The sequence below is a fragment of the Tetrao urogallus genome, assembly GCF_951394365.1.
Source record: "Tetrao urogallus genome assembly, chromosome: 10".
In the NCBI taxonomy this organism is placed as follows: domain Eukaryota; kingdom Metazoa; phylum Chordata; class Aves; order Galliformes; family Phasianidae; genus Tetrao; species Tetrao urogallus.
Genome location: NC_136823.1, coordinates 14,558,074 through 14,682,855, shown reverse-complemented (window position 1 = coordinate 14,682,855; position 124,782 = coordinate 14,558,074). Strand labels below are relative to the sequence as shown.

Here is a 124,782-nt window from a genome sequence, read left to right as displayed (position 1 = left end):
TCTCACTTTCTCCCTGCAGTACAATATTCCACTTGCTTGTTCGACACCATCGCCCTGATCTGCAGCCAGACTGTAGGTGAAAATATCCGCTTCCAATTAATTATGCTGCCTCGTGTAGCAATTCTGGGCTGTGCAGAAATAGTCTCCTTTAGAAGAGAGACTGTGGTTGAAAGTACACTTTAAAATGGAAATGTCCGAAATATTTTTACGTGGTCTTTTAAGTTCATCCATGAATGGGGGGAAAAAAAAAATGCCCGTTTTGGTGAAACAGATCTTTGTCACTTCTAACTTCAGTTTGAAGCTTTTTATTCATAGAAAGGCTGCTTTCTGTTGGTGTTGGTACCTGTGGATGGAGGACTCCCTTCCAGTTATTTATAATTTGAGTTCTGCTAATATAAGGTTGCTAACTCTGGTGATGACTACTTTGGGGAAAGGTTTATTAGGGGTTTTGTTACTTTTTTCCTTAGGAGCAACACAAATGCCAGTTCCACTGCAGCAGAATCGAGTGGAAATCTACTTTTGCTAAGACTGTGGCTCACAACATGCAGAAACACTGCAGTTTGGGTTCAGATCCATTACTTTTGTATCTGTCTGAGACCTACCACACCTGTGGGCTCTTAATAAAGTCGCGTGCTGCCCTGCAATGGCAACGTGCCCATTTATTTTAACGTTGGTCGTGTCCCACCTTACCTTGAGGCCGACATCTCCTGTAAGGAAGGATCTGCGTCTTCTGCACAGCAGCTGAAGGCGAGCTTTGCTTTAAACAAGCCAACTGAGCCCGACCTTAATGAAGCAAAGCATAATTTAGCCAGGTACCTGTCTGTATCAGTTTCTGACTATTGACACGTTTGCACTTTGAGGCAGGTGGCTAATTATGTTGAGTGCCAAGTCTGTTCCAAGCAAAGGAAATGGATGTTAGAAAATCATAAACCGAGCGTATGTGAGCGTATGTTTCCCTTTCCTCAAGGGAAAGGCATGCTTCAAAACCAGCTCAGTGAGGATGGGGGGACTGGGAACACAGGAATGACTTAACTGACGACTCATTTTGCTGGCAGAAATGTCATCACCATTGCAGAGACAAAGCATAGTTGCCACATTAACATTTGAAAATGATGTTTCTGAATAAAGATAACTGCCTAACGTTCTGACTTCCACTAAATATGTGAATTTGCTGCTTCTAAGAGGCAATGTGAAAGAGGAAGTATTACTTTTGTGTACAAAGTTATTTATTTATTAGAAAATTTGGTACAATGTTGTACATTGAAAAACATGTAAGATATTAAAGTGTCTAACAAATGCATTGAAGTGTCTTTAATAAAGGTTCATTTATAATATTACAGCTTTTTTGTTGAGTGAGCTTTTGGGAGTTTCAGTTAAAAACCTAAATAAAATTCTAATCCATTGCTATACTCTTTTCTGACTTTCTCTGATGAAGGTACAAAATAACTGCCAGAAATCCCTTTGTGAACTCAGACCCACAAATGTAACCTCAGGTACTGCAGAGCAGTGTGAGCCTCTGGCAGCCCGACCTGGGGATGGGGTGGAAGCTGGGGGCTGCACTAAAAGATACCACAGAGAACTCATTTGAGAAACAATTCTGATACATGGACTGCTGAAGTATCTGGCAAGTACTGCTATCTTGGCACGGAAAGCAGAACAGATGGGTGTATGTGTAAGCATGTAAGAAAAATGGGGCCAGATAGCACCAGATTCAGCTGCAGTTGTGAACACCTTTGGCTTTCTCAAATCCAAACCCCACCCCGTCTAGAAATCACAGAGGCAATTTGTGATTGAGAGAAGAGTGAATTCCCACTTAAACTAAATTCAATTTCTGCATATTAAAAAGTATTCTTCAGTTGCTAATTCAAAGTATGGCACAGCTTTTCTGAGAGCATCTGATAATTCCCTTAACACATGTAGGAGTTAAAGTATTTTAAAATGGAAAAGAGAGATCCTTTAAGCCAATGCCTCGAGATTCAACGTTATCCCAGGAATGGAATAAGATGAATTTTTCAAGTTTCAGTAAACTTGAAATAACTGCCAAAATGTATCTAAGAGCTCAAGGCAAACAGGCAGGAGAGGAAAAACACTGCAGTGTATTTTTCACGTCCTCCTCCCTTGTAGTCCCAGAACTAAGTGTCATTTCCAGCAGCATCAGTGCACTGCTGTGTGCAGAGCAGCCCCTCTCCCCACTTGCCTGCTGCTGCTGGACGTGGACAGGTCCTTCCTGCGGTGTGCTGGGTGCAGAGCAGGTCCTGCAGGGCACAAGAAGGGGACGCGCCTGGAGGCTGGTGGAAATACAGCAAACAGCTCAGTAGGGCAAACCCATGGCAATTAATTAACTGCTGTGGTGGGGGCTTTTTCAGCTAAATTTACTGTCACTGCAGTCCCAGATGGACATGAGTGCAGGCTGACACAGCCCTGGGTACCGAGCAGCCAGAAGGTGCCTTAACCTCCCCTTCTACCCACTGATCATTCAACCTCAGCAAAAAGAAATAAGCAAATAAATAAAAATAAAAAGCAAGCATAAGCAAAGGCAGTTCTGCTGTTCACCAAACAAGCAGCCTTAATGTCACAGAACTGCAGAACTGGTTTCCCCCTGTTCCATGCATGGTTTAGCTTGCTAAAAATTTTCTAGGTGGTGATACTTTTTCTAGGTGGTGATAACAAGAACTGATTATGTAAACATTTAAACAACAAAAAACTGTATTTGGATGCGGGGACTGAGGCACGATTACTTTCAGCTCAAGTAATTAAATACCCCAACAGCAGTTCTGTCCCTCTCATCTGTTTAAAGAGCTTTAATAGAAAATACGATGCAGCTTTTAAGACCATGTAATAAATCTCCACCCTCCAATGCCCCTGAAACTGAGTCTGCTATATATAAAAGTTCATAAAGGAGACAACCTTCGAAGTGCTGCACTGTGCCATGGAAAGTGGGAGAAGTCAGCGGCCAAGACGGGACTTGGTTGCAATTCCCCCTTTTAATTGACGATTATTTTTAGGAGTTACGGTCTCTGTTCTGCACATTTTATTTGCCTGCCAACGATTTTCTAAGTTTGGGACTCAGAAAAGTCTGATTGCTCTGTGATGGGATGACAGCATAATAAACCACCCCTCTTTAAGGAGAGCAACCAAACTGTTACACGTAGAACACAGGGAAACACGTCATCAAACTTGACTTTGGTTACCTCAAAAACGTTGAGCAGACGGACAGAAGAGCATCCCATCCTTTGCGCCCGCAGTGGCCGTGCGTGCCAGGCAGCTGCCACATCCCACCACTGACCAGCAGCCGCCCTGCCCGGCCCCCTGCATGCCACCGCAGCGTGACCCGAGGAGACAAAAGTCTCCCAGCAGCCTCCATCGTGCTGACGCAGCTGGGAACCTGCAGGCAGCCCAGGCCTCCCTGCACAAACACCCTCTGTGTCTAAAAACTTCCAAGCGTCACGTAGCCCAGTAAACTTAGCCAATTATTTCTCCCCCCCTCCTCGATTCTGGTGTTAATTTTAAGTTAGTAATTCCAATCGTGCCTTTTCCACCAAGCACGTCCCAGCACCATGTGGGCCACCACAGCTTCTCCTTCCTAGCACCACATCAACACAGAGGATTGCTCCTCCTGCCAGCAGCCCCCAGGAGCGCTTTGGAACCACCCCAACTCATGCACTCCCTTCTGGGCTCTGCCATTCCCAATCCCTGCTCCTTCACCGAGGGAGGAAGACCAAGGCAAGGCCAAACCGCAGGTCTTTGCTGAGGCACAGCTGTAAAATAATACAACACCGTGCTTTTACTGGAGAAATGTGACACTAATTAATAACGCCACGCTGGTTACCACGCAAGAACGCTTGCTGTGCACCTGTAGGCATAAACAGGAATATAAGCTTTCACAAACACGGCTCAAAGTCAGAAACAAATGGATGATTGTCTCTTACAAAAAGCCCTCCCAGCCTGGAATACTGTCAGTGCTGTTGGCGGGCGGCAGGCTGTAAGTCTACCACAAACAGTAGAACCCTCCCAGTGTTACGAGGCAGGTGCCACCGAATTATGAACACTTGCTTTATTTCAGCTTCCTCGCTCAGCCCACGAGCTGGAGGTTTGCAAAACATTTCCCCTGCAGGAGTTCTAGCAACGCCTTTCACAGCCACCGTAATGAGCTATTTGCCCCCCAAACATCACTTTTTTTTGGCATAACTCTTACAATGACTTCACTCATTTTCCATGCAGGAAAAATTTCATGTTTGGGAAATTGGATTATTTGAGGATTTACTTTTCGTTAACAGTGAACGTGGAGTTCAGGCTGCTGGACAGCTGCTGCGGGCGCAGCCAAGAGGCGGCAGGAGGAAGAAGGCTGCGCTTGTGGGCAGACTCCTCCTTGGGGTCAGCAGCTTGGCGGGCTCTTCCACAAGGCCCAGCTCAGAGCAGCAGCTGGCGTGTCTTCTCATAGGTCCCCAAGAAGATGAACCCTCCCAGGCTGATGGCTGCCATCCGCGGGACGACACCTGCAAACAAGCTGGAGGCAAGGAAAAGGTGGCTTCAGAGCGAGGGCGGATGCTGCGCGGTTGGCCGCAAAGGCTTTGGGAAATAAAGCCAAAAAGAAAACCACCTCAGATGGGAGGCCACCCTGTCCAGCCCAGCAGAGGTACACCAACATGGCCAGGATGCCTCTCTGCCAGGAGCTCCCGACAGGCACAACAGCACAGACTCCCAGTAACATGTAACAAGGCCAGGAGGGAGGGACCAGGAATAACCCTGCGTTCAGCCATGACGATTTTCGTGTGCCTGATCCCACCAGTTCTTGGAAGTTAACAGGAAACTCACGCAAAGCCAATTACTCCAACACATCTAAGCTCACAGTTGGTTTAATAACTTCAGGATAGGCCAGTATTCCCTTCCAGAGGATTACAGGCTTCCTTTACTGTGAGCAAGGATTAAACATTAGGCTCAAATCTATCCACCTTCCTCTACTGACCGTTGGGAGGCCTCAGGCAGCTCGGGCTGGGCTGCACAGGGATGCTGCTGCCCTCGGCTCCGCACCATTCTGGGTGTCTGTCCTTGCTAGCACTGCATGCAAATCCCTGGGAAACCAAGCAGCTCTGCTGGCTCCCTGTGCCACTGCTCGCACTGAGCTTGGGAAACCTCGGGCTGCAGTAACACTGGTTTTTGCTGTAATGAGCTTTGCTAAGGAGCCTGGAGCACACAAGCAGATGGAAACATTTTATGGCTTTACTAGACAGCAATTGGTCTATTACCATAATGACAGCTTTAAAACAGAGTAATTTGTACAAGGCATGTACGGACAGAGCACTGATAGGGTAAATCCTACAGCACAGCACTGCTCTCGGGACACACACCATCTTTCTCCTGCTGAATTAGACAGCACTTATTACAGGAGCAGTGGCAGGCACTCATTTACAGAACAGCACATTCAGCACTCAGCTAGTACCCAAACAGAAGCAGATAACCAAGTTACCCAGCAGCTGTATCCCTGGCAGCACGCATTACTAACCATCACTTCCAAGAACCCCAGACATGCTACCCCCAACTTCATTTTCTCACCTGCCACCACGAGGTCTGTCCCTCCCAGACCCACAGCTCCCCCAGGGCAAGGAGAGCTGAGCTGTGCTGCAGGCTGATCCAAGCTGGGCCCTGCTGGGGCACGTGTGCCCCATCAGCTGATGAAATGAATGGTTTGTTTTCCAGCAGCCCCACCAGAAACCCCTCAGATGGGCACAGTTCTGCCATCTATTTGTATCCGCACAGATTTTTACTTGTAGCGCTTTCATCTTTGACCCTGCCCCTCCTGTAACAGCGCTCTGTTCCCACTGGGCTTTTCCCCATTGCTGAAGCACGTCTCCCAGCTACTAATGAGATCCAGCACCGACAGCTGGATGGCCTCAACAGCTGTAATAAAAGCACAGAACATGACTGATTGGCAAAGAATAACGGTGGGCTTTCAGGTAAAGATACATCATGCTCTCCTCAACCATACGATTCGAAGACCCAGGAGTAACATTTAAATTCCAGGAAGAGGCCTGGCTGCAGGTGTGTTCAACCCACACCACAGGCCCTCCCCTCCATCTGGGTGCAGCTCTGCATTTCAGCATTCCTAACCCAGAAACAGACCTCAGTCCCACCGTTCCAACACCAAATGTTACATTTTGGGGCCACACCTCAACAACTGAAAGCAGCAAGCCGCTGGCACAAGGGCTGCTGACATGACCCACATCTCTGAGACCAAGCCCTGGAGACCAGCGTGGTGCTGCCCTCTGTGCCACACTGCATCCTCACAGACCTGGAAGCTCAGCCATGGACATGAAGCAGAGAAATGCTCTGTCCCCAGTGAGCAGAAAGTGGGACAAGCCATCTCACCCGATCTTTCCCATCAGTCAAAATAACACCTGTCTTCCTCACCAGTGAAGCTTCATGCATTGCTTTCAAACAGCACCACCTCCTTGCATGAAAAGCGCTCAAAAAAGATAAATTTGCGTTCATGTAAATGGTTCATTCCTCCATTGGTGGGACCTAAGGGGCACACAGATCCATTTGCTTCATTTCTACTCTATCTCCTCTGCAGGCCTGTCTCTCTGGACAGAAAGGGATGTGAAATTTCTTGGAGTGAAGCAGAGGGATTTACTAGGTGCAAAACAGGAAGTTGAGCCCTGCGCTCTGGTTTTAATAAGGTGGCAATAAGCAATGCATCTTTCTGCCCCCAGAATTCCTCCTCTTCAAATACAAGATTTATTAGAGAAGTCATAAATCACTTCATGTTGCAACTGGCCAAAAAAGGCCGACGTTTTTATTGTTTTTGATAAATAGATTTATAATTGGCAGCAGGCATGGCAGTCTCTGCGTTTATTTTTCCCAAGACTTTCTTCCTTGTCCTTGCAGCTGACACAGCTTGGCCTACTTTACATTTTACTTTTTCTCTAGATCACTTATTGTTTTGATTTCAATTGAATTGCATTCCCTTTGGTCCCAGTCCACGGGTACTATCTTTAGGCAGAGTTTAATTGGGGGTTGTTTAGAAAAGGGCACTGCTGAAACACCCTGAAAAGAACATAAACATCTATTTTTATTTTCTGCTCTTGGCAGAGGAAGGGGAAGCTTCCCCCAGCCAAACCCATCTTGTTCTGCCCTCCAACATCAGCTTCCATCAGCTGCACAAGAGGACCTGGAACGCATCCTCAGATGGACACCTCAAAGAGAGGCCCTGAGACAGCCATCCACGCAGCCTGGTGGTGCACACAGCTGGGCAGCTTCCTGGAGTGACTGTCCAGAACTTCCTGCAATTTGTTTCAAATTATTTCCCACATGTGTAGAAAGAGGACCGAACTTTTACCGGCCGTGTGAGCATGGATCAGATGTTAAGAGAAAACTGTCTCCTGCAAAGCCAAAATGTACATGCTGCTTTCAAGCAGCAGTTTACAAATGTTAGAGCAGCACCCCGAAAGTATCGGCCACATCAGGAGGATTACAAGCCTATAAAAATTATAGCAAAAAGCTCTGAGTAAAGCTTCCACAAAAACCTTCATTTCTCTTTCAGCTCAAGGGCAGGTGGGACACAGACCCCAGCAAAGGAAGCACAGGCTGGACCTCATGGGCAGAGGAGCCTCTACTCGCTGAGGTTGAGATGAATATTCTGTATATTGACTTTGAGAGACCAATAACCAGTGTGACTTGCACTCAAACAGGGCAGGGTAACATAAACGAAGCAGGTGTCTAAACTCTAATAATAATTTATAAGCCTGTGACACTTTCTTCAAAAGCTCTCAAGATGTTCCACAAATGCTACCAAAGGACTGTTTTTTCACAGCATCGCTCCAAGGTCAGAATGGCAATTCTCATTGAGTAAAGTGAGGCAAATTAAAAGATTGAATTGACATCATCCCAGACTTCCTATAGCAGCTCGAAGAAAGCCCAGAACAACATTTCTACACCCTGGTGACAGCAGAAAAGCAGCTGGATAACTGCTCTGGAGCTGCTCATGTCGATTAAAACGACGCCTATTTCAGAAAACCTGCACTTTTTGCCACGAGTGCTTCCATTATGCTTCTCAGTATCAGCAAATATAAAGGAACAGAGGACACCTTGCAAGTGTTGTGAATGTCAGTAGGAAGCTGCCAAGAGAAGACCACCTATAATGGACACACAGCTCCTGTGCCAGCACTCCCTGTTGTCTCAGGAGGTGATGTGATTCACACACCTTGAGATTAAACCGTGGCACTAATGCCACAAAACTGTGTGCATGACCAAAGTTTAAATGGATCCATAACACAAACACGTTCACGGAGGTAAGTCCATCACAGGCTGTTTAACACAGAGCCATTTTCAGCTCAGAAATCTGGAACTAACGTAAGACACGGACCCAGAGAAATACACCCAGTAACATCACTTTGGATGTCTTCCTTGGACACTGCTCCTAGCCAGTGCTAAAGACCAATTGCTAGACTGGAGAGACACAGAACAGCTGTCCTTACCTACCTGAGAGCTGCTCCCTGGCCATGCACACAACAATTTAAAAACTTTTCTGTATGACACCATTCAAACACAAGCAGGCCACTGTCCCCCCTCCTGGCCCTCCCCAGGCACACAGATACACTTCTTCAGCATGTCCTTACCCTGGCAGTCCTTGCGTCCTCCAGATGCCACCAAGGGCAGCCAGAACGTTTCCGCTAGCCGTGGTGGAACCAGCCTGCACCAAAAGAGAGAGAGATCAAAACCTGTCGCCAGAGAGGTTTAGTTATTTATTAAGCACCCAGTCCCTCATTAGCACTACCTTGCAGCAATTACAGAGGTCCTAATGACCTCCTTACTCCAACAGAAGTAAAAGCTCATTGTCTCTGGGAATGAGGCAGAGGACAGAAGGGGAAATGTAGGCACAGAAGAACAAAACAATCACCCCAAGGTCACAGAGCTGGCTAATTACTGAACAGGGGCTCCAGTCTCTTCTGCACTACACTCTGCTCTACATTCAGCAACTGACTCTGAACAATATTAATAAAAATACGCTCTTAGAATAGCAACAAGTGACTTTGTTACTCACTGGCTTCAGATTCAAACTATAGCAGCCTGGAGATGAATTTAAGAAATACTAATTACCAACAATGTTTAAAAACATGAGCAGTGTTTTGAATGGGAAAATTACCTTGAGTGAAAAACACAGGACAAACACCAGGACTGCAGGCAATTAAATTACACGTGTGATCTAGTTAGTGTGAGATGACTAATGGTCTCAGAACATTTCAAAGCACCACCATTCCCTTGCCAATGCTGACCTGGTTGCTGAGGACAGCAACAGACAAATGAAATCCATTTCCAAGAGCTTTATCATTAATGCTGTCCAAAGGCAAAGAAGCTGCATCAGGAACAACACCCAGCAATGAGAGAGACGACAACACATGGTGAGCACAGATGCACGTGACTCAGCTGGGGAGGTGCATGCCAGCAAGAATAAACATCCCTTTACTGAAAGATATGAGCCATAGGGTAAAAACAATCCACAGAAATTCCGGGATGCCTGACCTTTGCCAACATAGCAGCTCTTTTCAGGGCAGGGAAAGGCTTTAGGAACACCAGGCTTTAAGCTATGTGGCTTGCTTAGCTCTGCTCTGGATCAGTGAGAACGATGGGAATACTAGATTTATTAGCACTTTAACTGCTCACTAAACATACTAATCTTACAAGCCATTTTCCTTCTGCCTTGGATGGCAGAACTAAGTCATCATGATCTCTGTGGTTTAAAAACGGAGGATAAAAATCTAGTGTCAAGCCCTCCTCAAAAACCACACACACAGAAACCACTATCAAAACAACAGAGGAAAAAATCCCTGTTGGGATGTTTAACTTTGGGCACCGCTGCATGAGCCTCAGCAAGTCTGGGGTCCATCAGAACTGCAGCACCTTCTCAGACAGCTACTATGGGAAAAGACTAGAAGAATAACTCAAGGAACAGAACACAATTTCATTAATTTTGCACGCAGTGCCTGTTCAAATCTAATCCTGTCTTCAATGAGAAGAGCAGAAGTCATCATTAATATGCTCTGAATTTCATTCTGTAATGACCACTGAGACGCTCTGAAACTACCCCTGCCATTCACCTGCATGTCTGCTGGTATTTCCCACTCTTACCTTTGCCAGCATAATTCTTGTCTTCGCTACATCGAGAGGTGTGGTAACTGCAGCTGCAAATCCACCTGAGCAAATTAAAATACCAAACACAAGTGAGACATTGTTGGTTAAACATGAATGCCATACTACCTATAATTCTCATGGTTGTGGTCAACACTGCTTCGTTATTAATGCCTACAGCATGTTGCCTCATGTCAGAGTCCAGGCACGTTTTCAAAGGTCCACATACAGAGTGTTTTATTCCTGTATGTTGGCTTAAGGAATAACAGTTCTGTGCTATTAACCTTACACTCAAGCATCCCTGCTGAGACAGGTGTCCTCTCGATTTGGACGCATATGAAGAATATACAAAGGCCTTAGCAATAACAGACTCCACTTTCAACAACTACAGGCAAGCACGAAAGGAAAAACCTGCTTGCTCATGAGCAGAGAAGGTAAAATAAGCATGTCATGTTGTGCTCTACCTTGAGAATTAAAGTCTGAACACTGACACTTTAGAAAGAGAGGAAGGATGTTTTGCATCTGAAACACAGAGACAGAATGGATCTGAACTTCAACTGTTAGACTTGAGATTCTGCTTCAAGGGAAAGAAGAAAAGCCAGAGTTTGGGACGGAGCTCATCTCCAATGAAAATCAGCTCAATTTTGGAAAACAACAATGTGAAACTGTTAGAAATTATCAGAAGTCCGCTGCCACAAGTGTCATCTTCTCACAGGCAGTTTTATTCTCCCTAATCACTCCCAAACTTCACCCTTGGAGCTCATTACTTTCACTCAGAGCAGCCAGCTCAGCTGTGGCTTTCGTCCCAAAAGCCAGAAATCTTAAGCTTATCCATGTGCATGTCTCACCCACAAACGTGTGCCTATTTCTCCACATTTTAACACTGTGGCTACAGTCTGGCCTCTTGCACTACCTAGAGACCAGCTTTGCTGCTTTTTCTCCCGGGCTCTTATTCCCTTTGCCTTATTTCACCATCCTAAAATTAACTCTGATTTTTCTCTGCCTCCTCTATTCACAGTATTCTAAGCAAGTAATTCATGCTGAGGAAGAGCCAAACTGAAGGAAACTTCTAAACACTGGAGCAGCACAGCAGTAAGTGAAGAAAGAAAAGGAAAGGAGGGAAGAAAGACTTGTTCTGAAATCTGTCCTTTGTGTTCCCTTGGTGTTTTTTTATCTCACTGCTCTGGAGCTTGGATAAACTATCTGCTACAGCGAGGAAAACAGTGACTCCAAAGGCTGAAGCCTATGCAGCACCCAGGGAATAAGCTAAAAATAACCTATGTTTTGCTCCAAGTTTTCTGGAATGTAGAAAAATTGATCTTTCCTTTTCTTGGGATGGAAAGGGAGAAAACATTTCTTCTAAAATCTGACAAGTCATGAAAAAAAGTCAGCTCCCCAGGTGGATGGTGATTTTACCTGCACCTCTCACAGCCACCGCAGCTGGAACACATTAAAGCCCTGCTTTCTGTCAGACAGGGGCTGGCCAGCTGGCACCCTGTAATGACTTCTCACAGCTAATTAAGGAAGGTCCCATGATAATTCAGGGTGTGCAGTAAGGCAAGCGCGCAATGCCTTGGATCTCAAACCAGAATAGCAGGGAAGCAGAGTTAATGAACGCCCCGTTTGGAGCAGCAGCTTCTGCTCACGTAAGCTCAGCCCATCAGCTTCACTCTGCCGGAAGTTTTCTAGCAGTGACTTCTCACTAAAAAGCAGAAAAACGGGCTGCGCTCAAGAAGCCAAAGCAGAAACTATGAGCAACTTAAAGTAAATTCCAGCCCATTCCTGGACCTTCTTTAAGGTCAAAAATCTTTTCATTGTGAGCCAGATTTTGACTAAATGACCCCAAAAGGTTTTGAGAGAACGACTGGGTTAGAAACTTGGTACTCGTGTCAGCAATGTATTTTTAGAGTAATAAAAATAATCTCCACGGAAAATGGTGGATTTACAAGTCTGGATGTGGAAGTTCTTCCTTTGCCCACAAATCAAGGCACAATTGAACAGTGAGTCACAGGGCTGTTGGATCTGCATCAAGCAAAGATCTCAATACAGCGAGGAGCTGTAGAGGTGATGGATCTCAATACAGTGCTGAGCTGTAGAGGTGATGGATCTCAATACAGCGCTGAGCTGTAGAGGTGATGGATCTCAATACAGCGCTGAGCTGTAGAGGTGATGGATCTCAATACAGCGCTGAGCTGTAGAGGTGATGGCAGCTCTGTAGTAGGGAAAACTTACTTTCCTTATTGGAGCCTGTTAATATTTTTAAGCAATCATTCCGAACAGTTCGTTATTGGCAGGATCACTCAGTGACAGCATTTTGAACAAACGCAGTTCATTCTGATACAACGTTCCAAAACACTCTTATCTAAACAGTTTAATCAAGACTGCTTGGTTTTCATTTTTCCCCAGCTAACATCTGGATCTTGCAGACTCCTTGGTTATTAACTTTTCAGTGTTTCTTTTTCCATCACTGGGAAGTATTTGGTACAGATTTACCAGTCAATTTAGAAAGACAACAGCAACAATAAAATGCTTCACAAGCACAACAGCAGGACAAATTAAATGCAAGTTTGCATACGCTTAACAAAAGCACAAGATTAAAGTTAACATCTGTAGGGAATAACATTGTATTGTGGGCAGTAAGTCCGACAAAATGAACATGCTTCAGCCTTAACTCTAATTAACCGAGGTATCTTTAGAGTGACCTCATCCATAAAACTGTATGGCTATCTCACAACCCCAAGAGCTGTCACACACAGCTGATAATGTCTGTTCAACAGTCAGAAAAAATAAGGTATCATAGTGTGAGGGGGAAAGGAAAGGCCCAGACACATCCAACCTCATGCTCTGTCTCTGTAGAGCTACCGAAGAGAAAAGGCACCTCCAGAACAGCCTGGGACCAGACGAGGGCACTGACTTACCAACTCGCTCATAGAGAAGACTCCTTTTATCCCTTGCCCTTACAAGGATCTGTCTACTGGCTTGAGCTCAGCAAGTAGGCATAAAGATAGATTGGCACACAGGAAAAGGCTCCTGGCTTGTTAATGCTTCTTGCAGGGCAACAAACACCTCTGTTGGGAAAATAAAAGTTCATGCTACTGGAAAATTCATCACCTGAAAATTCATCACAAGAAGTTACAATGGACACTGTATATTCACACATGTCAACTGAACAGCCTAAAATTTACCGAGTGCAGGGTGTTAAACAGAAAATCCCCTTGCTGCTCACACTTTCCCACTGACCAGGTCTTGATGGAAGTGCTAGAGACAGACATCCACTGTACTGAGGCCAAGCAGAGAGCAATTTACCTTTACTTGGCAGTAAGAATAAAAAGGCTTGAAGACTTCAAGATAATCCTCTAGGTTTCTGCTGGCATTTCCAATCGTTCTTGGCTGTCATATGCAAATAGAAACTGAGAAGCATCAGAACAGAATGAAGCACTTCATTTGAGGACAAGACATAACTCTCGATCCTAGTGGTAAGGAAGCAGATCTTGATTTGAAGATGCATTTTATTGACACTAGGTTAATTTTTAAGAAGTTGATTCTGGTCATTTATCACTGCAGGGATAACACCTGCCAGTGCTAGAGCAAAGTGACCTCAGCAGAAGTACCAGGAGGAGAAGCACTGCTCTTCCAGTGATTGAACTGCTCTGGATTTAGAAGCATGGTCCAGGCAAACACTGAAGGGAGAATCCTGAAAACTACTCAGAAATTTATTCAGAGCTATAGAGTTAAAGAGGCTTTCAGACACAGTGTGTAATCTTGTCAGAGCCAATTAGATCAAAACAAAAGTGATGGGAAGTCCCTCCTGCTAACGTGCAAAAAGGTCTCATTAGTGCTTTTATTATTCACTAGGCTTGCACCTCCATTCTCTGTGACTCTGTCAAAACAGAGCACAAATTATTAATGTTAAGTAATTATTTTTTTTTAAAACTCTGGAGAAAAAGGAAGCATCTTTAATAGAGGCAGTTTTCCCATTAAACGAGCACTCTGGTGCTCTGACAAACAGGAGCAGTATCACTGTTGCATGGGCAGTGCTTTGCTTCCCTAACAAAGGTCAATACCCACGGGCAGAATTTCCTCGCCAGCAGCCCGAATCTGCGGAGGGCATCAGAAACCCACACAGGACTCTTCTGGGACAGTCTATAATACAGATCTGCTCTTGAGTTCCTCCCCACTGCCTGCTCACATATCTCCTTCTCTCAGTCCCTGACTGCTCCAAGCGTCTCCTCTAGTGAATACACCAGAGATGATGAGAAAGCTGGACAAGGCCTCTGGGGATTAAATTATTAACAGATGAGACAGAGAAGATTCCAAATATCTGATATTTATGTTCGTGCCTGTTACGTTTCTATAAAAAGCCCATGGAGAGCATACATACATCTACACATGTGCGTTCAACAAGAGTTGGGCTCTCGTAGCACTTTGGCTGAAATCTCTGTTATTTCACAGGCACTGGGGATGGAATTCAATATATTGTTACTCTTTGTTCTGCCTTTGCCAAACAATCAATTACGACGTAGCTAGGAGCTAACCAACACAGACACATGCGTGTATGTGTGTGCTCCCCATAAAGGGAAGCCAAGGAGGACCTCTCATTCAGTTTGTTTCAGCTTATTACCCTGCCCCTCAGGACCTCTAACATATTTTTAGCAAGTATTGAATTCAAGCAAGGAACACAGGAGAAAAGCACGTCTGTGTGACTTCTCTAACCCACAACTACCACGGTGGCATTTGATAGCATCTTTGCATTCAAAAGCTGGATTTTGGATAATCTTCTCCATTGGAGGTTTATAATGTGATGATTTAAACCCATTCAGATGCATAAATACATCTTATTTTCTTCACAGGGTACTGGTGGCATTTCAATTTTTGCTTTGGGTGGGGAAAAAAAAAAAAAAGGGGATAAAATGTTTGGTCTGGTTTTTCTTCTCTCATTTGAAGCTGTAAGTAGGTAGTTAATAGTTTTTAATGTGGAATAGAAACTTCAGAAAGCAGGAAATTATTTTTCCACCTCCTCCATTCAGTAATGGGGCTAAATATGTTCAGTAAAACAGAATGGATGCAGGGCTGGTTTAGTCCAATGCAGATTCTGCCTGTTGCGTGTCTGCAGAGGGAGGGAATGAAAGGTAAGGTTCTGATCCAAAGCCAGTTTAACCTTGAGAGTTTTGAAGCAGGCTCTCAAAGGACACATCAGACAGGGAGTTTAAAATGTTGATAGTGAAAAGGGAAGAATAGGGAAGGAAAGAACAAAAAAGGAAAACCAGGCTGGAGGAGCTGAAGCTGCAAGCTGAACCACAGAATATATCATCACCAGTTTCATCACAGTCTATATATTGCTATATATTGCACAACCTACAAAAAAATCTACTGCAGTTTTGCAAAGATTCCTGCTTTGGGAATAGATCTTATGCACTGTCTCATTGAACATGAACCTGGAACTCTCCGTGCTGCTCCAGGACCTGGTGTCCCCTTGAGCATGAGGTGTCAGGTCTCCCATTGCACGCCAAGGGCACTGAAGCACCCATGCACGATTGTGCCTCTGGAAGCTCCTTCTGCATGTTTCCACTGGAAAGTGAACACGTAGTACCAAGCATCCATCAAACAGAATCACAGAATCACCCGGGTTGGAAGGGACCTCAAGGATCATGTAGCTCCAACCCCCCTGCCTAGCAGAGCCACCAAACATACACATTCAGACCAGGTTGCCCAGGACCCCGTCCAACCTGGCCTTGAACACGTCCAAGGACGGGGCATCCACAACCTCCCTGGGCAGCCCGTTCCAGGGCCTAACCACTCTCCCTGTAAAGAACTTCCCCCTAACGTCCAACCTAAATCTTCCCTCCTTCAACTTGGATCCATTTCCCCTAGTCCTGCTATTGTCAGCCCTTTCGAAGAGTTTACTCCCCTCCTGGGTGTAGGTTCCCTTCAGGTATTGATAGGCTGCAATGAGGTCGCCCCGCAGCCTTCTCTTCTCCAGGCTGAACAAGCCCAACTCCCTCAGCCTGTCCTCATAGGGGAGGTGCTCCAGCCCCCTGATCATCTTAGTCGCCCTCCTCTGGACCCTTTCCAAAATCTCCATGTCTTTCTTGTACTGAGGGCTCCACACCTGGACACAGTACTCCAGATGGGGCCTCACAAGAGCCGAGTAGAGAGGGACGATCACCTCCCTGTCCCTGCTGACCACCCCTCTCCTGATGGAGCCCAGGAAGCAAGTTCAAGCACAACTGGCCAGAATCAAGACACAGACGGAAGGAAACAGAGGCACCAGGCTAAGTTTCCAACTGAGGCACCAAATTGGACTTCAGGAAATTACTCCACAAAGCCTTGGGTAAATCAGATAACCTTTCCAGCTCTCTGAACGTGCCTGAACACAGTTTTTGTATCAATCTGACTGTAAAGAAATCAACACAGTTAAATTAATGATCTCCTATCACACCTGCAGAGACCCAGATTGCATTTTAAAGCATTTTTAGCCTGATAGCTTGTTTGGTTTCAAAACAAAAATGAACCATCTGCTTCAACCGCTCTCATTTTGTTTGTGCTGATTAAGTCAGTGTAAAACCCAAAAGCAGACCAAATTTTAAGCAGAATAAAACCTTTTCACATCAAATCAACATAGAAAATACAGCTGGACACACAACAGGTTGCCTAAAATAGCCCCTCTGGACCCACACTGAATCAATTCTACTCAAACTATTCCTCCCATTGCTTGCATGCCTGGTCTTCTAAAGTGAGTGCACTCACAGCCATCAACCCTCTCTTCTCAGCTGTGCCATTACAGTGCCTACCAAAAGGAAGCCTCAGACACTGCTGGAATTCTGTTGCTATTAATATTTCAATTCCCATAAGAGAGTTTATTTTAAAAAATTACATTCAGTGTAACAGCTCTGACTTTACAAGTCATCAAAGAACAAGCTTTGCTTTTGATAATCTCTATTTCAAGAAATGCTATAATTTCTGTTTAAGCAGCATTTATTTTTTCCACATACTGTGTCACTGGTTGAGAATCTCAAAACCTATTTTAATTCCTTGGGGAAAAGCTCTGGTTATCCATCCCTGAACTACTAATCTGTTTTTCTATTAAGACAGTTAAGTCTCTCCTCCCTCCAACTTGTCAGCTACACTGATGAGTCATTAATTGATTTTTGTTTTTATTTATTTATTTTTTTTTTAATATCTACAGCAGTCTAAAATCAAGCAAGAAGCCTACTGAAGAATTCAATTAACTTCTGGCTTGCTTGGTAATAAATAGTGCAGTATTGTATTCTGCCACTCTTTATTCTTGTTCTAGTGTCTGGAGATTGCCCAGATGTTTCACCCTCCGTTTTTTTTTGCTGCGGAAGGCTTTTGCCTCCAGGCTGTGCAATGCTAGCCTCTGCTCTCCTGACTCTAGTTAATCTACATGGCTGTCAGAGCTGTCACATGAATGGTGAATCATGGCCTCTCACTTAAAGCCCTGGGGATGCGCTGGGAGCAGACAGCTGCACAAACCCGCACCCAAGCGAAGTTCCTCCTGGATGAGGATTTTACAAATCAACTTGGAAATAATCGCAAAGCCTGACTGACAGGCCCCTGGATTTTAAATAACAGAAATTTGTCAAAAACAAATTGGTTGTCTTTCAAACAGACACCCTGTTTCAGTCGGCCTTTTTTTTTTCCCCTGCTCTTTCCTTTGCTGACTTTCCTACTTCCAAATAACAACTGGATCCATTTTCTTCTAAACAAACTTGAATTACAAAGGAATGTTGTTCTGCTATACTTAATAGATTTGCACATTTTTCCTTTTCTTCTTTAGTCTTTCCCAGTATAACATATAATCCTTTGCACCTGCAAAAGCTCCACAGACTGCTGACTGCCAAGAATCCACCACGTGACCCTGCTTCCATGACCAGAGATCCTGTGTTTAAAGAGAAAGGAAAATAAAAAAAGTTATTAAATGTTCGAATCTATCTGATCCCCATGCGAGTTAACTCTGAGGATGGGAACTTAAGCGAAAAGCTATTTTTGTGGCATTTTTCAGTGATGTAATAAGTGATTTTTCCCAAGGAACTTGTGTACTTGAACGAGCAGATGGAGTGAGAAAGATGTCTGGAACGGAGGGCGGCTTGAAGCAAATTGCTTTCAAGGATTTTATATGTATGTATTTAAGCCTGTGGCCATGTAACCTTGCAAATATTTTGTGAATTGATTTTCTTTTTGGCAGATAAAACCACGCAAAGCAAAACACTGCGTGAAGGGGGGCAGCATGCAGGCAGCAGCACCAGCTCAGCCCAGATCACCCAGCACTCCCATGCAAGATGAGCAGTCCCTGGTCCAGCATGATACGAATTGTTTGCTCCCCTTCACTTCTTAAACCAACCCTTCCCCTTGTGCTCCCAAAAGAAACCATCATTAAGCAAATTACTCTTATCGCTCCCATTATATTCAGAAGCAGGTGTGTCTGTTTTTCACTTGGCGTCATTAGGGACCACACACCCTTCTCCTTGCCACTGCTCCCACACACCACGCTCCAACCCATTAAACTCTCTTGTAAACATGCACATTCTAAAACACCAACAAGAACCATGTCTTCTAAAAAACAAGTACTAAGAATCAGGTCAAACACACAGCTTGATGACTCCGACTGGTATCAGCAGCAAAGGCCAAAGCTTGCTTGGATGGGTTTTTATTCTGCCAGCTGCAGTCACTGTGTGTCCTCCTCCACCCCCCTCATCATCCCTATGCCATCTTTTGAAATGCTTAACACTGGATGTTCTTTGGAGGAGAGATTTCTGTTTTATGAGCTCAGGAATGCTGCTTAGCAGAAAGGGGAGGATCCACGGCCCTTCTGAGGCCTACTGCAGAGAAATCAATAATTTTATTTTATAACTACAGCACCATCTCACTCCTTTTAAAGATGTATTATTTCTACACTATAACATTTTCTTGAAAGCAACCCGATAGCTAGGCTAAGCTGAGATACTGCTCTCAGGCTCCTGCTCTGCTATGCAGCCACACTCCTCTGGGGCACGGGAACTCATTTCCCTCATTTGCTGACTCTTGATTTAACATGCTGTCCTTGTGACTCGCTTCTTCCAACTTGGCTGGTGGTTATATTTCAGCTGAATGTTTTAAAAATCAAACTGTTCAGGCAACAATGGCCAGCCACAATGTTGTTTGGTATCCTGCCACAGCTAAATAGCTGCAGCTCTGCTTTACGAAAACACTAAAGGGATTTCAGCCTCTTTAATGCTAGTCATTCTTTTTCCTGGTGTTTTCAGAATGTGTTTCTATTCTTCTGTCAACCACAGCAGAAAACGATTTTCATCTTATAAATAAATAAATAGGGAATCGTAATTCTTCAAACCCATAGGATGCTTTTCTGGAATAACTTACACTCTTCGGACATGCAGCTTTCTTGCAAGTCAGTCCTGCTGGATGAAGGATGCATGCTCCACCACAAGACAAAGAGCGCTGCTCCAAAACATCCAGGCATTGTCAAAGCACAAATCCCATCTTCAAGACCCTTCTCATAATACTTAAGGAGCTTAAGAAACCTTAACCTGAAAGCCAAGGTTTAGAAATTTAATTGCTGTGGCCCCTTGACAAAAATTGTACTGCATTTTTTAATTAAAAGTTCTTCAAATGCATATATATCTACAGTTCAACCTGAGAATTGGCAGCAGTTACTCCTGCTATGCAAAGACCACTATGCAAGATCTGTTGGAAGACAAACAGGAAAACAAACATATTAATGCAGACATTCAGAAGCCCAGCCTATACTCAGTCATGATGGGTGTCTGCACCAATGGTGTTTCTGAAACAGTTCTACATGTCATTCTTATTAATTGGCTTCTAAATCTGAAATCTATTTTCTGATAACGTCTGGTCTCCTGGTACAGGTCTGTACAAACCGTGATGAATTCCCATCCATCATGCCCACAAATTGACAACAGGTATTTGCAAGTGTCACGTAATGTGGAAAATTATTTAGAAGGGTGGAGCCTGAGACAGTTCAATTAAATTAGGGTAAAGGAGAACTGGAGAACAGGAAGAAAATTCCCCAACAGTGAGGTCTACTGAATAGCAGAGCCAGCCTCCCCAGGGAGGAGAGGAAAGCCCTCTCCTCTGAGTCATTTAAAAATAGACTGGAGAAGGCACTCAACACTGTACTGTGGGGAATAATCCTGCATTGGCAAGGGCAGGATGAGATGACTTCATGCATTTCTTTCCATCTCTGATTTCGATGATTCACCCAGAGCTCCAAACCTGAGTATGCAGAAGAGCAAGAGAGAAGCGAGGAGGGAGAGGGAAGCCAAAAGGAACCAAGAGGCTGGCAGGGCCCTGTTCCAAATTCTTCCTTACCACGCTGGCACCGCGGGCTGGGCTGATGTGCTGAAGGTCACGTGTGGTTTCTCTCACAGCCCACAGACCCAATCACTAACAGGTCCTTACAGGGCTGGTAATGTCTTCAAGAACACTCGTCCACATGCTGCATTAAGTGTGGTTTCAGTGCTACTAATGCAGCGCAAGGCAAAGAAGCTATGATAGGCTGCAGACATGGGTAATAATAGCATCACTGAAAAAATAGGGCCTTGCTTCTGAAAGGAAATACATGCCTTATTCACCTATTTGAAGTCACTGACTTCCAATGGAATTGCTCATTACTGCCACAACACAAGACTGGGGTCAGAGCTCCCGGCTCACGGCCTCCGAAGAGGCCAAGTCCAGGCAGAAGTTGATGTGTAAGCCTTGCAGTGATTCTGCTTTTACTAGATAGCCTCTTCCACTGCAAAACCCAAACTGGGAACTGTTAGCAACACAATAGCAACAATCCCACTAGCCGGCTGTCACCACGGCCACTCAGCTCCTACCTGCTCGCACTGCGCATCTCCTGCAGAAGGCAGCAGGAGATAGAGACTTTTCCAGAGCAGTACCCATTCCCACTAGCATTCACAGCCTAGGAAGGCAAAATGACAACGAGCACATTACATGAAAGCAGGCCGCCATGCCAAGCCAGTGTCATGTGTATTCTATTAAGCTGAAGGCTGAATAGAAGACTTTGTTTTCCACTTCAAAGGACCCCATCCCAATCTCTCTCTCTTCCCTTATGAATAACAAATTGGAAATAAATCTTCTGGCTGAAGTGCATGGAAACTCATACAGTTGGGGCCCTCTGCAGCTTCCCAGCTCAATCACATGCTAATTTTTTTGTAAACACTTTTATGTGATATATATGTAAATCTCCCTGTGCATTGCCGCACCATGTAAAGCAATACAGCAGCTGTGTCCTCCAGGGACTGGACCCAGCAGGAAGCCTGAATGCAGATCTCCAATTATTCCCAGGGATAATGTTTGCAGAGAAAGGTCCAGTTTTATTTGCAAGCAGTGCCTCAATTTCTTCCTAATGATTCAATTTCATACTGTCCCAGAGGACAGTATCCTCTACTTCTCACCTGAAACATTAGTTTTTTTTATACTGAGAATATAATCACATCTGGACACCCCATTCTGCTGAGCAAAGGGTGCACTGGCAAAGTCCCTCTTAGGATGCATCAAAGGCCTATCAATCAGAAAAAAAAAGAAAGAAAGAAAGAAAAAAGAAAAGAAAACTTTACAGTCTCCTTTAAATCCAGGAGGAGTTATATATAGTGCCCACAGACGTGCAGCACTGAGAAGGCTGCTTGCATGTTGAGGACACCTGGCCTCAAGATGGCCCAATAAGTTCTTATTCACTCAAAGAACTCCTTACCTGTGTGTTTGCCATATCTGCCTTACATTCGTGGTAAAAGTTCTGGGCAGAGATCATCTCCCAGCTTTCTGTTCACAGCACCATCAGGTCTTGGTCTATACTCAGGACACCTACATTATGGGAATACTGGGACAGCACAACACTCACGTTTCTCTCTCAAACCTGATGACCAGAGCAATATCCCAAATGCTGCCACAGGCATTGCAGACAGCGAGACACCTCTGCTTTGGCCTTACTACTCTTCAGTCACCGACAGGTAAGCAGATCTCATGACACACTCCTACATTTGAGACATGAAGCTGAGAAAATACTACCGCTCCCTCCAATGATAAGTACCTGTAGTATTTCTGTGCATCTCACAGTGATTTGTGCATATATGCATTCATGCAGTCTGAGGGAAAAAAAGCTATGTCCATGCTTGCCTTTGCTATTTCGTATTTTACTTTTATTCACAACGTGGCATTCTGCATGGCTGATCCTTACAAATGCATGGCACATTAACTACAGGAGAAGCAAAATATTTCATAAGCAGATTGCAATTTCTAGACAAAGTCAAAAAGCATGGAGACAAATGTTGTTCCCAGTGAATTTTTATGTGCATATGTGCAGCATGTGTGCAATACATGTGCACATTAGGATGCAAGAAACATGCAAGCTCAAACACGGGAAAAGTTCAGTGAAGTAAGTTAAGTGTTGACAAAAACGTTGAGATGCTTTTCACACTAGTGGAGTTGTGCTCTCTTAGGCCAGTACTGATTTTGGCCCTAGAATTAAACCCACCCAAATCCCAGATAAATCGAAAGAAAGAGAACAAAAGTTGGCCTACATGCAACAGCATATTTTTCATGTTAAAAGCGTTTCATTCCCTTTTTCCCCCTCTATATAATACTGCGTTGATGTCTGTGACCCATTTGGATGTAAATCAAAATGGATGTGCTAAAAGCCTGGTTAGAGAAAATGTCTTCGAAACACTGTTCCCATGGCAGGGCAGAACATAATACGGCAGCCACACTCAGTTTCCATGGCACAAAGGGCCATATACGTGTCTGGGAAGGAAAACACAGCTCCAGGAAATCACTTCAAAGCTAGGCCAGCTTTCCTTGAGCGTACCCACTGCTGCTACCTGCTAGTAAATAGGTGTTTCACACAGACTTGTGTGAGTACACTACAGGGAAGAATACAAACTTCTTTTAAGATTCCTCAACAGGAAAAGGCGCCCGAGTCAAGAGGTGAACCCTCTGCACTGATCATTTCTATATTCTACTAAACGTCACTGGCAAGCTTGGAGATTTCTAGAGAGCTCCTTGTGGTACAGGCACAACCAAGAGCATCACAATCTGGCTCTGTATCTACAGACTGCATGGGTCTGTTTTACTTCTGCTGTTTTAAAGGCTGCATTGATGATCCAAGGCCATGCCAGTTTCTAAAACGTGTCTGCAGTGCTGTAAGTAAGGACTGCATTTGTTCCTTCCTTTTTGGTGCAGATGGCGTAGAGCATTCCTTCGACTTTGCTTAAAGACTGTGTGAATGACACTTATTGTGACACTAATAAAGCGAGGGCTGTTTGCTGAACAGCTGTTGGGGACATTGTTCTTTTGTGAGAAAAATGCAGCCGTTATGCTTATGGCATGCACACGCAGCGCTGGCTGCAAATTACATCACGCCTTGAAATGCTGCCGTGGAGCATCTGTTTTCCTGATACAGCACCTAAGCAAATGGCAGACACGTTAGTGGTATTTAACGATTAGGACTTAATCCCTAAATCAGCCCGATCGTTACTCAAAGAGCAAGAAAGGCATGGTAGAACACTTACTACACTGCCTGCAAGGAAATAGGTTTAAAGCTGGGCCTGGTTTCATTTACTCTTGACCTACATGCAGCTGAATGCAGCAGAAAAGAAACTCTCAACTACTCCAGGAGAAAATGGAAAGCTGTCACCTACCTGCAGAGCAGGGAAAACCATTTTGGGCCCAGTTTGGCTACATTCCTTTGTTTTCTACTGATTCTGTTAAACAGCACCAGATTTGATTATAAATTTTAGGAGGGAAATAGCATGCAGTTTATTGTTTCAATAGTCAAGTTATAAACACGTCTTATTGCTGAGGTAGAAGCATTCTACCAGCTGCCAGGGTAGAAGCATTCTGTACATTTCTCTTTCCTATCAACTTTAAAAATCAGGGGCAATGAAGCTCCAGTTGGTCCTTGCCTCACAGAAACCAGTGAGCAGTGCCTGCACAGCTTGCTCTGAGGTCTGCCTGCACTGACAGCTATGAGCAGGACTGAGCCCTCTCTCACAACCTGATCTGTTCACTGAGAACCAGTCCCCAGGATTTGAGCTCTCTGGAGCAGGGAACCAAAGGGATGAAGCAGATGAGCACATGTACCACTGCCTTCACTCAGATCGATAATCCAGTCCGTCAGCAGAATTCCCAAGCTTTGCTCACTCCCAACACAAGTGCCTTGTGCCTGGAAAGAGCTGAACCTGGATAGAAAACAAGGGACCTTGTCCATCACAGGGGCAAAAAGCAGCTTAGGAACAACACAAAAACTGTTCTGACCCAACCACCCTTCTGCTACCACTCAGATTCATAGGAATGGATGGACTCTCCCCATTCTCTTCATTGTCAGACCCCACTTATCAGGGGGAGATGTGCCTGTGTGTACTTCGCAAACAGTTCTCTTTGCCTGAAGCCATCCAAGCATTCCTCTGCATCTTCAGGAACTTAGCTTGCTATCACATACTAGCATGGCCATTATAGAACCCCACAGAAGAGATCTGCTCATGCACTGCAGCTTCCTCTCTCTCACTGCTGCCTCTCAAGGTGCAACATGGTTCTGTACAACACCTGCCAATGTGCGAGATTACAGATTTGAGAAAACTATCTTAAGGCAAAAGTCAAAAAACACGAGTTCACCACAGCTGCAGAAAGTCTCAGGGCTTTGGGTACCAAACAGCATAGAGACTGAAAGGGAAATCCTGGCCACATTCAGCACAGTCAGTGCATGTGCCCCACAGGTCCCAGGGCAGCGGAGCAGCACAGGCTGTGACAGCTCTCCTGGGAGGCTGCCTGTCTGCCAGGGTTCTCTGGCACATGCAGATGACAGTGTGAAATCAGCCTGACCTTGATGTTATGAAGTCTTAGCAACACGCAAATATCTCATCTCTGGATGTGCCTGATGAAAAACAAAAGATTCCCAGGATACTAGGTCTGTTTTCTCTCATTAAAACAAAAACCAAACGAACAAATAGAAACTTATTTTCCCAGTCTATTCATTTGAGACCTATGTATTTCTGTCCTGTCTGTTCCTTCCCTCTTCACTGACCACCAGACCCTTCTCTTCAGACAATACATTAGGTCTATAAAGAAAGCATTCTTCGTTTACAGCTGCATTGGAGCAATTTCCTAGTGGCTCTGAAGTGCAGCCAAGATGCAGAAACATAAAACCCAAGAGGGCTCAGTCTCATTCCACCTGAGAAGGGTTTATCTTACACACAGCACTGTTCTCCTAGGGAGCAGATCATTTCCACTCAGCCATAAATAGCAGGCTTTTTTGACAAGATGTTGCTGGGCTGAAAACTAGCCAGCAGTGCTCTATTCTGCTGCTTTGTTTTTAAACCCTATTTTGTTGGAAAGCACAAAAACAAACAAACAAACCTGATGCTCCATATATCTGCAGTAGCCCCACAACAGAAACTATAGTTGTCATTTTTCTCAGTTAGGTCTCAATGAAGAGAAAATATGTACTTAAGTGCAATATGGAACAAGTGATAAATCTTTAATGTGCTGTTGGTAGGTGCTCAGACATGATGGTTAGAAGTACTGAATAAAACACCCCACAGAGTAGATTAGAAAGCAATACAGAAAGCATGAACTCCACATTGCTAGAGACATCTGAGCAAATCAAGCATTAACATTAATTGTCTATTGTTTCTAAATTGCGTTCACCTGTATTACTGGAAGCAAACTTGTGTTTGAAGCAACATCTATTCCTTGCTAATTTCTGCAATACTGCCTTGTCAGCACCAACAGTGTAACCAACCTGTTTTGTGATCCATACAGGGATCTCTTTTTTTCTATCTTTAAACCAGTACATGGCATGCAAGTTAACTCTCACAGAGGACAGCTGGTCCACATTCACAGACAAAAGAAAACTGCATGTATATTATGTGGCTAAAGCCAACTGGGAGTATAAAGAATAATCACTGCAGCTTAAAGCAAAGCAGATACAGAAAATGGGATACAGCCACTTCATTGCTGCCTACCACCAGGCCTTATTAGGCTTCTTTAAGCTTAATACTGTGCTGCTAGATGCAGAGCACTTTACTCTGGAAGGAAAAGAAAGATGATATTCTTCCATGTGCTCACTAACTTTTCTTTATAGTGGAAAGCTACTTTTCATTATTTTTATGCTAATCAGCTTGTTTGGGGAATTGTAAGATTGAGCTTATTGTCCATCAGCTTGTACAACTTTGTTCTAATGGCTTTTAAAATCATTCATCTGCAGCACTTGTTCCGTGCTGCTCTGTAACGATCCACAGACATCACACCCAACTACTCCTTACTCCACTTAATTTCCAAAGTAACTCCACTGACGCAGTCCCTCAGACAGTGTCTTCAGTTAGCTCTTGTATATTTAGATTTTGCACCATTTGTCTCTTGTTCTTCATGCTCCTATTCCTCCTCCTTGCTCCTCATGCTTCTTAATTACTGCTTCCTCATGCTCCTTTCAAAGCACCCACAAGAAGCCCTGCACTGAATCACACTGCTATTGATGCTACAAGCTGATCCCACCAGCTAATGAGGCCATAATGATTTTTCTCCTTTGTTTTACTGTCACGGTAAGAGCTTAATTCAGATGAACAAAATGTATTCTGCCCTCACTGCCTGCTGGCTTTGATGTGACAAACCTTGTGCTCTCTCCATGTGCTAAAGCCAAAATGACTGAAGCATGCAAGATTGATTTTTGCAGATTTCTGCTCCTGGTTCTGTGGGCAGAAGAATATATAGCAAATATATTGCAGCACATTAAACTAACCCAGCTTGGTTTCTCTTCAGGCCTGCACTGACCTCTTTAGATTAAACATGATGTCTCCCATTTAAGTGACTCACTTTGGTAGCTAGCTGTTTTCAAACTGTCTCCTTCAAAGCAGACATTTAAACAACACATTTTACTTCTACAGCTATGTGGACATTTATTAAAACAACTCTGCATTCTGAAAACAAATGCATGATGTCGCTGTTTTATGTGGTTTGGGAGAGAACACTGCACTTTTTCTCTCTAAGCACTGCAGCCTCTTGCTCCCAACTTCACTAACCATTAGCAGCTCGTGCCAGCAGCGCTGCAAGGAGCTTACAGAAAGTGATTTTGAGACACTAGCTGAGAAACAGATTCCTAATAAGGCAGCCAGAGCTGCCCTGCATCAGGGAGCAATGCCCAGAGCTCACCAAGCACCTGCAGAGCCAGCTGCAGGAAAGGTCTTGATGTCTTTTGTGCTCCTCCTATCCGTAGAGTCCTCACCACATCTGCTTCCCTGAAACTTCTATATGCAAACGTTCCCACTGTGGACTCTGTCCCAGGAATGACCCAAGCTATTGACATGAAGCAGGAGCTCCCAAATAAGCACACACACACTGAGAACACAAGCCCTCCTTCCTAAATAGAAGCACCAAGGGGCAAGGAACATCATCACCGGCTCCCATCCTTCCCAGAACTTCTTCCCAGTTTGGGTCTCAGTGCCAAGCTCTCTCAGAAGTTCAGTACCCTTAACAAGAAGAACATCACTCTCTTTTCAGTTCCCCTCTTATAAATGATATATTTTGCTACACTGATTTTCACAATCTGCAATAATTTTCTATGCTTCCAATCCAGGATCTCAAAGCACCTAAAAAACCCCATCTCTGCTTCATCCTCCTGCAGTGAGGACCATACCATCATTACCATTTAAAGGAAAAACAGAGGGGTGGAGAAACTACACTTCAAATTCAGCTCTGTGCTCAGAAAAACAGACCATGACTCTGTCCATGATAAACAAAGCAACCAGCTGGGGGGAGAACAGTGAGTGCATCATTCTGAAAGACTGCACTATTAAACTATCATCCAACCGATACCTTCTTTAAATGACCTCTGAAATAACGTACACACAGCCAATCAAAACAGCACGTCAGCGATGTACTGAGTCTCTCCCTGTTCACAAAAACAGGCTCAATCAGCCTTCTCTGTATCATTTGCAATTTCCTGTTACCTCAATGAGCAAAATGCTAAAAAAGTTTAAATAAAATAAAAAATAAACCAGAATAAAATAAATCACACAACACAGATGGTTCCCACTCTATTTCAATCAATAAAAACAGTCAGAGCAGCAGATTAGATTTCTGGAATGCTGGGGACTAGAATTTAGACTGCATGCCACATATCCATGGTGAGATGCTCCCTGTTGCTTTTCAAATATCTAAGCAAATGATCTTAACATGCACAGGTAGGTCAGTACCCACTTATTGATCCTTGGATGTGCCCGTAATTGTGATAATCAAGTTAGACATGTTACCACGGAAAGCCTTTGTGAGCTGTATAACTTACATTTCTATAACTAAAGAGGACTTACCTTTAAGAACTCCCAGAGGGGAAACTGTACCAGAGAGAAGGGAATCTGGTGAGGCGGGAATAGAGAAAAACAACAACATAATGTTACAAAAGCAAATTAGGTTGGCATGTTCCTCAGTCAGCCAAATTAGTAACAGTTATTGTTCACTTGGTGAACTGCAGCTTATTACATTTACAAATCTTTAAGGATACTTTATGCACTCTGCCATTAAGCGACCAGTTTCACTAAAGCAGCTCTACTTTGTTTATCACGCTCCCTGCTGAGAGGTTAATGCATTGTAACCAGGGTGGCCTAGAAGAGCAGTAAGCAGTGTGATCCAGTGCAGGGACATTCTCGGTTTGATGCTCCGCCAAGAAAGCCATAAGGATGCCTCAAGCAACGTGCTGCCAAGGCCAGGAACACAGCCTGTCAGAAAGACACCTTCAGTAATGTGCACTCACACGGTGCTGCACACAGTAATGCTCTGCCCAGCTGCCCAGAGCTTGGCAGGTCGGGCACCAGCTGCAGAGAGAAACTTTTTGGAGCATCTCTCACTGAGCTCACATTAACAAGCTCTCTTGAAAATTCCAAGCAGGTAATGAAGAGCTACCAAACCCAACCAAGACCCAAGAGGAAAGCTCCCTGTTTCACTTCTTATCAGCTGTAAGAAAAGGTTCTTCTGCCCAACAGCTTGCATCTCTACCTCATTCCTCCTGCAGTGCCTGTGCATTTACAGCTCTTGCCCCAATAAACGCTTTGGGACTAACTCAACACAGAGGTAAAAAATAAACATACTGCTCCCTCAGCTCTGCAGCCTCTGGGAGGTGCCTCCACATCTCCCCCTTCCCCAGAAATGATGCATGTTGAGTTAGCTTCCTCCTTTTCTTTCTTTTTTTTTTTTTTTTTTGTATTTTCTGCACCATTTTGCTTGTCTCAAGGCATTTAAGCACCTTTTGCCATGAAAAGTAGCAGACAGTCAAAATGGATCAGACTCAGTTAATACATAACTGATGGTATTTTTAACATCAGCAATATGAGGTTAAAAACATTCACTGCAGAGATACGAGCAGCTTATTAAATCTGAATTCAGGCTACACAAAGGAATCCGAAACAGTACATCTATTCAACATCACAAGAATTGAAGAGTACTGTCTCCTTCCCCGTGTTGCAACTAATGATTAATAAATGAGTCTATTAAGTTAATCTGCCAGGCAAAACTAAGCTTGACAGACACCTGCCACAGAAATTTGTTATCTATTCAGGCAGGAAATGGCAGTGAGAAGAAATCAATGTCATTGCTGTACATTGAGCTGACAAACTGAAATCTCAGAGGAAGTTTGTCATCTTGAACAATGAGCAGTATCCCTGGTGGCATCCCAAAGCCCCACAAGAAAGGTCAGGCACGGTTCTTATTTATCAGAGCCTTGAAACTCAACTAGAGCAATTAAATTTCATTTTTAGTACTGGGTGAAAAAGTCCAGCTATTTGACAGTAATGTGTGGTAATATATTTATGAGAAGATATATGTATATCCACATGCTGCTACATCATTGTTGAATTTGAGTTAAATGGCACGATTTCTTTGCAATGTAAAATGAAAAGCAAGAGAATACTCTGTTACATAGGCCAAAAAATAGAAAAAAGAGAAACAATACCCACTACATTTGCTTCAAATTTGTTAAAGAAGAGAAAAGGAAACGCTCTATATCCAGCTGCACTCCAAACAAAACAAGCTTTCAAATGCTGTCTCAAAGTTTTGCTTTGAATGAGTGGTAAAATTACGCAGCTATTAATAAGACAAGGGAAGCTTTTGACAGGAAGCCCTCTTTTATCTCCATCATTAGCCAGAAGCATTCCAACCAAAAGGAAGTTCTTCACGACTGCTGTTTGATTTTCAGTGTTAATGGCGCTTGCCTTCTATGTCCCGGTCAGGGGGAATCAGACCTGGACAAGAATTGCCAGTTCCCCCCTTCCCCATAAGTGGCTGTGACATTCAGGCATCCAGAACGCCTGGGAAGGTTTCAGAGGCAGGTCAGTGGGATCCAGACAGCCACAGGGCTCCATCCTAAGCTGTCTGAAAGATAAGCACCTAAACATCACAAATCACACTTCAGCAGAATTTGAAAACTTGCAAAAATAAGCAACCAAAGAAACACCACAAGCGAAGACAGACCCCTGCCTCCATCAAGATCCTAGCAAGAGACATTGTGCAGTTCTTGGGGGTCAAAGTCTCTATTCCAGCTTGTTTGACAGCATCTCAACAACAAAACCCACACAAGCAATTTCATGGGGAAATGGAACTAAAGGGAGCCTGGCTTCCTGCAGCATTGTTTTTGTCATCAGATTCTCTGAAGCCAAATAGTTCACAAGCTGGGTTCAGTGAACTTCCTGGGGCTGGGACCTCCATCATTTCTCTCTCAACATCTATTCCAGCATATCACTGAACAGTTCACATTGCAAGCCTTCTCCCAAACTCCACCATCACCTCTGTTCTGCCCTCACATGCCTAACTTCAAGAAACCCAAAGGAACTGAAATTCACGTGCCTCTTGGCCATGTTTCTGTGGCCAATGCATCCTACTGGGCAGGAAGCAGCCACAGGCCGTGCACCGCAGGGTGTTTGGGTGAGCATACACCCTGTTTGCATAAGGCTCGTTTCCCTTAGAAGCCCAGACTAAACAGCCCGCACCCAGAAGCAGCATTAATGTATGCAAAAAGAAACAGCTCCATAAGGGTAACTAACCCAACTATGAAAAAGCCTTCGGATGCCTTTCAGCTACTCCTCTACCATGACGGACGTGATAAAATCTCATTTTGAGATGCTTCTTAATTTGAACATCTACAGCATTTGTCATTTGATTCCTTTTCACATTCTGCTTTTTAAAAGAAAAGCTCTTCAGCAATGAACAGAATCACACCCTGCCAGGCAGCGATATTTATGCCTGAAATAGGCTAAGGCAACAATAAAAATGTGGTCCACACATGTGGGTAGCTTTCTGGCAGCAAATATGAAACCCTGGCGAGCTCCACCAACATCTGATTCGACGTTAATATAAAATAGACAAGAGAGTACCAGTTCTCATGTCTGGCCTAATGTTATATAACCTCTCTGTTTGTTCAGCAGAGTCAAATCTTACACCAGAAAAAATAAAAATGCTTCGAGCTCTCAAACAGCTGTAAATCATTCTTCTGAAGTGTTTTATAGGTTAGTGAAATTGTCAGTTACTCCGGTCCTGGTGTTCCTTAGCACTCGATAGCTAACTTAATGTAATTAATGTTGCAGATTCTTATTTTTATAGATTCACTTAATTCCTCTGATACAAATGGTTTTCTAAGATTATTTTTTAGTAAGTTACTTCTAGAAAGATTTACATGTCACAGCCAGAGCAACAGGTACACAGATCTCCACTTCTAAAAAAAAATATCAACCTGCCTGCAAGCACTTAAGATATCATAGAGCAAAAGAAATCCCACTAAATACTGCTTAATAAAATACGAGAAATTTAAGAGGGAACTTAAAGATAGTACCATAGAAATGCATCAATACAGACAACTGGTAGTGGTAATACTCTTTGTAACTAAACCACAACATTTTATAGAATTTAGAATTCTCCCATTCAATAGCTGATGCTAAACTGCAAGCTGACATCGTCTGCTAGGAAACACAGCAGCCAGAGAGCAGGGAGAGCATGCTGAAGGATGGGCAATGAAAAGAAAGTTGAGGGTGGAGAGGAAGGAATGAAAAGAAGAAAAAAAAACCTCATTAGCCCCTTCAAAACTGGGATTCCCTGCAAAATATGAGAATTCTTTCACATAAAGAGGAAACAGATGTCCATGGCTGGAATTTGCATGTGGCTTTATTCTCTTCTAGGATACAATAAAACTACTCTTCTTCCCATCCTCCGAGCTAGAAATTAAACAGTGGCATGTCATGCAGAGTCCAGCTGTGCTTTCTACCTCCAATCTTTATTAGCAATATATTTAAAAACAAGAAGGAAACAGAGAAAGAAAGAGAGAAACAAGAAAATCGTAAGAAATGAAAAGCTATGTGGTATGCATTCTCAAAACAAAATAAAAACTACAGATGTTCTCACTAATCTGCGGCACATGTTTGTTTATTCAGGTTTTCTCTGCCTCCAGTTCAGCAGGGCCTTGCTCTCCAGAAGAGCTATCTGTTTTTACAAATGTTAGAGTAAATACTGGAGGAGACACTGGCATAAGCAGCCAGAGGAAGAAGCAGGCTCACCTTGCAGGAGCTTTCTCAAAGCCCCTGGGGAACTGTACCTCTGTCCCAGAAACTCTTTCACCAATGCCTACGCTGTTCCCTATATTAACAGGGACAGGAGAAAAATCAGCAGTTATGAAGAGGATTTGGACAGTGCTGATAGCACAAAGGCAATGGCAGGAACATCTGCTCGTTCCAGGGAGAAAGTTCTGCAGTCACCACTGCACAGCTCTCACACTTGCACCTAATCTGTCACTCGCGAGCACTTTTATGAGGCTCATAGAGATGCTATCACTGCTGAGCCCTGCGTTTATGAGGAGTGCTGCAGCACAGTGCCTGAGCTGCACGCGCCAGCCTGCAGCTATCCCACTGCAATTGCAGAGAAAATAATGACAACAACAACCCACTTCTGAGTAGGAAAAAAAATATTTTTCAAGGATACATAAACTGCAAATTTCGGATCAATTTTTCATTTACTCAAGTCCTTCCTACGTTCCCTTTTTTCTTTTTTAATCTTTTTTTTTTTTTTACGCAGGTTACAGATGAGCAAAATAACCCTGTCTGCTCACAGAGGTCAATACCAACAAATTTCAACAAATAATCACAGCAAATCAACCTCTGGATTTTGTCTTCTCTTATAATTCTTCACACACTTACTTGCCCAGTACATCTGGATTATGATAAACTGGTATTTCAACTAGAAATACACTTTCCCCATAACACAACTTGAGAAGATAGCATGAAATAAGGTAAGCCCCTCCTTTGCTCATGTCAGAGACCATAGCAATTGGCACGGCTACATACAGCATGGCACAAAGACCTGCAGCATTCTGTAGGGCTGCCTGGAGGCAAAGACACAGAGGAGCTCAACACAGCCATCTTCAGGAGTGTCATGAAGCTGATGAAGTCAACTTCTTTCCTTGCAAACCCTCAATGAATACTGCTTTCCAAACCCTGCTTGATAAATTGCAGGCTCCACAAGGAACCTAATGAAGGTAATTTGTAATCCCAACGTGAATGAAAGGCTGTCAGAGCCATCAGCTCTGTTCCTGTAGCTCTGAGAGATGAAACGAATGAGCATAGTGAAAGAACAACAATGTTATCAGCTAAGTAAATGGTGGAGAGCTCTGTTAATAAACACTGATGCAAAGAGAAACAAGTCTTCAAGCAAATGACACCACTGGTAGAACAGTGACCAGAGAAGATCTTCTCTTGCTTGTGTTCCTCAAAGAGACAAAGCAGAACGTGATTTCCACACACAACATTTTCCTATGAAACTGCACAAACCAAAGAGTGGTGGGTGCCCTGGGGGAAATCAGAAGTAAAGTTCTCAAACTCCATTTGCAAGAATAGTTCACAACTCTTTGGGCTGCACATGTTGCTCTGACACACTGGAGGGGCAAAGGAACTGCATTTAGGAACTTCAGACCCAGCAGAGCCCAGGGAATCACTGAAACAAAGGCTGCAGCTGATGAACCAGCAGCACCTGAGGTAGTCTGCAGTTCTCTCACTTTCAGGCAAATAACATTAACCCTGCTTGAGCTGTGAGCCCTCAATGGGAAGAAATACAAAATTCCTGAATGATAATCATCATTTTGATTCAACCACCCACCATCCCTCTAATTAACATTTGCACCTCGCTTCCTCTGGCTCTCCAGCTCTAAAAACAAATTAGCTCCACTCACACCTGGCCTATTCTGAGACAAAACACGTTGAGTCCCCACTGGGTCACTTTATATGGTTACAAGCCATTATTCAGTGATGCCTTATAGAGCTCTATGACACAACCTCCCATACAATCAGATTTTCTTTTAAGCAGCACTGCACACCTGTTATAAGAGCAACACAAAAAGGGCACTCTGTAGAGACAAAAAAGTACATAAGTTTTTATAAATAGAAAATTCTATCCAGTTTTCCCTCCACAAGAAAAAAAAAGTCTGACAGTACAAAAAAAAAAAAAAAGCTGTTCTGGAGAGGCAATGTTGATTAGGGAAGGAGAAAGACACAGCCAGAGATCTGGCATAACTGCATGTTCCCAGCACATGGAAAAAAAGAGAAGCACTGAGGCAGATGCACAAACTCAATGCAAGATGGATTGATTTAAGAGAGCCTGATGATCACAGAGCACTAACTTTTCACACGCGTGAGACAGACCATCAGCTAGCTATTGAAGGCTCCTTCCTCAAAGAAACAATATTAACAGCCTTCAAAATCCCTTTCGCAACCCCTTCTTTGCTGGGAAGACAGAACAACTATTAGAAATTGTATAACACAGGGCATGTAAGTTGATCTTATTGGACTTCAAACAAGAGCTGGGCTGAGTAGGCTCTGAATTGGCAAATAATATCCATGTTCTCCCACCCTCCAACAAAGAAGTACTAAAGAAGACACTCGTTTTGCTATTCCTTCTCAAAAACAGCATAGGGGAAAAAAATCCTCAACAAGAAAATGAATATGCTAGCATCAATTTGTACATGGTGTTTTCAAGGCACAGATAAAAATCTTATAGGATAAAAGATGAGTTTAGCAGCTCTAGAAGAATGAAGGTATTGTTTAACAGGAAGCAGATGTATGTCAGATGGCAAACTCATTAAAGTGTCCCATCGTTAAAGGAAACAGGATAACAATGAGCCATCTGAAAAAACCTGAACTGATCAGGAAATATACAAGCCGCAGCTAATCTCCTATTTATTGGTAGGTAATGCCTTTAAGTCATGCACATGCATTGAGTTTAGGACCATGAAGGGCTGATCTTTGTTCTCATGAAAAAAAAAAAACCCACGTAGGAGCAGAACCCCAGAGCTTGGGGCACAGCACTTCTGCAAAAGTCTGCTGAGGAAAAACTTGAACATTTGGAGAAACTATTACATAAATACGTGGGTACCCACACACACACACACACCTGGTTGTGTGCTGCTGACAGCAGAGCACTCCGTTCCATAACTCTGAAGATATTTTAATGTTCATTTTACATACGTGTAATGTTTTTAATGTGATTATCATTACAAAAGTGCCTGATAAAGAGGCAACTATCAAGTGAGATCCCCCAAGTACAGATATACAAAAATCTAATTCAAAAATAATATACATATAGGAAGAAATAACTGCCAGATTTTCAGTATCACACAACAGAACAGTTTCCAAAGCGAGAAACAAGGACTGAAGCACCAGGAATTAAACAAGCAGTTTGTCTGATTCATAAGGCAGGTGGATCTGCAGAGAGGAGGGAGAGCATTGCTTCATCCAGCAAATATTCCATCAAATAAACTTGACAACAGTGCAGCTGTAATTGCACTGACATCAGCGTAGGAACTCTTGTCCTCAGAGTAAGAGCTACAAAAAAAAATCAACAAGCTGGAAAGAAACATGTGTTTCTCCCTTCCTGGACCTATCTCAGCCTATTGGAGTTTTGTTACAAATGTCTCGTTACTACATTATGATTACAGATATAACACAGCAGCTCTTTTTTTTTTTTTTTTAAATAAAAAAATAAATACATCCCTCACCAGGAGATTTTGGAATGTAACTAAAAACAACTCCAAGGGAAAATCCATCTCTTTCTCCACACATAAGCCTGATCCAAAGTTCACCGGAATCACTGGGAAATTCGTACGTGTGGCTTCAAGATGTTTTGGATCAGCTCTGTGCTCATGATGGAGGACAGAGGTTGGGCTGATGCAAGGGTTCTGGCACACAGAACGAGGACCAACCAATTCAGGTACCCTCGTGTCCCTCTCAGGATGCAGAGGGTCATGGTGTCAGGACCATGTGGGGATGTGCAGGAAGCTACAGCAGTCCTCCTACACTGCAGTTGAGCCCAAACTGCACATTTAAACACAACTTAAAGTGCCCATAAAATCAACGTTAGCTAAGCATAGTCTTCTGAATGTTCTACCCAATGTAAAATCTGGTGTCTTGCTGCATCAATAGCCCTGATGATCTGGTAAACACACACCTGCTTATTTGACTTTTGTAGGGAAAAGAAAAAAAAAAAAGATAGAACAAAAGAATATGCTATAAACAAAACAACCTGCAGATACTATGAGAAAATTAGTCCATTCAGGATAGTGCAAAAACAGCACTAAAGAACAGCTACTGGAAAGGAACAGCTTCCTTCTCCAAAGTGTCTGACCCACACAGCACTGTTCATCTATCTTACACCATTATCTCCATCGTGTGGCAGAGAGAAAAAACGCAGATCAGCATTAAATTTACGAAATGCTACTCACTCCTTCTTCTTCTTCATTCATTTATTTAATAAGTAATAGTGCTGCTTTAGCCTCACCACAAGACATGGTCCTGTACAAGTTACCAGCAGAGTGACTTGTCTGTGTTATATCTGTGTTGCACTGGGAGTCCTGTTAGCTTATGACAGTGGTCTCATCCAGTCTTTATGTATTAAAGCACAAGCTTTCCTGAACTGCACCTACAGCCCCACCAACTTCAGCCTGATTCTACATTACAAAAAAAACTAACTTAAAATCCATTACAGTGAACTGAAAAATCTCCATAGGCACTTGACCAAACCCAAACGAACAGCTAGATGATGCACGGACAGACACAGGAAGAACTGCTCCCTCATTATTATTATTTTTTTTTTTTACCCTCTATAAATTTTGTTGACAGTTTAACCAATTCTGCAGAGCTGTAACTGCTCAGGCAGGAAGCCCCAGACGCAGAGCTCCGTGCCGATGCTGCGAGCAGAGCTGCCCCAGCCTGCAGCAGCTGCACGGCCACAGGGACCACACGCTCCCTGCCAGGTGCAGGCTCGCACAGTGCACGGCACTGGGGCCCTGGGAAGTCAGCGTGCAGCCCCCAGCTTCCTGCCTGCAGCGAGCTGGGAAAGGACTGGGGAAGAGGCTGCACGCGGGAACCCAGCGCATAGGGAGGATTTGCTTTCAAGAACCTCTCGCAGCTTCCTCACAAGCATCTAACGCTGCTTGCACAGCTCACAATCACTGTAAGGCAGTGGGAATCAAACATCTTCCTAAGCATCACTCTCAATGATCTAATTCATTCGTGGAGACGATGCTTTTAGAGTAAGCCTTTGAATTAATTTGCTTGTCTTCATACAGTCACCTTCTTTCCGTTTGCCTTGAGGATCTGTCATAACCACAACATTAAATCACAGAGCTAAACGCAAACGGCTTCTCATGTACGGCCGGCTGGACACCAGGACAGTGTGCCAAGCTCCCAGAGCATGGGAATGGGATCTGCGGGAACAAGGGCGCTTTTGGTGAGTGAGAACTGAACAACTGGAACATCTGTACGCCCTCAGACACGCACAAGCCTTCTTTTCTCCATTTGCTCACCCTGTTCACATACCCCAGCTACAGACTGGGGCTATCTTCAGAGCTGATGGGAACTGAGCTACAGAGCACGACAGCAGCTAACTCTTGTTCTCTGAAATGCTGTAATAGCTGTGATCAGCAAAGCAGACACTATTAAGATTCCGCTTCACCAGTATAAATCATCCCCTCCAAGCTTGGCAAAGCACTTAAGCACATGCTTAACTTTAACTATTGCTGAATAGGAACAATATTACACTTTAAAAACATTAAAGACCAAACAAGTTTTTAGGCTCCTCACTCTTCTTTACGCTCCCAACTTGCCATTAATCTAAAAGCTCCTCCTGAGCTGGAGCTGGGCCCAAGTGTTTTGTTGAACTAATGCCTAAGCAAAGTTTTCTGCTAGTTTGGTGCTGCAACCAATGTGACGAGCAAAGAAAAATGCCAAAGAAAACAGTCTAAACTTTTTTGTAGGTTACTCTGAATATACAGTGAAGAGCTGCAAATGACCTGGTATAACAAACACAGGGTAAGTGTAGGTAATGATGCACCAAGAGCTTTTCACACCACAACTGGGAGCAGAGAAATACCATAGAAGTGTGGGTGGAAGCACCAGGGCCCTGGAACAGGAACGGATGCCAGCACTCCAGCACGTTGTTCTTTATGCAGCATCTGCTGTGCTGATGGTCCCTTTAAGAAACCAACTTCTGCAGAAAACATTCACACCAAAAGGAGAAAGCCAAACTGCACACCCACTGCAGCACAGCCTCCTCCTGAGGGAAGGGAATAGGAAACGCTGTTCTTACAGCTTTAATTTGTTAAAGAGCTTTGTGCATCCAGAAGGTTCCACGAAGGCAGTTTATCTCGTTGGTTTTGCAGCCATGTCAAATGCCCATTTGCTGATCCTGCTGATGCAGGTACCTCCATAACACACGGGGTGCTGGGAGTTGTAACGCCTGTCATGGGCTCTGTGTGACACACAGCAGTGGATTGGATTGACAGATGTGATTTGAACCTCAGTCTTCACAACTGGTTTCCCGCTAAGGAATGGAACAGCAGCAGTGAAATAGTTTTCATGGTAACGGTCATTACAGAAAAATCAAACAAAAATGTGGGTTAGGGAAATAACCAGATATTCATTCACCACAAAGAATCTTGAGAAATTTTACCTTTTTAACGGAAAGTCTTTGAGTATCTGTCTGAGAAACCTGCCTCAAGGCAGTCTCCAGAACTGCAACTGCTCCTGCAGCAGCTGGACGCTTCCTTCTAGGGGTCAGCTCCAGATCCAGCAATACAGAGTTGGATTCAGTGATCCTTATGGGTCCCCTTTCAACATGGGATATTCTATCATTCTATTCTCCTTTCCTCCAGACACTGACATCTAACTGTCCAGATCAGCTCAATAAATCTGTCAGATGGCAGCTGAAAAAAAAGAACACTGATCCCAATTGAAAGATATGGTAACTCTGAAGTAGCACTGCACATATGTGGACTCAGAGAACTGGGCTCAAGAGGCAGTGTGGTACAGAAAAATTTAGAAGAAAATTAAGGACCAAAAAGAAGAGGAAAGAAAGCAAAGATTTACCTAATCTCATGCCAAATACCTTTTGCAGTGTAATGCTGAAACCTACTGGGTTGAAAAAGAACAAACTGCTGTTGGCAGATGACAGAACAGGATTTTTTCTAATGTGTGTAGGAAGCTGTTCATTACAATTCCCATAATGTTTCACACTCAACAAATTTTAATTACATTTTTCATTTGTCTTTGAAATCTTCAGAATGTTCTCTTTGCTTAAAACACAATTTTTATCTCACGGTAAGTACCAGTAGAGCACTTAATACAACCAAAATCTGAGGAAGTCCTAAGAGAGCAAAAATAAACCTTGACTTCCAATCAGAAGCTTTAATATTAGTATTTTTCTCTAAACCGTACCACCAAATGCTGATAATAGACTACAAGATCATGAAAGAGTCAAGAAACCCACAGAAGAGCGTGCTGGTTCTGTGCTCTAAAGCTCAATCAGCTTTAAATGCTCAGTTACCACAATGCCAGGAAATGAACTTGATTTGGAAGTCCTGCAGCATTTTCAGTGTTTTAGACCTACAACTAATCCGGAGAGGAAAGTAGGCTTCGAAAGTCATGCTTAAATGCCTATTAACTAAGAAGAAGAATCTGAAGCACAATGACACTGCTACTGTATATTTGTGTAGAGAGCAGTCACCACTTCCATCCTTCTCCCAAGCACTCAGCAAAATCCCTGCAACGCACTGAAATCTCTGTCCTCACAAGTGAAGGTTTGGCTCCTTACCTAACTGTTCCATTTCCATTTGAATCCAATGAAGCCAGGTTAAAGGCTGGAAGGCACCTGGGGGCCAGCTTCAGCCAGTTTACAGCCCAACAAGACTTTGGAGCACAGCCCAAGGAACAGGCAGTGCTGGTTGACTTTGTTCTCAGCTTTAAGCCAAGGCTGAGTTATTTCCCCACCACCATACCACAAGCAGTAGTGGCCATCCCAAAACAAGACCTCAGCACAACACATGCTGATAAAAATAAATAAATAAAAAGTGAAGAACTTGTGCCTTTGCATGCAACACATGGCGACCTGAAAAGATAAATTACAAAAGCCTTTACTGTGGCAGAATAGTTAATTACAATCACAATAAAATTCCACCTGTCAGCTCCAAAAGCACCCCACATGTAGAATTTACACAAGCTGAACTGGAGCTGATTCAGGGCATGTCATAACAGTTAGTCATTTCTGTACTGTGCACTGTTAAAATTGGCCTCAAGATGAATTGAGTGCCTGTAAAGGGTGACCATATTTCAAGCAAACCGGGACATGCTCAGCGTAGTTGGGCTGCCCCTTCAGCTGCATTCCTGACTGGTTAATTTTTGCCACTCGGTTTCATGAAAAATATTTCCAGTACACTTTCAAAAAATTCAGCAATCCAGTAAAAATAGTTGGTGGCAAAACTGCGGGAGGGGGGAGAAGAGCAGTGTTAGTTTACACTGAAAGGATTTTGCACAGCGTTACTTCAACTGACACTCCTAAGCAAAAGGCAAGAATCAAAATTATATTTTTGCTCACATAAATTGTCTGCAATCTGTCAGTGCCCACAAACTAAAATGCAGCATTTACAACCCAACAGCATCAAACGAGGGTTTTTCAGAATGACTGCTTTGTTCGTGTTGGTGATGCATTCCCACACATGCGATTTCTGGCGCTTGGAGACGACATTACGAGACCTTCAATCTAAGGGGCACTGTAAATAGTTACGCTCTTACATGCATTTTTCTCAGGGGGTTTTAATTCAAGAAATATCCTCACTGAGTGCAAGAATCTTGAATCAAGTCAGTGGCACCGAGCACCCTCATGCATTTGTAAGCGAACATAACTTTGGGCACACTAGTACAAGGGAAATAATCAGGCACAGCCCTCCCTAGAGGGCTAATGTGTACATTAGAGAAGTCAGTATGATACAAATGAACAGAAATCCTTCTGGGCTTCCTCTGAAATTAAAGCACCAATAATGCAAGATTAATACATAATAATGAGACTATTTTTTTCCATGTCACACAAACTACATGTATTATATCAGCCCACCACATACACTTTGAAGCCAGCAAATTACACTGTCAGCAACAAATATGTTTCAGATGTAGCAACTAAAACAGTCATTAGCGGCAATTTCACAGCGAAGGCTGCAGTGAAGCAGCCGCTACCTACATAACCAAATTAAATCTTCAGATGCTCTCACGCACAGCCCAGACACTTTTGTGACACCTTTTCAAAATGTATTTGCTTGATTTTGATGGTATTTTTGTCAACAATTCACTTTTAAAATGTGACTATTCTCATGCTGTGAGAATAGTCTGGATTCTGAGAGTCTGGATTCTCCTTATCTTCCCTTAATATTTCCTGATGTTAGCAATACCCACTTCACAAAATCCACCATTTTGATAGAGAAAGAGAAATTCAAATGGCCCACTGGGCAGCACAAGGTGTGTCATCGTCCAAGGGGGGCAAGGGCTTTTCTGGGGATAAGGTGTTACACAGGAAGTGGTGGGGAAGCAGCTATAATTCTGTTGCAGGTCACTTTTGTAACAAACAGTTCACATACAGCTGAAGATTTGCCCCAGGACTTGCAGAAATACGGCAGGGAAGGCAAATGCCATTGCTCAATTCACTCAAAAGAAATGCAGCACAGACACTTAAGTGCCACTTTGGTGACAGTTTACTCTTGACTGATAAATCATCTATACACCTGACACAGCTCATTTCATCCTTTCATGATAATTATAGTTTTAGAAGCACCATTTAAGGGGTGCAAATTAATTTCCAAATTCCACCTGCTGTCAAAGAGTGTATTTTATTAGGTGATTAATTACCTTCAAGAGCACTTTAGGAGACACCTTGAAGGCAAACAAGGATTGCTATGACAGCTCCTCTAAGATATAGCTCTGCTCCTAAAGCCCGATGAGCCCAGAGATAAAATAACTGCATACAGGTGTTATCAGCTGCAGTACCTTGGGATGTTTATGCTTCAGAGAAGCACGTTTCCCCTCTCGATCACACAATTATTTGACTCGATGCTGTAATCTCTGCATCATGAGAACTGCCATCAACTTGCTGGGGTTAGGTCCACACCCAAAGGCAGGCAGAAAGCAAGGGCAGCCACAGGGACACATCTTGTCCCTCAGCCTGAGTGCTCCTGTGGCCATCCGCACCCACAAAGCACTGACCACTTGGCCTCCTCCAGCTTATATGCCCAGATGACATGCAATTGTTTTAAAACTGCCGGTCTAAAACACACTTTTATTAAGTTTTACACACGTCAGTCATAGAACTAAGCCCTTCACAGAGCAGCAAGAAGATCCGCATATGTGCAGTGTAACCCCTTGAATGCAAAGCTCCCAGTAAGAGCAAACCAACACGAACCAGCATGGCTCATACACACTCATGCACCAACAGTTGCTTTCACACATCATTTAGGTACTGAACAAATCTCCACAGAGAAACAACACTTCCAGTAACACAGGTGCAGCAATTCAGTTTAAAACAAAATTAACAGAGTTTATCCACCTGTTTCTCTGAAGTCTCTTAGTGCACACAATACCCCAAAGAACTGCATTCCCAAGAATAGCTCTGCTTCCTTGCAATTCTTGTTTGTCTTCTCTTCCAACTACACCTGCCTTTCCCCAAAGTTACAATATTATGGAGGAAACAGGTTTAAAGACCCTTCATTTCCCTGACCAAGGGCAGAGCCTGTTCCCCGCTTGTTTGTCTAACCTATTTTTATGGCCTCTTGTGATGGATGTTCTGCACAGATCATCAACTCAGGTGCCGCATTGCTGGAGAGTTCCCCAGAGTAATTTAGGTCATTACTTTTTCACCTTCTCATCACAAGCATTGGAACAGATTTTTCTTTTCTCCTCTGAAGAAAACTTTCAAGTATACCTGCCCTTATTTATCATTTTTTCTTCCCTGTGGCTCTTCCAATGTTTTTCCTCCCTTTCTCACATAAGGACATCGATCTCAAACACTGACAAAGGCAGATCTCAATGTGTATTTCATCAACAAGCTTAAGCCAGATCATTAGCAAAAGCGAGTTATTTCTAAAGCAACTTTAAAACTTCACATCTGGGAGCAAAGGAAAATACAAGTCAGAGCTGACTATGAGAGATTCCACCATCTGACAGCAAGAAATTTCTTGTTCTGATTTTGGGTTAGTGGAATGTCACAGTCTCATTTCAGCATTCACTGAAGAAGAAACATTTCTGAGCTGGGAGAAGAGATGAGAAAAACAGATTTTGAAAACTTGAGGACATCCTTATCTCTAATAAAATAATAATAAACCATAGTCTTTTCAGAAGCATTTTGTACATCTGGGGATACAAGAAAGGAAGAATTGCTCTGCACTCTGCAAAAAAAAATTAAACCACAAAACACTGTGAAGCCAGAATATATCTACAGCACCTGTTGTCTTTGAGATGCAGATCCAGCGCGACCTTCCATTTGGTAAATATAAGCCCTTGACATAACTCACAGCTAGAACAAGATCACAGAAAGCTACCTGCTGCACTTCCCTCAGACACAAAAAAAAATAACAGTAATCCAACAAAACCAAACACAACACACAAACTTTCCGGAAAAATAATCAGCTCAAGTGAAGATCAAACTGGAGCTTCTTTCCCCAGATTTGCCCCTCATTAAGTATTTCCACCACTGCTGTAGTTACAAAGTTATAGATAGAAACCTCATCTGAAACATCATACAACTCAAAAGTAATAAACCAACTCTGAAAAACACCCTACTCCAAGTCTACCTTGATTTTAACCCATCTTGTATGTTGGAAACTTGCAGTCAAACATTCTGTGTTTGCTCATTTGCCCACATATGCCTCTTATTAAAACCACATGTGGGCACTGAATCATTTCATGGTTCATTTAGAGACAAACATGCAGAAAATTGTGGGAAACAAGTATAACCCCCAGTCTGTGCAAGCTAAGTTTGTGCAGTCTCAAACACACTGTTGTGCAGAAGCTTGAGCTACAGGTCTATGTTATTCTGGGGCTCAGAAGTGAGCAGGAGAGAAGTCGGCACATATGTGCACTGAATCTCTAAGCAGATCATTAGCAGAATCAGCCAGCGTGACATTCAAAACTTTCAGTGCCTTGCAAAATGCCAGGTATGGGCTCAGTTGTTACTTCACAACAGAATCCCTTAAGGAAGACAGCAGGATAGCCTCTTGTTTAAGAAAGCATCCTGCAATCAGGAGAATTCCCCCAACTGGGTAGGAAATCAGTAGCATAACCTTGGGCAGAGCACTCCATCCTTCTGGAACTGACATCTGGACAGGCTGGTTTCCCTTGGTCTCATCCATTGGATCAGAACGTCTTCAGCTCAGATCCAGCCTCCTGCTGGGAGGACAGTCAGTACAACAGCAAGGCTGTGGCTTTGATAGCATTTTTATGGATTATTCATACTACATCAGTGGCTGAAGAAACCAAGTGTGCCAGCCACATGTGCAATGATAACACATATGGAGTCTACCTGGAAACAGAACCTCTCTGTGATTTGTGTTGCATTAAAAAGTAATAATTCCCTGAAGAGACAAACTTCTGGATACTTTCCACAATACATCTCAACTGTGGATCTATTCTCCAGCAAAACAAGGAAAATTCTGATCATGTTTACAGATCCCCAGTTTTGCTTCGAAGCTTAGAGCAGCATGTGCATGAGCACGGTTTTTTGTTGAGCTCTCTAACCTGATTACAGAAGGTCAGACCCTGCTACTGTAACACAAAAACATTTCCACTATCTGCAAGATCTCAGCTCTCCTCCTTCGGGGCTGTATGTTTTCCACAGGAGTGTACGATTTTCACAGAAGTCAAATGCTTTAAGTCTCAGTTAAACCATTAATTTAATGGTTTAATGGATGAGATCTTCCAGAAAGTTCTAGGGGACACTCTCAAAGCCTGGGGTTGTTTAGTCTGGAGAGGCTCAGGAGAGACTGCCTGAAAGGAAGCTGTGGTGATGTAGGGGTTGGCCTCTTCTCCTGTGTAATTAGTGACAGGACATGAGGGAACAGCCTCAATTTGCACCAGGGCAGTTCAGGCTGCGTATTAGGAAAAATTTCTTCTCTGAAAGAGTGGTGAAGGGCTAGAATGGACTGCCCAGGGAGCTGATGGAGTCACCATCTGTGGAGGTGTTCAAGAAATGTTTAGATGTTACACTCAGGGACACAGTTTAGTGAGGAAATACTGGTGGTAGGTGGACAGTTGGACTAGATGATCTTGGAGGCCTTTTCCGACTCAGTGATCTGATGATTCAAAGCCAACTCTGCTCAAATGGTTGCCTCCTAGAAGTGTTCACAAAGAGGTCATTTCTGAAGACAAACAAGGAAGATGATAAAAATCTAAGCAATATAAGCTTTCTGGTCAGATAAACAGCACACATTTCTCATAAAAACACTGGATAACTTGTGGCTCCACAAGCACAGCAACAAAACAGAAAAGCAATAATGAAAATCTCAGACTGCAGCCTCCCACTGATGTTTCTACCTGGCTCCTATTAATGGAACGCTACATGGTTGGATTGGTATTGAGACAGCAAGTATTCCTCCTCAGAAAAAGGATCTGTAGTTTTCCACACATAGCTGTCTGAAACTCCATCTCATAATTATTAGGCAATTCCTGAAAAGGAAGACAAAGAAAGCCCTGCCAGGTTCCTATAACTGAGACTTCTGATACTTAGAATGGATGGCAGAAAAGGTGGAGGAAGGCGGTGCCTGCAAGGTCACAAGATTAACAGGCATGTAGGAAGCAGAACAGCATCCATCGAGGTGATGATTATTGCAGCCATTTCAAGACTGGGGAAAGAGACAGTTTAGGTACAAAAAAATTCTAAGTGTATACTACACTTGTTTTTTTGACCAAGCTATTGGGGTTTCAGGGAAGCACATTCACTGCTGCAGGAAGAACTGCTCCTTTCCATTTTACTTGCAACATTGCTTAGCCACAGACATAACACAAGCCTTCTCCGTGAGGAAAACCCATATCTTAGAAGGAAAGAACATTATAGTGCAATCTAAATATCCATCAAAGCTCCACTTGTAACAGCAGGAACTTAGCGCAGGGAGGCAGGTGGGGTTGCTAAGAATTTATGGGATGTCTGTAGACATATTAAATGTTGTAAGTTCTTCAAAGCACAGGTAACACTGAAATGGAGTTTACAGACACATCTGATTTAAAATATGCATGGTCTCAATCTGTACTCAATACCTGCTCATATTAAAACACATGCAGAAGATACCATCTGCTCTTTATAGGCACTGTTAATCAAAAGGTTTTTTGTGTCAGTGTAAGCGCAGCCAGTAAAGGATATATTGGGTAAGACTCCTGCTAAAAAGTGAGCAGTGCTAAATTCTGCTTTCTTTCATCCCAAGGTATTCCTGCCTGCTTGATGAGAAACTTCATTCAAGCTGTATCTCCTGGACTGTACCCACATTTATGGTACTTCAGTCTTCAAAACCTGCAAAATGTTTTTGGTCCTTTCTTTACTATTGAAGGACAATTTGTTAGGCAACAAACTTCCTATAGCTACTGTTTATATGGAAAAGAAAAAAAAAGAAGAAAAAGGGTACTAGTAATTTCTTCTTCACTCAACATGCTTCATCAGGTAAAGAAACCCAAGATATCTTCCATCTACATGCCTGGAAGTAGTCTGATCCTGCAAACATCCCATTCAAGCACTTCACGCTGAAGTTAACAGGAGCCTGGAGAGCAGCATAACTCATGATACACAGAAAGGGCCGACAGCTCTATTTTATCATGATTTTTTCTTCAATGTCATAAAATATTTCAAATCATGCTTGTATAAAAATCTTCAAATTTCAGTAATGTGAAATATTAAGATGTGATTGAACAGAAAAGCTCTACGGTCACAAAATGCTATCCAATTTTAGTGTCCCAGATCCAAACTGTAGCCTGGGTATCCATTTTCAAATATAACTGGAATACATTGGAAGCTTTACACTCTCTGGACTGTTGTTAAGCTGCAAGATAAATTTAATTACAGAAACACTTCTGACAGAATAGTAGTGCTGCCAGTCACAAATAACATGATAGGTTTACAGACAACCTGACTAGCAGTGCTAAAGCCCAAAACCAAAGAGCAAGGACCAGAGAAAAACATTTCTAAGGCCATTCAAGCAATTATAACACTTAACTGGTATGAATACAATTAATTGAAAATAACCCAACAACAGTAAAACTCCACCTCAGCAAATCTGCTGGATTTATAAGTCTGATTTACAAGAGGCCATTACAACTCAACGCATATACAACAGCATGCAATTCAATTATCTTTGCTTTAAGATGCCTGATCCTTTTTTTATATGTTCTTTTTTTCTTGCTATTTCAGGAATTTCACTATAATAAACTATGGAATTCTGTTCGTTGAGAGAAAATTCCATAACTAAATCTCCAATTAAGTGGTCTTATATCTACCAGGAAAAGGAGAGAGTGGTAGCTCAGGTCTGCATCATGATTTTGTTGCTGGCAGACCATCCATAACAATTACTGAAGAACATCTGTGCTGATGAAGTTTAAGGACATTCTGTACCAAGAAGTATTCTTCCTCTTTAACCCTGAGGGGCTGCAGGAGTTCCCAAATACACCTTCAATTTGTTAATTTCCACAGCTATTTGGATTGTAGCTCATGTATATTTTCCATGGATACCTGAGATGTGATGAGTGACAGTATTTGGTTACTACAATAAGATTCAAAGCTTCAATTCTTAATACCATAATATGGTCCTGATTCAAATTTCATCATCGTTGTTGGGCTTTGCCTTCCACTGGCTCCAACTAAACAGTGCCTGGATGGTAAGATTTTAACTGATCACTTGGATAATAGTACTTAATTGGTTCCAAGGTTTCTACCTCCTCCACATCCTCATAATCTGACTCCAACAAATTTAATTTATTTAAAACATTAATTTATTTCATTGACATACCAGTAAGCAACGAAACAAGACATAATTAATATCTTACTGAATGGCCAGGGCATCTGACTACGGTTCATTTTTAGAAGAGCACATTTCTGCTGATTGTAGTGATTCAGTATTACAAGTACTACACCGTGTTTAGATAGGACGGGATGAATGTGCTGGGAAGTCAGCATGCATGCAGTCACTCAAGACTTCCCTAAAGAAAACAGAACCATCCAAAATAACGAGGGCAGGAGGGAAGCAGCAAATGAAACAGAAAACCAAACAAAGTCACCGCAGACCTGTGTAAATAAATGGCAAAGCAGCTTACATTCCAAGGGTTGCTGGTTTATGGTGCTGGATTACAGAGTAAGGCAAGAACCTGAAAGATTTTGCCCATATTCTGCCCTCTAAGGAGCCCCGTTGTTCAAAGAATGACTGGAAGCAGAAAGAACATCCAGTGATCAGGAACTGGTGTGCAACTATCAAAGCTGAAGTGCTCTTTAACATACATACTCTCTGTAGATAAACCATTCACTGAGTCCTTTCCCAAACTCGGGGCACCACCTGAGTCACAAAAATGGGATGACGGGCTGTTTAAGATGCGTTTGGAGTCCTTAGTCCTGCCAAGGAGATGGGGAAATTTGTGAGACTGTCAGACCAGCAGACATCTGAGGAACAGCTGCTGAGAACTTTAGAAGTTCCAGGAACCTTAAAGTTGATTAAAAATAGAAACAATTTAATCAAGGTCACATTTGTCCTCAGAGAGGAAAAAGGAATTCTCTATATGCACAGTGCAGTAAAAGCACTCACCATGTCAGTATCTCACAGGAAAATGAGTATTTCAAGCAGTCTTAGGCCATACCTTTTCAAGATCAGCATTTCACAGTGGACTGAGAGATCAAACATTAACCTCAACAAGTCATCCCATGTATTAGTGCATCTCCATGGCATTGCCACAGCTAAGCGTGACAACAGGAGCCAAAGCTCCACATGTCATTTCATTCTAAGAACATGTAAGGAAACACCATTTAGAAGGAAAGGAGCAGTGGGGAAGCTCTAAAAATACCTCCCTAATATCAACCTGCTGCACACAACTTCAGAAGGTTTATAGTTGACAAGTCACTTACAAGGGGCACATAGATAAGGCACAGCCTTGGTAGCAAACTTCCAGGTGGCAATGGGATTAACCCTTCTCCAGTGTACCTCTAAGAGAAAATACTGGATTTTGCATATTCCCAGAGTTTTCTCAACATCCAGCAAAATCATATGGAGAAGAAGGAATAAAATAAAATATTTATTCTGTTCACCTAAACAAGGAAAACTGCAATTCAGGAGGTTATAACAACTGGTAAATCAAGAAACACTCATCTATAAGATCTGCAATTTAAAATTTCAAAGAATAAACTTCAGAATTCACTTTATTCTGTTATAAGCTCTCCAAGTAAGAAGCCCCTGAAACAAAAGCTTTCAAAATAACCTCTGAACATTGAAAGCAATCTCCTTCCTGCAGACACAACTACCCACCGTGCCAAACAAGGGAAGAGCAGAGCAGCAGCCCTGAGTGTGTTTCCATACCTCTCTCCATGAATTTCCAAAAGCAAAAGTATGCAGGACAGGGTCTATGTTAAGGAGATTGGAAATAACTTCATATCAGATACTTGAGCTGGTTTCCTCCCAGCAGTATTTCCCAGCTCTGCTCAGTGCTACTATTTCCCTATATTAATTAAAGACATGGGGGAGTTTAAAGAAAGCAAATCTGGTGATAGGAATCCTTCTCTTAACACACAAGGGGCACATTTTGAACTCATATAGAAAAAGTCAAAGAGCTCAATCTGTATTTGAACACTTCAGCAGCCTTATTTGTTTCTGGAAGTTCTAAGCTCCTTCCCTTCTATTAGCAGAGGCTCTGAATGGTAACTTTGAGGAAGGCATGAAGATAAAACGAAATCACAGGATAGAGTATATGTTCTTTTTAGGTCCCTTGGTAATACACAAGATCACTGAGGCCTGAATTAGTTAATCCCTAAGCTGCTGATGCAGGTGCATGGGACTATCAAGAAAATCATGTTTTCATTCTCTTCTTTATGCTCCCTTACGTTGATGTGAATTAAGAAAAGGGGTCAGTTTGTCAAACCACGGATATTTGCCTGCTGAGTTGAGAGCCATCACACTTGGTGGTCTGGAAATCGTTAAAAGAACACAGAACTAAACAAAGTTTGACAACACTGGAAAAGGAAAGGTGCTTTTAGTCACTCTCAGCACAAAACACCAATAGGCAGACTACATTTTCCTGGTGTTGGCCAGAACAAATACATCTCAAGGCAAAGAGGTGATGTTTTCTTACTGTTTTCTCATTTTCTCTCCCACATATCTGGAACATCTAGGCAGGGTAAGTGTGCTCTCAGGCACCATGTACACAAGCCACTGAAGTTCACCAGCTTCTGAGATAGCACAAATTGCCCTGCTTTATGCAAGTGCCCTCCTAAAATCCTGAATCAACATCAACCAGCATGAAGCAGGTTCTAAAGAATACAGGAATGAAAGGAAATATATCACAGCTCTTTTGCTGGGTGGTGTTTACAACTTCACCATAGAATCTAGTTTGCTTCTCAGACCCTTTTTTCCCCATGGTTATTAGAGGTATGCACCCTTTGCTTTTTAAAAGCAACTCGTATTTTACATAGTCACATCAGTCAGAAAGATGTGGAGCATAAAAAGCACAGTGAGAAGACAAAATAACATCCAAAATCACAGACAGTGCTCATCCACCAGGACACTGATCTCTCTGTGCTGTATGACATGTACCATAATATCAGGGAAGGGGATGCTGCAGTGATCTGTAGAAGCATCAGGAGCTTTATTCTTCTTCTAATCAATGACAGTCGAGGCCAGCAGTGCCTAACCTGCCACAGAAATTCCTAGGCTTGGTTTCTAATTTTATTCATGCAGAAACCACATGTTCTGTAAATAACTGCTGGTACCATCACGTGTTCAGAAAAAGCATCTCCTAACTACATGAAATTCAACATGAAGAGAATAAACACATACCCAGACTTCAAACAAATGTAGAAAAAAAAAGAGCTTTGGTGAAGCCAGAACTGAATTCCTACTGATTACCTTAACGTGAAGTGTGAGCACACAAGCAACACATGTCTATCTCAGAAGACCTAAAAGGCTAAATAGGAAAACTAAATAACTAAAAAAAAAAAAAAATGCATAATATAACCTCGGGGGACATAATTTTGATTGAAATATTAGAGACACCTGAATGAGGAATAACATTCATTAGAATATAACAAACTTCAGAAGCTTCAGATATTAATCTACGAAACAAGTACTGCTGAGGCTTAATCCCGCAGCCTTCATCATTCTTTTACCCTCCACCATACCCTTTTAGCCTCCTCCATGCCCTCTGAGCCTCTCTCTAACCGGCCAGTCAAGCCAGAATCCTCAACTCTCCTTCCAGCACCCAACGTGTGACTGACAGCCACAGCACACGACAACCTGCAAGCGGCCACAACTGAGCACACTGCTCACGGAGGAAAGCCAAGGGAGGTAAGAGAGCACAGAGTAAGTTGAGACCTCTAACTCAAAACATCAAGTTTTTGACTAAGTCTATAATATAACATCATCCACCACCACATTCTAACCACTGTTGCACCTCAAGCTGCCCTTGCCCTCTGCTGCTATTTTCCTTTTTGTAACAACTCCAGCTGAATTTTGATGTCAGGCCTTTCTCTCATATCACACTATCTACAGACCTCAGGGTTCTATGGATGTGCAGAGCTTTCCTTTTTTTTCCCATGACATGGAAGTGGTGCCAAACACAGCAGGATGGAGATGAAGCTGTCCTGAAGCTGCCAAGAATTTTCATGGTGAGATGTCTTCCTGAAACGTGTTCTCTGCCCACAGCTTTGACAGCCCTTCTCCTGGTCATTACTTTCCAGATCATGAACTGCAGCTTTCGAAGGACTTTGCAACAAAGGTGAGGGATCGCCAAGCAGGGGCTCTGAGGAGCCCTCTGCCACATGAGTACAGCTGATACATACTTGAGTTTTTGTGGGGATCTGTGCAGTACGATGCTTTGCAAGGGAAGGTGCAAAAATAAATAAGGGCATTTGGGAAGAGAGACCTGAAGGGAAACACAAATAGTGAGTAAGCAGGAAGGATCATTCATTTTCCCCAAAAATAAATATGCTGGCCCTCAGAAATCAATTACTGGTGCAAGAAATTTTCAAGCCATCTGCATCCATTTAAGAAGGCTAATGTAAAAGTTTAGGATTTGTAGTAACCACTTGTACAGTCATTTTTGTTGGAGGTGCTTGTAGTAACAAGGACTCACTTGAAGAGAGAGTGAACGCTTGCCTTTTAATAGCTGCCAGATGCAAGTCTGAAGCTCAGCAGGGCACTTTTCCTACTGCTGACTTCCCTGAGGATTTTCCATCTGGCCCCAAGGAGAGACAAGATACCGGACAGAACATGGGTCTGATCCTGTGAGGCAAGTCTAACTTTCCTCCTTGGGTGTTCTCATCTGCTGCCCATGAAAATAAATGCTTCACCAAGAGAGAGGTATCTGGCATCTTATCAAGGGGCTATAAACAGAAAAGGGATGAGGTTCCTTAGAAACAAGGCTTGTCTTTCTGCTCAGTTTCAAGCTTATGGGGAGGGAGGGGGATGCAGTGAATTTTCAAAGGGTACAAATTCGTAGATTAAGGTCTGTATAGGACAAGAACTTGATTTAAGTAGACCCTAAAGCACTATGAAAACGACTCTTAATCGTTTGTGTAGAATTCAGCTAATTACACAGCTAACTTTGCAGCAGAAAAAGAAATCCACTGCACTCCAGCTGAATGCTGAACTTTTCTAAGCAAAACAGTGGGAGCTAAATTAGAGGCTATGGAGTTACCCAGCTGGAAAGCTGCTGGTAAAACACAGTATCAATAATTCCCACATTCCTTTGCTACCAAGAAATCATACAGCCCTTTCATAGCTGACTGATAAGCCCAGAAGTGATGCATTTAACTAACCATTGAAAGGCAGTGTTGCTTATTGAACCAGGTCAGCACCTGTGTATATCTTTAGAGAGCAACAAAGAGCCTGGCTGGTTATCTCCAACTACTCTCTGTCTATGGCATATCATGCTGAAAGCATTGCAAAGTCGTGAGCTGGGGAATGGCTGCAACATTCAACCTACAGCAGGGGGAATGGAGTCACTACGTTGGTAACTGAATGGTGCACTGAAAATAAACCTTTGTTTTACTATTTTTTTTTAATTATTATTTTTTAGATACCACTGCAAGAGTAAAAGGAAGACACCAATTGCCACCAGACTGTAACGGAACTGCAATACAGGAGGTGGTTGCTTTCCATTTCATAAAGTATCTGTTGATCTAGCCTGGGACACAGATTAAGGCAGATGAACATTTGCTGCTTCTCTTAGAACACAGAGAATTTAAAGAGCTATCTCTGAGAGCTTTCTCTACGAAATCTCAAAACATGAATAGCCATATTAATCTGATTCAGAACTATAACTAGAAGCGAGGTCTATATCTAAAAGCAGAAGTCATGAATGCGTTTGAAGTATTTTAAGCAAGGCACTGAACTGCAGTTGTTATTTACAGATCAAAGAAGCTCCAGCAGTGTCCTGAAACAATCTAAGTGAGAAATGCCAAAATCTGATTTCATCCATGTCCATATGTTGCTTTGAACTCGTAATTCACAGAATCGGTCACTATATTGAACTAATTATCAAGCTTAACGCTTGCCAGTTCTGATGGCTGTGCTCCTTTATAGAAGAGTCAGGTTTGAAGGGAAGCAGAGTGATATATTGGAAGAAGTACAACCTTTATTGAAATCTGGGAGGAAAAGCAATGAACATACAAAAAGAAGAAAACCACTCCCCCTACCCCAACCCAAAGTTCATTTAGTTTTCTTAATGACTGCTGAGACTTCAGAGATCAGCAGAATAAATACAGCTCGGATTCACTGCTGCATATATAAATAAAACAGTTAATTCCTTCTCTCTTGCAGAGAGAGCTTTGCTTAACAGTTAAATGGAAGATATCCGTATTATCTAAAAATCAAATTAGGGATTTTCTGAGTTTTCTGAAGATGGAAGTAAAATTAAAACAAGAATCTCACACCGCAGCCTAATAGGTCCAAATTAAATTATTAATAATGGAAAAAAACCACCACTAAGAACATATTTCTTCTGAAGATAGGAACATACCAGCAAAGTGTGTTCTGATACCAATAATAACCTTTAGAATTATTTTTTTTGCCAATTAGTTACAGTGGTCTGAAATGTCCACAAACGCTGGTTTGCCAAAGAAGTGATTTCAGGAATCACACAGCTTAGGGTATAATTAAAAAGCAATCTATAGGAAATAGGTTATTACCAGTATTTAGCAGCTAATTTGTTAGTTAATGCCTTAACAAAGCTCTCCTTTGATTGCAGCAGGGGGAAGAAAACACAACTTCAAGAGGATTATTTGCTATTTAGACTTGTATTCAATTATTGGGAAGGCTGATGTGCTCCTTTCAGAAGGCCTGTAATTACAATTGCAGAGCAGTCTCCAGGAAGGCTTGGATGGATTCAGCCTGTGCTGCAGCCAGCTCTTCCCGCATGCAGGATGCAAGCTGAGCCTCTGATTTTCAAGGACAATTTGCAAAGTACTCTCACTAATATGGGTGCTTGCAAATGAACGGAGGTGCACAATGAATGTTTCTTGATGCTAATCACACTTTTTTTTTTTTTTTTAATCACTACTTACATCATTGTCCCCCTCCACCTTCCCTATATTCTTTAACCTTATTTCTGAAGAAGCAGTTACACAGCTGCTGGAGTCTCTGGACAACATTTTTCATCAGGATAATATGACACTTTCTGACAACATGAAGGATAAATATAGTATTGATAGAACTTGATAAAGATAAGGCCATGTTACTGAACGAAACACAAATGTAATTCACAAACGTACTCACTGTACTGAGCCAACTACAATGGAAGCTACCAGCACTTGCTACCATCTACTACCACAGCTCCTAGCATGCTGATCAGAGTGAGGTTTAAAACAGCATGCTAACTGCAGAGTAAACTTCAGCCACAGGAAATGCAGTCCACAAACCACCAGGTAACAGCAAGACACTTTTCATGCCACTATCACCTCCATTACCATATTCCTGGTGCAAAGACTTCTCTGCAGCGAAGGCCACGAACAAAAAATATCCATAACAGCATAATCAAACCTGAGCTATGATTTCTATGTAAAAGCTGGTCTGGGGAGCTGTAGCCCAGTTGACACAATCTCCGGAAGCCTTCAGCTGCAGAGCAAAGCAGAGAGGCCCATTAATCATAGTTATCAAGATTGTCTACCCTGACTTTTATGCAGTTAGGGGAAATGTGCTATTCTACTTCAGCAACAAGGAGCAAGGCTAAAACAAACTGACCTAACCGCATGGGTCATTTCCAGAAATAGAAGCTATACCAGCAGCACAGCTGCATAGGCCAGAAGGCAAAATGCTGAGAGAGTTTGAGAAAAAGGAGAAAAAAAAATCCATCCCAAACTTGTGAGGTATGTAGCCAGTGGCAAAAGTATAGTGGGCCAAATTTTGCCTTAATTGGCATTTGGTACATTAAAGTCAGCAAGACAAGATTCAGTTAAGTGCTTCATGGTGTTATATTTAATGAGACTCCTAAAATGCTTTCTTGTACTTCAGGATTTCGTATCAGCAAAAACAAAAATGGAGGAGATAACCTCCCACAGCGGTATGAGCTTATTGCTTATTCAGATACATATGGATACTTCTTTATCAGCTCTTCTTTTTTAAAGTTAAGAGACAGTATGATGTCAAATGCAAATACAGAGTACAACATACTGGCTGTTACTTCCTTGGAACACAGAAATACCACCCTAGGTTATATTTCTCTCTCTCTCCTTTTTTTTTTTTTTTTTTTTTGGAGAGAGAGAGACAGAGAGAGAGAGCGTTCACAGGCCTCAGTTTACTCATGACAGAAATTCACCCACATGTATCACCAGCAGTCTTCAGCTTGAAAAGATTGAAGCCTGGGACAGACAGATCTGGCAGTGACCTGACAGTTCCTGTATCTGCAGCATGAAGCCAAACATTCAGGCCAAGCTCTACTTATTGTAGCCAGGCCTGCTGGCTTTGAAAAAAGCAAGAATACAGTTTTCACTTACTCAACTTGCATAAGAAGAAAATTCGCAGAGCTTACAGTTTATTAGCTTCTATAAAATTAACAGAAAAATAAAAGTGAGATAAGAGCCTGGTTTAATAACGCTATTTCCATTTGCAGTATACTCACTGGGCCTGCTTTGCCTACATTTCTATAAAAGTAATGAAAGTCATGCTACCATCTGTCCCTCCTGTTCCATCCCCCACAAGCACTTCCAGCTATATATGAAGTGACTGCATGCTCTCCCATTACAACTCCAGTTCTTCAGCCCATGCAAAGAGCCCTTTCTCCTAGCAGGAAGACCACAGCCATCCTGCTCCTTCAAATCAGAGATCCCTGAATGGAAGCATCCCATACACAACACAGACCCAGCTTATGCATGAGCTTTGGTCATGCATCTCTCAAGTCCCAACAACAAATGCCACTCCTCTCTTGTTCCATGGGATGCTCTGTGCATCTGCACAATTCCAACTAGCCACTCAGTAACAAGAAGTAAACACTAAAACAAAATCCAAGCAAGTAAACAAAAAGCAGCAGCCTCTAGTTTGCACTGCTGTAGAGGTTGCTATCTATCCTTAAAAAGAATTTTCTTATAACTGTTGGTTTCCCAGTGGGATTCTCAAATTAAGGTACGCATCACATGGAGATTATCTCAAATATGACAGAGCTTACATTCTCTTCTTTACAACCACATAGGCTTTATTTCACAGGGAAGGAATACAGGGGAGGAATGCTACAGACCTAAGGATCCTATTCAATTCATTCATGCCACATGAAAACCTAATCAAAGTTAAAATCGCTTCCAAACTAAATCTTACTTCATTTAGTAACACAAGTTAGTCCCATGAAATTCAGAAGGACTACTCCTCACATTTCCTTTGCAACGGGTTGAGAAGCAGGTTTAAAGCAAAGTCAATTCCAAGATCCTCAGACCATCCCAAGCTCGATTCCCTCGCAATAAGCACTGCTGCAATCACAGGTGCTGTGTGCCCTCTAGCGTATGGCTGCTCATAGCACTGAAGTCAACAGGCCCATAGGAAGGGAGGAACAGAAGAAAGGTCACTGTGCTCCTTTTTTAATTTATTTTAAATAGAAGCAAAAGTTCCCATGCCCAAAATTAACTCCTTTGCCATCAGCCAGACAAAATGTTTATTGTAAGGATTGATTGCTAGTGCACTCTCAACATTTCCCTTCAAAAAAAAAAAAAGTTGTTTGTCCTATTCAGTTAGCTAAAACCAGCTAAATTTGGCCCTTGGTATGTTCTGTAGCTGGGTATGACTTTCAGCATTTTCTTTTTTTCGGGGGGAGTCATCTGTCCTTCACTCACAAGACTGAGATCAAGTCTTACTTCTTTCCAGACAATAAGTTAGACTCTGTGTTAACTACTGCAAAGAATTATTCTCATAGCCAGCTGACCCAAGACCTCTCTAGCCAGTGTTCCACAACATTATCTGAACTGTGATAAAGTACATAAGCTCTGTTACTGGTCGTCTTTTTATTCCTCCCACCCCCTTTTCCCCCCTAACCTTCACCTATAGTCTTTGCATTTTGATTTCAGCTTCTCATTGCCTACTTACACATGTGCATATATATACACATGTTACATACACATCATGTAACAGAGCAAGCATTATACAAATATACACGTGCATGTATCTATTACACATGTATATAGATATATATATATAAAATCCAGCAATGCACAGGTTTGGGTGGAATTATCTGTGGTTAAATGAAGCATGCTTTCAGCAGCACCGATTTTAATCTCCTTCCTCTCTCATACATGCTTTAGCTACATCCCTCCAATTCTGTTGTTGTACCTACAGATGAGAAATCATGATCTCTGTTGCCTTTGATAATCTGCACAAATGGTAATTCAAAGGCTAAGGCTTCCCCCAAAGCCAGCACCACAGAGGTAATGACCTCCCCTAAACAAATCAGAAGAGCTCATGTGTCAGTGCCCAAGACCTCCCTCTTGCTCATCTAATTTCAACTCATTACAGAATTTGAAGAACATCATTTTTCTGATAAAAGAGAGAAAACAACAGTCCCTGCTCAACTTGTGGCTGGAGGCTCATAAGTATTAGAGGCCCTCAGCCAGTGCTGAGCTCCAGGCCAAGCAGAAAGCAGACAACTTGGGCTCTGGTCCCACACCAAGCCTGCTGCCCAGGACTCTCACTACACCCTTGGGTCCCCATGCACATCTCTTGACCACAGACACTGTATTAAAGCAGAACTTCTGGTTGTGATAACATCATGCAAGGAATTTTGGGGAAAAGCTTTTCACCTTGGATTGATGATTCTTCTGTTCTTCAGCAGATGCAAAGAAACCAGGTAACAGCAGCCAAAAGTACAAAAACCAGACAACTGCTGTTAATGCTGACAGCAGGACGATTCTGCAAGGAAATCTCTCACTATGAAAGTCATTTTTTGTCTACTTTAGGCAAGAATTTCGCCCTTAAAAGCCAGTTCCATATTGCTAACCTGCTTGTTGTTCCAGACCGATCACACATGCCTACATGACCATTTGCCTTACAAAGTACAAAACCCTTCACAAGGTACTATTAAAAACAAAGTCATATTTTACATGTATATGCATGCACATGTCTTCGTGCAGACTTTATATAAACAGATATACCACACACACTCCTATCTTTTTTATGGTTAGATAACAACCTGCTTCAGCACAAACACAAATTGCTTCACCCACAAATGAAATGCAGTCTTCACCAGATAGAGCCTGGCAACTCTTCAGCCATCTGCAGGACTGCAATACAAGTTAGTAAAACAGGAAGTCTTGTCTGCCACTCGAACTGCAGAAAGAACTGAGACAGACAAAATACAGTTGCCCATAGTGGAATGTAGCTGTGCAATCAAAATCAACCACTCAGCCAAAAATTCCACGAATTTTTGTTTAATTCTCTCATTTTGCTCTTACACAGTCACAAGTATTAAGGGCAGCCAAATTCTACAGAAGTAGGCACAGCTATCCAACCCTACCAGACGTGACATGACTCCAGTGTCACGTTATCAGCTACAATAACTGAAGATAGAGTTATGCATTTAATATATTTAATCTGCCTTGGAAAGCTTCAGTGTTGTTCATTCAGTTACACTACTACATAGCATTCTCTTTTTCATACTTTTTAAAAGTACTTCTTATAATCAATTCTATTTGCTACCTACTACCTTTGTCTCTTTAAGCCTTTTTTGCGCTTTCTTTTTTAAACCACGAGGAGTCCTCTGCTGCCTGTCCTCCCTCCTGCTACAGTCACCCATTCATGTCAGGGAAAGGGTTTATTTCCATGTGTTCCCCTTCATGAGGGATTTGTAACTACTTCCCAATCCTTTGCCACAGATGCATTTATTTAGGCGAGGAAATAAAGCAGGGAAATACAATATTCATATAACATTCTCTTCTACAGATAGCATGTGGAATACGTTCTTCAAACCAATGCCAAAAACAAAAAAAAAGCATTACCAATATAAAAAAAAAAATACAGTTCTTAGATTCTTTAAGAACCAATGAATAAATGGCAACAAAAACCTTATAGCATGAAGAAAACCAGAACAAAGTTCGGCGTTCTCCCAACTTTTTCTTGCCCACAATGTCACCAATGACCCACAAAATATATTCCTACATCATGAATGTTGCAGAAAACATTGCTTATAAAAACGCTTCAGTAATCTGCTTTGAGAAGGTCTGGAAACAGTACTTTAATTTCAAGCATGAAGTAAAATATGCTTCCTGCAAGACTCCACTTGCATACACTTTAATTTGAAAAGAATCAGTATTATCAAATCACATAAGCCATTTTTAGTGCATGTAGTTTTCAGAAACGTTCTGTCTGTTCACAGACCCCACATGCAAGGCTGTACATTCCCAAGTACGCTCCACAGATAAGAAAGTCTCTTCATCTGAAGATATCCACTGATGTCTGAGGGACCCCACAAGTGTAAGCACTATTGGTAAATCAGTGACAGCAAGAACGGTTGCACTCAGCCTTAGAAGAAGTGAACACGGATGTTGCAACTGGGCTGTGGAAAAGAGGGCATTTGACTGGAAGAAGTCCCAGATCACTGCATATAGCTGACAAACAAACAACTCTCCCCTATACCTTACAGTAAGAAATTTACTCTCCATCTCTGCCCATCCTGGCAAGTTTATTTATCTTTCAGGCAAGTCACATAACCTGGCTCCCAAAAAACAGTAAATCAGAAAAAGCAGGTTTATTTTGCAGTCTGCAGAAGTATTTTTTATGTGTCCTTTTAGATTTCCATTTTCATTTCCAAATACTGCTCTTGCATTTACTGGGAGAAAGTAATGAATACGTAGAACAACCCACAAAAACAGGAGAACTGTTTCTTTACTTTCACTGGGGTTCCAGGCCATGAGCCCTTACACCAATCCATGGAGCTGCCTCCTGCTCTTACACACAATAATCCCTTTCAATCCTTCTTTACCTTCCAAAACAATCTAGAAAGATACAAGTGTTCCACCAGGTATGTGATACACTTTGCAAAACAAACAAACAAACAAAAAAAACCAAAGGGGTAAAGAGCTGGGAGGGAAGCAGAGGGTTTTGGTTTTTGCCCCTCCCCACCCCCTAATTGTCCTCCTATTAATCATCTCACATAACTTCTGCATGGTTTTCCACAAAGAAGGGACTAGCTACTTAATCAGTTGTTATAGTTGCCACCCCTTCCATGGGATGGCTGCTGCTTTGTATGGAAACACTGAAGCCTAAGAACCGCCAGTTGCCCAGCAGAAGTCAAAAGCCCAGGCTTATGGATCCTGCCTGGCAAGTTGTCTTGGCAAATCTCCAGAACCACAAAACAAAGTAAAGCCAGCCCAGTTTTTCAGAAGGTAACAGAAGGCAGATAGTGCATATTTCATTAGAGAGGATGTTTCTTTTTCCAAATATTGTATTAAGATAGTGCCCTGTTTGCCTATTTCTGTCGACATCTGCTCTATAATACAGAGAATGATAGAAGATCAAAGATTCAATTGTGCAAGAAAAAGAACATTTTAATAACACTTTTTATGTCCTAGAGCAACAGAGATCGACTTTAAAAAAAACAACAACAACAACAACTTAACAGCTAAGAGAACAGGATATTCATACAAAGACGTTCTAACAGAAGAAAAGCATGCAGAACTACCTCTAGTGGATAAACAAACTAGGATCCCTGTTTGCAGACTGTTCTCTATTGAGCTCAGTCCTCAAAGCCTCCCTCTCTGGCTTGGTCAACAATGTTTAAGTATATCTCAGCTGGGTTCCATATTTTTATATGGAACCCCCTCAGCATCCTGTGTTCATCAGAACTTGAAACATCGGGAAATGGAGCAGGTGCATCTTTAAGGCTCATTTTGCTTCCAGCTGTTTCAGATGCTACCTGGGAGAAAGTGAGAGGCAAGCCATTTGAGAGTAGACTTTTTTGTTTGTTTGTCAGTGATTTTCCTTCAAGTTCCTCCTTTCAAGTCATCAGTGCCTTCTAAAGATTCAGTCCCCCACCTCCTCTGTCTATAGAGAAATAATTTGGTATGCATCTTAACTCCTTCCCAGTCTTCCTCTGGGCTAGGGCTCTGCCCATCTGCCCTGTCTTTGGAAGTGAGAAATTAAAGCCACACAAAAACAGCCACTCAGTTCTCCCAAACACTTCCACAGTACCACAGCAGAAGAGACACTGTTTCACTGTGGCACTGCTTGCACAAAGCTGAACATACAGATAAGTAAGGAGTAAAGTAACTCAGTGCCCAACAAGCTACTGCACATGGGGAAACTCGACAAGGCACTTCATTTTCTCTTGTGTTGTCTTCTCATTCATAACAACATCCTTTAAGACATCTGTTAGAGTCCTGTAACATTAATGGAAATGGAAAAACTCCAAAGAGAACTCACGGGTTTCTGTCTTTTTCCCATGAACTGAACATTATGGAATTTTAACAGATGTTCTACTTGGTCATAGTTAATAAAATGAATTATGCAGGAATTAAAAATCTGGCTCCATTTGCTTATATAAGATCTCAGCAGCAGAAATACATCCCCATTAAGAAATTCTAGAGGATTTACAGTGCATTTACCACTACTCCTGTCTCATTATAAGATGGCAGAAGATTTTGCAAACCAACTTTCTCTTGTTGAAAACATGAATACCTTTTTTACCTGTTCATTGCCTGCTCTTGGTAGCATGATTCAGTTTCCACACCAGTGCATGCTGGTACACTTTGTCCACAGGAAAGGACGATTTTCACTTTGATTTGCTTTGGAAATGACATCATGAGAATTCCACATCTTTTCACAGCCTCCAATTTCTACCATTTATTCAGAGTCTTAGTCAGGCACTTAATAACCGTACTGGCATATTGTGCTTTGTCACAAAAAATCTCCTCATAGAGGATGGGTGCGTCTTTAAGGCTACTACTGCAAACAGAATGATACTCCATGCCTTGATCCCACTTAGATTTTAGGGCTGGTAGTTCAGAGTAGGTGAAAAAGGCACGGCCAAAACTTCCAAGCATGCAATCATGCTTTGTTCTCCACAGAGGTTAACTCAAACAAAGGTATGCCCAAATATGCTATTTGGAATTATATACATATTTAGCTATCTTTTATCTTTTTTACTATCTGTCTGCACAGAAAGTTGCCTGATGAGAAGGAGGAGACATAAATGAAAAAAAAAAAATAAATAAATAAAAATAAAAAAAATAAAAAAAAAACACAAATGAGGAAACAACTACCACACCAGAAGAGAAGCAGCACAACAGCTAATGCAAGTTATCTAGAACAGAGTAAGTCTGTCTTGAAAAGATCTACAAATACTACGGAAAAAAGGAGAGATTTCAAGATTGCATTCCCTTTATAAACAATGAGACTCATTTCCAAGCAACTGGCAAACAGATTTTTGTCCGGGCACTGAGACCTGCTTTATGCAAGATGCAAAGCTTTACCCTGATGCACCAATTAAACCTTTCTTAAAATCTGGCTCAGTAACTTTGTCAGTGCAAGCAGCTCACTGTTTTCAAAGCATCAGCACCCACAGCTGCTTCTATTACTTTTTTATAAATGAAAAGCTGTGCACTGAAATCCTTCTAACCAAAACTGCACTCCACTGGAACTAAACAAAGGGGTTTGCCTAAGTAAAGAACCTAAATGTACAAATGAAATCTATAAGCATAAAATTCAGCTGAGTCTACATATGCTATGCAGCTACCAGGATGAGTCCAATAATGAATATAGATGTTTATCTGAAAATAGAGCCTTTCCTTAAAGAAAGAAGTGTATTAAAATGGAGGGGAAATATATCAAGATTAAACATGGGGCTTACATTATTTCAAGCTGAAAGTTCAGTACTCAGTTCTTACTGGATATTGCTTTACAGTATTTTGTGTCTAAAAATGCAATGGTCTTAGCAGGGTGTTAAATTCAAAGACTGTATTTCATTTTATTTTTAAAAATATCACTTACAATTTGTTTCATTTTGAAAAGAAAGCGCATTTCACTTGGTAATCATTAATTTCTCATTCCATTGGACAGATTTACCCAAAAAGCAATACTTCAACACAAATCAGTTCTGAAGGATCTTCTATGAATAGACGTAATGGAGAGGACCCCATTCAATTTCCAACAAAGTGCTGCCGTTTTGAGAAAACAAAGTTATCTCTGCAGGGTCACACACTGTGCCATGAATATGATCTGCAAATTAATTACCACCCTGACATATGTCAAAACAAATTTTAAGGAGAATAGTACCCAGTTGTAACCATGTGTTTTATCTACCTGTTAGTATGCAAAATCTGTATTCAATGGCATCCAAATTTATTCATTTATTCAGAACTCCTCAGAGAAATCAAGATGACTCGCTGGCCTTTTTTTTGCCCATCTTCAACTGAAATCAGAGCGAACAACACATGTTTAGTGAGCCAGAAAATAAGTACAGGATGAAGCTGTGGTGGGGTTTGCATCTCACAAAAGCAGGTGTCATTTCTGCAAAAATAACTAATTTCTGAGACACTCAGAAGTGTCAAATAAACTGCAGTGCATTGTCATTTCTCAGCACTTTAGGAAATACTAAATGCGGGATTTCTTATTTTAGGCAATATCCATCTTTATGCTGCACTGCAACAAGATCTGGCCTAAAAACACTTTTCAGTATGAAGAAAGGCTTTTTAAAGTAGAGCTACCGAATACAGGCTTAAAAGCCTCTGCAGTTAGCTTTGTGATCAATGTAACAGAGCCAACAGGTCTGGAAAATAGAAAAAATAATCCAAATCTGACTTATTCGGTTGAGTTATATAAGAAGAGAACAAATCTCCACATTTCACACTGAGCACAGTACGTAAAGAACACTTCATGAGAAGCAGCTGCTATGTTTTCAAAAGCAGCACACCTTGTCTTTTATTTAAGGGCACTCAAGGTGCAACTTCTACTTTGTCAAGAGATGACCTCCTGAGATACGATTTTCCAAGCAGTTCTGGATGCACTGGTGTACGTCAGTGGACAAAAGAAATCGTTGCACACTGACTAATATGAAACAGCCCAGAAAAGACCATGTATATTTTATAGAAATGTTACTGTTAGGAAATGTTTTATATAAAAACAAACAAACCCAAAACAAAGTTGCAAGGAAATCATAAGGGGTAATAAGATGTGATAAACAAGAGTTGTTCAGAAGTCACTCAGATGCCCATATTCAATGTCTGAAGTCAGAGAAGCAAATGCCATCAGCCTGCATGGAGACTCCTGTGGGGAGACCTCAGTTGCCACAGTTCCAGATACATGAGAAAGCACCAACAAAAGCAAAATTCACACCTGAAGCCACGAGGGCACACAACCAACAACAGCAGGATCAGAGCCTCTGCCCACACACCAAATTCAGCGTGCCCAAACCAGGGCAACAAAATGCTATAAGTGAGCTTTTCTACTTCTTTTGTAATTAGTCTCTTCAGTTCACATAGGGTATCAAACACTTGCACGACACTAAGCCTGCAATGGGTAGTACATTTATGAAGAGACTTTAAGTTTAGAAACTATTTTCTGTCAAGAATGCCAACATATTTTTAGCTTTTTTTTTTTTTTTTTTTTTTGCCAATAGAGAAGTACTTCTGACTTTGAGTTAAGTAATACCACATCACATCCACAGACTGGATGACTAAAGGCATTTCTTTCACACATTTGGAGGGCAGAGGAAAAAGAGTGTGCACAATCCTTCCTCTATAGAGATGACAAAATCTCTTGGCACCCACTGGCAAAGACATTTAAAGAAAGTCTAAATCTGTCTGTGCCAAACTTGGCTTCACACCACCAGTTCACCATTCTTGGCATTCATACTTCACAAAATGCAATCACAAGATTCAAGGAAGCTTCCAGTACTTTATGGTTTTCATCACATTAACATATACATTTCCACACTGTAACAATTGAGCAGGAACAGAACCAAGTGACAGAAGAGTAGATGTGTGTATCATAGGTCTTCTAATGCACGTTAGCAGAGTCTATTTAAATTAGAGGCTGGTAACTCACCTAGAATGAAGTATGCTATACTTACAGATTACGGTTAGAGCAACTGAACTCAATTGTACTGCTATTACTTTTTGTTAGTAAACAAAAAAGCAAGGCAAAGGAATCAATGCTTAAAAAAGACAAGTGTATTTACCTCTCTTAATACTGTGCTTTTATAACCTCGATAAAGTCCTTGAATACCCTGTAAACCAACAAAAGAAAGCATCAGCTAGAGAGAATTAGTTTGCCAGAGACCACAATTTACTGGTGATTACAAAGCAAGTATTGCAGCCTTATCAGGTGTCAGACCTGAGCTTCATACAAATTGACTGTATTGATTATAACATATTTATGTATACTGTATTCTCTCATTTACAGTGCTGGTGGGTTTTATGCTCATTTCAAAGAGCACTGTCCAGAATAATCAGTGATAGAGAAGAAAATATACCCTACAGTTAAAACTAGAAGTGCAGGCTAGCACAGTAACATTACATCAAACTCTACTTGTCTAATGTTAGGCAAGTATCCATTATCTCACACATTTTGAAGCTACTCCTCTTCCACTTCAGTAGCCTGATGACAACTTATATCCATCTCCTTGCCTTTGATTTTACCAAGACTTTGCATTTTTAACCAGCTGGGAACACAAAACAATGAAAAATCACTTGAAAAGTACATGCACCATTAATATCTTATAGGACAATTCCTTGTGCATTTTTTCCGAGTCTTGCAGTTCTTTGGTTAGCAACAAAGACAGGGAAAAGAACACAATTTGGAGAGCACCACCTAGAACAAAATGACCAAATCACAGAATTAAGCTCCAGGGATCCTCTCGTGCAGGGCTATCACAGCAGTTTTCATTTAAAAGCAACTAAAACAACAAATGGACCATTAAAGAGTCATATTTATGTCTTCCTTTTCCTGGTTTTTCTACATGGAAATTTGTATAATGTATTTTCAGAAGCCATTTTCTTATGGAATACAACTTGAAAAATGCCCCTTTTGAGACTCATTAAGAACAGTGGTGAATAGGTTTTACACAATAAACAGCATAACTACTGAAAAGATGACAAAATCTTTTTTTAATATATATGCACATTATTTTTTAAGTTATCAATGCTGGAAGGAGTACTCATTTCTCCTAAGGAGCTCTCCGAAATAGTGCCGCTAGAACACCCTCCCAAAGTCTGTTCTACATCCAAGACTCTAAATGCACAGACTTGATGTCCTGCTGTCCCAGACAAGGACCATTTATATATATATCCAAATAGAGTTTGAGGATGCTTTTTCGCCCCTTCCTCCTCTCTTCTTACCTCCCCTTACCTCTTACATAGGCACCCAATATAAAAAAAAGAAGAAAAAGTTGTTTAAAGTGTGCGTGCTTAAGTGCACACACATGGGGAGAAGGTGGAAGTCAGATTTCCTCACATATGCTGTCTACCTCTTTTACCAACAAAAGAATTGATGGAAAAATACCAGGAGAGCACTTCACTGGAGTAAAATTGAAGAAATCCTCCTGTACACGTATAGCATCAGTGAGAAGAACGAAGCAACTCCCTAGAGATTTGTCTCTGAACTCACCTCATGGTACAACGTGTGGGAAAGAATCCGAAAGGTTCCAGCAGAAGGTGAAACCTGGGCCCTTTGCTTGACAACTTCAGATGGAACCCGTATGAGGCACGCAACCTGCAAAAGAACAATAATGTTCAGACAGCAATTTCTTCTGCTGCCTCTTTCTCTCTTTCACAGATACGTCTGGAGTTTGTTCCCAGTGCAGAAACCTGAGAAACTGAGAAGTGTTTTTTGTAATTATGAGTTGAACTTAAAAGCTGCTCAAAAGGAGCTGATGCATTTGTTCTCAAAGCTATACGCTTCCTGAAGAAACATTGTATGAACGGAGAAGTGTAAGTACCCTTGGAAATAACACTTCAGATTTTAAATTCCAAGACAGAAGTAGATGAAGATGAAGAAAGTCACCGATAAAATCCACAGTTTGAAGCTCCCAGCCTTTCAGCAGGCACAGGAAGTTCTCCCCAGCTTTCACAGGCCTCGTCTAGAGACTTGGGACTTAAACCAAACGTCCTCGATAGTTCCACTGTGCCCCCTAGTGACTGACAGCGAGAGACTCTCCAGTTGGTATTAGATGCACACAGCACGTTCAAGGCTGAACACAGAACAAGCACTGGGTTACATTCAAAGTGAAGCATTGGACTCATTCTTTCTATGCAATTAACTAGGGGAGGAAGGCACATTTTGCTGGATGTAATAACAAAACTATTTTCTGCATAATAATATAACCTAACTAGCTCTCAGCTTTACTGAGAACATTAGGCACAGTATTTAAGCATTCACTGCTATGATTTCAGGCTAGAGTTAAGGTTGTGTGAACATAATTTTCTGAAATGAAGATACTGAGATGCCAAAAAGTTACAAGCTTCATCTTTAGAAAAATGCTTGGTTACCAGCACACAACCCTTTAGGAAGAGCTGCTGTTTTCCTCTGATAGCAGAGATTGCTTCAAACAGTGCTGGGATTGGTGGCCAAACACCACAGAAACTGCAGCCCTTTGCCAGGCCTTACACCTCATCAGTCCCATCCCACGTGGGGTCAGCAACTTGCTGTGCTAGATTTGGCTCAGAGAAGGGAAGGTGATCTCTGAGTGCTTAAAATTAAGGGTCACCTAAGAGAAATCTGCATGTGTGCAATGGCAAACCAAGCCACTCACTTCAACCCACACATGCTGCAGAAACGTCCTGCCACACTGCACAGATACACAAGTGCTACAGTAACTTGAATGATCACTTGTGAGTAACACAGTGTAAAGTTTAAGTTACAGTTTCACAAAGAGACTCAGAAAAAGTCTGTTATCCCTTTATATTCCTAGAAGTTTACCAGACAATATCCAGAAGTCATTACAAACAGATATAACTACGGCGCTCCTCAATTCTCAGGGTCAAAAATAACAAGTGACCCCAATATGTCAGGAAAATAAGAACTGTCAAGTTCTTTGATAGTTCAGCATAAATATTTATAGAACTTCATGCTTCATAACACTTCATGTCCTTATATTAGCTTTTTACTCCTTAAAAAAAAAAAAAAAAAAAAAAGTGGAGGCAGGAGAAAAACTTTAAAAAGGCTTGGATGAAAACAATCTAGTCAACCAAGAGCAGGCAGAGACCACAGCATGGCTTTCTGACATCTGGGGTGCTGCAGTTTTGGCAGGAGAGAGGTAGCTACAAAGTGATGTCTTCATTTCCCCCGGACTACTTGGGGAGCCTTGCATTTCAATTTAACTTTGATGTTTCTCCCATTTGAATTCGAGCTTAGAAGGGAATCTCTGGCTGCACAAGAACAAAAACAGCGATTACGTTGTGCTGTTATGAAAGGAAATAAAGGCTCGTGTCATCCAGGCTGTCAGGTTGGCTCCATAGGGCACTTCTTTACTAGAAAAGCCATAAGCTGCAACTGCTAACATCAGGCTGAAGGGTGACATTTTCAGCATGCACCTGAACTTACAATGTGCCACCTTATTTGTTTCTACAAGCGTACCCTACTACCAATAACGATTCAAGCAGCCTTTTGATGTTAGTCAACACTGGTCTTCAGAAGGGAAGTATGCAAAACTAATTTCACACATGTGTTCAGGCCAGGAGGTAAAAGAAAGTGACAGATCAGGACAGACAGATGCAAAAAAAAAACTCTATTCCATTACACTCAGATCTGAATCACTTCAGTGCCTTCCAGGCAGCGCTGAAGAAGTTAGAAGAACACAAGCAATGCACATAGCTACAGTTTGCTTTCTTAGCTAAAGCTCCCCTAAGATAACACTGCACTGAGAGAATACCTATTTAAGTATCCAGATATCTGAACACTGTAAGCAAATTGCCCCTGCGTGAGCAAGGATGAAAGATATATTGCATGGCTGCTCCACAGTATATCTCCACACGTCTGCTTTTACCTGCATCAGCTGCTAGCTAAATAAGTTGCTCTGCACATTACCATAAGTATAAAAGGATGAGTGAGGGAGCTAAGTTTCACTCCACTGTAATCCACAGTAGATGATGCAGGTGCTCATAATTCAGGTGCACAAGGGCAGCTCTCCCCAGCCCATAGCTGCCCACACCTCGGGTCAGTTCCAACAGCAGGTGCTGGTGGCAGCCAGGGCTGCTGGCTACAGTGACAGTACTGCCCAGTGCTGCACAGAAACACTCCTGGAAGGGCCCACGAGGAGACAGAGGCTACCAGGAGCAGGGCTAGAAACAGACACGTGCTGGACAGCAGAAACAGAAACATGGAAAACAAACAGCAACACGACCTCTCACAGTGGGAGCCCATTCACCCCCTAATCACTCAGATTCCAGGGAGAATTTTCTTTTTAAACTCCCAACCGTTCACACACACACAGCCTGCGCCTTCACAGATTGGAACAGTACAACCTGACACACTCTGGGCATTCCTGGTAACTTCCTACTGCTTTCAGGGATGAGTTGATTAATTAACTTTCTATCAGACATCTGTGTAGATAGGAACAGCGGGGGTAGAAAACTGGGCCCCTGGGTACTTCAGCTTACATTAAGGCCTCTGACAACAGCATCCTATGAATAGGGCCAAGCTCATTCCTCCAAGCAAACTTAGAAGCCAGGCTCTCATCCAATCTGCTGAATGGAGCAGAAACAGAGAATCAAGATCCTAGCTCAGAGGAAAAATGAGTACTTCCCTATGAACTCCTTCCCTGTTTACCAGGTCTTACAATACAGTGCTCCAGTTTTCAGTCTACCTCCAAAGCCAGTGCACACATCAGCAAACTGCATGGGCAGGAAGGGAAAAAAGAAAAAAGCTGAAGGATTTTTAGATTCAAGCTTGAAGAAAACAGCTTTGCTTCCAGCTGTGAATTCCAGTTATTAGTTTACACAAAAATATACAGAAGTGACAACATTCGCATCTATTATCTGCCCAGCCTTTTAACACTACAGATAATTCTGAAAAACAACAAAAAACACAGAAATACAAAAGTCCAAAATCATTGTCTAAAATCATTACCACGTTGAACCGATGACTCAAGTATTCAGACTGAAATCTAAGCACATTTGTAATTCACTACCTGGCAATGGCCAGTTAGGAGACAAAAGCTAAAACAGGATTATTTTGTTAGCATTTATCTAGGTATTGCTAAGACATTCTATCTTCCCATTAAACGAAGGTAATTTCTTCTCTGTCGGTTCTGGAAGAAACATTTTAGTTACTAGATATTTCCTGCATGCATCAAGGCTGCCATCTCCTGGACAGATTTATGTTGGAATCAGACTTTCCTGGTTGCTCTGACTAATGTCTCAACTGACCCTGATGAACATCCAGTGTATTTAAAGTCTCAGAAATGCATTGAAATCAACACAAAGCCTCTTCATACGTAATAATTTAAACATTTTGTTTCAATATATGAGAAACCTCATTTCGATCATCCACCTTTTGTCTCCATCCTTCATGCTCCAGGCTAATAACCATTTTCCACATGACTATATTTTGTGCATCACATTTATGCACTTGTTATTAAGCAAATATACTAGTTTGAACACTAACCCTGTTTGCACGATCTGCAGAGGAGATCTATCCAGAAACCTCTGAGAGAAGTCAGAGCAGGTGTTACCATTGCTATTAAGGGCTTATGCAGGCAATTTGGGTATATGCATTGCAGGTGTTACTCAGAACTGGGGACACAGCTGGTACAACACCATTTGCAGCCTTGTACCTCTAAGGGAAGCAGCTTGAAAAAGCATTTCCTTATGCAGCCTGGCACAGATCAAGCACAGCAGATGATCTGGCTCACACAGTTTGAGAATCCCATTAAAGTCTGAGCACTTTTAATAAGAGAGATTATCCATACTCTAAAGACCGAAGTGCAAAGACCAACAGTGCAATCCATCAAGATGCTGGCATTTGATGTGCTGTTGGCTAACAAGCTGATCCATTCTCTGCACTAACAAGGGTGTGGGTGAGGATCAAGACCAAGTTTTTCCTACACAGTAATTAGCCAGCTTGTCTGCTGCAAAGGGGAAGAAGAGCAGTCTAAGGACAGAACTGTTCTGGAATTTATGAGTGCCTGGTGAAGCTTCTCTCAATGACTCTGAGTGAAGTCTCTGACTTACATGTCTAAGTTTGCTCTGAAAACGGGGTACAGAAACATGTGGTGCACTTCAGAAAAACTTTCCTAACACAGAACATTGTATTTATAAAGAATGTTCGTTTTCCTAAGCAGGAGCTTTAATGATTTATCCAGGTGGAGGCTTTAATTGATGTTCACCATATAAGTGTAATTTAATGCTTCAGACAAAATTAAAGGAGCATACCAGGGAAGAGTTATTCTTAAGCATCATTTGCATAAATTCTTAATCTAATAAGAATCTAATGTGCGATGCTGTACAACTTTGTAGCTGGAGAGCAAAGACATTAAACTAAACCTCAGAGTACCTCTGCAAGATAATCATTAAGCCATTCAGGAGAAAAAGCTGCTGTACAGAAAGAGCAAGAAGGGGCTGTGCCTTATCAAAGGACATATGTTTAGGCCACGGTGATTCTGGAAAGAGAATCCCACTCTCACCTTATTCTTGATGGCCAGAAAGATCACCTGCAGCAACATAATGCAGAAAAGCCAAGAAAACTGAACAACTCTAAAATCCAATTCAAGAGGAAGAAGCAGAGAATATTTTTGTTTGTTCTTTTGTTTTATTTATTTGCAGGTGGTTCCCTCCCCCTCCCCCCCCCCCCCCCCCCCCCGCCCCGTTCAGTTTAGTTTCATTTTAAATTTGCTCTGCATTAGCCCTGGCCATACTCCTGCTGACAAAAGCTACCTTACAGTTCAGGCTTGCTTTAGAGAAAAGCACTGCTTAAAAAAGGTTAATAACTGTGACTTAATCCAAGCGTGTCAGTTTCTGTGTCAGAAGCTCCCTTTAAGTAGAACATATTTGCTTTCCCACTCCTCAGACAATTGAATGTAAAATTAAAACAAGAAAGATCATGAACTGCACAGATTTCCTTTGGAACTGAAAAAAAAAAAACAAAAAACAAAAAAACCACACATCTGGGTTCAAGTCAGAGTCTCTTGACAAGCTTAAAATCTGAACTTTCAGCTTTCCATGCCTCTCCCAACTCTGCTTGTAAATTCATGCTTGGTTCTTCAAAGCTCACCAGGACTCTGTTCAGTTGAAAAATTGAGTGTTTCCAATGCATTTTTATGAGATTAACAGAGTACTTCATCCTCCAAATAACTGTACCTAAACTCTGGCCACAACTGCTGGATTGGGAATATTCGATCGCAGTGCAGGTGGCGGGCAAAGGCTGTATGTGAGATCTCAACATGAACAGCCTAAGCCTTCCAACACCATGAAAATTGATAGAAGAACAGGAATAAGTGAAATTCACATTTGTGATTTGGTTTTATACTTTCTTTAAACAGAGAAGCTTGAAGTGCTGCAATTAAGACACCTGGCAGTTCAAACACCAGTTCAGCTAAATAATTGCTGCCCTTTACAACAGAGCAAAAATGTAAGTAATTTGCTGTGAATCACAAGCTCAAGTAAACTCTTCCACACCCTTATCAGCAGACTCTGCTACCAGCTAAGGCACAGTAGACGTGGAACACTGAAGCCTTAACACTTACTTCAGTATGGAAATTGTTCCCACACAGAACAGGATCTGCCTATTGTAAATATATAATCAGCTCTCAGTTTCTGCTGTAAGTGCCAGCCTCAGAGAAAAGAAAAGTGTTCATCTTCAAAATAATACCTCAGAATATGCTAATCTTACTTTTCCCCCCACACTCACACACAGCATGGATGTGCCCTTCCAGCTGAGTTACATTCAGCTCTGTGCAAAGCTGCTGGGGTCACAAACAGGTGACTCCACTCCTAATTTAAAGCCCACAGAGGGAATATGTTATGACTAATGGGCCCTGGATGGGAAAGTTTAGACAACTGCCAAGTCCTCTGTCCCCTCTTTTCCTCTGACTGATACAATAGGGCATTCATTAATTTAACTGCAGTTTCCCTGTATGCTGGCAGGAAACATTTCTTCAAAGAGCAATCTCACCCAGCAAGATCCCTCAGATCTCAGCACTTCCCAGGGCTTAAAAACATACAACTGTAGAGATGATACCATTCGCAGGGTCTGAAACTCTCTGGCATTTGGAAAGTAGGAGCTTCTGCACTAACGTTTGCAACTTCCTCCAACTTTCCACCTTAGATGACTACCTGGAATTTGCACAACTGTTTTGCAGACTGTTATTTCACCCTTCATCATTGCCAAACCTAATCTACCTCCTTATTAGTGCTTTCCAGAGCTCCCTTCTTCCTGCTCCAGAGCATCACCCACACCACCACACCTTTCTTTCTTCATGTAGGCTGTACTGACTGAGCCCAGTGGCCTGAAGTCCTCAGCTGGCTACTTGCCCATCACTCCTTCCTCCCCCAGAACTCTTTGTCCATCTGGATGCCCTAAATCTCATGCTGTGGTCCTCCTGCCTACCTCTCCATCAGCCTTGTCAGCTACACCTTGGAAAACTGACCAGTATCTTCTGTACTCAGACAGTGGGAATTTGTGAAACTCTTCATGGCAAAAAGTTCTGCTATCCCAATCCCAACGGGCAAAGAACAGGGAAAGCCTGTAAGGCTGACAGTTTACACTCAACATTTCTTCATAGAGTACTTCCTACAGATATCATGTAGAACACAAGCCTGCAAAACTAAATCCGTCTTTCCAAGCTTAATCACTGTAGAGTTTTGTTTCCTTTGTCAAACTGAACCTCAAACTCAGCAAAATGTCCCACCGCTTGTATATCTCCCTTGTACTCCAGCACAGACCAAGCATCCCACAGATTTTGAAGTTTCTCAGTATGGTCACAGTTGAATTAAATCCTGAGCAGCAAAAATCTGACAGCTGAATAACTTTGAAGTTTCAGTCTTCATTTTCCTTAGCCAAGCTGATGCTTGAATCAGTTACTACCACTTCTAAACACAAAAAGCCTTAAGGCTGAGGAAGGGAAGGGCCTTAATTCAATGTACAGAATGGTCTGCCTGATCCAATCTATCCCTGTAACAATTTCACCACTGTGAGCCTGCTAAACCTATTTTAAAAGACTTAAGGAACTAATGACATCCACCAGCCAAACAGTTCTTTCAGCAAAAGCTCCCTTCCAGACTTGTGTAGTGCGTCTCATCCAGCATAAAACTGTTTCCAAAGAGCCAAGAGGGGTCAGACTGTGTTACAGGAGGACAAACGTTAATGACATTTCAGGCAAGAAAACACAGGCAATATTTTCTGAAAACACATTAAGTCTCCTGTTGAAAGATGACTAGTATTTTACAATGTGCTCAGTCTCTTGGGGTTACATTGGCCCAGAACACGGAAATTTCAACCACGTTGTATTTTATCGAGTATTTTCCTTTAATTGATCCCTTAGTCTTTCCTACAGCCTTTTCCTCTTAAGAATTACTGGTTTGCTCACATACGGAGACGTTCAGAAATAGCTGACAAACCCTGAACATAACCTTACATAGGAATAAACGTACCTTACTTCAAAGCTATCTCAGTCTTTTTCAAAGCTGACTCTGGCAGAATATGTTGCAAATCAGGAAATATTGATAAATTATTTCTCACTTACACTCATCAAGTCAAATTAATTTTCCTCTATAAATGAGTTTCTTGAGCTACAAATATTTTTACATCAGCTGAGTATCAGTTCTGGGATGGCAGAGCTAAGAAAAAAAGATGACAACCACCACCAAGCTTCTACCCTGCAAGTAAAAGCAGCATGTCCTTTTGGCCTGGAACTGAACTGATAAGACAGAGTGGTCTGGAAAGGGCAGTGGATGAAGAAGAGGCAATACATGCAATTAAATGCAGCATACAAAAAAAGATCAGCTGGGTAGCTGGTCAGATGTTTGACAGTTATTTTGCTGTTTCAGACTTTAATTGTGTGATGAATTTGTTGGCAGCATTTGTGAATCCATGCCTCCATTCGTCTTTATTTACAACCAATTTCCAGATGCAGTTTTAATTTGAGTTCCCATCCACTCTGCTTCTTCTCCCCTTGCTCTTAATGGCATCAGTCTCACAACCATCTTCCAACCATCGCTCAGCTGTGCTTCTGCATAAAAGCCTGGCAAAAATCCTACTGCATCTGTATGGCAGACCCAACCTCACCTAGATTAATTTATGAATATCTCAAAATCCATCACTATTAATTTAAGACCACATACATTGTGCATTCCCCACCACTGCTTGTCTTGCCAGGGTCGGCACGTTCCACTGCTCAGTGTCTGCATGCAGCCAGATGTGTACAGCCTGAAGACTCAGTCAGACCCCAAGTGACAGGCCCTGATCACTGAAAATAGCAAAACAAAACACACACGTAGTGCAGAACTGCTGTCGAACACTGATTACTTTCCAACTTTGGGTACCTTGAATACTTCAGTCTGCCAGCCCATACTAAACTGGCAGTGAGGAGACAGAACGCAAAGCAGAAAAAAAGCAGCTTTTGTTCATTTCTTAGTTCAGTTCCTAGAAAAATGATAGTTAAAAATTCAAAGCCATTATCCCAAAGTCTAGACACATTAAGTGCTGAATCACCTCTTTGCTCCAGCAGATGATTCTTGACTTAGAAGCAACTCTCCCTAATGTCCAACTCGCTTGTTGAACCGAAACAGACGCATCTTCCAACACGTTCTCTTCTGGAGTTTCAAACTGCTAAAATCTTAGCTCCATGTCTGATGTGAATGGCTGCGCCATCTCTGTCAGATTGGACTCCCACAAGTTGGTCTTCTACAGCTTACAGTGCTGCAGACACCCAACTAATTAACCTGCTGGAGGGGCTTTTGTGACATTGATCTCTGTGGATTTGTCTGGCTCATGCTTCTGTGTTCTCCTCAGAATGGGCATTAATAGCCACTCTCCCCTCTGACCTACACAGCCAGTCTAATAGAATCCATATCAATACACTTCTAGAACTAATTAATAGATTCAAAAACTTAATGCCAGGTCAAAGGGAAGAAGAAGGGACTAGTAAGTGGACAGAGAGATGGCATGCCTTTATCGCATCTAAAATGCATCTTTTTTTTCAGAAACAAAAAGAATGCAATAGAAAACACTCACTTCCCTTCTTTTCAAAATATCATTCTACAGAACCGTGATCTACAAACTGTACTTGCTTACATTTGGGCTTGCTCCTTCTAAGAAACAAGTTAGAACGAGTAGGGGAAGCTAGCTGAATTCCCCAGAGAGCTAATTCCTGCATGAAGAAGCCTTCCTATTTGACACATCTCAAAAGCAGATAATACAAATCCAAGTTATTAATACCGAGGGTCAGATGCTAATCGCAGATGAACCACACACTTTGCTCTTATCACTGCAGTTCTGCAAATGGCAGCAATCTGGAATAACACAAAGGAGATTGGGATTTCACCTTGAAATACACGTCCTGACTTTGACCTGTGGAGCCACAAAGCGACAATGACACACCTCCCAGCTACTTATTTAAGCAGAGATGAGACAGTGAAATGGATACATAAATACATGCCTAAGTTTTAGTTACTTTTCTCTTGAGTCTGCTGCTGCTGCTCCTTTGTTTATTTTATTTGAAGTATGACAAGTCAGCCATTCTCATGGCCTCACCCCAGCGAAAAGACAAACTTGTTTCAATTTAAATGTATTTAACATGCTTCACTTCTCAATTCTGGAAAAACAGTTAAGTGTGAGGCTAAGCCATAATTCCTTATGTTGAAGCCAGCCAAGTCCATCATTTTTGGAGGCAGCAGTTCCTACCTAAACATTCAGAGCAGTCTCTGAACACAACTGAGGGCTCCATCTTTCCCTATGAGCTTCATGCTCCAGCAAAGCCTGGAAGATAGCTTGAAGTACAGCGCTCTTGCAGTCAGACCAGAAATGCCTTTCTGCACCTGAAAGCTTGTCCAGTATTTATATGAGCTGTGTGAGCACAGTGCACAGACATCGAAGGCAGGATGGAAACAAGAGAGCTGATGAAGCCACAGCATTGGGACTACATCAGCTTAAAAATTAACAAGCAAATCAATGCAAGCATAGACTCACTAATATGACTAGGAAGCTTTCAGGGTCTAAGCTACTCTCTGTCTCATGCTATCACATGCTGTGAAGGCACACCATCTTAGTGCAAGCAACCCGGGATTTCACAACCTTGGGGAAGTCAGAAAAACAGTAAGATCAGACCTGATGTTCATAAGCCCCGAACTTTCACCAAGTATCCTGCAAAGCTCAGATCGTAACCATAACAATACCTAAATATTAGATGGAAAAGGCTGCTGTCAGCTTGCTTCTCTAGAATGTGATCCAAACAACTTTATTCTCACCTCCGTGGAAAAGCCAGCAGGATGTAAAATTAACTGCGCTGAATCCAAGCACTTTGGCACTCATGAAGGAAACCTCATCAGCCAAACTGGGACAACTTTAAACCTGTCCCATAAAACCACATTTGTAGGACGCTGGCGAGGGCAGGCTGATTGGCAAAGAGAAGTCACAAGGGTTTCTTGTAGTTAATAGCATACACTACCATCCTACACCAAAATTAAAAACAAAAATCTTTACAAATTTCATTAACTCAGGATCTGTAAAAAGCACCGTTACTATAAAACAGAACACAGGGAGGTTAAAAACACTGCTCCTTCCCAGAGTTATTCACACTGCTCCACTATATGAAAAGTAAAATTTTATAACATCTGGTTTTCCTTTCCACCCACTATGATATCATGTTTTCCAAGCACATTTTGGCAGCTCACTGTAAAGATACAGGCAGACTAAACATGGAGGACAAAGTCAAATAAAAAGAACCTAAATAAATAAAATTCCAAAGCCCTGGATGCAGTGTTTCCTATCTCCAAATTTCAGTTAGACAAACAGCATACTAAGGGTTCCCTTCCCCCCCTTCCCACTTTGGTAACTCCTGTATTCCTCAACCTTCACTCTTCCTTGAAGATACACTGCACGTACCTCCTCTGGAGTTTTAGTTGTGTCTTTTTCAGTAATTTCTGAGATACCCAATTCCTCTACATAGTGAGACTCAGTTGAAGGGAAAAATAATTGTTTAACAGGGTTACATGTTGTGTGTACTTTATCTCATTCCTGAAGCTGAAACATTATTATCATCATTGTCACATTACTGACTGTGAGCAACAGCAAAGAGTAGCTCTGACTTTAAATAACAACTCCTAATTAACTGATTTATCTCATTATTACCATGCTTTGATGCAGCACTTTCTATATCCTCCATTCCCTATGTTATTATCTTTAGCTGCGCACATATAAAACACAAATTAGTCAGCATTAATATTCACTAAGCTTAGAGGTATGCTGACATTTTACTAATGCACAACAAGGTAGCTGACTCATTTATGCTTGCCAGGGAATGACCTGCAAGCCTAGAAATCCGGTCTCCATTTCTCAATCCTAATATCTCTGTTTTGTAATAAAAAAAAAGTTTGGAAATGGAAACAGACATCTCTTTGGCTTATTATTTGATATAAATTGCTTTGAAATATGAAAGTAATTATTAAAGCATACAAAGGAGGGAAGGTTTGTGTTCAGCAACAACAAAGAAAAGCTGACAAACTGACAGTCCTAGTGGTTATGCCTTGGTTAAAGCTGAATGACTGATCAACAACACCATAACTTTCACACTGATGCAACCTGGAATAGTTTTTATATATAGATAGATAGATATCAGTTAAGACTTTCTATAAGAGCAAATGTAATAAAACCAGCACTACACAAGATCTTATGTTTGTTGTAGCAAATCTCTAAATCCCTACCTCAATTATTTTTACAGCTCAGTTCTCCCATCACATCAAGTGAAGAAAAGCAAGCAAAAAGCAAAACCTTATTAGTTAAGAAGTGGCTATTACAACCCCATGATTTCCACACTATAAAAAAAAATAAAAAAATAAAAAAATAAAAAAATAAAAAATCAGACTACCGTTTTAAAGGCTATCATTATACATTTCTCTGGCCTTAGGGTAGCAAGAGACAAACAGATGAAGTTCAGGTAAAGGCAGCCCCGAGCAACTCATTTAGCTGCATCTCAGTTTGTCAACCTGAAAATGAAAGCAGTACGTGCCTGATGTGTAAGGAGAACACAGACCACCCTGGAATGTTCAAGCAACAGGTTCTGTAATTGCACAAAGAAGTTATCTGCATGCAACTATTCTTTGGTTGATAATTGAATTATCCAGTTGGTTCTCTTACAGAATACTCACAGAGAGGAAATATACTAGAAATAATCCACTTGCAAAAGAAGCCAATTTTATCACAGATCACTGGCACATTTTCATGAATCCAATCATTTTATTCGATTCCAAAACAGCACTCCAGAAGCTTAAGACCTCTTAGATCTGCTGTTCCATGCCGTTTCAAGCAAACAAGGAATTTCAGAGCTAGGCACTATCATATTCTTGCTGATTCCTAACAGCCTTTATCGGATTTCCACGGGAATAAAGCCTGTGCAGTGCCTGAAGATAGAAGTTAAGCTAACAGAGCAGACTCTCAGCAAGATAAAAAGAATCTGCCCGAGGAGACAACACAGATGTATCCCACCGACCCCTCAATCTATGATGATCTACCTACTCCTGCTCATAATCACTACCAAAGCAGTATGTTGCATTCACCTATCTTAATGAGCCTGGTACGTTAAATTAAGCTCACTGTCTAAGACCGATCCAGTCTGATCAGTATCATTTCCACAGAAAAATAGAAATTACTTGGGAATCAAAATTGAAACCATGGAGAGTAAGAAGAGCTGAACCACATCTCGTGGGAAGCAGCTTTGCCAGGCTGCTATTAATTCTGTAGAGCTCGCTGTCCTTCCTTAAACCGGTGGGAACACAGCAACTCACACCCCATTTCATCACTATAATGCCAGGAAACACCCAGAGTCACAAAAGCAGGAATAGGGAGTTGAACAGTGCTGGCAGGGACAGAAGTGGACTGTTTAGAGCTGAACACCCAGCCCCAACACTGCCAAGGCACTGTTCCAAATCTGCTGTTAAAAACAAGAAGGATATCTAGAGAAAGAAAGGTTTTGCTGATGGTGGAAAACATTTGATCCAGCTAATGCAAAGAAACTCTGCTCTTTTTGTCTGCAAGAAGGAGCAGAAACAGCTCAGAAAAAGGAACAGAAACTTCAGAAATAGATTTTAAAAATGCAATAATCAAGCTAGTCTGTGAATTTGGCCTCAAAGGAAAGGCAGCCCCTAGGCTGCAGTACAGAATAGCATAAACCAATAGACAAGCCTGCATCTGGATCAGGCAGGAATGGAAGCTTTGGTACTTTTCAATCACATTAAGAAGCATTCTCTTTCCACACTAGCTGCAGACTGCAAAGGAAGTTTCCTTCTGTTACTGAATGTCACATATCAGCTCTTGCAGAGCTAAGCTTTCAGCTCTGTGGCTCTATGGACTGTCCAGTCATCCTGACATGGCACTTTGCTCTAAGACAGGCTCTGTCAGGAAAGCAGTACGTATTATTTGGTAAGTGAAGTTACGTAGCACCTTACGGTTGTAAAAATAAAAATCAACTGATGCTGAATGGCTGTAAAACCAAAAAAAAGCCTTCTAGAAAGTTAATGCTGATGCATAATCACTACAGTGTGAAGGTACATTCATATTTCAGATCAATGCAAACTTCCTCCATCTACTGGCTTAGCAAAGTTCACCAGTAGGTCTACTAACCCATACATATACTCTGTCAGAATTCTTTCAAATGCCAGAATTTCATTAAAAATAAATATTTTTCCAAGAACTGTCAAGCACCTGTATGTCAGCACTCCAAAAAGACATGGCACCAAACCTCAGTTTTTAGAGCTGGTTTCCACTCCTCCCACACAGGCACAGTACATGAACTTCTTTCTTACCACTTCCCCAAAGGAGGCAGCCACCATGTGTGTTACTGGAGTCAAGTATGACGTAGAGTCATGGTGCAGCACAGATTTCACATTCTCATAGGTGATAAAAAATGCAGCAGCTGAAATTTAAACATACTTGAAGTCATTTAAGTGTTCCTGCATTCCTTCATTACAGAACTAGCACAAAAACATTTAGAGGTTGATTTTGTCACCTATTACTCTAAAAACACTTTTGAAAACAGGGTATTTACTGCCCCAAAACAGTACCAATACATAGAAGCAATCTGTAGGGAAATTCCTTCAGAAGTTTATGCCCCCAGTTATGACTGGCAAACCCCCTTTGATGTCAAAGGCACCTACTGATCTAAGAAGTGCCAGAGCTTCAGGCAGAACTTAGAATTAAGATAAGGAAAAATGCTTTAATTAGTCACGACTGTCCAGCAGGTTTTGATAGGTCGTATCTTCCATGTTTTCCCACATAGGTGGGAAGGGCAGAAAGGAGATTGTTCAGTCCTGGTTGAATTGGATGGGTGACCTTTAAAAAGCAAAAAAGCCACCGAAGTGTTTGATGCAAGCATCTGCTATCTCACAAAACAGTTTCAGTGGCAGTTTTCAGTAACTATTTCTGAGCTATGATCAGATTAATATTTTGTATCTTAGCTCCAGAAATAAATTCTTCAAAGCTTCTGAAGGACTCTCAAAATTCCTGTCCAGTGGACAGGAAACACAGAAAACTAAACCAAGCATAGGAACATAAACAGTGTTTATTCACAGCAACAGTCAACTACAAAGGTACTTGTACCCTAAGGGTTACTCCTCCTAAAGACAATTTTGGTTTTCAGTCATATGCTGGAAAGATAAAACCACAGTTCAGATTTTGAAGATGTAAATCCTGAAAAAACTGACATGTCTTGCGGGGGAACAGATTTTAATTGTGAAGAAGGACTATGTGAATTGCCTTCTGCTAATCAGAAGATGCTTATCACCTCAAAAGAAGATAACAGAGCAGACAAGATAAAGAACTGAATTTTTTATATCATCTTAGGAAGGACATCAAACATCTGAAGGTGTAAAGGGATTTGTCAGCAAAGTTCTCCTAACATTTGCTATTAACAGCATAACTTGGTGGTTTTTCTTCCTTCACTACAAAGACAAAATGGACAAAGGCATTATGAATTTTAGATGCTTTTTCTCTGCAGGGACAAACATTTACTTTTTTTTAAAGTTTCAGTTTCAAAAGAATTCCTGGTACCTTCTGATTTTAAGTGATATTGAGCTGTTTCTTAGGGAGAAAAAAAAACATGATATGCATAGCATCCCTGAGACATTTAGTGTAAAGGCCTCCAGTGCTCAAGCACTTCATGATTTATTCAGATGAATTCTGATGCATTTTCCATGCTGTCATGACAAAATTGTGCAGGGCAAGCACAGCTCATGTCCTGGCACCTCAAAATACCCTGATTAAGTAGGAAGCAGCACATAAGACAAATCCAGGAACACTTCCAAAGAGTAAGAGACTTGCAGGAAAGCACCAGCAACATTTAGCACAAGCAGTTATGTACTACTTGCCCACATGCAAACTTCAGAGCTCATTTAAGATATGCCTACAGCACTGGGGTATACTAATCAGTCAATATGTAATACTCTCACCACACTGAGGTTTATAATAGTAGGACTGATGCAGATACTTAACACAATAGAAAACACACATGAGGAAAGGACCAAACCGAACCCACATGAGAGATGTATACTGCCCATGACACAAGCAAGCTACTTCAAATCCAGCTACAGACTCCAGATCCCACTCACTCCCTGTCAAGAGTCACCGACAGGGAACTATTCAAGTCAAAGCTTCCAGAAAAGTTAACTACAGTGTGAAGCCAAAGTGGATTAATTAAACTACAATGAAACCCTCAAATATGAATTGCATCTTTGCAAGCATTCCTGTTTGGGCAAGTTCCATGCTGAAATACAGCACTAAAGTCAGAAGCATAACAGAGTGAGTGTGCAGCAGCCTTCCTGCTAGGCACGCTCAGAGAGTTTCTCAATGTCATACAACTCTCAAGTCTGCTCTTCACAGCTGGATGTTGTCTCACAGAATCCAAACAGTCATCTGCAGGAGAGGAAGCCACAGACATGAGTGTCCTACTCGATGCAAGTACCCACTCTGAGGAAGACAAAGCATAATCCAAACAAAATTTACCATTTGGAAAGGATCCTATAGCAGTGGAGGGAACGCCAGCATAGATGCCACGAAAGCCACCAGCTTTCCTAAATCCTTGGGGACTTTGCAGTCTGGTTTTTACGGTATCCAGAGGAAAAAGGATCAAGTCGACAAAGACGCCAGCAATTCCACCAGCCTTCATGATAAAAATCAGAGAGTAAAGTACATTAATGTTCACAGGAGTTAAGTTACAGAGCTTACCTAAGCAACTGAAGCACACCAAAGCCAAGATGCTATTGAGTATAGTTTCTGAGGTCAAATTATAAACCGATAGTCTTACCCAGAGCCTGTCAGATCACTAGCTATAACAAGAGGAAGAAAAGTCACAGCATTTGACCACTTTGTGGTAATTTTGAAATAATCTCATTATGCTGAAAAGCACAAGCAACCAGTGCACCACTTATTTACAACACACAAAATCAAGACAGTAAGTGCCAGTTATCAAATTGCCACAGAACAAAATGACCAATGCCTCTAGGAAGCCATGTGATAAGATCATGGAAAACAGAAGCAATTCTGCTTCACCTTCACATTTCCTAGCCAATTTCTTCATTTATGGCATTCCTGCTCAATTTCCTTTGCTGAACAAAGCATAAAGTAAAACTATTTTCTTCTGTTGACAAAAGCATACAGAAAAAGAAAAAACATGTTTTCACAATCATAAGGAAAGATGTTATTTCCCAAAGCAATTCTTAATACCAAACTGTAAAAGCAATTTCAAATAAAGCTCAATCTTTCTTAGAGCTTGAGTCTCTAGTTGACTTTATTTATAAAAGAGATTCCACAGACTGTGACTGATTGGTAAAGAATTACTTTCCAAAAACAGGAGGAAGGGACTTGAATAAATTGAAGAACTCAATTAAAATAATTTTTAAAAAGCAATAAACCACACTTCTAGTAAGTGTTATTTATTCATTGTGATTCGGAACAGCATAGTTTGCTGAAGTAGTGTAGCACACAAGAAACAAGCATAGATTTCTAATTCTACCTGAAAACAAATCATTTTGGACTCTATTTTACTTCAGTGCCAACAAAGGACTCCGAGAAGTATCTACCACTGGAGTTCTAATCAATAAGTTAATTACTCTTCTAATCTACTTAGCTATTTTGCATGCATTGATTTTTCTTCACTCTTTTTCATCAAAATCCTCATCTGCTCAAAACACCATTGATCAGATTTAATCTGACTTCACCAAGCCACCTGCTAAACCATGAATCAAAAGTGATTGCTTCTTCAGATCCCCAACTTCTGTATGGCAAAACTTAAATCCAAGAAGCAGATCACAGAGCACCTGTGGCAGGATGACAAGACCTATCAGCAAAACAGCAGTGACTTTAGTAAACAAAACAAGCAAATTGCACCTTCTTCCCTGCCTCTTAGCAACACTAGTGCTGAGAAGAGTAGAACAGCGTAAAAAAACAAAACAAACAAACAAACAAAAACCACCCTTATGAGGAGCTGAGCATCGCCATTAAAGCAAACTCCAGCAACACAGGGTGAAATCAGGCCCTACGCGCGGCCTGCAGCGGCCTAGAGACACTGCAGAGGCGTCACCATGACAACAGACAGGCCCCGGCCCAGGCACTCACCGCCAAGGCCGCCCAGGACTCTCGCGGCTCCATGCACGGACGGCAGCAAGACGTAGCAACGCGGCGTGGCACGGAGAGTCTATCTCCACCAGGGACAGGACGGAACTGAACCCTCTGCCCAGCCGACCTCTAAGCACACATGGGCGCGGCCATCTTGTTGCCCCCGGGCCGTGGTCAGGTGGGCGTGTGTCGCCACTGCGCAGGCACCTGAATGCTGCGCATGCGCACGGCGGGAAGCGACGGTGCAGCTGGTAGTGCTGTGCCCTTCTGTAGCGTTGGGGTTGCAACCGCTGACGGCATCCTCATGCTTTCCGTGGAGCTGTTCTGCAAATAACAGATCTGAGCAGTGTGCAGGGAAACAAATGAAGCCTCTGTTCTGGGGTTCATCTCTGCCGCATGGCTTTGCTAGAGCCCCTTCCTGGGAGCTGTGTTAGCATTCCCTGCAGGGAAGATGCTGGTCTTTGCTCCTATCCCATCGGAAATGTTTCTATGTTCTGCATGTGTGTTTATGAGATCCCCTCTCCACAAAGAGCACTTAAATTCACATTGGCTTTGAAAGCCTCCAGGAGGGTTCTGACACAAAGTCTTCATATAGTCCTCACCCAGCTGGAAGCCATGCTTGAAATTATGGGAAATACAATTCCAGGAGAAGGAAAAGGGGTGAATGCTAGAAAGCATTACACACACTGTGTGTAGAAATGGAATCACCTCCTGGTTTCATAGCAGGACCAGTGGATTTCTTTGACTGTAGTAGCACTCTTGTCTATGTTACGGCTGCTTGACCATCTTTCTTCCAACACATGAATTCTAGGATGGGTTTTCGTGTCACCCTGAGGCAGTTTGCTATTCTAGGAGTCACTTCTTGAAAACTTTGGTTCTGATTCTTTTGAGAACAGGAGCCACAGTTACTTGTATCAGCTACAATGCAGGGAAGACTGGACTGAGCAGTTATTAGAATGACACCCAGCAGAGTGCCTGGCTTTCTGAAGGAACCCTGCTGTTCAGATAGAAGTAATAATGATCTGAAACCTACTGTTTCCAGCTGAGTTTCTGGCTAAATGACTAAATAAACATAAAAGCTGAAAGTTCTTTGGTTTCCAAGTCCATGTCTGTCATTAAATTAGGTACTTCAGAGTGATATTCAGGGGGAAAAAAAAAAAAGTAAATGAATCATAATTTTAGAGCTATCTCTATATAATCCATTGATGGCAGCACTTAAAACGAGACCTCATCACCACGTGTCCAGGAGGTCTCTTGATATAAAGGTGCTTGGGGTCATAGCAAGAATTTTTTCACATTGTTCATTGCAAAGCTTTCAAATCCTCTCAGTGACAGTCTCTTTTATTTATCACCTGTCTGAAGTTCTGCTGCTGCAACAGAGAGGCCACAACCTCCTGTTCTTCCAAACCGCCATCCTTTCTTAAATGAACAAGTTCTGCTTAATGCTGCAGGCCAAACATTAATCTTTGTGCAAAAGTCCTTCAGTGGACTCCCCCTGAGCTTGTGGAGTAAGTTGAATGGAGAAAGAAACCTGTTCTCTCAAATCCTTTCTTCCTTGAGAGAAAATACCATGGATACTGCGTAGCATCTCTACTGCAAACAGAAATGATGGGCTGAGTATAGGGAATGCATGTCTGCACTGGACAGCAGACGTTACATACCCTGCTGTTGTAGGTCCTGCTTCCTGTTATGGCACATAAGTTCAAATTTTTCAGTCGGTTCACCCACATGACTTTCAAGCACTGAATGATTTCACACACTTTCTTCCTGCCTCTAGGATTTCTTTTATTCCTCTCCCCTTTTGCATTCTGTCCTTAGTTAAACACTGCAGCCCAGAAGCCTCCACTTGCACAGACCCTTTTTTATCTCCATTTTTATCCTTACTCCTCACTTTCTCTGGTCATGTGGTTGCATGCTGGTGAAAGTGCTTTTAAAAATGACCATTATGCCTACAGCACCTGACCTGCTTCCCTCAACCTTTGCAGCGTGTAAAAGCTTTGGTAAGAGATGAAAAGCTGTGCAATCACAGCGTGATAAAGAACGTACTGCAACTATGGGTGCCCTGAGTTGAATATGAGTTGCTGACACCACGGCTTATACTAAGTAAAACAGATCATAGGGAATGAGTATAAGGCACTGATATGTCCTCTTTATGGGCTATTTAAGCACTACTTTGAATCAGTTTCACACTATTAATCCTTCCACTGGTGGGTATTTCTGTATGAAAAGGCATGTATATATGTGTATGTATTCTTTTCTCTGTACTTCCTCCTCTGTTTCTAGCTGCTGTAGGAAGTCTGACACTAGCAGCAAAAGATTTATCGATTTGGTCAGAACATATTAAGGCTGCTGAAGACCAGATGTTAAAAACAGACTTTTTGGCATATATCAGCCCCTGGAGATATCAGTCACACACGTGTTCCAGTTTATTTATTAAAGCAATTGCTCTCCTCGTTCTGTTCATTATCCTTCTCCTGGGCAATTCAGGCGCGGCCAAGCTGATCTCTTCCAGTCAGCCCCCTTTTGGACCGTTGGATTTGCTTCAGTTCAGACAACACCCTGCAATCTTCCTTCCTGAGGAACTGGGCCTATCCCACCGTTGTGGAAAGCAGATGGAAATTTATCTGCTGCAAAAAAATATCCTGGCATTTAGTAAAAATAAGGACTCATAGATCCCTCTAATTTGATACCAAGCAGGTACATAATTGGGCCAGGAAGGCCATCTGGAGGGGGAGTTCAAAGATGTGCCCACATAATGATACCCGAGGGGCTGCAGTGCTCTACAGGAACTACAGAATGACATAGGGGTTCTGTTAATTCAGATTCAGTGCAGTAAAATCTCAGAGGCAACCTAAGATCAAGTGTCCAGGTACAAGGAAGCATGCCCAGTGCATACCCCAGAACTGGTTCTTGCCTCCAGCTGCCACACCAGTGCCCCATAGCCCCTCTCCATGCTCAATCGTGGTACTACAGACATCAGCTCACTTCCTTGTCTGTTGCACGGGCTTCTGGATCTGTTTCCTTCAGAAAAATGAAAATGAATTCAATATTATGCTAACATCTCACCAGCCACAGACAGCTGGACCTGAATGGGCAGCATTTTTTCCATCGTCTCCCCATTTTATCAGTCTCCCTTTTACTGCCTTGATCCTCTTGCAACTTTCAGGGAAGGCTGTTTTAATGTGTATTTTAGAATCTCTTTTTTTTTTTGCTCCTTGCATACCTTAAGCTTCCCTTTACACTTACAGTAGAGTTCTTAATCTCTTCTTAAGAAATCTGGCTGGTTTTAGAAATTTTGCTGAAATAGTAATTGCAGAACATTTTTATGGAAACAGATGGGGGAACCAGACAGGCAGAGATTTAATAACTTCTGTGAGTACTTAGCAGCAGAAATGTTAGTCCCCAAATTCATTAAGATAAAAGTGATTAATGAAGTTGTAGATTTTTGCATAATGATAGAAAGACTTAAATTGTACAGCTTTCTGATGATCCTCATTTATTCCGCCTTATTGGCTGCCTGGACAATGAGTGGGCTGGGAAAGACACAAAATGTCCTTTTTAACTGCTGGGTTAAGTAAGTGAAGTAACAATCCAGTGGCAATGTAGTGACCTTTTCCAAGCGAGAGCATCTTCCAGATACTTTGTAGTTTTCCTTACAGTATAGCTGAATTAGTTTAATATTTCCATTTAGCACATAAGAGAAATGGAGGAAAATCTCAATTATGCTTGCATTTGTCATTATTGTCCAAAGATTTGACAACAAAAATCATTCACATCTGTTCTCAGCTCGTTTTGTGGGCTGATGCAATTACTTAGATGACTCAGGAAGCAGAGTTAAGAAAAAGTTTGCACAGGATGGCCCTAAACTGCCCCGAGAGTTGTGCAGTGCCAAACTGTCTCAGATGAACCTCTCTGACATTCCTCGGTAGTGGCTGGAAACAAGGACACCAGCATTCTTCAGCAACCAAATTGCTTGAGTCATTCCTCTGGTGATCTAGTGCCTTCCTTTGTTGTAGAGGATTAACAGACCTGGTCTCCGCCAGATGCTGCAGGTAGGATGAATTAAACTCAGGGTGAGCTGTGCTCTCTTAGGAGAAGGACTGGGCACAACATTATTCCTAGACCCTCTGTCCCTCCATTTCCTGCCTGTATGGACCAACAGGAGACAAAGCCCACCTGGTAGAGACCCAGCTTCCTGTTGGGCAGTTTCGCTGAGCTTTCATAAAGAATGGCTAATTGAATTTCCTTGAATTTCATGTTGGTTTTTGATCCTGCCCGGCTTCCCAGTGAAGAACAAGGCTGCCTGCTCCCTTCCTGGTACCAGCACATCCAGTATCCCAAAACTACCACCCAGCACTGCCCAAGGAGAGGTGTGTGGCTCCAGCACAAGGGTGACCCTCACCTCTACTCAACTTCATCAGCCTGCTGGCAGAAATAAATTGCAATCATTTCTGTACAGACAAGGAGCAATATTTTAGAAAATTAGTTCATGGCCAGCTGTTTGCTCAGCTCTGAGGTTTTATCAGCTAAATTCATTCTCTGGCTCCCACGGTGCATGGCTGATGGGAAGTGCTCAAAATGACATATAGAACAGACACCACAGCTGAAATGATGCACCTATGGGGAGATGCTGCTGAAGAAGGGAGCTTAAGGGTTTATTTGAACGGCTGAATTTCAGCGTGTAAACTGGAGCTATTTTTTAAATGCAAACTGTAAAAATAATGACATTTGCTTTAAAAAACTTGTGCTGTATTCTTGGTGCTGTGTACTTGGTATAATTCATTCTTAGTATCTCGTAATTCAAGGAAAAGTCTCTCTTAGTCTGTTTTGGCCACTCAGAAAAGGACAAAGAAACCACAGTACCACACACAGAGGACGGCTGTGAACCGTCCATGCACCACAAGTTTCTACACATCAGAAATCCCAACTACACAACAGCGATATTAAAAGGAGATAAAACAGGATGTTGAGAGTCTCAGTAGTGCCTAAACATTTTCAGGTTAATAAATCTTGTTGACTGCAGAGACTTCTTGTTGACTTCTTGGGCAATATCCTTAGAGGCATTTCTGCAGGCGCACGTAGCCCTGGACTATTGCTGCAACAGGCATTGAGCCCAACAACTGAGCTTTTGCCCAGCAGTCAGGACATGATGTTCCATTGAAAAAAATTGTCATTTTATTCTACAAGGCCACGACATCCCTGGGCAGCCACCCTGCTGTTCTTCTGCATGATGCTCCCACTGACTTCTCCCTCCACACAACTTTAATTCTTCACTAAGATTCTTTAGCCTTTAGATTACATCTTTTGTATTTTTTTTGACCAACCCTTTGGTGAGATGCAGTCAAACGGTCCTTCCCAGGAACAAAGGAAGGAGACTGATGACAAGAAGTTCTTGTTCACCCTGCTGTGAATTTCCAAGGCCCTTTTCCTTTTCCTTCTGTTGTGCAGCAAGGGAACCTTGCCAGCTCTTCTCCTTTCAATAAGGTTATCACAGCCACCTTCCGATTTAAAGTTTCCCAACGGTGAAAGTTTCTGATCATTTCTTCATATCATGCCATCAGGAGATGCACTGCCATTCCTGGCAGATAACTTATCGTTTGTATTTTGCTGCAGAGAAACCATTATCTAAGGGAAACACAAAAGCTTGGGAACACAGGCTGTTTGTACATGGGGAAGGAGAAGCACATGACATGTGAATTTGCCAGATGTTACCACTCTGAATCTTATTAAAATATACCCCGTACTGACCATGGCTGGATAATCTATATGGGGAAAAAGTCTGAAGATAACAGTTGCACTGACAGTCTCATAATGGCTTGAGCAAGCAGGCTGTGAGCCATTCCCTGACATGATATCTGAGTTTCTTGAAAATGTGCAGACCGTTGACCTGGGTTTTGTGTAGTCCTGGCCATTGCTTCATTTGATGCTATCCTGCCCTCACATCTACCCAGAATGTTTTTTTCCAAAAAATAACATGAGCTTCCAATATGTATGTCTGTTTTATAGAGGGAGCCTGACTTCTGTCCAGCTCGGATGATGTCTCAAAGGCATGTTTTAGTGCTCTTCTGAGAGCATCTTGTGTTTGTCTAGTTGGAAATATTTCAGGTGACTCAATTTACACACAGCTTCTTAAAATCTGTTCTTTAAAGATTTATTTCACATATTTTTGCTTTATAGGAGGTTCTTTCAATTCTCTAATCCCAGCTTCCCTCTCATTTCATACCCAGAAGTGCTTTGGGGCACACTGTGGGGATGAAGAATTGTAGAGGGGCTCAACTCAGCCTACCTGCAGTTCATCTCATTGGGTTGGTGTTAGCCCAGGTGCAGAAAAGCCACATCAGCTCCTCTGTGGTTGAGCTACCACACTCTGCTTCTCCTAAGGGTGCACTTTACGTGCAGTAACCAAGGAGAATTAACATCTGTCCTTCCTCCATTTGTCATCCCAAAGCTACGGATGCACTCCAGAAATGGTTCCTATCTGTTACCTTAAGGGTAGGTGCTACAGCTGCCAGACCTCCAGCATCCAAGTATCTTGGAAAACCTGTATTGCTCATGCAAAGACTTGAGCCCAAGTTTCCCTTAAGACTGCAAAGCCAGAGTGCCCTTAAGTGGTACCTACTTATTCCTCGTGCCTTTTATTTCTTACAGGAACCAATATGGAGAGGCTGTGCCAGAAATAGATATCGTAATTATTTTGATTATTTTGGGGCAAACACGGAAGCTTGTTGTTTTCAAGTCAGGTCAGCTCTGTACCCTGCAGTGCCTCAATTTGGAAGTTCACACTTGAAAGGAGAAAGAATTGTATCCACACTCCTCCTTCGTCCTTGTTGGCAGGCATGGGGCTGCCCTGATGAACTCTAATCACACTCGTGAGTCTGAAACGGGGAGAAGCATCATTTCTCTGTACACAGAATAATCAACTCCAAGTTAAATGCAGTGCTTGAGAGTGATTTGTAGCCATTCTCACCCCCACCTTCTCAGTCTAATTAACTTCTCTAATAGAATTAATCAGCGCACTAAATATGAGACTCACTAACAACTAAAAAAACCATACCCCTATCTATTCCAAAATACAATTACACTGACAAACTCAATTACATGCCTCAGTCGCTCCTGAAATTACTTGCTGATATTGGGCTGCGCGCAGTTTAAGTTTCATTGTTAAAAGAAATCATAAACACTTTCTAAATCGTACAATGTTTACAGAAATACACAGAAGCACAGCTTTTATTACCCATGTGGCAAAATTAATTTGACACATTGAAAGCAAATGAATAGAGCTGGAGGACTCTATTCAAGTAGCATTCTTCCCACTGATACAATTTACACTGGGGGAACATCTAGCACATTAACCTTATTAGACTCTGATGTAGGTAAATAGCATTTCAAAGGGAGGGAGGAGGGGTCGGTATCAGAATTCTTTCTGCATTTGAATGAGAAACATCAATTACTGCATTTCCAACTATTCAGTTAGAGCAAAAATAATTAAAAAAAAGAAGCCCAGAAAAACCCTTTCACTAAGTAGATTTTTGCTCTCAAATCAGCAAAACTTTTGCAGCAGGGGCAGTCCACAATGTGCAATTATGATCTTGGCTTTAGACTTTTAAATCTGTGGTAAACTCTTCAGCTGAAAGTAAATTCCAATCAGATTTGATAATGTGAGTTTAGCTTCATTTGCAAGTCAGACGAGGAAGAAAAATGTTGCTTGTTTTTTTAATAACTAAGTTTATCAAAGTTCATCTTGATTTGAAAATATAGATAGAGGCTTACTGAACTTTTTCTTTGTCTGGTCATATGCAACACCTGCTTCTCAGCTTAATTTAATTTCAAACTGAGATAGCAGTCAGGCAATAATATTTCTAACCTAAGGGAGGGAGCTATATTTGCTTCTAATCAGCCAAACGTTGATAAAGGTTTGAGCTCCAGTCTGGCGGAGTGTGCTGAACTTGAAGCACCAGTATCCATCCCAATGTGAGCAACCACCTCCCGTATTTAGCAAGAGCTCACATCCATACAAAACCAGTACAAGGAACAGTGATTTCTGTTGGCAGATGCATTCAGAGACCTAGAACCTGCTCCACGGGCTCTTTTCTTCTGTACCAGGGTTATTGCAGGAAGCAGGCCTTGCAGCTGCATGTTTGAAGGGACCGATCCTATGTGCTGTGCTCTGCAGATGTTCACCCCCTGGGTAAGCCTGCTCTAAAACAGGAGAGACTGAAACATAGGCAGGGAAGGTTTAAATGCAAAATGATAATTGGCCTGTGTTAATAAGAAAGAATTTCTTGTTCTTCTTCCCTTAGCTGCTAAGAGTGATTGTTATATGCTAGGGAAGTGATGTTTTGAGTAGGGCAACAGAAAGAAAGTATCTCCAGAGGAACCAATCCCCCACTCTGTTATAGATGGGGTTTTTAGGTGTGGCTTTTCATTTCACAGTATCCCAAGACCCCCTGGATCCATGCTGTGTTCTGATTCCTGTCAGAAGGTTCTCTTCATGAGCAGCCTGACAAGTCTCACTCATTCTTTGTCCATTGCTTCTTCTACTTCAGTTGCCTAGAGATGGCAAAATATTAAAATCTGATTCTAATCTCCATCTGCAACCCCATAGCCGGCCCTGTTAGAAACACTGTAGCACAGCCACAGGATTTCATGGCTGCAGTTACAGGTTTGAGAACAGACGGGCGTTGTGAAACTGGGGCCTCTCCTGAAGAGTTACTTTTACTTCAGGTCAAGAATAAGGCTTACTTTATGGATGGGATAGAATATCATATCCAACTGAAGCCTTTCAGGAAGGCTGGATATAGTTAGCTATTTCACAACCAGGCTCCTCTTTATGCATTCTGCCCATTTCTCCAGTTGCCAATGATGCATTAGATGACACTTGCAAGGGATTACAGACCTGATACAATATTAGATAAAAATTACAAGTGAGAAACTATTTTACTGCTATTTATTTTCATCAGCTAAGCATCGCTCTCCTAACTGCCATTTTAGGTTGGTTGATATTGGCTTTTCAGGCTGCTTAAAAGTTTTGTAATTCTTGTTTGTTCTCAGCTTACGTATAGAAATCAATACTAGTTTGCAATTTGTTGAAACTGTGAAATGGTGAAGTTACAAGTAATGTATGCCTGATTTCTCTTTGCATTCTATTCCCAGTCCCTCAGAGTGAAAATTAGGTTCATTTTTCAGTCAATCTATGATATCTCATAATTTTAAAAAGTTGATTTCAAGCCCCTTACACATTTTTTTTATTAAGCTCACATCTAAACATATATTGAACAAAGCAAGCAGGAACATATCTTTGAGTTTTCCTTAATGTCACTGTCAAAGGAAATCTTTTCTTTGATTCAGGGAAAGCTGGAAGAAGCTCCCTCTCTAACCAGCACATCTGAAGTAGTCTGAATATTGGTCAGTGGGGAATGCAGCCCAGTGCGGCTCTTCTGCTTCACCACTGCTAAGTTCTTGTGCTCATGAATTTTTATGGCATATGTGCATTTCATTTTATGTAACTATACCTGCAGTAATAAGTCTTAAAAAAAACCAAAAAGTCTTTTCAGGGGAAAAGCAGGTGAAAGGAAATGCCTTGCAGTGTTGGGGCTTGGTTACAGAAGATTTCAGGTTCAGGTTTCTGGCCTGCCTCCTTTAAAGTAGAGGCTTCACCTTAAAGCATTTTAGAGTCCTAACAACAGTGGAAGCAATACAGTGAGCACCCAGTGAGTTCCATAAAGTAGACTATACCACAGTAATCACGTAGGATGAAATTACCATGGCTTTGTGGTCACATTTTGTTCATTTCAACAGGAGAACTTCACACAACAAGTAGGTCAGGGCACTTTCATCTTGTTAGGTAATACTTGCCCATGCATCTGCTCCAAACAGAGGGTAAACAAGGACTGTTATGTCTTCTACATCCCACTGATGCCAGTAATCAACATCCCTCAGAACTAGACTGCTTTTTTGCGTCAGATTTTGTGCTCATGCCATCAGAAACACAGTTCTCACACCAGCACTTGCAGGAATAGTGAACTGCAAGAACTGTCAGACTTGAGATTCCCTTTTTTTGTGCAGCAGCCGGCAGTTTGCTACCAGCTTCAGCACCTGACTGCAGAGAGTTGGGCTGTGAACAGGATTTCCGCAGCACTGCTCCTTCCCCTCACCTCGAGTGCTGGAGGGAGCAAAACTCCGCTGCAAGAGAGCCACGATTCACTGCCACCGCAGAGCCAGGTGTTTCTGAGCTGACACTACCATCTAGTGTCCTGATGACAGACTGCGGCTTCGTTGGGCAGATAAATGATACAGTGCAACCGTTTGTCCTCTTCTATAATTACATTATCATAAGTTATTCATCTCCTGAGACATATACAAATAGAAGACAGCCTGAAGGCCATACGATGCCATCTTATTTTCCGGCTTGCATTAGAACAGAAAAATCAGTGAGGCTTATATGATCTTGGAACTGAGCCGGATTAATAACAGCTCTTGCAGGAAGCCTAACTGATGCCTTTGGTTTCCATCTTTGACATCCAAAGGCCCAGTAAAACAGACATTTCTACTCTGATATCAGCACACCTTGGATACATAAGCAGTATTAAGCCATTTAGGTGACAGTTTCTGCAAAATCAGCCGGTAACAAGAGATAACAAGTGATCCTCAAGCCCTGCAATGGGAAAGGGACTCCCTGTTCTGGCCAGCTTGCTGAATAGGAAACTGGAAAACACCATGGAAGTCACTGGAGTGTTAAATGCTCTGAATTAATAAAGTGCCTTCTTAAGCTTCTGACTGTTAATGAATTACCATTCATAATAAAAATTATGCTTTCCGAAGTAATTATGAAACATCAACAAAAAAAAAAAAAAAAAAAAAAAAGAGAAATTCCCTTTTGACCAACAAAAACTCTTCTGCCTTTCCAAATGAAGCTGCCTTAAATTCCTCCCATTCCTCCACTTACACTTCCAATGTGCTGTAACAGCGTTTTCAACTAGAAAAAGATTGCATTAGGGACTGTTCAGGCAGCTCTATTTTATTGCAGATATTGAATGAGCTGTGACAGACAGCACCATGCCGGGCTCATTAGATACATTTTCCACAGAAAACACTGTAGTTTGGAGAAAGCCTTTAACCCACTGACAGCAAAGAAGAGCCATTACATTGCTTTTGATGCTGAAAGTATAAAGGTATCTTATTTCTTCAAATTGACAATTTCACAGTGCTGTAAAGGGGTCTGGACATCCTCAGGCTAACAGTATCAATGCTCTTCAACCATTTTCAGAGCATTTGCTTTTCATTTTCAGCTCACTTAAATTATTCACAGTCCACTGGAGAGCTTGTACCTCAGACTTCTCTTGCAGCTCAGACAGCCAAGCTGTAATCCTCAGCACACCTAATCAGCCCTCTCAGACTGAGAAGGCCATTTGAAAATTAAAACTGCCCACTGGCATAGGTTAAAGAGAATTTGGTTATGCCAGGGTAAGAGCTGAGCCATTCCTGCCAAGGAGCAGTAGGAACAAAGCAAAGGGAGAGACTGCTGGAGAGCAGAGCCCTCTGCTCTTCTGCAAATGGTCAGAAGGGAAGGAGATCTTTCCCTGGAGAAATCCACTGTCTGTTTATCTGTGCTGGAGCCAGCAACTAAGTATGCTTAAACTCAACATGGAATTCTCATCCTACAAAACATCTTGTGTACAAATGCCTGGGAAATGTGACTGCTTCCCCCTTCATAAAACCACTGAGGCAAATGAAATAATTAACTTCTTAAACCAAGGAGGCATAGGGACTTTGTGTGGGAGGCTTGGACTTGGTTCCTGCAGACAGGAGGGCCCTTGCCTCAGTTCACCCCACCTGGAGAATAGAAAGAGACAGTGCTGTAAATGACACAAATTCCCAAGCAGGAGTACAAAGGGGTCGTCACTGATTTCTATCATAAATAATATGCACAAAGATCTGGCTAGTTTCTCTGTGTACAGCACTGGCTATAAAGGGAACCCAGCTCCTTTGCAGACATATTGTTATGGTCAGTTTAATGGAGCTCCAGGATTATGACAGCACTTGAGACTATTACAGCACAGACTGTACAAGTAGCCTGGTGTTCCTGCAAGGGGAAACAGGCTGTCCCCAGACTTACCTCACTTTGCTAATAAGAAATCACCCAAATCTCATTGCAGGCCTGAGAAAGATGATGGTAGGTAAGAAGGCGGTATCAGAACAGCAAGGTGTTCCGGTCAGCCATTGGTAAGAGATTTTGCAAAGTAAAGAGATGCAGAAGCAATGGCCCCTCTCATTTCTGTTACAGCAGAGCATGAGAAAAAGGAAAACCCATTCAGGACTGACAGGCAGGCAAGTCACTCCCTCTAGCATTAAACTGACACTACTGACATCTAAACTTGATGGCTCCTTTCTCTCTTGATGCTGGCTGTGTGGCAGCAGCCAAGAAATTCCCTTTAGGGGAAAGTAGTTTCATTGATTTTAAAGAAAGCCTTACTTGACAGAGTTGCCACCAACATTTTCCTTTGCCACAGATACCACAAAAATAAGAGGAACCTGAGCTGTCACTCAGAGATTATTTCCACCTGCCTGGGGGTGATATCAGCAGATTTTTTCTTGACCCTTCTCTCCCATTCCTTTTACTTATCTGTTAGTGCTCTCATTGCATGGAACCAGTGAGCACATCAACTCCTGCTCCTGCAGTTCCCAGGACCTTCAGCAGCCACACAACTGCTTGAGATGGGCACGGTGACCTTGGAGATCAAGACCAAAGGAGATTCCAGGCTGATAACTTAAAAAAAAGAAAAAGTTTACATATAGAAGTATGCATAAGAGTCTTTTTTCAGTGCTTTGATGCCATGCAGGAAGTCTGAGACAACTGACTTTCATCTACTGCTCATCACATGTTCACGTGTCATGGTAATTCCAGAACAGCTCACAAATGTTTGACCAATCATAAAAACTAGGAAATCAACTTATGAAGAGTTGCCCTGTATAAGCAACTAAAACACAACCCAGAATTCCAACTCCAGACTTACTTGTTAGCATCCTGTAAAATACATGGGCTGTCTTTGAACCAAAAAGTACTCAGGAAAGGCTCAAGATCAGCTTACTGTGCAAAGAAGAAGATCAATACAGAGCAGCACTCATCTCCTTCATCCTGAGAAATGAACACTGCAAGAAGGAAAGCTTTGCTACCCCCTTGATCTGAAGGGAACAATAAGATAAAAGAGAGTTCACTTATTGATTTCCATCTTGTTTCATTGCTCTGTACCATCAAATAGCATCCTGCCCAGAAAGATTTTGGTGGGGAGCAGAAATTGCTGGCAACTGGGTTCAGCTTTATCTGTGATGGATCACAGATTCCTCCTGTCCTCAGTTGATCCCAATCATTCAGGAATCAAAGGTAAATACTGCCTTGGCGAGGAGTGACAGTCCTTTAAAAGGGAGGAGAGCATGCTAGAGGAAGAGCTGTGTCTTCCCCACCATGAAAGTGGAATAGCGAAGAGCTTTAGGGCTAGAGCAGGAGGAGTAAAGCTCTTGCAGTGTGTCACACCCAGGCCCTCATCTTTGAGCTTATTATTATTGAAAACTCTTGAGAAAGCCCATGGGTGAAGCTATTTAGACCGGCAAGTATTTTACCATGCTTTAAGTGCTGAAGTGAGGGCTAGATCAGGTCCTCAATATACTTAAAACTGCGTGGTTATCTGTGCTGGAGGGGTGGCTTTAAGTTCTATAGTGAAGACTTGATATAGATAGGAAGAGTAATTACATGTTCCAAGAGTCAGAACTGGGTGTCTTGACATCTTGTTCCTCCTGTCATTTTATTTAATAATCCATTGCCCCCTGGTTAATAGCTTTTTCCTTGATTAGCCTGTATAAATCAAAACTTCACGGCTGTATCCCTGATGTGCCATAAATTCTGAGCCGAGGGTAATGAATCGTGCCATGGGTTGATGTACTCTGTCTCCTGTTCAGAACAAGTCCTACATCAAGGAAATACCTTGGCTTTCAAATTGAGTTGTCAGCATGCTGTCAAGATTTACTGGAGGCAATGCTGAGGATCCTAATAATGCGCAAGCAGGGACTACTTAGCCCTGAGCAGATTACGGAGCTGCAGAGTCCCTTGGTAAAGCGAGGCTCCTGGGGGCAACGCAGGCCCCCCTCCAGCCTGATTGCTCTGCAGACACTGCTCCTCCAAAGCAGCTCTCTATCTGCCAGCCTAACGCTTCTTACCTCTCGTTTCTTCATTCCTGTAACAAAGCAGCTATGAGGCAGATGACTTCATAGAGCTCTGTGCAGACCAGCTTGTGCCCCCTGTCCTTACTCTGTGCTGAGCTCTTGGCTAATGCATGCAACTGTCTTGAACTGGTCTGCATTTGGTGCCTTTCTGCCCATGCTGCCCTGCTTGGTGCAGGGGGCAGCAGCCTTTTTCAAGGAGGCTGAAGTAGTCTGAGGGCTGCTATTGTAGCTTCCAAACCAACCCTGGCCTGAATTGCCGAGGGTTGTGGCCTTTAGTGGGAGCAGCTTTTTTTTCCTGAAGGCATTACACCTGCAGTGTAGGCTCCAGATTTGAGCAGCATAGCAGGAAGCTCTCCCGGGGTTGGTCTTTCACTAGGCAGCAGTCCTGCTCCTCCGAAGAGAAGCATTACTTTCCTATTGCCACTAGATGTGGCTCGTGCTGCGCTGTAAGCCGCTGTCAACATCAGTTATTAGTTCGGCCTTGCTGTTAAAAATGACTTCCCAAGTATTTCTAGAAAGTCTGTGTTGGGGGCTTTGAATCTGTCTCATAACCTTCCTGTTTCTCCAGCGTGTCCCTCACCCAGATTTTTTCCCATCAACTGCATGCATTCTGAAAGCCAAATCCTCTCTCCTGCCCCTCTCGTGTGGAAATACTCTGCTGTGATGGTTCAGTGGTCCTTACAAAACTAGCGGGGAGAGAAGGAACCAGGTGAGTGAATGGGGAGCACATTAATTTTCAAGCTCAGGCCAAGTACAGAATTTTACAGGTTGCGGTGGCAAAAATCAGTTACTGAAAGCTGGTGCTGGCCGTTGGAAAAAACCTGCCTCCATGGGAAACAAGGGCTGAGACCGAGACTGAAGGCTCAGTGGTCCTTCAGGGCCAGGAGCTTTGGAGTTGGCCTGAAGCGAGGTGCTCCATATGCCCCAGTGATGTCTGACCTGTATGGCACCACAGGATTCCAGCTCACGTATGTTGTATTGGAGCTGTTCTCAGTGGCATTACCTTTGCAGCTGTGATATATAAGCAGCCATGGTGTTAGAAATCACCCACAGCATCTGTGGGCACTTGCAAAGAACGGATGTGGAAGATGACTCACAGGCCCAGTGATTTTAGTTGTCTTTGAAGACTGTGGGACATTCATATTAAGCAATTACCTCTTGGGAGAAGCAGCAAGGAAGCTGCTCCATTAGCCATCAGTTTTCTTATGAAATGTAAAATAATTTCCTCATAGGGTGCCAGATGAGATGGCTCAGACCTGCTGTGAAAGAAGCATAAAGTAATGCTCACAGTTTGTAATTTCTCCAAGCTCCTGCTTTTGCACTGAAAAATGCATTCCTCCCATAAAATGCTTTTAAATGGCAAATCCATAGAAGTTCTCTCCAATTCACTTGAATGTGGCAAGTTCAGACTGATCTCTGTGGTGACCTGAGCTGGCCAACATCACCCTCACTCTGGGCTTAGGGACTGCAGAATGGGGGCAGTTTTGAGCCTGCTGTTGCCATCCATTGAGCTCTGCTTCATCACAGATGGGACTGAACAAAGAGAATGGCTTCCTGAGGCTGAGCTTGAGGGAGGGAAGAGGCAATAAAAGCTGAGCTTGAGATTGGAAGTTGGGTGATATTGGTTTGTGCAGGTGCTACAATCCAGCCAGCACCCAGGCTGTCAGCGTTGTGCTGCCTCTATCCAGGGCTTGATTGGTTTTGTTTCCAATCAAGAAAAAATACAGCGGAAAAATAGAAGCAGATGTTCCTAGACAATGTTTAGGGCTCCTGGAGCTTCAAAGAGCTTTTTGATTGCACAGGATTTAAAAAGCATATAAAAGAGAGCCTTTTGCTCTGTTTTCACTAGGGCAAAACCCTCTCTGAAATTTGTATAAGGACAGATTGTCAGACTGAGCCAACATGGGGGAAGCCTTACTGCTGCCCAACCATGCTTAAAATCCTTCTTGCTATTTTTTCAGGATGCAGCCTTGCAGGCACACTAGGTCTCTATAGGCAAAGAGAGGAAGTGCTTATGGAGGCTCAGAGCCCCATGCCCACACTGCCCTCTGATGCTACCACTAAATTAGTGCTGAAGTAACAGAAAAGTGGAGAAATCGCTGCTATGCCAGGTACTGCATCTTGCTGCTTCCTTCTGTGCTGCTGTAATTGGCTTTGGCAGACCCACAGGAAATTACAGTGACTGCAGGATGCCCACACTCCTCTGCATGTGGGTGCAATTTTCATCACAAATGCAATTTCTGTGCTGTTCTATTTTCACTTTTTGTCTCCGTAAGAGCTGGAGGATCTGATTCAGATTTGGGTGACGAAAGCATGTATTGGGCTGCCAAAAAAAAGCCCCATCATGGTACACGAGTGTTGATGTGCGCAGCCTGGAGATCCTTTCACAAATGTGAGATCATGCCATATCCCTTCTGCACAAATTGCACTGCAGTCCCATGTGCCCTGCATTGTGCAGGGGCCTTTCCAGAGTTCACTTCTAAATGCTCAGATTTCTCTTTCTGGGCCTGATAAGGAAACATTCTTACTTGGCCTTAAGCGCTGATTTCTCATGAAGGTCTGGGAAATGGTATTTTTGCAAAGTTACCTTGTGAGTGAATCTTATTCTTTAATAACAACTAGTATAATTCAGTATTCATTGCTGCTGAAACAGGTGATGTGGATGAACTGTGAACGTGGCTGAGCACTCAGGGCTCCCAAAAGCAACCCTGTTCATAAAAGTCATGCTATTCTGCAGTCAATTAAAGGCAGGTACTGTGTAAATGGTTCCATGTGCCTCCAAGGACTTTCCTTTCTGTTGCAGAGGCACCTGACATGCAGCAATCCCACAGCACCAGGGACCCAGTGAGCCTTCAACAGCAAATTACAGTAAAAATGATAGCTGGGAGGGTTTCACTCTCAGTGCAATTTCTTATAAGCAGAGCTTTTAATTTAATTTTCTTTCTTTCTTTTTTTTTCTCTCTCTCTCCTTTTTTTTTTTTTTTTTTTTTTTTTTTTTGCTTGTTTCCTCCTGTGGTGTGCATGTGTCTTGCAAGCAATAAGGAATTTGGATGTCAATTCTCATTTCCCCTCAGCCTTCCCAATCCAGGCCCTGGTTATCATTTTCCCTTCAATATGGAGAAACAAAACAGCATGTCTGGAACCAGCCATAAAGTTCCCAGCCAAAAGCTGAGTAAGAAATACCTTAGGAGGAGCACTGCATGGTGTGTGCTGTGGCTTACTGTGCTGCTAGCACATGAACTGCTGCCCTGGGATGCACAGGTGAGTGAGGGCAGCATTTCTCAGCTGAGTGAATTTCTAGTCTGGGGCTATAGCGAGTCAAGAAATCCTGACTACTTTCAGTCCCATTTTTGTCTGTGCTTTAGCTGATCTCATGCTGGCAGGGAGCCCATGTCATGCACATGCTGAGGGAACAGAGGCAGCAGTAGGGACAGCCTTGTTGCTGTCCCCAGGCTGCTGGCCCCACCAAAGATACCATCCCCAGCTAGTCCTCCCTGCTGTGAGCAGCAAGTTCCATCAAGAAATGTCCTTTATTAGAGTTCCCTGCCATGGTTAGAACAGTGCAAGAGATGTGCAAGGAGGTATAAACATTTATGCATATATAAAAATATATTTAATTTTATAAGTATACGAAGCTTTGGTTGGTATACTTATATGCTTTGTGCACCTTAGGAATGCAAAAGGTGATTTAAGAAAATCTCCCCTCCACCTTGTTTAATCTGGAGAAAATCTGGCATATTCTCAGGGACTGCAGAGTTTAGTATCTGGTTGGTGATGCTAATTTAATTATGTGCCAGCAGGTGGTGCCCAAGGAGGAAAAGCAAGAGCTTAAATAGCTGGTTCTAGCCCAGTGTGCAGCTGCACAGTCCTGTCATGCTCCAGCCATTCAGTCTCAGATGACATGTAACAACTCAGAATCAGCTTGTTCTTTTCTTTCTCGTCCCATTTCCCTAGAAAACCCCGAATCCTCACAACCTGTGAGAAGGCTGCAAAATGCTCATGTATTCAGCACAAAGTTCTTTCATGGAAACCTGATCCAAAGGGGCCACTTGGTCCAACCTCAGCTGACACAAAGCCCGATTTCACTTTGTAGGAATCAATACTGTGCTGTTTGGTCTGCTGCTCAGTGAGGGGACAGGTAGCTCAGATGAATGTCTCATGGATTATAGGATGCAGCTTTTTTCAGCTGCGGTTGTTGCTTATAGAAATGTACTCCAAAAAGTGGAAAATAATGAGCCTCATTGAATGTTTCATGCAGGAGAGAGAAGTGGCTTCTCTCAGCCTTCTTCTAAAATTATAAGGAAAGGTATTTTGTCATCTACTTTTTCCTGGAAAAACAAACAGACAAACAAACACCACAAGCAGGAACCTACTCAGCTGGTTCCTGCTAACAGTACATACTAAGGAAATGCAAAAATATCAGGTTTATGTATTCTGTAGCTCTGGCAAGTTGCTGATCTGAGTGCTTTTTGCAGGTGCTAAAACGCAGAGAGCAGCCGTTGCCTCTGCGAGGCTTGCAAACAATTTCAAGGAAACTACAAAACCCCAGAAATTTCTTGACTCCAATAAAAGATGAAGCGATTTTCCTCTGGGCTAGGAGATGGAGCCTGTAGGGGGCACTGATACGTCCTTCTGCTTGCAAATGCTGTGAAAATGATGGACAAGGGGACTGGTGGTGCCTGGGAGCAACTTTTCCCTCTGATCAATGGGGATAAAGGGCCTGTGCCACAGGGGGCCAATTGTGCTACAGGAGATCTTCCCCTGGATTGAAAGCAGAGTCTCTCCTATCCTTGCTGGCGTTGAAATTCCCCACACGAGCAGACAGCCTGATTAGCATCACTATATACTGGTCCTTTAGGAGCAGGCAGAGAAGACTGTCAGGGAAGAAATTGCTTCTACTGGTAATTTATGCAGTTATTCTCCCTTTTTTCGTCTTCCCATGGAGAACATAAAGCAGTTGTGCCGCAGAAGAGCTGAGACGCTTCGGCACCTCCGGAGATGAGGCCGCAGAGCAGGCCGCGCTCCTTGCTGGTGGCGCCTCACTGCTCCAGGGGGCGCCATTTTGTCCTCCGGGAGCCGTGTGAAATGGGAGCCCGAATATGGCTCCCGAGCGCACGGAAAGACGAAGTATTAACCAACGAGCTTTCTCTTTTTCTCCTTGTGAAGCTTATTTCCGGATCCTTGCTGAGAATTGCACAGTGCTCCCATGGATCGAGCCTGGTTGCTGTCAGTGCTGCAGATGGTTGCGGTGCTTCTCGTGCTGTATGAATGCTGGCAGCCATACGTCACCAGAAGGCTCGCAGAAAGGACCCACTTGCCTTTGCAGTGCATGTGGTGCGTGCTGGGGTGACACCCACACACCCCGGGCTCATGGTCTGTGTGGCTCTGCTGGCACACACACACACACAGCAACAAGGTGTTATGGCTTTGAAAAGCACAGCGGTGAGCCTCAGCTTCTACCACTCTGCTCCAGACCCCACTGAGGCCCAGGATTGCACCTTGGATGAGAGCAAACATGGCCCCAGGCCTCCCCAAAAACACAGAAGGGCAAGGTGCTTGCGTGACCCCAGAGAGATCCAAACTGCTCCCGGTTACATGGACATAAGGTACAGCATGGGGAGATTCTGTGTCGTGCCATCAGCAGAGAGAATGCTTTATCAACATGCCAGGAGCAACTAATGAGGCGCAGAACAGAGGAAGCCTGGCCAGCACTGGTACACAACCATCCTTCCCAATGCTGATAACAGTCACTTGCAGGAAGAGCATACAAAGAACTAATGAGTAAGTACACAGGAACCCAGCAGTGCCAGCAACATCCCTAAGCATTTCATTTGTTCTAAACAGACTCTGCAAATTGCTCTTGTGCAGGCGGTAAGAGCTTACGTGCTATCCTGGTTACTTGTCTTAGTTTCTGCATATAATTCAAGCTTTCCTGAACAATCAGGAAACAAGATGCTGGGGGGGCTGTGGATGGGATCCTGCTATCAACCAGGGTCCTTTTCTTCTCAGTCTTTCTGTGGCCCTCCAATCAGCAGGTCCTTTTGTAGTAGTATTAAGGACAGTGCAAACCACCATGACATTCACAGGAGCTGGTCCAGCCATTGAGGGTAGGAGGACAGAAGCTTTTGCTTCTGTGGGAGACCTTGCTCTTGATAAGAGCAAGAGATTAAAGCAAGAGGGAATAAAGTGTTGTGTGGCCAGAGAACTAACATCTCTTAAAACGCATGCCCAATGGAGAATAGGCTTAAGGTTTGAGATAGCAGAGCTAAGTCAGCAGGGAACTTGCTCTGCCACACTAATATTAAACTTTTGGGTATGCATCTGACTCCTTAAAACTTGTTTGGTTGGTTGTTTTTTGTTGGTGACATTTTCTAAGAAGAAAAGAAGAGCCTGATCACCTGGCTCTGACTCCTTTATATTTTTCTGATTCTCTTCTACTAAAGGGAGAAATTATTTTTATTTATCACCATTGACTAAATGCTCTGCTTCATTATTGGCTTCCATTTCTCATGAAGAAACAGAGCTGAGTGCTAGCTGTAATTCAGCAAACCACTGCTGTGGGCAGTTACGCCATGCAGAGCAGCCTGGACCCTTGCCCACTCTCTTGCAGCAGGGCTGGCTGTGCTGGAGATGCTGAATCTCTGCTGAACGTCTTAGGGCCAGGAATCAAAGCAATCACTGCTCCTCCTATCTGCTCTGTGAAGATGCTTAGCTTCAACTTTAAAGTGAGGCGGCCACCTTTGTAAGAGGAGAGCTGTATATCTTCCCAAGACACACTTTACATTGTCAGTGGCCATAGCGTTAACGTTGGCAGCTTCCCAAGCCCTCTCACCTTTCCAATTTAAATAAAACCAGAACAATAGTGATGCTGGAATGCAAGGCTGTTGCTCTCATTCTCCCTGGATCTCACTCTTCTGTCAGGGGTCAGGTAACCATGCTGCTTCAATTGCATCTCTCCCCCATCACTAGGCCTTGAGTCAGTTTTTTTATTTGAAAAATCCAAGCAAATCTTTCCACAGTCCATCACACCTTGACTCAGGTTTTTTTTTAGGGAATATATTTGGTATTAATGTAACACATTTTCAGGGACTTCTTACCCCCAGGAATTCTTGTTGAGACCATAAATATATTGGTGGAGAGATTAAAAATATGGTACTTATACCTATAGGAGGGATATCCAGGAAAATAATTAGTATGCGTGAGACTGTGCACTTTCAAGAGAGGATATGAATTCACTCAGGCACAAACAAACAATAAACTGTTTCCAGTCTTTGCTGTTTCTTTCCTAGTGTGCTTGCTCATAGGAGATAAAACCTTTCATTCAGGAAATTGGGACAGATGGCTATTGCTCTTAAAAAACAGGATAGCCAATTTCTGGTAGAAATTCAGATAATGACAGAAACATTTTCGGGGTAAAATTTTACCCTGCTGAAAGTAAGTTTCACCTTATAAATAGGGAACACTGCAGAATTGGAGAGTGACTGGGGCTGGGAGGCAGCTCTGGAGGTCGCCTTGCCCCTTCTCTTTTGACCTCCTGGCAAAGTTCCCTAATGAAGCACAGGATGCCCTTGGTCTTCTTTGTCCTGCGGGCACACTGCTGGCTTATGCCCAGCTTGGTATCCACCAGGGCCTCCAGACCTTCTCTGCAGGGCTGCTTTAAGCCAGTCAGCACCCAGCCTGTCCTAGTGCCAAGGTTTATCCTGTCCAGGTGCGTGGCTTTGCATTCGTTGACCCATTTCTCCATTCTGAAGGTCCCTCTGAAGGGCAGCACAACCACCTGACACACCAACCACTCCTCTCAGTGTTGTACTGGCCGTGAAACACCTGTCCCCTCACTCCTCAAATTCACAGCATCTCAAACACCCTCACTAACTGGATTAGTTACTGGTAGAGGAAGCCAAAAAAATTCACAAAGTAAAAAAGAATCTGGCACTGATTCCAACTTCTAACACAGCACTCAACCAGCTAGCTTCTTGGACCACAGCTCCCAAAGCCTTTCGCTGAGGTAAGCTCATGCCTTCCTTCTAGGATTTGGCAACACAGCTGCACCCAGTACTGCCAACGTGGCATCAGACTGGCGACTTGTCTGTAAAACTTAAAGCTCACAAGGCAAATGGATGGACTCCTGTTACCTTCAAGTAACAGGAAAGATCTTTGGGATTCGTGGCTGCCTTTCTCATTATTTTGCCCAGGGAGTATCAACAAAAAATGAGTTGCTTCCTTGCTCGGGCAGGCTATGCCAGCTGAGCTACCAGCTGGTCCACATCTTGTCCATGCTGCAGGAGAGCTCAGCAATACCTGCTTGTCAGGATGAAGGTGAGCCCACAAGCAAGCCTGGTGAACACTTCCATTTACCAGAGGGCAGAACCTATGTAACAACTTTCCTACAGGTCATTAAACAAAGATAAATGTGATGCAATTATGAATATATCTGATATTTATTATAATGGTACCAATCATAATGAATTAAGTTAATGTTTAGGTGAGTTATTCCTGTAGGTAATTTGCTGTAAGTTAAATTTCCTTTACCAAATCTGTTTTAGAGCCCATAACTTTAATGCATGATGTAGTACTTAATGACAGTGTTTGGCTGCGCAATAGTGAACTCCAGTTAATACAATATTTCTTCCAGATAATTTCCTTAGTAAAGGAAATACAGCCTTCGTATGCAATTTCATGCCAACTTTTGAGAAAGGTGCTAAGAGTGAAGGTGTAGATATACGAAGGAGGTTAAGGTGGATATTTGTGTAGCCTTTAGAACTCTTTCATAGACTTTTCTGATGTCCGTTTTTCCCCATGTATAAGTACAGCTGTACATTAAACACTGTCTTGAGACTGCACAGGGAAGTGATCCTACACCATAGACCTGTTAGCTGGTGCCAGCTGCACTCTCTCCCAGGCAGTTCCTGCTCACTCCTCAGAGGAATTTTGTTAATGTGGACACAGGTTGGCCTGGCCAGCCACGGCTATCCCCACTGTCCATGTCCCATCTCTTCAGTTCTGGGCTATTCCCAAATACTTTGGTGCTTGTGTTTTCTGGCTGTGGGACTATCAAAGGTTTGGCAGGTCTGCTCGCCATAGGAGCGAGGTCAGACCACAGCACAGGCATGCATGCTAATGTCTCAGGAGGCAAGAGACAGCCAAAATGACATGCTGGACTTTGCAAAGGGTTGAATTTCTGCTTGCACTTGGACAAGGGATGATGGCTTAAAAGCCATGCATGTACTAGCTGGGCTACAGATGATTTTCTGTCAGTGGCAGTGGTGCTCATATGCTCTTTTCTGAGAGGTAGCCATCATGAGGTGTTGTATCTAGCAGTGGTTTAGGAGAGGGTGGGAGAAGGACAAGTTGTGCGACCTTTGAAAAACAGAATTAATTCAAAATTAGTAAATATATTTGTAACTATCTTCAGTGTAATTTAAATGTTATCAAAGGGGACATCAAGAAGTGATACAATACTTAAAGCATACTATTGAGTAAATGACCTCTGTTGCTGACTGCTGCCCTTTTGTTAGACAGTTCATCGTGACCAGCTAGGGGTCAGCCAGCTGAGAGTCTTCAAAGAGAAATGAAGAGGACAATTGGAATGAGGAAGCACACCATGGGTGCAGAGCAAAAGCTTCAGAAGTCTCTTCAGGCCTTTCTCGGATCACATAGGTAGGAAAGGCACTTTTCTTATCTGCTGCACACCAAGAATGCCAATTTGGTTGAATGTTTTTTAATACGCTTCGATTTCTTTCCAATCAAGAATGAAATGTAGTTTTAAAGAACTGCTCAGCTGCAAATGCTTTCTAACAAAAAGAATTAGAATTAAATATTTCTTGAGGAAAAAAATGTAAGCTTTTTAGCTTCTGAAATTACTTCTTAAATCAGAGTGCTGGAGACTTCCAAGTGAAGCTAATGAGGTTCAGATTTGCACTTGTTGGTGAGCAGCAAATACCACCACGGTAATGCATTTTGTTAGGTCTCAATGACAAGAACAGTCTATTAGGAGAGCTGGGAAGGTCAAATGTGGCATAATGGAACATCCCAGCATGTCATGTCATTGCAGCCAGATTGCTGCTTTCTGCTCCTGCACTAGGACCTGCCCCAGGGTGGTTTACCCAGTGGGGCTGGGGCAGGTGTGATGTTTTCTGAGATGGTGTTGGTCATCTTGCCCCCATGGGGAGCTATGGGTCCCTTTCTGGGGTGGCTGCTGAGTTATAGGTATAATGAAAAAACATATCTTGCCATTAGTTTCTGTATGTCCATACATCCAAAACGTATTTCAATGCAAAGACCATCGGTCACTGTAGCAGTGCTCTGCACTGCAAAATGGCTCACATGTGGTTTCATGTTTTGAAGATATTCCCAAAATATCCCTTTCTTACCTGAAATCTCTGTGAAACCAGCAAGCAAGTTTCTAAGTGGTGGCCCATCATTGTGATCAGCTTGTTGCTAGGTGGTCCTGGTCATCCTTATGGGTGAAAATATGGATGACTAGACAGTAAAATAAATGTATGGTTTGTAACAGTGTAAAACATTGTGAGTGTGATGCCAGGCAGAGCTCAACATGTTTAATTCAGGTGTGTGAGCTTTTAGCTCACACACAAAGCTAATCTTTGCTGCTGATGATAATTTTTGCTGGTTTATTGGATAATACAGCCGAAGACAAATTGAGATAACTTCTTTTTTTTTTCTTTTTTCTTTTTTTCTCCTTTTTGCTTGTCAGAAGCTGTAGGGAGGGAGATAAAATCCCTTCACATGAAATCAACTTAATGAAGGACCAAAATCAGTACAATTAACTGGCAGCACAGCTGTACACCTCACTGTGCGTGCTTGAGTCCTGCTCTCCATTTCCCCAGTGAGGATAGTTACAGAGCGACTGCTTGGGCTAAAGTTCATAATTAAAACTGTAAATCCTGGCTCAGTGCTAAATTTTGCCTGCATGCAGAGAGAGGGTGGGAGGAAAAGGAAAGAGAGTCTGTCTCCCTCCTGGCAAGCCTTGTTTACTTGTATTTAGTAGGCTTTCGTATGCTGGTGGTTCTTATTAAGCTTGGAAAGAGACAGGTACCAAAAGCACCCCTATAGAGAGAGAATTTCTGGGACCTGACAACCGGCAGCAGTTCTGTCTGGTTTCCCTTTTGCAGCAGAGCCCTGCCACGCCACAGTAAATGTGGAGCCAGATGTCTTCACACAGGGTTCCTACACCAGCAGCGAGATTTGGGGGTTGAACAGGATGTCCTGCTGCCACAAAATCTTGTCTGGATGAAATTTTCAAAGACAAATGATTCCCTGCGCAACAAAATATCACCACTGCTCCTAGAGCAGAGCCCTGGGAAGAGAGGGGTGGCAGTGGGGCTCCTGGGATGACCTGGCTCCATGGAGGCTCAGGGGATACTCAGCCATCATTGCTGTGCAGTTCTAACAGTCAGCTCCCTGAAATTAACAGCAGCAGCTGTAGGTATTTTAGCACACAGCTTTCTTAACTCCACAGTGTGTGCTGGGGCTAAATGGAGCAAAGCTCTTGCTATGCATCGAGTAGCCTGTGCATCCTGCATCCCAGGCAGAACCTGCAGACTGCACTGCCCCCCTGCAAGCTGCAAATCCTCCTCTGGAGGTATCTTGATGTGTCCCAGTTGCTGATAGAACAAAGTACTGTGAGCACTAGCAGCTGGCATTTACCATATTTGTGGGTATAATGCCCTTTGTGATAAACCACCTGAATTTTAGATTATTTTCCAGAGGAAATGGCATATCTAATATACCAGAAAATATGATCCTCTTTTATGTACTTCTGATGGGATGGCTCGTATGCAAATACCTCCTTATCATTTGTCTATAATCTGTCTAACTGTGGCAGAACAAGGTTTTATTAATAATGTGTGTGTGCCCATGGATGGCATGGTGGCTGAGTCACCACTTGCAGTATGCAAAGCAGTAGAGCAAGTCTATTAATAAACATGATAAATGTGCACCTTTGTGAGTAAAAGTTACATGTCTCTGCTGAAGAGACAGACTTCTGTTGAAATAGTGATTTATTGCTATTTAAAATTGTGTGATTAACCAAGCATGGAAAGCAGACCCGGAAAATCTCATGGCTGCAATGTGCCATGATGAGTTTCACCAAGCATAGAAATGCAGGGATGTTTTATGAGGTTGGAACTTGAGAGGAAGATGTGTAATTACAGCGCCAGCTCCTGATGATGCAGTTGTGGATTTTCTGTTTCAAAATTATCACATTATTTATAAGGAGATTCACATCTAAAATTCCAAGAGAAGCACCCCCAAAAAAGTCAGGAGAAATGCTGTGGTAAAGGCAGATCACACTGCCAATTAGCCATCTGTTACACACTGTGGTTTCTAGTGATCAAAGTGAAAACTTTGGTAGGCTATAAAAGCAGAGAGTTATAATATCTGATTTCCCTACTGTAAATAATTTAAGCGTAGTCAACGTGAGATTTCAACTGAGTTCAGTCATACTGCAAACAAACCAGAACTTCTGATAGCCAAGGTGGCATTTCTTATTTGTGGGTGGGTCTGTAACAAAGACTCAGCAAGTTCTGGAAAGGAAGAATCCTCTATGCTGGTGTGCAAGCTGACCCCCCCAGATAAGTCCTGGAGAATACAGTGCACTTTTGCTGATCTTTGAGTATGCTAATGAATGGGCTTTCATTTGGATCTGGTCCCTCATGCACCAACTCACCCTTTTGTGGCTCTTTTTGTGTATCTTAAGAATCTCAGCAATGATAGTGTGAACCCTTAATGCAGTGAAACCTCTTTGAGGGTCTGCCTTCATGCATCCATTTTAAAAGTGTGAAAATGCAGATGCTTTTCATTTGTCTCTTCCATGGATGACCTTTTTTTTTTTTTCTAAGGAAAGGAAACAGGCATCTCTATGCTGCCTGCACAGAAACCATCAAGATGAGCTGGATGGATGATAAACTGGTTCTTAGAAGGAGACAGCAGTGGAACTGCAAGCCTGTGTTCATTTGTAACGCTGCACGTGTTGGGCCCAAGGTCAGCAGGTGCAGGCTAAGTCAGATCTCACAAACATGACTTGTGAAATCCTGCCAGGTGATCGCCAGCCAGAATGCTGCAGGGAAGCTGTGCCTCATGCCAGCTTCCCTGCTCCAAAGCAGATTGTGAAGCACAGCTCTGAGCCACAGATCTGCAATGGGTCCAGCCCATATCAGGGGGTTTGGTCTCAGTTGTTGTAAGAGCCTGAATCATAGTGAGCTGGGCCCATCATCTGTTCCATCACCCCAAAAATAAAAATCTGTCACTAGCACAGCCCACGGTATTGCAAAGCTGGCAGTCCATGGCTCCAGAGCATCTGTAAAATTCTGTGGTTGGTGATGGTAGAAATGAAGAGTGCTATGTCTGTCTGTCTGTCCCTTCCCCTCACTACCCTCCAGGCCCACTGGCCAGCATCAGTCAAGGTGGAGAGGAGTCCTCAGAGGTGCTGTTGTGCTCAACTCCCAGGCAGAGCAAGTGACACAGCTGACTGCAGCAGGAGGAAGCACAGCAGGAGGACAGCAGTTACATTCTTCCCTTGGCCTGGGCACAGGCAAATAAGTGTGGGTGGTCACATCCCCACTGCCCAACCTGAACCACTGGAGATTAAAAGATGGGGTGAGCTGAGGGATATCATGCTGCAGGGCTGCTGGGCAAAGGCTCAGCCATCCCACCGCTCATGGGTTGGTTGTGTGCGGGCTTTGTGAGGTCTGTGCCAAAATGCTTCAGGATCCAGCATGCAGCAAGGTGCTGGGAGGAATGGCTGTGGAACGATGCTGCACTGCAAGGAAGAAGCAAGCACTCTTCGATTAGTGCAGTGCCCTTGGCTCCGGTCCCTATGGTGTGCTTTGATTTTGTTGTTGTCTCTCGGTACCCTTCTACATGGGTGAAATCAAAATGAAGCCATCAAACAGGGCTGTGTTGCTGGCTCCCTTCTCTGATCGTTTCTGTCGCGCTCCTCTGCATGCCCTCCTCCTGCCCTTTGGCAGCTTTGTTTCATTTGTGCGTTAAGAATTCAAGTCTTGTCCTGGGATGCAGTGAGATAAACAGGGCCCTCTCTGCTAATTTCTGTGTGCATCAGAAGAGAATCCTCCGAGTGCTTCATCCCAGCAGCTCAGCATCATGGGAGTTCTGCAAGCAAGGTGTTAGATTAAAGGCAGATGTCCCAGGAACAAAGAGTGAGAGAGCCAGTTATATTACTGCTTCAAAAGGAGCAGATTCTGCAGCTAATCAAGGGCTTTTCAGGTGATACCTGACTTTTTTTTTTTTTTTTTTAATGTATCCATGAACGTGTTACACTGCAAAGACTCTGAAAAATATATTCAAGGTTCACAGAGATGGCAGGGAAATGCTTGCGCAAGGCAGGGCTTGCTGCAGAGCAGCACATCACAGGCCTGCAGAAAAATGCAGCAGGGAGCTGTGCTGCTGCAGTGAGTCACAGCACAAGAAGGGCTTTGGGCTGGGAGATGCCCTGAGAGCCACCCATGTGCACTGAGCATCCCTTCTGGGCTACAGTGGGCTCATGAATTTGGTGTCAGGGTGAAACAGAGAGCAAGGCAGTCTGCACACAGCTCTGTGTAACAGAGTAACAGCATCTGCAAATGCCCAGCCAGAGCCTTAATGATGGAGCTGGCTTTTTAATGGTCCCCAGTACAGTTTTTAGCCCTTAAAGAGGATTTACATTACAGCCAGCTGCTATGAAGATATTTTATTGGTATAGTAAATACAGAGAAACAAATGGTGGCCTTTAGTCTTCTGGTTGCTTGTGCTTTTCCTGCCCTATAACTCACAACCCTCCTTGTGTCAGAGGTTAAAATCTGTTCTGGTGAGTGCCCTGAGCTGTCCTGTTGCTCCCATCCTTGGCTACCTCCTTCCCATGCTGCTCAAGTGACCCACGTTCATGTTGGTTGCTGCTGAGCCAGAGAGCTCAAGAGCATAGAAGCAGGCCATGGAAACTGAAATATATGAAACCGTGGAAATCTTACATGGCAAACTGTTAGATGGGAACTCGGGGCAGGATGAGCAATGCCACAGTAACGTCAGGTCTTACACTCACGTCTCCTTGCTTCATTTTGTCATGTGAATGGTTGAGTTCTTGGTCTCTCCACTGCTTTTATGCACTCCCCAACCAGCATAGCCTTAATACGATCTAAGAAAAGAGATCAGAAAGCCAGGAGAACAGGGAGTGAGAAGTTGTCGCATGAGGATGTACTCAATCAAAACATATATCAGCAAGTGTGCATCACACACACTCGCAGTCCCACAGCCCTGCACAGATAGGGGAGGCTGACTGCAGAAGCAGAGCTGCAGAAAAGTATGCATAACTTCTTCTCACTGAGGAATGGGCCATTAGAATTATACAGGACGTTATTTTCCCTCTCGCAAGTCATGCCTGAAATCTGGTCTCATAAATGAGCTTGTTTTTATTAGAGGGAAGTTGCTTTTACTGGGTTATAAATCTGAATGTGAATGCTAATTTTATTGCCCTGTATCCAGAGGATAGTAGAAACACCACAATTCAGAGAGCACGGCCAAAAGCACAGACTCTGCATCCGAGTGTGTTCCTGAGGAATTTCAAGGAGAAACAAGCACTGCCTCTCCTGCTTGAGAGCTGACCTTGCTCAGAGCACACCAAGGTTAAATGGTGATGAAGGGCGAGGAGTTTTGGGTGGTGGGATCCCACGGTTTAGGTTTCTTTTTCGGAAATTCCTATGTGTTTTACAGGGTGGCTCAGGGTTTGCGATATCACAGTAAGGCAGGCTGTCTCACACATCCCTGTGCCACAGAGGCAGCTGGAGGTGCCCCATCTCTGGGGCACATGTCATCTAACCAGTGCTTAAAGGTCTCCAGGGGGAAAAAAAAAGGCTTCCCCGAGCTCCTTGTAAATTCATTCCGGTGCTTAACTGCTGTAGGGCCATTTGTTCCTAATGTGCAAGTTAAATGCCTTGTTATCTTTCCTCCATTAAGGGCTATTTTAGAGAGATGGGATGAGGCAGATGAGTTGAATATTAGCACAAGAACAAGCCCTGTTATTTTCACTTGGATACATCCCCTGTACTTCATGCTACCCAAGCAGTCGGACTGTGGCATCACAAGTCTTATACAAGCCATCATTTCCCTCAGCGAGCTGCCAAACACCTTTCATAATGTATCAGCCACAGTGTTCTTACATTTCAGTAGGATCCCTTCATTCTCTCTGTCTCTCTTTTAGCTGGTAGTGTCCTTGCAGCAGCAAGTTTGTTTCTTTGTTTGTTGAGTTTGGCTTTTGTCTTTCGGCCTGGTTTCACCTGCCTGAGCACTTCGGACCTCAGCTCACGCTCTGTCCCCTGCTGCAGATTGCAGCAAGCAGTTCTCATGAAAGCACATTAGCACAGGTCACCTCCATGGTCCCATCTCACCAGGGTACCACGGCAGGCTCCGGCATTAGCCAGTGCTCCAGCATTAGTTGCTCTGCGCCTCTCTGATTTTTCCTTGAGCACGAATGAAGCTTCTCATCTTCTAAATTATTTCCTTGGCACATTATCTTTTGTGCAGAGCTCCAGCTACATAAGTGCTCAAGAAAATGAGGCACTGCCAGGACACAGCAAATAACACAAACCTGTGCAGTACAAATGCTTTTGGAGGTGCCTTCACTACCTAGCTGAAAGAAGTGATTTCAAAGATAAAATAGGTGGTTTTACGCTGGAAACTCTTCCTGGGAAGGCAATAAGTGTTAAGAGTTTAAATTTTTTTTGGCCAGCACTTTTATGCTGGCAAAAGAAATGTTATGCTGGCATCGCTGCATTCACAGGACTTTCACTGGCACAGAAATGTCGTGAAAAAATTGCATCCTTAAGGAGTATTGCTGTGCTGGCAAAACTTTTATCCAGAGTTTGGTCCTGGAGATAATTTATGACTGTAAGTATAATGGATGTATTTTTGCTGGTGTAGCTTATGTCATTTCTTTGAACAAAATAAGCCATCACTTTAGAGGTAAATTGGAAAAGCTTCTAGGTGCCGAAAGGACCTACATGTTGATAGAGAACAGCTACACGGGCATACAGCCCCAACTTTTAACAGAAAGGCACATTCCTGATGAAGGGTGCTGATTAACTCCCTGCTGGTACTAAAGCTATGAAGGGCAGTGACTCTGCTCCCAGGCAGGATCCTCAGCATAGCAAAGATCTAGCCATGCACATTCATAGAGGAGTAGAGCTGTCCTGTTGTGCTCACTGTATGGCATGCAGGAAGGTACTGCAGTGCCTGTACTAAGAATGGCTCAGTCATTCCAGAGGGTACAGAACTGCAGCTATTCCATCTCTCAGTAATTAGTTCCAAGATAAGTTGAAACGAACAGCTCATTGGAGTCACATTGCTTCTTTCAATATTAACTCGGGCCAAGTAAAAATTTAATTTAATCACTGTAAACTCAAGCTGTCAGGAATGGCTCTGAGCAAAGGCACAGTACGGGTGTATGCGAGTGGATGGCTCCATGGGATGTCCTGATTCTAACCAGGAGAAATACTGCTCCGTTCAGCAGAATTGGATTTCGAAGAGAGGATGAAGGTGTCTGAGGTGTTATCTCCAAGTCCCCTTGCAGTGTCTTTGGTGCACGGATCTGGGGCAGCTTGTATGTTGTGTGCCTGTTCAGTACGTGTGCCTGCGCTGTGTCCCCAGCAGGCTCTGGAGGCATGGTGTGGCCACGTGTACCAGCTTGCAAACTAAATGAAAATCTGTTCGTCTGATGATTCAAGTGAATTCTGCTACAGATCAGCAAGACTGCAGAGAGGATGCAGTTGGTTGGGGTATGCATCACTCAGCTGCTCTAAATGTTTGACTTTCTTTCTGGTGCTATAATAGGATTCACTTGAGGCATGTTTCAAAGCTATTTTTGTCTCCTGAATTCACAATGTGGGCAGTCATTTTTTTTCCCACTAATGTACCCTTGCAGTTTAGAGATGTGCTCTGATCCAAGGGATGTGGTCAGCCTAGCTGCAAAGCCTCAGCTGGCCTTACAGGACACTTTGCTCTGAAGACCTCTATAAATTCCTGTGTGCTGTCCTCAGCCAGGAGACCATGACCTGAATATCCTAGAATCAAGATTAGGGATCTTGCCTCAGAAATCTAGGATGAATGATTTATGCATCCATTTCGTAACTTCTCATTCAGTGGCATGCCTGAGCTGCCTCGTTCTTCATTGCACTTCAAATGTCTCAGAATGCAGAACTGTGTGGAGCAGGGTTTCCTCCCAAGACAGTTCCGAGATCCAACTTAAATTACGGTCCTTGCATGAAAAATGAGTCAGTAAGAACCACAACATGCTCAGCCTTGTTTGAGTGGTTTTAAGCCAATTTTCATAGTAGAGTTTTGGGTTTGTTTTTTTTTTTTTTTTTACTTTGTTTTATTTTGTTTTCGCTTAAGCCAGAGATTTGATATTCACTGGTTAAAAAGATTACACTGCTGGGTTCAGAAGCTGGGAGGGTAATCCCTTGATTGTCCAATGGAGATGTGATCCTCCCTGGCACACTTGTAGAAAGGAGAAGTGCTCAGATCCAGGGCTTGGCACAGAAGTCATCAAGGGAAGGCTTCCCATGAATGAACTAAGTTCTAGGTTGATTGGTGGGAAGGGAACAGAAGAGCACCATAGCCTTCACTCCACCATCATGCAGCTTGTTCAATTCTTTATCATCTTGACCACTCAGTTCCTCCTCTGATTAAGGCAGTTCCTGCTCCAAAAATTGATCTAGTTGCAAGTAGTATCTTCAAGTTTAATAAAAAGCAGAACCAAAGTCTAACAAGTTTTCCTACGTCATTCCTAGGGTAACAGTGTCTTAACTGTGTAGTATCTAGCTGTGACTTTTGCTTGGAGAAAGAAAATAGTAATATGAGATATTTCAAGAATAAGGAAAAAAGTACACTTTTCTATCCCATAAAGGTTCAGGGAGGCTTGTGATGTGTCTAAAAGATGGAACTGAAGAAAAGTTCAGTGAAGACTGAAGGTGTGTGCAATGAATTTAATTCCAATACATTGTTCTCGAGCTTGTGTTGGTTATAAGAAATACGTGCATCAAGTGTGGCCACTTACTGACTCTGAGAAAACATGATGTGTGCAGTACTTTTTGTTTCTGCCCAATTGTAGAAAATTGGATGTGCTGTAGCTTGTGTGTGAGGCGTTTGAAATGCTATTTGGTGATCCCAAGATGTAATATACAGTGAGTGATGGGCATTTTAACCTGCATACCCACAAAGAGACCACTGACTGTCCTTGGTGCCCACGTAGGGGCATGAAATTACAGCCCATAACAGAGGTAAGATGGCATTCCAGCATGCTCCCATTTTCATTACATCTTTGTCAAAAAGATGGATACAGGTGCTGGGTACTCTTCTTGGTATTAAAATAAGAAAGGCTTCTTTCTTTTCATCTTCTCACCTCAGCACCAGCAATCAGAGTGAGCCATCAGTCTGATGGCAGTGCCGATAGATCTTCATGTTCGCTGTATGCTTTCACTCACTTTTCTGACAAAGATTACTAGGCTAGAAAATAGTGTGCCATTAATCCATTCTACCAGCAATATTAGGACTAAAATGGAGCAGGGAAAATGGCACAAGATGTACCTTTCTAGTGAACAAAGATAGCAACACAAGGGAATGAAATGACAGAAAACAAAGAGTTTGGTTGGAAACTAAAATATATGCAATAACAATTGTTTTCTGTTCACTACAAATGTGCATTTTGGAACTATCCTTTGGATTTTGGGCTTTGTTGTTCTTGCACGGTGTCTGGAATGATGCCATGAAAATCTTTGCAACACAGGAAGCATGGCAGACAACAGCTCTATTTCAGTGCTACACCAACCCGGTGTGTTTAAGTTACAAAGATGAAGTAGACAAAAGCAACATCCTTGTGAAAATCATGTCCATCTGCCTTCACGCATCCTCTAGAAAGGCCAGACACGTGTTCAGCAGGCTGATGAGGAATGACTGTCAGCAGGGGCTGGAGTAAGACTCAAGCAGCACAGGGCACATCAGCTCCTGTCAGCACATCCTCTCCCTGTGAGGCTGCAGCAAAGAGTCTCAGAGCTATGAAATGTCATTCAGCTGTTACCAGCCTGTCACATTAGCTTCCTGATGATACCCAGTTCTTCTCATCTTTCTGATCTCACAGGTCACTTCTGCTAAATCATTCCTCTAAATACATAAAATGTTGTTTCTAAGAAGTTGAAGGACTGTGAACTTTTGAAAAAGAGGTTTTCCTGAGCTTTAGGGCTCAAATCAAACTATACAGGATCCAGAAAATCTTAGGTCCTCTTCCTAATATCCAGAAAAAGTTAAGATATGGATTCTAACCCACAAAATAGCAGAAGACTCCCAGGATTTCCTCTATTTCCGTAGCCAAAGCCTGTTGATAACATGGCTTTACCCAGCATCAGCCCTAGCCTTGCCCCACTGGCATCCAAACCAATGGAATGGAGATATTCTGTTGTCTTTATGAATTCCCTTTTGGTGCCACCTGGAAAGTGCCTCAGGAGCCGAAGCGACATCCAGAGCTGCAAACTGGGCAAAGGGTTCTGTAACCCAGATACTTCTTTTAATAGATGAGCAGCCCAGCTCAAGACTGGACATCCATCAAGGCCATCTTCCCTGCAGTGAGCCATTTCCCTGCAGTGAGCTTGCAGGAGAGCTGGATAGAAGGGTTGGTTTTTGTTTGTTTTTTGGCAAAGGCTACACAACCAAAGATTTTTTTTGTTTGTTCGTTTTCTACAGAGAGTCATCAAGCCAGCCTACAAAACAAGTGGCAGCTGTGAAAACTATGCGCACTTTCCCGTTTCTAGTTCCCTATATGTGGAAACACAGCCTATCAAACAACACCTTCTTCTGAATACTCTGTATACTTCTGGGTGTGGAGTTTTCCTTCCTTCCCTGCATCTACCTTAATGCATTTTGGCCACTGGGTCCAAATACTGATGTCCCTAGATATCTTCCAGTCAATGGTCTTTGTACCAGCCCCTGAGGTTGTACGGTCTCAGAGCCACAAGCTGGACTTCTGTTCTCTATTTTAGCAAACATAAACTCTAGCAAAGTTCTAAACTTTGCATTTTTAAAGCACAATATTATAAGAAAAGTTCTTAATGGAGAAGTCTCCAATACCTTGCTTACCCCAAATCTCTCATTACGATCCATTGGTGAGTTATCAGAGCAGAGACTGAAGATCTTGATCGTGTGTCACTTCTCATTTCCAGGTTAACCTGTAAGTTTCTCTAGAGATAATTTTGTAAACATACATAATGGATTGCTGAGAATGTATATTCATTACTTAAATCAGTACATCCAGCAAACAATTCCAAGCACAGAGCAGAGAAAGGTTAGCAGGTTATGCTGTTGAAAGCCTTGTGGGATTTCTCAGAGCTCGATGCATTTTGTGTCATGTAATTGGTATGCTGGTAGTGGGTGTGCTATAAAGAAATAGGCTTGAACATTTTCTGGCACACACTCTGTATGGAAATCTTCACCAGTAATTATCGCATGTAACCGAGGAGTTTTGCTAACGATCAAATAAAATAAATGATCCTGTTTATTTCTCTCTCTCTGTTCATTATAGTGTTTTGGTCTCAAAATCCAATTACAGATAGTTTGGCTCTGTGCTGAGTTTTGCTTCCAACCTCTTTTGTAGGTCCATTCTCAGAGCTGTATTTCAGCAACCTGTTGACAATACTGCAGTTTTTTCTGGACCACTAATTTATAGGCATGGATACAAATGACTCTTGCAGACTATGAGCAGGAGAAGAGTAAGCAAGTGAAAAAAGCAGATGGTAAGCAATGCCACTTAGAGTGATTAAGATTCTTAAAGAGAATAAGTTCACTGCATTGAGCAATTCCACTATGTTACGAGAAGCATCTGTCCTGAGCAAAAGGTGGGCAATGCACAGCAACGACACCCGATTGAAATCCAGAAAGAAGCAGCAGTGCGGGCTTTTCCTGCAGAAATCACTGGAGACTGATCACAAATGATTTTGATGACTGAAAGCTCAGCTGAAACAAGCAAAGTGTGTTTGTGTTCTTTCCATCATGAATAAAACGTCCAGGGCTGAGGATGCTTTCTTCTCCTGAAGCGAGAAGCTGCTACTGATTGGTGAAAAGTGAAGATCCCTGAGGTAACCTCTCGTCCAAGTTCTCCCACACAGGGATTCTGAAGCTTCTTCAATCCCCATTTTGCAGCTGGGACAAGCACAGGGATGAAGCAGCAAAGCACTGAGCTGGTAAAACCGAAGAGCAGATGTCACAACTGCTTTTCCTCCAGAGCATCCAAGTCATCAGCTTGTCCCAGACTCTTTGCTGGCCAAGCACTGTTCCAATCATCTCCACCCCCTTGTGAACAACAGCACCTTAAGAAGCCAGGGAGTGGAGTGGCAAAGGTGAGCCACTGAAATACTCCTTGTAGACAGCCCTTACCCTCAGTCCTGCCCTCTTGTTCTAAAGGAAGGCCAGAGAGAGGCAACAGTGAAATATAGGTGTTAGAAGGAAAACAAAAGTGATGGAGAAGTGCAGGTAGTGGAAAATATTAGAAGGCAGAAGAAATAGCAGAGGGCAGGAGGAGTAGCTTATTCTGGGGCCTAATGGCTTGTATTGCTATCTAGGAAAGGAAAAAAATCTCCTTAATGAGACACAGGCACACAGCTTCCAGCCTCAGCATATCCCAGACATCAGCACATTTGTGTGTATTACAGCACCCTCTTCAAGTTACTGGAGACGTTCCAGCTTTCTGCTCATTATCATTTTCCTCTCAATTGTGTGTGGCTGAACTCTGCAGCAAAGTAGCCTGGGCTTCCCAGATGAGCAGAAACCAAACAGTTATCCTCCTTTGGGACGTCTCTGCTGGACTCTTTACCTCTTTCTGCACACAACTGGGTGCCAGCCTGTGGATCTGCACCCAACACCCACCCTCTCCTCAGTTAGCTGTCACTTCATTTGGAAAGGAAATTCCATTGGGACTGGACCACGATCTGGTCCATTAGTCCCAGAGCTTCTCCTATAAACTGTGACTCTGCTCAGCGGAGTATTTTTGTACTCCTGTTGATAAGGGATCCGACATTCCATGTTTCCCTACAAGCTGTTTCAACCACGTTTAGCATTTTTTGCAATTGTCACCAGAGTGTATTTTGCAACCATCATAGCAGTTCTTTTCAGCCACAACTGTGTGCCATTCACAGTCATGGCTACCCTCAGTGCTAGCCACAAGATCCTGTAAAAGTGAAGGAGAGTATTGCTTTCAGACAGCTTGAAAGCATTGAATTATTGCAGGGTTTAATGTTCAGTAGATGAAATTACCCTTCTAAGTGACCTCAAATGTAATAAAGAACTAAGACTAGTCGGTGCAATGGTTTTATTGCAGAAAATCACAAAATGATGTACTGTAGCAGCACAAACATGTCATAAATTACCTTAAGAAATGAGCCACGATAAATACCAAAGGTGTGTAAACTGTGTGTTTCTGCGGGAGGATGTCTGTGGTGGATAAAGGGTGGACATAGATCCCCAAGAAAATTGTAGGTGCGATTTAGCTGGATTTGTTATTTCCTACTGAGACTCCATCAAGTGGGGTTGGCCACAGTGGTATTTGCAGCAAGATGCCCGTGCCTGTCGGTGAGGGTAACATCGCTGTGCACCAAAGCAGATGATCCGTCTGTGTCAAAAGCGAGATCAGGCATCAGAACCACTTGGCTGTTTTAGTTTGTGCTCTTTGTGCTCCTGCATTTTTGGGGTTTCATCCTCGTTTCATTGTTTAAGAACTTACTCTGCTGTCTTAAATCCTGCTATTTCTCTGGAAAATATATAGGGTTGGCTCCACAGCTGATCATAAATATGCACAGCTCCATCACTTCAATGGAGCTACTGATTTATATCACAGCCAAGACATTCTTAGTGAGATTCATCAGTGTAACTGCTTTATATTAACTGGTATGAGGGAGGATAAAACACACAGACTTTTACTTCACTATGAATCACTGGTTTCTGGCAGTGGATTCTCAAGGAGAGGTGCATTCTGCATTAGAACTGCATTTAGCCAGCTTTTAGGACCCTTGTTGGCCAGGTCAGGCTATGCCACATATGAGGAGATTTAATCCCTTTACAAATTAGTGGGCAATAGTACGATTCCCATATGCTTCAGGGGCAAGGTGCACCTTGGGGGGTTTATGTGCATACTTTCTGCTTCATCCACAAATTCCTGGATTAAATACGGGATGTTGGGTACATGATTTGAGGTCCTTACATTTCTGGATGACCACAGTGCTACCTCCAAATCTATGAACCTGGGTTCGGAGCAAGATCCTAACTGTGGGATGTCTGAATTTCCATTTTAAAGTAAGTTCTGTTCTTTTACTTTGAGTCAGGGTCATTGCTGACAGTACCTTGTGTTACATAAATATGAACTCCCTTTTTTCTTGTTGAAAACCCCTGGAAAAAATGAAGAAAGCTGGAATTTCTTAAGCTTCATCTCAGGCAAATGAAAGTAGAATTGATTCCTGTGAAACAAACATTCTAAGTGACCATAAATAGGCAGCAAAGTTGCTTTATCTTTGAGCTTGACTTCACAACTCTGAGGATGAGGTGTGAGAACAGAGAGGTTGGGGCATGGAGCAGGGACGTCGCTGCTGCCTGCATGCCAGAGAGCCATGGCAATCAATCATCTCTGCAATCCCCATGTGCAT

At 42.7% G+C, this 124,782-nt stretch overlaps 1 protein-coding gene across 1 annotated transcript; it reads right to left on the bottom strand.

Moving 5' to 3' along the window:
* Positions 1-4,410: 4,410 nt before the first annotated feature.
* Positions 4,411-85,915, bottom strand: SLC25A26 (solute carrier family 25 member 26; the record flags this gene model as incomplete). Its single annotated transcript, XM_079540255.1, has 10 exons — positions 4,411-4,507; positions 8,616-8,689; positions 10,126-10,190; positions 17,956-18,025; positions 28,464-28,508; positions 66,306-66,353; positions 67,733-67,837; positions 82,078-82,187; positions 84,272-84,428; positions 85,883-85,915. The coding sequence occupies 10 exons, from the start codon at positions 85,913-85,915 to the stop codon at positions 4,411-4,413; spliced, it is 804 nt and encodes a 267-aa protein (XP_079396381.1).
* Positions 85,916-124,782: the final 38,867 nt, after the last annotated feature.